At 33.0% G+C, this 143,444-nt stretch overlaps 14 protein-coding genes, 1 non-coding gene and 1 pseudogene across 31 annotated transcripts; 5 read left to right on the top strand and 11 right to left on the bottom strand.

Annotated features, from left to right (window-relative positions):
* The first annotated feature begins 2,507 nt into the window (after positions 1-2,507).
* On the top strand, positions 2,508-3,132 carry LOC137832573 (uncharacterized; annotated as a pseudogene).
* A 6,529-nt stretch (positions 3,133-9,661) lies between these two features.
* FES1 (Zinc finger C-x8-C-x5-C-x3-H type family protein) lies at positions 9,662-16,620 on the bottom strand. The gene is given in 7 exon segments (XM_090303016.1): positions 9,662-9,930; positions 10,044-11,047; positions 11,050-11,260; positions 11,345-11,376; positions 11,462-11,670; positions 11,836-12,376; positions 15,571-16,620. Coding segments are annotated over 7 exon segments (2,685 nt in total). The 5' UTR covers positions 16,229-16,620; the 3' UTR covers positions 9,662-9,900.
* Positions 16,621-22,023: 5,403 nt separating this feature from the next.
* Positions 22,024-28,947, top strand: RLP4 (receptor like protein 4). 5 transcript variants are annotated; one of them, XR_011084591.2, is made up of 11 exons: positions 22,024-22,387; positions 23,334-24,389; positions 24,878-25,025; positions 25,545-25,616; positions 25,890-25,961; positions 26,520-26,591; positions 26,669-26,746; positions 26,875-27,056; positions 27,667-27,835; positions 28,260-28,364; positions 28,647-28,947. XR_011084591.2 is itself a non-coding variant. In XM_090303325.1 (10 exons), the coding sequence occupies exons 1-9, from the start codon at positions 22,303-22,305 to the stop codon at positions 27,807-27,809; spliced, it is 1,908 nt and encodes a 635-aa protein (XP_090159451.1). In that variant the 5' UTR covers positions 22,024-22,302; the 3' UTR covers positions 27,810-27,835; positions 28,260-28,455. The 5 variants fall into 5 exon arrangements, 3 of the variants coding, with proteins under 3 accessions (XP_090159451.1, XP_068496887.1, XP_068496885.1); XR_011084590.2 differs by having other exon boundaries at positions 28,594-28,947; XM_090303325.1 differs by lacking the exon at positions 28,647-28,947 and having other exon boundaries at positions 28,260-28,455.
* Positions 28,948-31,500: 2,553 nt separating this feature from the next.
* On the top strand, positions 31,501-32,441 carry ERF12 (ERF domain protein 12). Its single transcript, XM_068640783.2, has one exon. It carries the CDS (start codon positions 31,683-31,685, stop codon positions 32,187-32,189), a length of 507 nt encoding a protein of 168 aa, XP_068496884.1. The 5' UTR covers positions 31,501-31,682; the 3' UTR covers positions 32,190-32,441.
* Positions 32,442-49,692: 17,251 nt separating this feature from the next.
* Positions 49,693-50,795, bottom strand: LOC137832570 (ethylene-responsive transcription factor 11). Its single transcript, XM_068640795.2, has one exon. It carries the CDS (start codon positions 50,693-50,695, stop codon positions 50,036-50,038), a length of 660 nt encoding a protein of 219 aa, XP_068496896.1. The 5' UTR covers positions 50,696-50,795; the 3' UTR covers positions 49,693-50,035.
* Positions 50,796-62,490: 11,695 nt separating this feature from the next.
* Positions 62,491-64,994, top strand: LOC137832562 (Nucleic acid-binding, OB-fold-like protein). The gene is made up of 2 exons (XM_068640782.1): positions 62,491-62,967; positions 64,516-64,994. The coding sequence occupies exons 1-2, from the start codon at positions 62,718-62,720 to the stop codon at positions 64,704-64,706; spliced, it is 441 nt and encodes a 146-aa protein (XP_068496883.1). The 5' UTR covers positions 62,491-62,717; the 3' UTR covers positions 64,707-64,994.
* Positions 64,995-67,404: 2,410 nt separating this feature from the next.
* On the bottom strand, positions 67,405-70,203 carry LOC137832561 (protein NUCLEAR FUSION DEFECTIVE 6, mitochondrial). 6 transcript variants are annotated; one of them, XM_090303326.1, is made up of 5 exons: positions 69,920-70,203; positions 69,724-69,845; positions 68,568-69,070; positions 67,880-67,926; positions 67,405-67,680 (listed from the first exon to the last, which is right to left on the bottom strand). In XM_090303326.1, exons 1-3 carry the CDS (start codon positions 70,060-70,062, stop codon positions 69,051-69,053), a joined length of 285 nt encoding a protein of 94 aa, XP_090159452.1. In that variant the 5' UTR covers positions 70,063-70,203; the 3' UTR covers positions 67,405-67,680; positions 67,880-67,926; positions 68,568-69,050. The 6 variants fall into 6 exon arrangements, with proteins under 6 accessions (XP_090159452.1, XP_090159453.1, XP_090159454.1 ...); XM_090303327.1 differs by having other exon boundaries at positions 68,568-68,638; positions 69,920-70,134; XM_090303328.1 differs by lacking the exon at positions 67,880-67,926.
* Positions 70,204-70,807: 604 nt separating this feature from the next.
* Positions 70,808-74,609, bottom strand: LOC137832560 (uncharacterized). Of its 2 annotated transcripts, none has more exons than XM_068640777.2 (4): positions 74,458-74,609; positions 73,969-74,149; positions 71,433-71,591; positions 70,808-71,274 (listed from the first exon to the last, which is right to left on the bottom strand). In XM_068640777.2, exons 2-4 carry the CDS (start codon positions 73,978-73,980, stop codon positions 71,044-71,046), a joined length of 402 nt encoding a protein of 133 aa, XP_068496878.1. In that variant the 5' UTR covers positions 73,981-74,149; positions 74,458-74,609; the 3' UTR covers positions 70,808-71,043. The 2 variants fall into 2 exon arrangements, with proteins under 2 accessions (XP_068496878.1, XP_068496880.1); XM_068640779.2 differs by having other exon boundaries at positions 70,808-71,271; positions 74,458-74,606.
* A 3,502-nt stretch (positions 74,610-78,111) lies between these two features.
* On the bottom strand, positions 78,112-79,271 carry LOC137832559 (uncharacterized). The gene has a single exon (XM_068640776.2). It carries the CDS (start codon positions 79,218-79,220, stop codon positions 78,384-78,386), a length of 837 nt encoding a protein of 278 aa, XP_068496877.1. The 5' UTR covers positions 79,221-79,271; the 3' UTR covers positions 78,112-78,383.
* A 2,624-nt stretch (positions 79,272-81,895) lies between these two features.
* Positions 81,896-82,642, bottom strand: LOC150027391 (uncharacterized). The gene has a single exon (XM_090303033.1). It carries the CDS (start codon positions 82,464-82,466, stop codon positions 82,023-82,025), a length of 444 nt encoding a protein of 147 aa, XP_090159159.1. The 5' UTR covers positions 82,467-82,642; the 3' UTR covers positions 81,896-82,022.
* Positions 82,643-83,496: 854 nt separating this feature from the next.
* Positions 83,497-87,323, bottom strand: LOC137832558 (myosin heavy chain-like protein). Its single transcript, XM_068640775.2, has 9 exons — positions 87,100-87,323; positions 86,841-86,968; positions 86,508-86,555; positions 86,227-86,340; positions 84,976-85,044; positions 84,806-84,862; positions 84,433-84,573; positions 84,014-84,094; positions 83,497-83,897 (listed from the first exon to the last, which is right to left on the bottom strand). Exons 1-9 carry the CDS (start codon positions 87,230-87,232, stop codon positions 83,841-83,843), a joined length of 828 nt encoding a protein of 275 aa, XP_068496876.1. The 5' UTR covers positions 87,233-87,323; the 3' UTR covers positions 83,497-83,840.
* Positions 87,324-88,442: 1,119 nt separating this feature from the next.
* On the bottom strand, positions 88,443-106,942 carry LOC137832557 (uncharacterized). Of its 6 annotated transcripts, none has more exons than XR_011084584.2 (22): positions 104,243-105,136; positions 102,882-102,996; positions 101,920-102,020; positions 101,698-101,789; positions 99,966-100,101; positions 99,766-99,834; positions 99,518-99,619; positions 99,116-99,214; positions 98,053-98,163; positions 96,909-97,115; positions 96,421-96,570; positions 95,262-95,357; positions 95,111-95,167; positions 94,502-94,648; positions 93,418-93,477; positions 93,227-93,331; positions 92,734-92,895; positions 92,489-92,562; positions 91,711-91,826; positions 89,304-89,395; positions 88,981-89,101; positions 88,443-88,896 (listed from the first exon to the last, which is right to left on the bottom strand). XR_011084584.2 is itself a non-coding variant. In XM_090303560.1 (22 exons), exons 1-22 carry the CDS (start codon positions 106,918-106,920, stop codon positions 88,744-88,746), a joined length of 2,406 nt encoding a protein of 801 aa, XP_090159686.1. In that variant the 5' UTR covers positions 106,921-106,942; the 3' UTR covers positions 88,443-88,743. The 6 variants fall into 6 exon arrangements, 4 of the variants coding, with proteins under 4 accessions (XP_090159686.1, XP_068496874.1, XP_068496872.1 ...); XR_011084585.2 differs by having other exon boundaries at positions 96,463-96,570; XM_090303560.1 differs by lacking the exon at positions 104,243-105,136 and adding an exon at positions 106,888-106,942 and having other exon boundaries at positions 91,711-91,834.
* A 37-nt stretch (positions 106,943-106,979) lies between these two features.
* On the bottom strand, positions 106,980-111,350 carry LOC137832556 (uncharacterized). The gene is made up of 8 exons (XM_068640770.2): positions 111,024-111,350; positions 110,624-110,753; positions 110,172-110,285; positions 109,991-110,044; positions 109,547-109,593; positions 108,555-108,665; positions 107,336-107,390; positions 106,980-107,245 (listed from the first exon to the last, which is right to left on the bottom strand). The coding sequence occupies exons 1-8, from the start codon at positions 111,123-111,125 to the stop codon at positions 107,229-107,231; spliced, it is 630 nt and encodes a 209-aa protein (XP_068496871.1). The 5' UTR covers positions 111,126-111,350; the 3' UTR covers positions 106,980-107,228.
* Positions 111,351-113,720: 2,370 nt separating this feature from the next.
* On the top strand, positions 113,721-117,017 carry LOC137832555 (uncharacterized). The gene is made up of 3 exons (XR_016521574.1): positions 113,721-114,086; positions 114,748-115,196; positions 116,381-117,017. It is a non-coding gene; the product is annotated as an uncharacterized LOC137832555 (transcript).
* A 254-nt stretch (positions 117,018-117,271) lies between these two features.
* On the bottom strand, positions 117,272-128,068 carry LOC137832554 (homeobox-1). Of its 2 annotated transcripts, XM_068640766.2 has the most exons (18): positions 126,954-128,068; positions 126,446-126,862; positions 125,616-125,695; positions 123,832-124,248; positions 123,627-123,716; positions 123,353-123,517; positions 123,025-123,247; positions 122,848-122,948; positions 122,430-122,516; positions 122,173-122,325; positions 121,917-122,072; positions 121,495-121,704; positions 120,747-121,418; positions 120,120-120,668; positions 119,196-119,819; positions 118,963-119,067; positions 118,612-118,875; positions 117,272-118,330 (listed from the first exon to the last, which is right to left on the bottom strand). In XM_068640766.2, exons 1-18 carry the CDS (start codon positions 127,129-127,131, stop codon positions 117,560-117,562), a joined length of 5,262 nt encoding a protein of 1,753 aa, XP_068496867.1. In that variant the 5' UTR covers positions 127,132-128,068; the 3' UTR covers positions 117,272-117,559. The 2 variants fall into 2 exon arrangements, with proteins under 2 accessions (XP_068496867.1, XP_068496868.1); XM_068640767.2 differs by lacking the exons at positions 126,446-126,862; positions 126,954-128,068 and adding an exon at positions 125,785-125,912.
* Positions 128,069-129,855: 1,787 nt separating this feature from the next.
* On the bottom strand, positions 129,856-130,737 carry LOC137832553 (protein DMP4). Its single transcript, XM_068640765.2, has one exon. The coding sequence runs from the start codon at positions 130,582-130,584 to the stop codon at positions 129,949-129,951; it is 636 nt and encodes a 211-aa protein (XP_068496866.1). The 5' UTR covers positions 130,585-130,737; the 3' UTR covers positions 129,856-129,948.
* Positions 130,738-143,444: the final 12,707 nt, after the last annotated feature.

The raw sequence follows: 143,444 nt of genomic DNA, 5'->3' as shown, positions 1-143,444 counted from the left end.
TCGTGACTAATTACAATTACAATATAAAGTTATGCTACGATATTTTAAGCTTCGTTTGGGATGTTTACAATTTTTTTTTATTTTTGGTTTAAACTTGAGTTTGGACTTTTCAGCACAAAAATAACAAGTTCACAACTGACCCAAATCCTAGCAATAAACTGTGTGATCTAGAAATATATTTCTATATTATTATCTGAAAATGTATTTTGTATTATACAATTTAAAATATAATTTTAAATTATGCTTTTGAATAAAAAAAATAGATTCTAAATGATGTAATTTATTTCTGAATTCAATTGGAGGTATATTCTATATTTTACAATTTAAGGCACATTTATGAATATCACAATCCAAAATAAAACATATTTTATATTTTTCCAACAAGACACAGAGATGCAGAAAAAAAAGAACATGAGGGGAGGAAGAAATAGCCCAAGCCTTGTGATTTGATTTTAATTTAAAAAAAGAAAAAGGTGAAAGTTGAAGAATGTAGGGCCTAACCTACTGTAGCTTGTGACAAACATTGGGCTGCTTCTTCCTGCACCTCCATACCTTCTTGTGCCACCCCCATATAGTTTTTATATTCCAAAAATACCCTTTATTAATATTCCAGATTACATAATCCGAAAGTCTTTTTCTAGATCCAGAATTAGCTTCTGGATTATGTAATCCAGAAGCCTTTTGTGATTAGCTTCCGGATTACATAATCTGGAAGTCTTTTCTATACATAAAATTAGCTTCGGATTATGTAATCCGGAAGCCTTTTTTTTCAGAGAAGTGATTAGCTTCTGGAATACATAATCCAGAAGTTTTTTCTAAATATGAGATTGACTTCCGGATTATGTAATCCAGAAATATATTCAGATTACATAATCCATAGGCTTATTTCAAATGCAAAAAAGAGTTACGGATTTTATAAATCTCAAGAACACTTTCGGATTCAAAAACAACTTCCGGATTATGTATGGAGGTGGCACAAAAGAGGAGAAAATGGTATTTTTACATTTAGTATGAGGGTAGCAGAAGAAGGTATGGAGGTGTAGGAAGAAAGAGTCCAAACATTGAGCTCCTCACAACTTGACTTAACCTTACTCGATGAGATATTGGGTTTCAACTTAACAAGAATCACATTCGGCCATTTTTAGCTTGATTTGGGCCGAGTAAAAAAATTGTGCACGTAGAGTTCCCATATAAATTGCTTGTAATTAATGAATTCGATATTGGTTAATGAAATATAGAGACTTCATATCTAGAAAAGCATAATTAGGCTATTTACTACAGGTTTGAATTCAAGACTCAAAACATTTAATGTTCAATAGTTGAATAGCATAATTAGTCACCTCGGCATCAACCATCATTCGTGCAATGCAAAAAAAATAGGCTATAACCTTAATCTTTCGGCCACATAAAGGACCTATTTCGATACTGGAAGTACTCTAGAGTTTTTCCATTAGAAATGTAATTTAGAACAAAAACTCTAGTATCTTAATTTTGTATCCAAAGAAGCCCAAAATCATAAAGTAAGGGTTAAACCAGCTTTCGTATTTCAAGCCCACAAATTATAAAATACAAATAACTAGAAATTCATATTTTTATAATGTGAAAACATGAAGGTAGTAATCTAAATTTACCTTTTTCCTTAGTTGTTCATATTATCATACTTCGATACTAGTAACGTTATATTCCTCATTAGACCTCTTTATCATTCAACCTCTAAAAACATCACAGTACACTTCTATCCGATTATTAAAAAGGCATGCACAATTTCAAAACTTGTGTTCATTCCTAATCCAAGGAAGGGTCGGGCAGTTTTAATAGTGCCTCTTCGAGAAAGCAAGTATACACTTGTTACCAATTGAAAATTATCAAAGCAATTCAATGACAACTTGGGCTAGTGCCCAATGTCAATCGTCGCACGTAGGATATTTAACATGTTAACCAGATTAGAAAACGACAGAGAAACATATTAACTGATTTCAGAGTAAAGTAGTAAGAAATAATTTCTCCATCATATCCTCGTAGGAAGCCACTTGAGTAAGCTAGGCTGTGTAACCAGTAAGCTGATTAAGATTTGACAAGGCATTCAGAAAGATTATACATATGTACATACACACTATATCTTCCAAATATCCACCAATACACGCAATTCAAGACTCCTCAATCAATATGCGGGCCAACCGGAAGATGCTATAAACCTCGAACTAAAGATGACAAACTTCATACACAAACTGAGGCAATTGGCTACGTATGCATCGAAGAAACTTGATGAAAGATAATGTACAGATCATGCCCCTTGTGTAACTTTATCTTTGTTCACCCATTATGATTTATCATTCTTTCTTGATCCAACATGTTAACTTCTCAGGAATTACCCTTAAAATTTCAATATGCGTATTGGTGTATCCCCTCCGCCGCCACATAGCGGACAACAACAAAATAATGAAAAAAACAATAACAACCTCAACCCGGCAAAACACATTCCAACTGAATTAAAAAGTGGTCCCTAAGTCTTGCGTGTTTCTGCATACATACACAAGTTTTCAACCAGCATTGCCGTCTTGGTTATAAATCAATGGACGGGAACAAGGTCACCTCCAATGTTGCGTATGACAGCATTGCATATTCATTGGACTCGCTCTCTTTTAGTGGCCTTGTTTCTTCTATTCAAAATCATCAACCAAAGGCCCCTTCTTCTCCTAACCGGGTTGAACACTACCTGGTAAGCAAGCATGACCGCGAATTTGAATTTACAAGCACTAAAACTTGAATTCTGCTGTCAGTCCAATCAAGATCACTCCAGCAGACAAACTTATTTCCAATGGTCAACTTCGACCACAAGCACTCCCTATCCAAACAAATCAGATTCTGATCACAAATCCACCCAGCTCCTCGAGCTCGTTACAAGCAACCCATAGCAGTAGTAAGATGTCATGCGGTAAAACAGGCAGCAATATGAAATGTCATGAACATAACAAAGCAAGAAAGCATATAAACAAGAAAAGGCCGGAGACCAGGAAATGGTTTGGCCAGAAAATGAAGTCTCTTCTATCACCATGCCGACAATGCTGGACTGTTAAGCAAGGTGCTGTTAAGGCTCAAAATATACCAAGATAAAATCTCAAAATTTACTGACACAAGGTTTATTCTCTGTGATTCGTTCATGCAAGACCCAAAAATGTAATCAGAAATCTATCTTTTTATAGCTAAATGGTGTCCAAGGAGAATACCGGTGACATGCTTCATTTCAAAGTCAGTCAGTAACACCAAATGATCAACGTTATAAACCTGTACACCAGGAATAATATCTATCATTTTTTGTTTTTATTTGGTTGATTAAAACTATAAAAGATTCTACTTCTATGCACTTGTTCCGCCATTTATTATAAGTTTTGCCATTTTTTACTTTGTCAGCTCAAGATATTAATATGCTCAAATACACATTTAAGGTGCTGCTACCTGCAGGTTTAAGTATCTACATGTTGAGCATTACTAAGAAAAGCTCCAGCACTTTGGCATCTCGAGCCTCTAAAGAAAGAAAATCTCTTCCTACTTAAGATGCGGGGATGTGCCTACTATCTTAACTACTGATAATAGTGATATTTAAATTATCATGCATAAGCAACGGCTACTAAAGCCTGGTGCAAGGATGCTCATTTTTTGAAAGGTGAATTGTAGAAGTTGACCAATAAAACTCAGAAATCAGAATGATAGCTGATGACACTGGAGCATAAAAATGGTTAAGCAACTGCAGTATTCACATTGCATGGCTAGGTATAGAATAAATGCTTAAGATTTCTATGCTTCTAAAATTTTCAGATGCATAAATAAGGTGTGCATGCATTTTGATACAAAATTCATGATTATGTGTAAGTTCATCCAAATTTCATTCTTAGAGTGCAATTGATTGTTTATGTAAAATGTAAAAACTGAATACAGGAAATATAAAGACTCACGAAGTAAATGTAGCATAAGATAACAATGCTAATTGTTGAATGTAACAGGCTTAGCCCATATTTTCGGTTATTCAGTTATTATTATTTCCATTTATAAATAAACAACCCTAGAGCATAGGGTTAGGGTTCAACTTTTTCTGGTGAACCCACTGTTCATCGATGTTTTCCCGTGCCATCGTTGCTGCTCCTCCGCCTCTGCTGCTCTGTCGTCGCCATTGATTGGGTTGGCGACTAGATCTGCCCTTGTCATCTATGGCTTCTTTTGCCGTCACTATACATGATTCGTCTATTTATACTAATTAAGTCACTGTTTATCTTTTCATTGAAAAATTGGATGGAACTAATTATGACACTTGGGTCCCGGGCCTCGGATACTAAATTATGGCTTAAGAGTCAAGGTTATGTTGATCATCTTACCTAGTGTGTTCCCAATGTTGTTGAAAATGTGTGGTTTCCCGTTGGTTGAAAATTAATGCTCAATTATGCAAGGTTATCAAATCTATCATTCACTCATCTTTAAAACAAATTTTTCATGCTTATGAGACGTGTTCAAAAGTTTGGGAATAGGCGAAAATTATTATACACCAATGATACTCGACGTCTTTATGGTGTGTGTCAAAATCTCCTCACCGTTGTTGCTTCCAAACGTCTTGGAAGGTACAATGGTTGAATATCTGGATAAACTTCATGCTCTTCATGATTTTAATGAGTTATTGCCTCCTACCTCCTGCCTCCACCACTCCTTCTCAAGAACTAGAACAAAGGTCCAAGTTCTTCATGTTATTTGGCTTACATGACCTTCATGATGATTATTCTTATGTCCGTGATTAGATTTTGGGATCTCTAGTTTTTCCCAATTTTACTTCCATTTGTTCTATGGGTGTCAGGTAAACACACTACTGATATACCTCCTCTTGCGGATGACTCTTCTAGTTTAGTCTCTCAGCATAATGATTGCACTTGCCCTCACAAGTCAGGCAAAGGGCGTCACAAGTGTGACCATTGTGGCAAGCTTGACCATAAAACCGACAGGTGTTATGCCTTACATGGCCGTCCTTCTAGATTAGGTACAATTTTCCAAATGGCTCTTGTGCAACCTTCTACCGTGGACCTTACTTCATCTTCATCCGATACCTTAGGCCAGCCTACAATTTTGAATGAATTTCTTAAATGGTATGAGGATCGTCAGAACTTTGGTTCCACTGTTTCTGTTGCACATTCAAGTACATCTTTTGATGGCCTCACCCGCTCCATTTCTCTTGGTCCTTGGGTTCTAGACTCAGGTACTACAAATCACATTATTGGTAATAAATATTTTTTCTTTTCTATGTCTACCTCCAGTTGTTTACCATTTGTTACCACAACTAATGGCTCTAGGGTCTTATCCCATGGTGTTGGAACTATTCATTCCCTTCCTTCTTTATCTATTGATAATGTTCTTTATGTTTCTAGGTATCCCTTCAACTTATTATCCATTAGTCGTCTAACTTATTCCCTTGATTGTGTTATTTATTTTACAAAAAGATTTTGATTGTCTTATTTGTAGCCATAACCTCTTTATCAACTGGATGTCAAAAATGTTTTTCTTAATGGGGTTTTGAAGAAAAAAAATTATATGGAGCAACCTATTGGTTTTGTCGCATTGAGGCAGATCATTCATTTTTTTTACCGTCACTCAAGTGTTGGGTGTATCTATCCAGTAGTATATGTTGATGACATTGTTCTTACAGGTAATCATCACCATGACATCTCTGAAATAAAACAACATATTTGTCACCACTTTCAGAAGATCTTGACAAACTTAAATATTTTGTGGGGATTGAAGTAGCACAATCCAACAATGTTATTGTTATCTCTCAAAGGAAGTATGCTTTGGATATTTTGGAGGAAACTGGATTAATGAGTTCAAATCCTGTTGACACACATGTGGATCCTACCGTCAGACTCATACCTAATCAGAGAGAGTCTCTCTCAGATCCTGAGAAGTAAAAAAGATTAGTTAAAAATTGAAATACCTTATTGTTACTCGTTCTAATATTTCATTTGCAGTTAGTGTGGTGAGTCAATTCCTTAATTCCCAATGTTTTGATCATTGAAATGCAGTCATTCGTATATTAAAGCTATTGTGTTCTTCATAGAGGAAACTTAATCTCATCAGAGGCAATAAATAAAATGTAGTTACTAGATTTAGAGCAAAGACTAATTATAAGGCTATGGAAGCCACAACATGTGACTAATGTGACTTTGACAATTACTTTAACCATTAAAGTTAGGGTATGCCAATGATGAATTTGATTTGTAATATCCAAGGGTTCTTTGTGTTGCTTTGAATCCAATCTTTCGCAAGAGAACTAAATATAGAGAAATCAATTGTTATTTAGTGAAAAAAAAAAGGTCCCTGCAAGTGAAATTACAATTGAGTCCATCAATTAAGTGAAAAGGTCATATCCTCACCAACTTCCTCAAGGGTTGCAAGGATGCATATATTTCTAACTTGAGGGAGACTACGCAATACAAACATCCCATGTTTAACTAGTTTTCAACACATGTAACATATCATTAGGACTTTATAAGAACTCATTATTGTACCCCACTCATGCAAATATAAATGCAATAGTGAGTAGCCTACATTACATACATTTTCATAAAATCTAATAAAATAACTAGGTACTTTTAACAAAAATCAACCTTGCCAATGACTAAGAGAAACATAGCAGATAGAAGGAATGAGAAAACCCTTGCACATGCCACAAACTATAAGAAAATATTGACCCATGTCTTAAATTAAATAATGACATTCACAAAGGCATAGGTTTAAATGATGGAACAAAGAATTATCGATGATTAAGCAAAATGAGATGATTACCTTACTGATAAAGTTCATAATTTCTCTTAACATTAGCTAATCCATGGTTGAAGAGTAACAAAAATATGTCATCCATAAAGAAAATAAGCTTAAATCAACAACTAAACTATGATAAACAAAATAAAAGAACAATACATCAGATTAGTAGGGGACTTAAACCAGCAGTTATTACCAAAATTTTCTCTATAGTCAATGATAAGTATAACAAAAAACCTTGATGAAGCAAAAGAAAAATGAATGTTAATATTAACAAATGTGACTTTGAATGTTAATATTAACAAATGTGACTTTAAAAGACCTTTTCTACAAATTGCAGCTTCTAAACTCTAGTATCTTGAAATGCTAAGAATTTGTTAAACTACATAAAGGTTTTATATAAATTGCTATAGTGATGTGGTGGAGTTGCACTAGGCAACTATAGTGTGACCATTGTAGCATTGCAATTTAATGTAGTGCCCATCATGAACAAGAATGATTGTAGCATAGGTATAGTAGTGTTGTGTGCTCATTAAAAAATTTGAAGACTGACACTAGGGCTTCTTGGGGGAGCTTTTTGGAATTTCAATTTCCAAAATTCTCTCTCAATCCAACCCTTGTTGAGGTGTATGATATCTCTTAATCCAACAAACTTGTTTTTGCTTTGTCTTATCGAACAACTACCTTCTCTGCCTTTGTTTTCTATTCTCCATATAGTGGTTTTTGGTTTATTTGACGGCTGACAAAGATTAATTCCTACATCTAATTTCTCTTCTCTTCGACAAAAGCATCAAGCATGTGGTCAATAGAGTTTCTAACAACTTTGTCTAGATACTCTTCTCTATTCTCTCTAATGGACCTTGATCAATTTCTCAATTCAATGACCATTGCCTTTTTTCTTCTCATACCTAGAATGATCCTCTAAAAAAAGAAGGCTTTGCTAGCATCCGTTACTTCTTGTGGATTGGTTACACCACTGATGACAATCTTGACATAGCATGACAATGGAGTAGTTTGAAAGATCTCCATGATACAAAGGATGTTGTTGGATATTTCACATCAACTAGTTATAAGACAATTACAATATATAATTGGATCAAGATGTTACTCTGTCTTTTCTATAATTCATTCTGATATTTGGGATCCAAGTCGAGTTTCATTATTTTGTCACTTTTATTGATGATATTCTTAGTGTACTTGAGTTTACTAAGTAACCAAGATCTTAAGGAGTGAAAATGCCAAGGAATACTTTTCTTCAGGTTTTATCACTATTTTAAACTCACATAGCATTTTACACCAGTCCACTTGTCCTCATACACCTTAGCAAAATGGTATTGCTAAGAGAAAGAATGGACACCGTTGAAATTGCTCGTAACTTGTTTGGTGCCAATACACCCGCCCATCATTGAGGTGATGCAATTCCTACTGTCTATTATGTTATTAATAAAATGTCCTCTTCTTCTTTGGGCAATAAAGTTCCATACTATATTGTGTTTCCAAATGAACCTCTGTTTCACATTTCTCCTCAAGTTTTTGGTTGTATGTGTTTTGTACATGATGTGTGTCCCAGTTTGGATAAACTTTCAGCCCCGTCTATCAAACATATCCTTTTAGGATATTCTTGTCTTCACAAAGGGTATCAATGTTATTCACTAGACACTAAACGATATTACATGTCTGCAAGTTAGGATATTCTTGTCTTCACAAAGGGTATCAATGTTATTCACAAGACACTAAACGATATTGCATGTCTGCAAGTGTCACCTTGAGTGACTTCATGAACATTTTAGTTAGTTGGTTGTTAAAGTTGACAAAACAATGAGAAAGTTTCACACATTGACTTGGTGTATGTGTGTGAAGATGTCATGTCAAGGGACTAGCAAAGCTTCAAGTATCAATTGGATGCAAATGCGTGACACGCATAGAAATTGAAGCACATGGTAACAGTTGGCCATGAGCCAAGCAACATAGTGGATACAAAGAAGGGAACCTTGATCACAAGGTTGGCTCATAGGTTGGAGTACCACCAAAGAGCAAAAATGTTTAAGGGCATAATGATTGTTAAAGAGCGAAAATGTTTAAGGGCATAACGGTTGTTAAAGAGAAAAAATGTTTAAGGGTACAATAGTTGTTATTAAAGAGCAAAAATGCTTGAAGACCACACTGGAGTGCAAAAATGCTCAAAGAGCACAACGACTACCAAAGAGCAAAAGTAATGAGAGCTTGATGACTACCAAAGAGCAAATAAGAGCATGACAACTGCCATAGAGCAAAAATGTAGCAATGGGTGTTGTTTAACCAAGAGAAGAAGTTGGGGTGACAATGTTAGAGCAAATGCTTCTAAAGAAAAAGAATCAACAGGAAGATGGTACCACTTGGAAAACGTATTCAAAGGATTGTTTGTAATTGTATATCCTGTACATGTGAGTATTCTAATTATAATGAACAAAATATATTTGCTCTAGGACTAATTATTCTAATTATATAAGGAACAAAATCAATAGCCATTATGGGAAGCATTTGCTATGATGAATGTCATGAATTTTCTATAACTTTTATCATTTTAAGACTTATGTACACAGTATATTTTATATAAACTGCATAAATATTTCAATATAGCGGTTATTTCGCTATCCTGCTATATCGTTTTTGGAGCCGGCAATACCCACCGTCATCCGGGTTTTAAAGCACTGAACTATAAAAAGTATTGAACATCAATACATTTACAATAATTTCCAGATTTCGGACACATGAAAACAAAAAACAGAATGCATCCCATCAGTCTTTCCAGGTAGCTGCCAAAGATCTTCAAACGCTTGAAAATTAGACCAACTGCTATTTAAACAATTAAATGTAATCATGTAAATTAAGGAAAAATAAGATATCCTCATAAACCATGCAATTCATGCAAGTTTACTCTAGAATGGAACAAACAAAAGAAGGCACATATAAAAAGATAAGTAAATACTTTGAAAGAAAATTCAAAACCAAAACATTCCAAATCAACCTTCTTTATGAAAAAAAGAGCCTCAGACAGAATTTTTCACGAACTAGGATCAGGCAATTGATCAGAAACTGTACAAGAAAGGTGTTCTGGCTTGCATATCAAGATTTGCCATATTTGTTGACATATCCCTGCAAATCAAAGATATTTCTATTAAATGAAGGACATCACAATCAAACAATATCCATGTACTTACATATTGGAAAATCACTATAACTGCTAGAAATGAAAAAAAGAGACTTACATTGACCAGCTTTGCAATTTTCACCCGACTTGAAGAAACATATTGCTTGGCAGTATCTATGGTCGGAATCTGATGGGGCTCTATGCTGCTAACAACCTTGTCAACAGATTTTCTGACTATCATAATATATTCATCCTTGCTGAGACGACCCTCATGCCAAACTGGTTTTAACAACTCTTTTACATGATCAACAAGAGCTGCACGTAACATTTTTAGTGCCTTCACTTCCTTCTGCATGCTGCCATCCATAGGAAAGTCAACATCCATTTCATGATTTTTCTTATCCCTGTCTCCTCTCTTTTTTTTGTGCCCTGATCCTTCGCTGTGATGTCTAGTATCATGCTCAGTCATGTCTCCCTCTTTTTTTGTATTATCTGCAACACCAAAGGTATTTTGTCCTGTGCCAATTTTACCATTTTGATAGTTTACATAAGTTCCCGATGTTATCTCTGTTTCAGTAGGAAGATAATCTTTTTCATGAGGAACAGAATTTTTGTTTGTCTCAGTTTCATAAACTTTATTATGAGAAGATACAGAACTTTTGTCATCATTAAGACTGGACATGTGTTTCCCAACTACAGCAGAATCACCATATATCGGAGCCTGTGTTGAAGTCTGTCTGTTAGATCCTTGAATTAAAAGGGAAGCCTTCAAAGACCCATCCCCTATATTAGGTATCTCAATGCTATCTCGAAGAGGGTCATAAAGATCTCCAGGAGATGATACATTCATGGAAGTAATAAAAAAGGATGGCCGGAAGGGCACAGAAGGTTCCCAATCATAAGAACAGATTTTTGATTTATATCCAGTGGGATAAGATGGAGCCCTGGACGAACTAACTAGAGGAAAATCTTCCTGCCCTGTACCAGAGAAAGTGGACTTAGATGTGAGATATTCTTTATTAGTGCTCAAAAGCTTTTGAGAGTTCAGATTACCAGCCCCCAAAGATGAACTTAAAGACAATGAACATCCCGATTGAGCAGAAATTCGATGAGAGAGAGTGACATACTTGAATTTGGTGAATGGCTCAAAAAAGTGGAAGCATATCCTTTGTACATATGTTGGTTCCGAAGAGTGGCCATTCCATCCTGCTTCGGGCTGAAATAATTGCTTGTTGAACTAAATGCAAATCTATTCTCTGGAAACAAGTTGTCCCTCAGCTTAAAGTTCTGTTTTTCTTGAGATGGATGCCAACTAGGGGTTTCTTCTTGCTCATTCTGTGTGCTCATATTTAAAGGAAACTCAGAAGAATGCAAATATATGCTTTAAAGCTAAGCATTAAATGAATCTAGAGTACTAACCATCCTTATTCTCTGAACATTTTCCCTAACACCTGTTACAGAACAATATCTTCATTAGAAATATGATTACAGAACAAATTTCCTGAATAACATGACCAAACAAGTTATATGGTATACCTTCTTCCACTTTCAATTTTCTCTTCTGATGAACAGTAGCTAAGTCAGCTTCAACCTCCTGATCTGTCTTATCCACACTATCTTTAATATGAAGAAAGCTACAAGAACTACCTCTGATACACCATCCCTTAGCAAAAAAATCACATATAATTTTTGGTCGTTTGTTTCTGTTTTTATTCTCAGCACTGGGAGACAGACTTCTAGTCCTACTATTCGGAGGAGTTATCAGTAAAACCTAATGGTTAGCATATGAACCAATTTAAACACACTGATAAAAGACAGAAAACTACTTCTAGAAGAGACAGCATGCAGTATGAATTGAACTTTGGTAATATTACAATGTAAAAGAACATACTGAACTAAAATGACCAGACCTTGTCAGCATTTGCTTCATATCATCCCTTGACTCCATCTCTAACTGTGTGATATTGTTCCTAGAATTCTGACCACCATTAGCATCCTCAACAAGACAATCTTTGGGAAAGAGGCCAATGACCATATCTTGTCCAGTATCACTAGATGGTTTGGAAGCCCTGGCCCCAGAATCAATATCATTATCATCACATAAATTAGCTTTGCTATTGCAACCTAACTCACTGTATCCCCTGTGTGTTTCCTTCTGGAGAAGGGATCCAGCATTTTCACCGTCAACTTCTAATCCTTTACTTCTGCTATTTTCAACAGAAGTCAGATTTTCTCTTGATTTCGAATGACTTGAAATGTCATATTTCTGGTGAAACTCTTCCTTTTTCGATGTCAGTATCTCACATGAAGGAACAGATATTTTGAGCATGTTATCATTCTCTTCCATGCAATGCACACTAGATGATGGAATTACATCAGAGTTTTCAGCCACAGAAGAATCTGGCCCCAAGTTTTTGTCTTGCTCCTTAGACTCCATATGTAGGCTCAAATCTAGAATGGAAGATAAAAATTAAATCAAGAATACGAAAAATGCATACAGGAAAAGGGAGGAAATAAATATACTAAACAATTTAAGAGTGCCAGGACTCCCAAAAATCCCAGCCCAATTCACACTGCATATTGGAAGATAAAAATTAAATCAAGAATATGAAGGCATAAAGAAAAAGAAAAGAGAGGAAATATTCTGGGCAATTTAAGAGTGCTCTTCTCTCCCAAAAATCCCAGCCCTATCCACCCTGTGCTCTTTTCTAAAAAGGCGATAAAATCAATACAACAGAATCCCCTCTTTTATTCTACCCAATGACAACTGAGCCATTAGTTACTACATCTCTCTCTCTCGGACATGATCCCTGCATTGCAGCTTTTTTTCTTTCTTTATCATGCATAGATCTTAGTTGTTTCAGGATTCCTATTAGTGGAACTGACTAATTTTGATGGGAATTATCCCATTGGATGGTTGGGTATGGTTGATAAATTTTTTAAAAACCCAAATACCAAACCAGAATTGAAAGTGCCGCTAGATTTTGTGTATTGACGAAGCATTAGTGCACTGGTTCAAATACTTGAGGAAGAGCATGTCCAAGACAATGACTGAGAAAAACTGAAAACTGAGTTGTTGAAAAGAATTTCCTGAAGTGGTGTGTGGCAAACCCATTATGAGCACCTTGCAGCCTTGCACCAAAACGTGGTTCTCCTCTCTACCAAACAAAGCATACAAGAGATAACTAATTTGAAGAAAGAAAAAGAATCATGGAAGTTGACCTCTGGATTTTAGGTTACTTCGAAACAAAGTAGTGACAACATAGATAACGGAGAATGGTTATGTTATGTTCTGACACCATGTTAATATTATAGGGTTTTAGGTATAGAGGGAGGAAAAGGGAATAAGACTAAAAACATTGAGATTGATATTGGCTTGATTTGATGTGAAGTGTTACAATGATCAAAAACATAAAGCACTAACCTTATTTATACTAAATACAATAACTTATCCCTAACTAAATAAGGAAACAAACCATGAGCTAATAGGGAGATATGGAAATCAATCCTAGAACTACTACTCTATGACACTATCACACTCTCTATCCATGTTCTTCTATAAAATGGAAAGTACATTGTTTCTTTTTGCTTCCTCTGTGAGTTCTCAATTTTTTGGTGTATGAGTGTGCCTAATATCCTCTTTTTTTTCATCCCAAATTGACAACATGCTTCAATACCACCAATTTTGGACCTTGTTGCTCCACTTAATGCCTATGAGGCTCTGACAACATTGCATCAATGGTAATCAGTCTGTGTCAATCCAATTGATACTTAGAAGTCCTAAATATGAAAGTAGCCTTTTACCAACAAAACATCTTCAAGAAGATAATTCACTAGCTAATCTAGTCATTCTTAATTCACGAGCTTCTGATAATAGTGATAAATAGGTCTTGTGGCAGGGAACAAAAAGGAGTGTGGCTAGCCAATTGTTTATACATTTAGAATGACAACTCTTTTGAAGCAGCCATGGGCAGAACACCATAAAGAAACCAAAAACCAACCAAAAACCAACAAAATCATATTCGATGGTAAATTAGTAGCAGATATATATCCTCAAAGATGTGAACATATTCTACGTCTAGGTTCACCAAAGGACTGTAAAAATTTATCGTTATTATTCACCTTACATAAAAAATTATACAAGTGGACCAATTTGATTACATGTTAGAGATCTATGTTAAATTTTTCCATGACTTTACTGATATATTAAACATAAGCACGTTATATTTTAAAAATACAATCTCGTATTTCATATTCAAGAAAAGTTTATAGAATATACAGGTATGCGCAAAATCTCAGTTTGACAAAGATTGGATTTCAACAGATTGCTTTTTATGTGTCTGTATGGCCTCAAGTTCCTTCAAATTATCTTAAAAGTACAATATGGTTTTATAAAAAGGTAAAGAAAAAAGATAATTAGTACGTAGAGGTTAATTATGAAACGGTATGAATTTTAATGCAGAAGAATTTTATGTAAACTTAATTTTTACTCCAAACCCATATGTATGATTACTAGCTCCATGATTGGTCTAAAATTCTATGTTACTTCTCATACCAATATATCCATATCAAATTGCTTCCCTGAAAGATAAAGCACAACTCTTCTACTAAGTTCATACTCCTAGGGTTTCCATTTTCCCACGCATTCACAAACAACATGGCGACATGGAGCAACCATGGCCACCACAAAGTTTGAATAGCAGTGTTTTGTTAATAACAGACATTGTGTTCACAGTGATCGAGTAAGGCATTTTGGAAAACACAATTTTTACCATCAAAAAACAGCATTAATTTGGAAGGTTCTTTTAGGACAAAATTTGATATTTCCCTCCTCCTTTCTTTTCAAAAGGCATATGGGATGTTGTTTACCCAGAGTCCCTTGTCCACACTCACCCCTCCACGAGTTTCCCGCACCTCATACAATTACACAACACTTTATAGCTCTTTTCTGACCAGTTTCCAGGGTCCAGACTTGGTTCTTGATTTTTCCTGTTCAATTACGAAGGCCCATCTCGTTGAACTGAGACTGAACTGTTTTACAAACATACATTAGGGTTCAAAATAGTGGCCCTCACACTATAACATGTCAGCCACTCCTCTATTTGGGATTGACTACTATGAGTTTACCACACTTCTATACGTGGTGACACCCACGCTGTCACCCACACCTACCCACATTCAGCAGTATTTCCAGTGCCACCCACCAATATTTCTCCAGTTCTGAATTTTAGTAATTCTTCGAAGTTTTAAGAAATTATGTCTCTATACTACGTACAAAATTTCAGAATCGCAGCCATCCTACGTGCTATCCTATTACATAAGTTTTAGGGTAGGCTGCAATGCGCTTCTATCCTATCACGTGCTATCCTCCTCTCCCCATCCCCAAGCAAACAGTTCAATAAGAATGGAATAACAAAGTAAAAGAAAAACATCAATATGGCATTTGATATGTAAACACACAAAAAGTCAAAAACTACATAAACTCAATGGCAACATGTGAAACAGTACCAGAGAGAGCAATCAGCAACACGGCATCAAACGAAGTTACAGAAATCATTATTAGGGAAAAAAGAAGCATGTAAGTTCATGTGTGAAGCGGACAAAATTAAGAATGAAAATCACGATTAATTTATGAATTGAAAAACCTTTTCGACCCTTGTCCTCCCCCACTTCTTCTTTTTGTCGTCCCTCCTTCTCCATTGCTTCTTCCTGTTGCAATTGTTGCTCTTTCTTCTTCTCCTCCACAGTTTTTTCGTGTTGCTGTTGTTGCGCTTTCTTCTTCTCCTCTACTGCTTCGTTTTGTTGCTGCTGTTGCTCTTTCTCCTTCTCCTCCACTGCTTCTTCTTGTCGTTGTTGCTCTTTCTTCTGCTCCTCCACTGCTTTTTCTTGTTGTTGTGGTTGACCTTCCTTCTCCTCCTCCACTGCTTCTTTTTGTTTCTGTTCTTGCCTTTCTTTCTTATCCTCCAATGTTTCTTCTTCTCCTTCCTCCTCTTTGACTTCTTCCTCTCCTTTTACTTCTTGTTCTACCTCTTCCTCTTCATCTACCTCAACTTCTTCTTCTTCTACCTCCACTTCCTCTACTTCTTCCTCTTCCTCCTCTACTTCCTCGACCTCTTCTTCCTCATCTACTTCCTCAACCTCTTCCTCCTCCCCCTCTTCTTCTTCTACTTCCTCTTCTACTTCTTCCTCAGCTTCCTCCTCCTCTTCCTCCTCCTCCTCCTCTGTTTCTTCTTCGACTTGCTCTTCGTCTTCGGATGGATCGGTTTCGGTATCATCGGGCACAGGAGAATCAGGGAGAGACATTGGATTCGATTTGAACGTGCAGAGAGAGAGGTTAATGAGAAGAAAACCCCTAATTCGATTCGAATCGGGAATCAAGAAAGGGCGCAGAGATACACATTAGAAACCCAAACTCATGATGATATGTGACAACACAATACAAACGGTAAGGAACACTCACAACACCACAATGATTCAGGAATGCTCCGCTGGCGTGCACGTCAGAATCCTGTTTCCAGAGGTGGATCCCACTCACCGCCACGTCTTTTCTCCGACGTGTCGCTCCGATAAACCTAATCCCTCTCTTTCGCCCTATTTCATATCAATGCAGGCGTATCTACCTTTCTCAACAAGTTTTGGGCCTAACACACCACAAACATTACACCACTAAAAACTTTGGGGCAAATTCTTTCTGCAACTTATAAATTATGACCACCACCCTTATCAATTGTGACCTTCACATGTACTTTAAAAAATTTAAAATTTTCCTTCATTCGAATCTTGAATTAAAAAAAATACATTTCAGAAAAACAAATTCAAAATAAAATTTTCTGTTTCAGAAATTAAATTCTGAAATAGAATTGGAACTTTGAAAATCTCAATTCTGAAAGTAATTTCGAAATAAATAAAAAATACCTTTTAAAAAAAATCCAAAAGATAAAATCTGGAAACATATTATAAAAAAAATCCAAAATCTAAACAAGTATTTCAGAAATCTAAATTATAGAAACGAATTCCTAAAAGAAATATCATAATGTATTTTGATATTCAAAGTATTTTTATCATTTTACACAAAGATTAAATGCATAATTTATTATATAGATCACTTCTTTTTTTCTAGTTTAAATGGGAATGGTAAAATGTACTAGCTGCCCTAATCACATGTCACCCATGTTGTTAATATGTCAAACTTTTTTTAATCCATTGTTAAAATAAGATGAAATAATATAGTTAGTTGTTGGTGTCTTTTACCTAATTTTTGGAGATTACGTAATTAGTTATAAATATTTTCTGCTTAACCTTTTCGTTACTATTAATTTCACAAGATGAAATGAAATATTTAATTGTTAGCATGTTTTACTTAATTTGTGGAGATTGCATAATCAGTTATTAATATGTTTTACTTAACTTTTGAACCGCCATTTAGATAAAATGGCATATTTATATGTTAACGTGTTTTACTTAACTTTTCAACTTTAACTAATTGCATTCTTAATTTTACCTAAACATTGATAACGTAAATAGCAGGGTTTTAACCACAGGTAAACTATATAATACTCAAAAGAACAAAATAAATCAAACATAAAAGTTGTAAGCACGCTCCTTTATTTACACTTGGTTTTGATATAATGCAAAAATAATCCAGGTAATTTTTTTATATTATATATATATATGATTTAATGGGTTTATGAATTATAAGTGCGGGATGGTGTTATTTGTCAAAACCACTTGTATATCAAATATTAATGGCAGAATGCAATATGTTTAAAGTGCAATCTTTAATTTTTTATTAGTTATTATTAATTAAACATTATTAATATATTTTCTAATTTTTTCTTATTTGATACACTTATTAAAGATTAGCATGAGAATGTGCTCAAATTTTTGAAATGTAGTTATTCGTATGGAATTTATTTATTATGTGCTTAAAGTAAGAAAAAATAAATATGTAACTAAATTAATAAAATACACAAGGCAAATAAAATAGTAGATCAAGTTATTAATGGAAAATTAATAAACAATGTTTGATTAATAATAACTAATAAAAATTTAAAGATCGTATTCATTTGGATATAGAACTCTTTATTAATGTTTGATAAACATGTATTTTTATCAAATCACATCATTTCTACCTACCCGTATAATTCATAATCTATTAAACCTATTCATCCAAACTTTTTTTTAAATTATCTAGAATCATGTAAGACATACACGATTGATACATAGATCTATTGGTTTGTATGAGGATGATTTATTCAAGCTGTTTGATTGTTTCCTCTAAATGTCTTCCTCTAGATTAGCTATGAAAATTCTGTTAAAACATAATTTTGGAGTAAGTTTTGTGATGAAGATTATGGATGAATTATTGTATAAGGATTAAATCACTCATAAAGTGATTCATATTTATTTATTATTTATTGTTGATAAAAAAAATATTTAAACCCTATCATATACAAGTATAACAACAACTGTGAAAGTTATTGTGCGAGTAAAAGTGTTGGTTTTATGAATATTCTGAGAGCACTTGGAAAAAACTAAGATGATGAAAAAAATATTTATATTTTGAATTGATTTTTTATGGAACTTTATAAAGTACTCCTTAGCAAAGAAATCCACACGAAAGATTAATATTGTTAATAAAATTACATTGAAGAGTCGATCCTTAAAACAAACGATGATCATGAATTTAGAAAATGACAATACGATTTGTTGACCTTTGGAATTTGATACTAAGTTTGTAATCATTATCTAATAAAAACTAATATTCGTAAAGTGTATTTCTAACCATCGTCCAACATAAACAAATTCATTGAGTTTGAGAAGTTCTAAAAACAACAAACTTCGAACGTGATAGTTTAGAGAATAATTTAATTTACGAATAATGAATGAGAAAAAAAAACCCATCATAAACAGACCACTTAAAAATAAATGATGTAATTTGTATCTAATCATAACATTTTATATTCATAACTTAAAAATATGAGAGACCACTGTTTAAAAAATTAAACAATAAATCAATTAAAAATACGTTAATATTCCCAAAAATAAAACGTTTTGAAAATATTTTGGACAATAAAAATAACAAGAATAAATTTTTTCAAAATTAATAAAAATAAAATATTTGGACATGGGTTGAAAATATAATATTTAACATTTATTGACACAACTATTGTGATATCTAAGAACTTGTTGTTACATCCCTGTTTTTTTTCCCAATTTGTTAATATATTATGCATGCAATATCTAATTAACATGTAAACATATATTAGGTTATCATATTTGTATCTCAAAAATATATCTCTCTTCATAGGGGGTTAATATATACATCAAAAGAAAAAAAAACAAAAGAAACGAAGCTAAATCTATCAAATACTCCAGTTGCCTCACTGAACTCTATTACCTGCAATCTCATCTGTTTCCGTGTAAAACACAATCATCACAGATAAGAAACAAACACAAACAAATAACAGGTAAACTAGCTATATAAACTTTTCTATATAATTTCATGTCAAATTAATCAACATAATTCATCAAGTCTCATACAATTTCTCAAATCATCAAGTGTCTATTAAATTTCATAATTCATCTTTTCACATGTCAGATTTCTACTGACTCATAACACATAAACACTTGACTCTACTTCCGGAAGACTCGTGCATTCATCCACACAGTATCATCTCTCTCCTAGTATCAGTATCATCTCAGTATCATCTCATTATCATCTCAGTATCATCTCAGTATCATCTCATTATCATCTCAGTATCATCTCAGTATCATCTCTCTCCTAGTATGACAGGGTTAATTCATATAACAGGTCAAGTTAATTATCTTTCAAACAACTTACCCAGTAATATGAACATCCTTCGACCCTCACCACCTGAATAACTTCATCTATATGATTTCATTATCTCAGGAGAGTCAAGATATCTCCTTCTAGACGAATCCCTAGTCAATGCACATCCTAAACAATCTTAACACGGTATTTTCTTTCCTGAAAATACTATGTCTCAATTAGAATTCATATTTTGAACCTCTTAATATCCACCATCAAACAATCAAATCATACCAATGTTTAGAATTTCCAAAATACACACCAATTCATTGATTAATCATATAAATGTCTAATTAAAGAGATTTTCAATTAACTATACATGAAATATAAGTTTACATACTTTATAAGAAAAACTATATAGGAATAAATAAATCAATCTTTTAAAAGCAAATAAAAATTAGTTTAATATTTTTATTTTTATTTTACTTTAGCTTGAGCTAGAATTCACTAGCTTGAGCTAGAATTCACTAGCTTGAGCTAAAATCCACCAGAGAGCACCCAAAATTTTAACTTGAGCTAAAATCCTTCGGATAACATCCAAAATTTTTAGCTTGGGCTAAAATCCTCCAGAGAGCACCCATAATTTTTAGCTTGAGTTAGCACTTGCTAGCTTGAGTGAAATGTGCAGAAAAATTATGCATAACTTAATATACCTATTAGATTATAAATCAATATCTCATTTAATTCATAAATTATAAATTTACACATTACATTGACAGTTCCGGTTTAGCATGATACAATCATTCTCATTGTCATTGAGATATTATGTCCATTTATACATATATATATATATATATATATATATATATATATATGATTTCTAATTCCAAAACCATTTAAATCAAACAACCAATTCTCAATCACAACACTTTCAATTTCAATCAAACTACAATTTACTCAGAACAAGAAATCTTGCAACAAAATCTGGAATTGGTGACCCCGTCACACTCACATTCAAATCTTCTAACCTAAGGTTTTATTAAAGATTTTAAACTAGCTTCCCTTACATTTACTTTATCAGAGATTCTGATCGGGCAATCTTATAGGATTCACTGCCAGGAGTCCAATGACAGACTCCGATCGTCAAACTGATAAGCAAGGAGATCAACATCTCAGAGAGAAGGGAGAGAAAAGGAAAAAGAAAACTGAATTTGATTCTGATCGGGCAGTCTTGTAGTCTTCGCTGCCAAGAGTCAAATGACAGACTCCGATCGCCAAACTGATAAGCAGCAAGGAGATCAAAATCTTAGAGAGAAGGGAGAGAAAAGAAAAGAGAAACTTTTAGAGAGACGGTGGTTATTTTAAAATAAAATTTAATAACTGAATTTTCTCTTTATATATCATTCTCATTTTAATAATAAAATATTCAGGTATTATTTAAAATATATCTTCTAATCTAGGGTTATTTTCTAGACCTTACACTTATTATTAATATATTAATTCATATTTAATATAAAAAAATGTTGGATTCATTCCAACACTCCTCATGAAAAAATCATGTATATTATAGATTGACGGAATTAAGTTTGAGAGAATGAAACGCATCCCACCGTACTAGAAAAAATCTGAAACAAATTTGGACGTAGGTCGTATTTGGATCGGGTGAATGAGTAATATTAGATAAATAAAGTTGGTTAAAATATATAATAATAGTTAGATTATATAAAAGCATAATTATTTATGAAATTAATTATTAAAATCACATATGTTATTTTTTAGAGTTAGTATATTTATTTTATTTATTTAAAAGCAAAATAAAAGTTTTCCTTTTAAAAAAAGTTGATCTAATATAAATATATAATCCAAATAACCTATCTAAATTAACTCAAATCATATTCAATTAATATAAAGAAGAATATACACGTACACTAGTCTAAATAATAAAGATTAATTTTGACTGGTTACGAAATGAAAAAATGAAGACCCAGTGGAGAAAAGTGACATGAAGATGATGATGGGATCATGTAAAAATTCATTTGAAATTTGACCCTTCATCGAATGCGCTGCTTCCGCTGGGGGTTATGTCCTCCTGTGATTGCGCCCTATTCCATTCCCAAACATTCCAAAGTCCACACCATCCAACTCTTCTCCACCGTCCGATTGAAAATAAAATAAGTGGGACTCACATGCAACTGCAAAAGTTAACTGCACATTAATCAAAGGACAACGCTACACCCACTCCCCCTAAACTCAAATCTAGCCGTCAAAAGTGGGACCCACAATGAGTAACCACGTATAGCTCAGACCTACCATACCTTTCACACACGTCAATTAATACTGAACCATTAAATGACCATTAAAACCGTTGAGATGGTTCGCGCCTGCATTAATCGTGATAAGGCTCAGTACCACCGTTACAGCTGTTCCTTCATTCGTTCACGAGTCAACTAGACGAAGTAGTGGCGAGTGAATGTGAATTTGTGAATTTCCATTTCCAACCGTGTGTGCAGTGTTGCTGCGAGGTGCAGACACGTTCGTGAGCTCTCTCTCTCTCTCTAGAAAAGCTGGGATGTGAGAGAGAGAGAAAAGAAGAATAAAAGTGACGATGGCGAACATAGCAACGTTTGGATTCCTTCTGCTGTGGACGCTCTTCCTCTGCTTTGCTTTTGTCTCGCCTGCAGCTCAACGAGGTGAGATTCTCTATTTTTCATTGAAGTTGAGCGCTGAGTTGATAAGGATTTTGGGTTGGATGTGTTTGAATTTCGTTTTGGTTTGCTGGATTAAGTTATTGAGGTGAAAATGCGCGTGTGTGTAGTGTAATTGATGCTTGAATCTGAGCAGTGTAGGGGTACATTTTGACTTCATCTGGTGCGCAAGAAATTGCTCATGGATTAGAGAAAGGCAAAATGACGCAGTTTCCCTCATCTTGTTATGTTTTTTTGAAGTGCTTTTGGGTTTAGTGCTTTTGGGTTTAAGTCATAGTACGAGACAAAGCCAGTAGGCAAGGCTGAATGATTTAAAAGTGGGGGAAATGGGAAGATTCAATGGCATGATCAAATTAGTCTCCGCAACTTACTATTTTGCTGCAGTAAAGGCCGGATGGGTTAGTCAAGTTAGAATGGTGCACGAGTCACGACACACATTTCTCCGTTTAGTGCTTTTAAAAACATAAAAACTGAGCATTTCCAAACTTTAGAACTAGCTAAGTTTATTTAACGCATTTTTTGTTATGTTATGTTCTATTCACAGCAGGAACTGGTGCTCTCTGTGCTTTTGGGGAAACTGAGCATTTCCCTTCGGTTTGCTCTCTGCCAGTTTAATAATTTATCATGGTTCCTGAAGATTCTTATTGGGGTTGTATGATGCAGAAATGTTGTATTTAATCGAGCAACATCTCAGGGATATGATCAAATTATGCTTTTGTGCGTGTGTGCATGTAATCTATTTACAAACTACAAAATGACTTAAATCAATACGTAGTTGCTAGATTGCACTGTTAATTGCTGCTGGTGAATTTCAGTGGCAACAAAACCAGTATGATAGCCTGCACATTCCAGAGGATTATGATTTTGTTAGTTTTAGAAGTTTATCCCCTTTGAGTTGATTTAAATTTCGGTGACCTTGTATTCGTTGCAGGGCCATATGGCATGCACATAAGCTGTGGGGCTCGTCATGATGTTCAAACAAAACCAACCACTACTCTTTGGTATAAAGACTTTGGATATACAGGAGGTATTCCCTCCAATGCATCTACCACAAGTTACATTGCACCTCCTCTGAAGACTCTTCGCTATTTCCCCTTGTCTGAAGGTCTTTCAAATTGCTACAACATCAATAGAGTGCCAAAAGGGCGCTACTCAATCAGGATCTTTTTTGGACTTGTTGCACAGACTAGAGTTACCGACGAACCTCTATTTGACATCTCGATTCAAGGAACTCAAATATATTCTTTGAAATCAGGTTGGACCAGTCGGGATGATCAAGCATTTACTGAAGCCCAAGTATTTCTTAAGGATGGTTCAGTCTCAATCTGTTTCCATGGCACAGGTCATGGAGATCCAGCCATTCTTTCAATTGAGATTCTTCAAATTGATAATAACGCTTATTATTTTGGACCGGATTGGAGTCAAGGGGTAATACTTAGAACAGTCAAAAGATTGAGTTGTGGGTTTGGGCAGTCAAAATTTGATGTGGATTATGGTGCAGATCCCCGGGGAGGGGACAGATATTGGCAGCGTATTAAAACTTTTGGCGAGGATTCTGATCGGCCAAGATCTGTTGAAACTAGAATCAAACAGGCTTCGCATCCACCTAACTTTTATCCCGAAACTCTTTATCGATCAGCACTTGTTAGTACTAGTAACCAGCTTGATTTAACATATACATTGGATGTTGATCCCAACAAAAACTATTCTGTTTGGTTACATTTTGCTGAGATTGAGAACTCAGTGACTGCTGCTGGACAAAGAGTCTTTGACATTATGATAAATGGAGATGTTGCTTTTAGAAATGTTGACATTGTGAAATTGAGTGGGGATCGTTATACTGCCCTTGTGCTCAATAAAACTGTTCCTGTTAATGGGAGAACTTTGACCGTAACTTTGAGCCCAATAAAAGGTAGTTTTGCCATAATCAGTGCCATTGAGATATTGGAGGTTATAACGGCTGAGTCAAAAACATTATCAGATGAAGGTACATGCAGTGCCCTATTTTTTCAACATGAACTTTTATAATAACCACACAATCTGGATTTTGTTCAGGTTTAAGACAAGCGATGACATAATGATTACATTCTTATAAACTTATCTGTGATAGAATTGTACATTTTCTGGTCTATTACTTAACACTCTTCATGATACTCAATTATTTGGGTCTTTGGGGCATTATGAATACAACATGAAATTTGTTTAGACTTTGACCATGGTATATGTTAGATGCATTATCACACTTCTTATGTTGCCTTGTCTTGTCATATTTGTCCTTAACCAATTTGTGCTGTTGTTCTTACTTCCTCTTCCTCTTCCTCTTAAGGATGAAATTCAAGCCTAGTATTGATTTGTTGCTTTATGATACTGCTACATTTAGTTGTTGTCTAATTTATGTAATGGTAGTAAATGTGATTTCTGTTAATACAAATGCATATAATTTTTGTCTTGTTGATTGTTGTTCTTTTACTCTAGTTATGGCTTTACAAACGTTGAAGAAGGCTTTGGGGCTTCCTCCCAGGTTTGGGTGGAATGGTGATCCATGTGTTCCCCAACAACACCCGTGGACTGGAGCAGATTGCAGATTAGACAAAAGTAGCAGCAAATGGGTCATTGATGGACTGTAATTTCTTTGTCCTCATTCTTAGGCTTTTATTGTATATTTGGTTGTGCGGTAGCATCTAATTCCATCTTCCTCATGTTAATTCTTTACCTTTTTTTTTCTTTCTCGTTACTTCTTTATTTTTGTAACAAAAGCAAGAATAAAAACCATTACTTCAGCATCGGAGCTTCTAAGTATGAATCTCATAAAAAAAAATAGAAGACTTTCTTTATAAGTATGTCGTTGTGCACTATGACAACTGATATTCGAAGACTAATACACACACATAGAAGAATAATTCTTTTTATGTTTCCTTATTTGAGGGGTGACCCTTACATTGACCCTCCCGCCCTCCCCTCTATTAAATTTCTTTTTGCCCTGATTGTATTCATTAGTCCAAATGTACTTACAACTCCATTCTGCTTCGTCCAAGATATTGGTACCACTGGGGTACAAAACCATTGCATTTCTCTTTGAAAGCTGTATTGAATATTTAATCTCAATATGTTACTGACTTGGTGCTGTATCTTTAATGAACAGCGGTCTTGGCAATCAAGGTCTGAAGGGCTTTTTGCCCAATGACATTTCCAGACTGCATAATCTACAAATCCTGTGAGTTTGAAATAGTTTCCTTTCATGAAAATATTATTTCTTGTATCATGGTATTTGGCATTGCATATATGTATGAATTATGCTCGGTAGTTGATAACACAATAAAGCTGATTGTTAAATAGCACAATAAAGCTCTGATTGTTAAATAACACGTTGCTTGAGAAGTTCTGATATGATGACAATGAATAATTTATTTCACTATTCCTCAAGATATACTAACATTGAGGATGTTCATTTTCATATTCCTTATGTTATTGTACTTGTGAATGGCAGAAACTTGAGTGGAAACGGCATTCGTGGGGCTATTCCATCCCCACTTGGAACAATAACTAGCTTGCAAGTGCTGTGAGTGATTTCTTGTTCTTCTTAGCTTAGTTATGGATTTCTTTATCATTATTTCTTAGGTCATTCTATATATGGTACAAGCCAATATGGATTTTCATCTTCAGGACAGTTGTATTAAGAGCGTTTCAGCTTCTATTATCTTAACGTTTTCTGTGAGTTAAGCCTTAGAGGCACTAGTGGCGAGGCACAGTAAGACGTGTGGGACAAGATATACTTAGCATGAAGTACTGACTTGTATTTATACTTTTTTGGCAACATACATTTGTAGTTCCCTCCTATTCTCCATAATTCCTACTCACTATTGGGATTTCTTACTTAGACCGAGGCATGTGTTGTTCCAAAACTATGCATGAAGCTAAAGCATCTAAAATAAATAACAAACAGAAAGTGAAAAGGAAACTGTTCCTCTTATGTAGTTTTTGTGACTCGGCCTCTTCATGCTTTGATTTAAACCTCTAGGAGATTTGCTACTTAGCTTCACTGTTAAATTATGGGAAGGTTTGAATCTTTGCTCGAGTATCATGGTGATATGATTTCTGAATGCATGTACTCGTGCAGTGACCTATCCTACAACTTCTTCAATGGATCGATTCCTGAAAGCCTTGGACAATTGACATCATTACAGAGACTGTAAGATTTCTCAGTATCTAGCTTGACCATATGAGAAATAATAAATGATAAATCATTATTAAGAAGTCTTCATGCAGGAACCTAAATGGCAACTTCCTGTCTGGAAGGGTACCAGCGACTCTAGGAGGAAGACTTCTACATGGAGCAAGCTTTAAGTATGTTGTCAAATGTTAAACAGTATAACGAATATTTGTATGCAATGGGAGAAGAGGCATATCTATATGCCATTCCTCCACTTTCTCTGTGATTAAGGTTGCTAATCTGCACTTGTGGATGGCTGCAGTTTTACTGATAATGCAGGTCTATGTGGCATACCTGGATTACCCACTTGTGGACCTCACCTTTCGGCCGGTGCTAAAGTTGGTATTGGCTTAGGTGCTTCTTTTACTTTTCTACTTCTTATTATTGGTTCAGTTTGCTGGTGGAAAAGGCGGCAGAATATCCTCCGAGTTCAGCAAATAGCAGGTAAAAATGTTATTTTGTGGGTTATAGTTGTCTTAATAAAATGTCACTGGGTTGAGCGTGTGTGTTACGGCAGTTCATGATCGATTCTTTACTGGTTCTGAAATTGTCAGATTTTTAAGATTTACTGGACCAATAATCTTGCCCAGATTGAGCTTTGAAAACTGATACTAATATAAACGAGTGTAAGGCCAGTGTCTTATTGTCTGTTCTGAAGTTTTCTAACTGAAAATTTGCACAGAGAACGGGTTACAGAGTGAGAGTTTGAAATAAACACTACGAAACCATTATTAAATTTAGTAATATGTTTTGCTGATCATTTCCTCCTAAATGGCAATGGATAAAAAAATAATAAATATTTTTTTTCTACAAATAAATTTATGAATAATGTCACACTTCTAATTTTAATTTTCTAAACGTTGTCCTTGGAAAAACAATGTGGTGTTATTTTTGTCCGAGTTTTCCTCTTACTATATGCAATCTTAATTTTTACAAACAGACACGTTACTTTTTACAGTAGTTTTCTAGTAAAAAAGAACTTTGAATTTGAGGGAAATGTGTTCGCTTCATATGCTGACATTGAATGAAAAATTTATACTCTTTTCTTTTGTAGGAAGGGCCGCTCCATATGCGAAAGCAAGGACCCAGTTTTCACGTGACATCCAGATGGCAAGGCATAATAATAATACTAATAATAATAATTATGGCAATGCTCACACTGCTGTGGAGACTGGGCCTATCTTGCTTTCACGATAATATCCAATTGTTCTGGTATCTATCTTGTAAGTGCAATCGTAGCATTTTTTCTGTTTCCTATCTTAAATTGCTTCTTTTAATTAATAGTCCTATTTATGTGGCACTACTGGCAGAGTAATCCGATCTTCTGATGGCCGTTTCCCATAGCGTGCTTCTCCAAATATTGACAACAGTTTTTTGAGCCTCTTGAATAACTTCTTACAAGCTGGGAACCCTCTTAATTTTGTAAATCAGAAATTTGTACATCATGTTTACTTTTTAGTTTCCCATTTGTTTGAACTTCTATACATTTTTTTTTCTTTTTTCTATTTTTTAGTAGAGGATTTGTAACATTTTAAAAGTCCAGGTACAAATAGAAATCATAATGTTCTATGAATGTAGGAAAAGCAAAGTCTAATTTACATAATGCCTCTACAGTTTTCATTTATATCCTATTTATGTTATCTGCAGATCATTTTAATGGGCGGTATGGTTGTTTATGCGTTGATAAGGAAAAGAAAACCCCCCAAATTGCCAATTTTGCATAAGCTGAAGATTGTTTCTGAATTGAAGTTGGTAAGAAAAAAAGTCACTCTACCAAATCAAACCCACACCTATCCCAGTCTGGTCTAGATCTCTTGATCCATGGTCCATGATTAGGTTTAAATGTGAGCATGAGCACATACACATATAAAGAATATTTATTGAGAATATTTTGTGAGATTATTACACATTATCATATGTTAAGATTATATTATATAAATTAAATAACTTTATAATGATTTTAATATATTTGACTTTGCAGATTAAATTTATTTTACTCATGGAGATAACTTTGTTAACATATACATGGTTCAGTATTTAGAAACATGAAGCAAGCTAGCCGAAATGATTCGGGCGTGGTGGGGGCATTCCTTTGGCAGCATTACAACAGAAGTAAAGGCCAAAAGCCCAAGAGACTATAAACCAGAGAGGTCCAATAAACAGTACCCCTGACCAAAACAGTAGAATAGAATGCAAGAGAACATAAAGAGATGACTCAGTATACTAATTCTGGTTATCTGAATTTTATAGGTAATATATAAATACCATTCCCATTTTTATTTGTATGACTTAAAAAAAATTATCTATCCTTTTTTATAAGATTTTTTTCTGATTGTATGGACAATGATTATTTTCCTTAAAATATTCTTAACTACTTACTATTCTTTTAGTAAAAACTAATCAATGTTGAAAATTAATGGGATAAAATTTTCCCCTCTACTTACGCTGGAAGATAATGAATAATTATAAATAGGTTACCCTTATTTTTTCTTTGAACATTAATTAATTAAGACAATTAAGTAAAAAGAGAAAGTTGATTAATTTTAAAATACCAAGAATAATTTTATAAAACAGTATAAATGATTTATACATTTAATATTAATAACTAATTTAAGAAGAAGGTTTAGTTGAACATTTTATGATCCACTATTATAATTTACGAATTTATCATTTAAATATTTTTTGCCGATAAAAAAAATCATTTAAATATTTTATCTTACACATTTTAGTCCATGATAACACGATACATTTCATTTTTTTAAAAATGTTTTCTCACAGATTTTACAAATGGCGTCGTTTTGAACTGATTTTGTTTTTCTACAGTTTGATGATAAAATAAGTAATGAAATTTAGAAAATAATAGAAAGAGAAATTTAAAGGACTTGCATCAGTATTGTGTACAGGAGTGTAGACGTAGGAGTACGTACCACGTTTCATTTTATTAAATTGTGCGCATGGACTCTGCAACAGCAGTACGGTCATTTCAAATTTCAGTCAACCTGATTCTCAAACTTTTGGAATCACTTTTTCTCCAATCCTAATTTTGGAGACAGCCACGGATGGTTCAATTCTCTTTTCTTTAACAAAACCTTATTTAATAAAAAACCATGCATTATTAACAAATGACCTTAAATATTGTTGAGAATTTTACGTTATGTAGGTGTTCATTGGTTCATTTCACTCTTGAGATCTTAGTTAGACGTGTAAAAAAAAAACTATTTATAGAGATTTTAACAACATTAGATATGATTGTTCGATTTGTGATACAACGTTTATCTTAGTGAGGTGAGTCTAATTATTAGGAGTCTGGTTTAGTTGTGTTAGTTATTTTTGTCTTGGAAGACTCTTGAACCTACCAGCTCTGCATGTCCTATCCCTATCTTAGGTCCACCGGTCCAAACTTGACCTAAAGTATATTACTGGTATTATATTATCCACTTATAATATATTACATGCTAATAAATTTTATTTTGACAATTTTTATGGATTAAATTATAGTTTTTTTTCATCGCATTTGAGTAAATCTGTATATTACGCCGTTACAGCATTAGGTGTTGTGTCCCTTGAAAGTGGGTTTACAAGCAAACAGACGCAGGGAAAGTGGTTTGATAGACAGAAGAAAGTGAAGGGTAATGAGAAAACATCCCACGGAGCACACAAAAAGGAAGAAATAAAAAAGTTGCCGTCCTATCATCTCATCATCATCATCATCACGGTCATGGAGTGAGTATACAAAGTGAAACCAAAAGGCAAAATTTTAAAGTAAGAATAAAAAAAATGATGTAAAACCAGTTGTCCTGGGGCAGAGAGAGAATCATCCGAAGATAGTCCACCGAAAATGTGTGCAGATAACTCCATTCCCCATTTTCTTTATAAAATTACTTCTTCATTTGTAGAGAAATAGGACATAGGGTGAGGTTAATTAGAAGGTAATTTTGATCTAAATAGAGGGTGTGAAAGTGTAGAAATTTAGGAGTAGTGTGATAAAAGAAAGGAAAAGGAGAAAGTAAATAGAAAAGGATTCACGTGAACATTATCACATTATTACATCCGTATCTGTATGTGTAGGCATATAAACTGTGCCCGTCTGCTTGGTGCAGTGAGTCTGAAGTCTGCAACCCCCACCCCTGTCATTCACCACTCACACTTTTTATATTTATTATTTATTTATTATTTGTTTTACAGTAGTAGTAGTAATATTGAAGAAAATAGTAAAGAAAAAGAGATTGGTGTTATGTATGTTCTTAAAGTGAGAGAAAGGACAGAGCCCAACAGAGTCAAACACGACAAATAGATCAGAGAAGCCCATATTGAGAGAGAAAGAGAAAGAGAAAGAGAGAAAGAGAGAGAGAGAGAGAGAGAGAGAGAGTGGCCCAACACCACCTGTTCCCTGCAACTCAGACACTCTTCCACGTGGGAGTCTCTGTCACTGCACCAACCCCAACCCCACACTCTCTCTTCCCAATCCCACTCTCCCACCTCACCTCACCTCACCACCCATCCTTTTCTCTTTCTCTTTCCCTTTCCCTTTCATTACGTCAACTCAAATTCCCAAACTCCACACCCTCTTCCCCCACAATTCATTCATTCACAATCTCAATCCCAAAAAACACACTCTTACCATTACCATCATTATTACTACACTAATTTATTAATTAACTCTAAATAATGTCAGGCGCCGCTCAGCAAACGCCGTACACCCCAGTAGGGCTTACGTCACTCCTCCTTCCCACACGTCTCATCAGGCGGCGGCTCCACAATCTCAATCAACAACCGTCCGATTCTACACCCCCTTCCTGATCAACATCAACGGCTCCAGTTTAAAGTGCCCATTTTATCCATATTTGCGACTGTGTGCGTGTGTACGTGTATATATAAACCAAAAGGCAAAGCAAAGCAAAGAAAGAGAAAGAGAGAAGGGAAGTGTGGTGGTGCCGGCCAGCCGACAATTACGGGAGGTTGTGTGGGTCCCTCCACTTTTATATGCACACATAGTCATTTGTTGTGTTTGTTCCCTTTTCATTAACGTTTTTTGAGTTTGAGTTCGACTTGGTACTTTGGTTTGGTTTCATGATGGCGTCTTCTTCTTCTTCGGCTTCTCGCGAGGGGCACTACAGAGGCGTGAGGAAGCGACCCTGGGGACGCTACGCCGCCGAAATACGTGACCCCTGGAAGAAAACACGTGTCTGGTTGGGCACATTCGATACTCCCGAGGAGGCCGCCCTCGCCTACGACGGCGCCGCACGCTCCCTCCGCGGCGCCAAGGCCAAGACCAACTTTCCCCCGGCGCCCGCCCTCTGTCTCGACCTCAACGCCCCCTCTTCCGATCACCGCTGGCCCAACGTCCCCTCCCGCACCCTCGTCCTCACCGAGTTCCTCCACACCGCCGTTCTCAAAGACATCGAACCGCCGCAGCCTCTCCCTCCCGCCTCCCCCGCTCTCCGCCGCGCCGACGTTTCTGTTCCTCTCGGTGGCAGTGTTCAGGTGGTGGACAGCTCCCAGACGGCGTCGTTTTTGGGACTGGTTCGGCGCGGGATCCCCATCGACTTGAACGAGCCTCCACCGGTGTGGCTTTGAGTTGTTGGTGGAAGTTCTGACTAGGTTTTTTTTCATGTCGTCGTTTTGCGTTCCGTAGCATCTAATTTATCTACTATGTTTTTAAATTTTGCCTCACCTATTAGCCTTGTACGTTCATGGTGGAGGAGTCGTATCTATCTGTCCATGTGAGTCTATCTAACATTAGGTTAATGGAAGAAAAACGCTATGATATGATATCATATTGTATATACATTTATTTTCCTTATCAATGACTCTACGAATTTTGTACTACTTTGTTGATTCGCGGATCCAGTTAAAGTGGTTTATGTTGTTAGTAGAAAATATTCACCGTTTTTCCATGATTGAAAGCATTTTTTGGTTGTGTTGGTGCTACTCTCCTTACTTTATTATTCAGCTTTGGCGCTTTTGGAATGTTGGGCGGCGTAGTAGACAAGCCAGGAGGGATTGCCAACCGTTGATGCGCCTGGGACCACCTGCGAAACACAAAGCACGCGCGTGTCTCTTCCCACGCGCGTGAGTGCTTTCTCTGTGGGGAGCGGGAACTGCGAAGCGAGCGTGTGGGTATCAGCATGATGGCATTCCCTTTCTAGTCAGACCTCTGCTTCCTATCATTTTTGCAGCGTATATTTTCCCCAACCCTTAGACCCATTCGCTATCCAAAGCGCGTACCATTCACGCACCTCCCCTCCTTCATTAATATTCCTTTTATGTACTTCTATTTCCACATCAAACCTACTCTAACCAAATTTTAAAACAACTACTTTTTTCTTTTTCAGCCGTCCAAATTACTATTAACGCAAATTATGCATTTATATAGTAGTGCTAATTTTCATGAAGAATTATACCCAATATACAAAAAATACTAGTTTTTTTGCTAAACAATACATCAAATTTATCAGACCAAGAATTCTTATAATATAATACATAATAATATTTTAAAAGAATGATTATGTTTTGTTTTTGGTGAACAGGAAATGGTTTGAAGCAGTGAAAGCGAAAGTGTGTTAGTGTTGTTGGGGTTTTGCCCACTCTGCATAGGATGTTGATGAAAAGCTAACACAGTGTGCATTTTAACTTTTGTGTCTTGGATACTTGGCATAGCACAAGAAGGAAACAGTATTACGTGATTAATGGAAATAGTTTATGAGGAAATGGTGAGTACTGCATTTTTTGAGGAATCAGGCACCACCGCACTGTTAATATGCCGGCTTTTTAAACTTATTTTCTCGTTCTCTGTGTTATCAAATCACCCCACATTTTCATTCATCACTTCTTAGATAAAGGTTCATACTTCTTTCACCTTTTACATTTTCCTTCTTTTATCAAGTATTCATCGTATGCACAACTTCCCTCTAACCCTTCTGTCTCTCCCACTGCTGTCATTTTGATGGAGCTAACATCAAACAAAAACCTGAAAAAAAATTATGTTCAATTACTATATTATAAGAAATTTCTATGAATTTAGTTATAATTAGAATAGGAAAGTATTTTTCAAGGTAAATGACAAATGGAAGAGCAATTATAGACCACGAATAATGAAATAAAATGTACTATAAGATTTGATAACATTTTTTTAAAGATATTTTTTTAAGTTGTCGTATTACACTGTCTGAAGTTAATGTACGGTACGACCTTATAATTTGAGAAGGTTTAGGACAACTCATTATATGACCTTATAAACCGAATTTTGGTATACACTAATATATTACATGAACTCAAATATCAAAAGGTGGAAAATATCTAAACACACTTATGTATAATGTTTACTTAACTAATCATCATACCTAAAGAACAATTAAAGCAAGGTTAAAAATGTCATATTCTATCCCTGATATCCTCATAGGTCAAGACTAATTAATAATAATATGAATAGATAATTAATTGAAAATATTTATTTCATTCATTTATTACTAATGTCTTTACTGACTGACACAACATTCCTCCATAACAAAAAATGATATCAGTCAAAGAAGACCAAAGACTTTTAAAGACCCAAGACCAGTGAGCAACGTATCACATGATTTTACCAGGATCATCTTGGTCTTATAACAACATAAAATTATATGAATACTTTATCTCTGTAGTTTGTTAGTAGTTTGTTAGTTCAATAATTAACTGTTAACTATTAATATTGGACTAATTAACTCTTAATATTGTTAGATATGTCTATTTCTATGTGTGACCACTTACTCTTTCTATGTGTGACTTCCCCACATTTTTGCAAATGTCTTTTGAAGTGAACATTAAGAATCTACACCTTGTGACAAAATCCTTACAAACCCTTATTATCATAACTTTAAAAATAAATAAATTAATGTGACTTTGAACTTTCACTCTCACAAGGGATTGAATATTTTTCTCTATGCACAACAAGTGTTTATACTCCTATAGCATCTAAAGCTATAGATATACAAATCATACTTTGTCCTTTCATGTTATGATTTCCAAAACCAAAACCAACGTAAGCATGTTTTTCCTTTTCTATCTACCATTGTATAGTGTCCATTTAGATTAATCATATTCAAACAATAAAAGTATTTTCTTATTATATTATAGAGTAAGCACTTAAAAAAAACTATGATAAGAGAAAATATTATTCATGTGATTTATAAAAGATATATCACAGAACAATGATTCATATGTATGATCACAGACCCACATAAATTGATTAAAGACCACTCAACGGGTTAATTAACTAGTATTAGATTGTTTTATTTAAAAAAATGTTTTTGAATTTCAACTTAGAATATATATTTAAATTTAATATTAAAAAAACTTATTGTATCTACAAAGAAAATTTAAAATGAGTGAAATTTTGGGAATTTAAAAAAAATGAATTAATACGGCATCAAATAGTTAAATTGAAAAAACTGTAACTTTTTCACTTCTAACTTTAAAATCTCTAAAATATTTTTTACATACATGAACTATATAAACATGTTACGATTGTGTCATGTAAATTATTAATAATATGTTTAATATTTACTTTTTCTATTTATTATATTTTTTTCTATTTCATTCTATGTTTTAAAATATTTTAATTTGATTTAACTTTTAAAAAAATCAATACAATAATTTTCTTTAATCGCAACTTTACTACATTAATACTTAAATTACTCATATCACATACTATTTCTATTAATAAATTAATTTGACTAATAATAAGCCATATATGTTGTTTATTTAAAAACGCTCAAAATAGTAAAATAAAATTTATAAAATAAACTATTAAACTTAATATAAAATAATTCAGTAAGGAAACCGACTTAAAGAACAAAATTAAATTATACTATTTTTTTCAATAAAATGGAATGTTAAAGTAACAGAGTATCAATATCTTTATGAATAAAATTAAGAGTATAGTCATTAATTTTGTTTTGACAGCACAGTGATTAAAATGACGAGAAGTATTTTGAAAAATGTAGTGAATGATGGTGATGATGAGAAAGGAAATAGGTGGGTGAACATTTATAGGGTGAAACTATACATAGATACATCTAAGCCTAGGATGTGACCCAAGGAAGCCCATTGATTGTTCCTTTCCTTGCGTGCCCAAAGGAGTAATATAAAAAATAAAAATGAAAAAGAAGATGAAAGTGATTATAAATATAATATAAGATAGGGTTTGAAATAAAAAAGAAATTAGGTGAAAGTGAAATAGCTTGGGTTTTTGTGAGGTGAAGCAGTGATATTATTATGGGGAGAATGTGACCGATTCAAACCCAGTTGTCAGGAGCACACAGTTGAGTGACAAAAAGACGCAAGACTGCAAAAGTGCAACACCCCACCATCCCCACACGCAACAATTACTATAATTACTTCTCTTTATCACTCTATTAATATAAAACTTATGTTAATATTTTTTTATTTCTCCATCATAATACTACTATTTTAAGTTTGGTACACAAATCCATGTGCTCTTATTTTATTGGTAATTGGTAATATTTGGATACATAAAATACGAAAAAAACCGTCATGAGGACACAGCACTGAAGCTGCTCCACCTGCACCCAGCCGGCCGTCATTTCAAACCAACACAACACAACTCTCTCTCTCTTTCTCTCTCTCTCTGCCGTGTCTGATTTGACCCTTCTTCCATGTGGTCCCTTTTTTCCTCTTACTATGTTTTTATTATTATTATTGTGGGGCGGTGCTGTGGGGCCCACGCGGTGAGAGGAAAACGTGGCGTGCTTCTGGTGAGAAGCCCCATCACCACCGAATCTGTCGGCACCCCACACGTCACGCTGCTTCTCTCTCCTACATTGTCACACGCAAAGCAACGCACCTCGTTTTGTTCTTTTTCCTTTATCCAAAATACATTGTGCAGACACGAAAACTTAGTTAGGTCTTTTCTTTGGTCCTTCCTTTCACTGTTTCCCCTCCTTCCCTTCTGCTTGTCATTGTCGCTATTCTTTTGTCCTGCATCTCCTGCTGCCGTCTACTCTTCATTGACTGCGGCGGCGCGCCGATGTCGTTTTAATCATCACTTTCTCTCTCTCTCTCTCTTCTTAGTCATTAATTAATTAACTAATCAATAGATCTATGCTACAAAGGAAATAGCTGTTCATATCTCATGCCATGAATGCATCATTATGTGTTCACACGTCATGCAACATGTAGGCATGCTATGTCACGATGTTCATCGTTGGCCTTTGTTGTTGACCGCAGCTGATCCTCATCCCATCAACATATCAAAGGTGGGGAATGCAGGTTTAGACCAACCAAACCATTCTTTGTCACTTTCTTCCTTTTCATTTTGGAATATTCTTCTATTACATCACATCTATTTCTATTTTATTTCACATATTTTTAAATATCATTAAGTGTGAAAGACAATATTCAGAACATTCTTCTTTACTAACTATTACTTATATGATTAAGTGCTTACTTTACTGTAATGTTTCAATTCTCAACTAATTCAATGTCTTCTTCTTGAGGTTAATTCGAACTGTTTGCTACAGCGGATCTATTTATAAAAGTGATGAGTTCTTATTTTAAATCATTATAATTTCAATACAACATGTACCCTGGTTGAATTATGATTATAAGAAAAATAAAATGGGTGTATTTTCTAAATTTATCTTTAAATTGGTTTTAAGAACTGATATAAGAGCATGATGGATTAGAAATAATAATTAAAATGCTGAGGATAATAAGATTTTTTTTTCCAAGTTTTTGACGATTATGAATTTATTTTTTTAATTCTTGTTTATCCTGTGTTACAAGGAAAAAGGAAAAAACACCTATCTTTCTTCTAAATTCAAAATTGAGGCTACAGTTGATGATTTCATTACGAATGTTGGCAAAATATCCTTGCAAATTTGGTAAAAATATTATATTATTTGATGTTTGTATTGTTGTTGACTTGCTTGTCTAGAGTTTAAGTGTGTTTCTTTAGTGATTGTTAGCTATTACTTTGATGAATTAAAATTTAATAATTTATGGATAATACATAATCGTTAAATCATTTTACTCGTCATTTAAATTGAGAAAGGTTATTACTAAATAGGTAAATTAACTTGTTGATTTTAACTGTATGGAAATGTTTAAATTTATTAAAATTGATTATGTTCACTTACAATATAGAGGCAAGTCAAATTGAATGAACACATTAATAATGAGATGTATCAAGAGGTGAATGAAATATCTGTTTCCCCATTTTAATAATGATATTTTCTAGATGGTTTCACTTCTAATCACTTTCTAGTGTGTATATAATATTATTATTATGGTCTCTTTTAATCTCTGGCTAAATAACTTTTTAATCTTGATTGATGAGAGTAATGATAGAAGTCAAATCTTAACCTATCAGTCAAGATACTACAATATTCTATTTCTTTATTTAAAAAGCTGTGTTTAGTAAAAACATTTTAAAAATTGTTATTCAATAGTGACTTTTAACTGTTAATATATTTAAATTATTAATGAAGTTAAATTTTAAAAAATAGAATAATCATTCCAATATTTAGAAACGTAAAAATATTGAGTCTGACTTTTGTTTAAAAAAAAAAGAACAAAATCTAACTATACAAATGATAAAATTGAAAATTTAATAAGAAATATTTACGACTTGAGTATTATAAAATCAACAAATAATACTTCTCATTTGAATTCTATAAATAAGAGTTAAAGAAATAAAGACTATTTTTTTTTCATTTTCAAAAGTTTTATATTTAGTAATAACAGCTGTGATCAGTGAGACACACGTAAATAACGGAAAAAAATATTTGTTATTATTATATTGTGTAACGTAGTTTTACTTACGTTATGTATTTAAAACTTTTAGTTGTTATATGAATTTTAAATAATTGTTGGGTTATTTTATTTTTATGTGGTGATTCAATATATTTAGATTTAAATACGCATAGTTGATAGTTGTATGGATATGACAGGTGCATATTTTTACGTAAGGGTTAGTAAAAGTATAATATCATGAATATTAATGTGGAATTTTGATAAATGTTCGTTTGTTGTTCGAAAATTTTAATAAAATTGATGACTTTATATATTTGAAAATCCTTAATATCTCTCTGCTTGGCTATTTTGATATATTTTTTATTAAACCAGATTTATTCTCTGTAGGATAATTAGTTTAATTTCAATGAAACTGTAAAAAGGTGAGATCGATTAAAGTATGTACGACTGTTTATAATAAATAAAAGGAATTATACGAGAAAACATATATTTTTCTATTCAATTCAAGGTGCATTAGTTTGCATATGAATTGAGTCTGAAAAGTTTGAGGTCCCTAGGGTCAGTAGGTCCTGGAGAACAGGCTTGATTGAGATGACCCTTTTTTTCTCTTCAGCTCTATTATTTTCTATTTCATCAAATTTCTCCTGGTACTCTTTATTTTAATTTTTATATCATGTTTTTTATTATTTAACAAACATCACAATAAATTTTTAATAAACTATGAAAATCTTAGCATAAAAGATAATAGTTTTGATTAGCTTCAAACATATTTTAGTTGTGGTTGTGTGTGTTGTTGTGAGGATAGGGAGTGTAAAATACATAATATTATTTGGTCAAAAGAGTACTAAAGGTTTAATTAGAGATATTAGATGAAGGCAATCCCAGGGAGAGATTCGTAGGACCCATGAACCAAAATGTACAATGTTCATAACAAAATGAAAGTGGGTTCTTAGCTTCCATAGAGTCAAGAACATACTATATCTGCTTTTACGCGTACCCCAAATTTTTTTAGATTCTACACTCATTCTTTCTTTATGATTTAAATAACATTCATGTGTGTGTACACCTCATAGTCACTCAAACTAATTATTGCAACCATAACTATACCTAATTATTTCCCTTCAGTTTACTTGGACTTCTAAACAAACCACCAAAGTCAAATTTGTGAACAACTAGAACTGTTAAACATGTGGGTCCACTTTGTTTGAGCTGATTAAGGTATTCAACCATATTCCTGTTTTTTCATCTTAACTTACTTAGACACAAGACTTGTCACTTTGTTATGTTGATTAAATTAGTAATAACATAATTTTAAGAAAGTTTGTCCACATATTTTATATATGATAGTTTCCTCTTATTCTAGAAGTTATGCAACATCTTTTGTTGTCGATTACTTCTAATTGCTTCCTAATATTTTTTTTATAAAGAAAACGTATATCGTGATGTTTATCTACGGTAGATGAAGAAAGTAAAACTTTAATGTTACATAAAAAAAAACTATAAAATGTCATAAAAGGCCAAAATTTCTCCTAAATTAGGTCTTATGTTAGGAATCAGAGCGAAGTTTTTCAGATTGCATGAATAAAAAATGGATTTCTCTGTACATGAGTCATCCTTGCAGTATCTAAGTGCAAAGTGTTTAACCACTATTTCAATCCTTCATTAATATTTTGTTTACCATTATTTCTTAAAATATACTTGTACATTTTTCTTTTGGGGTCTTTAAATATCATGACTTCCTATTTAGATAAATGCAAACTTGTGATATTTAGATAAATTAAAAGAGAAATTAAAAGAGAAAGAAATGAACCATTTGGTATTTGTTTTATACTTATTAGACAATATATTAAATTACAAATTTTCTTTAACTTAATAAGAGACTTCTCACAAATCATCTAGTCCCAACTAGATAGACACACAAAGTAGGTTATGTATTTTAAACATTTGTAACATTTAAAAACAAAAATCACTTTATTGTTATTTTTTGTTTAAATTATACAACATTATGTTGGGTATGAAGTCAAATTGGTCTGACTAGACACATGTTTAGTGAGTGACTTAATCATTATTCCTTTATTATTTTTATTTAAAGAGATTATTGTGCTTGTAATTTTGTACGCAACAGGAAAGAAATAAAACCTAATAATTGTTTGTGTGGATGTAGGTTACAGTTGACGACCGAAACACATTAAATCTTGTGTCGTCTATTCTTTTACAGTAGATTCATGATTGTGTGTTGTTTCTGCATATGTTTTTTTATCACATTAGACATTAGATAACATTATACCTACCTAAGTCTACCCAATCTACGTGAAAAACAACTATGTCTATAAAAGAAAAAGGGCACTAGTTTTATAGCGCATGAAATATTTGAAAAACCACACTTATCTTTCACACCTTATATAATGGACGGCTAAATATTTTAATAGAAATGATACATACTATGGTCGTTATCGTGATTCATGCGATGAACCATAAGCATTGAATGATGATGATGATTTGGCTATGAACACGAAATGAAAAAGCGGGGACCATTCATAGTTTTTTGATAAGGCAGTGGTTTGAATTCAAAAGTTGTTTGTTTGATGGGCCAGTAGGAGATCGTGTTAGTATTTGTCTCATTCAGCCATGACCATGCAGCTGAACAGACATTCCTCAAAGGTCCTATAAAGAATTATCATTTGGCTTTTTTATAAAGTCAATTACTTGATCATTAAATCTTTGTTACATCACTTCCTCCATTTTCATTGCTTCCTCCTTTTAAGGCCATTTCTTTTTATTGGATTCTAGGCTTTATTCGTGAAAGCAAAATGCACCCTATGCACAAATAAAGTTACCTCAAACTTCAACAAAAGGAACACCAAACAGAATTGCAAATCACTCGTCCATTCCAATATCTCCAACGGCCAAGCCACACTTTCAGGCACTTTCAGGTCATACTGGAAACTATGATTGTTAAATATAAAGCAGTCCCACTAACATTTTCTACTGTCATATACTGTTAAACATAGTTTTTAATTCATATGCAGAACCCTTCACCTTCAAAAATACCATACACTATAGCAACAGTGTTTGGTTTGGTTCATGCAAAGAATAAATTTGTGCAGGGGTAGAATATTATACAAGATGAAAAGAAAGAGCAAAATTCATGTTCCAAGTGTTTTTTTATTAACAGGTAGTGACAGTGACAATAGTAATAATAACCCATCACGCATCTCATAAGCATTAGATACAAAGTCTTCTAAATAGGAAAGTCACCATTTAGATGATGATAATAATATCACGATCAGAAATAGTAACTAAAATATAGATTGAAATAACAAATTATGTTTCCATTCACCATTTAAGAATTCGCAATTTTGCTTGGTCATTATGACAGGTTATTATACAATCATTTCATGACACAAATTTCGTAATTCTGCAGAGTTAGTCTTGAGTTGATTACCTTATTCACACGTGAATGAGAAAATTCTGCTTTTACCGGAACTCAAAAGGAAAGCACCAAATAAAGGGAAAAGAAGAAATTTCTCTCATGTAATTTTTTGTTCAACTTGTTTTGAATGAGAAAATTGGGCACAAGAAGTTGAATACTTTACAGTGAGAGAAAGGCAAAGGAATAATTGCATAATTGAGCGTATGAAAGGTTTTTCTCTGCAATATTTAGATTAGCCAAATGCTTGGATAAACAAATAGCTAAGGTATGGAAAACGTGTTGGTTTTTAATGATGCCTGCATTTAGTCAAGTAACTTTCGTCAACCCAACCTTACAATTTAATTTAATCTTACTTTGAATATAAAATGACTAATTATTGTTCCCACCGTGTATTGGTGTTTTTTTTTATTGATAGAAGCCAAAATACCTTATCATTCTCCAACTCCACACCAGATCCACATGCCACGTGCATGTCTCTATTTAGAATTTCAAATTTAGATACTCAAAATCTTATAATTAATTTTCTTATTGTTTTTCTTATAATTCATTTTGCTATTGTTTTCCTTTCTCCTCACTTATTTTATATCATACTTCTGTTTTAATTATTGAAAGATATTGTAAATTGGTAAGAATCTGGTTAATTGATGGTATTGTCAAAAAGTAGCTACCATATATAGAATACAAACTCAGTAGTCACGGAACAATTCACTTCTAAGTTTTAACAATTCATTTCCCACGTTATAAATGGGTCGTCTCTGCTAGTGTTCACAGCTTTTCAATTCAAAGACGTAATCAGAACTCAATGTTTTTTCATCTGTCAAAATCATCATTTCAAGCCTAAAAAAAGGAATTAATCACGATTTTTCCCCTATAATTCAATTTAAAATTTCCACGAGCAAGTAACAAAATTCATACACTACGAAGCATGGGGAACTGGTTCTTCTGTATGAGCACATTTCTTAAAAAAATATTAATGTGAAGATACATTTTTGTTTTACTTCTATTTAATACATTATTTATTATTATGTTTTTTTCTTATTTAGTCATGATTATTAAAAGATAGGGTAGAATGGTCAAATATTCCAAATTCACTAGTTTTGAGGCCATGAAGTTGAAACGCGCCTAGAAAGAGAGTGTGGAATGCGACTTGACGTGAAGGTAGCTTCCGCTTTTACATTGATATTTTTATGATATTTATTCTTTTTCCTTTCTCACAAAAGGTGTTACCTCAATGCACAACAGAAAAATTAAAATTATAATAAGCAACAAAATAATAATAATAATATTATAAAAGATAGCAGCCACCCACACCTAACCAATATTTTAGCATTTGTGCTCAGAGTAATTATTTTCATATTAGTCATTGATTAAGTAATTTTGATTATGATAGTTGTGAACATTATTTGCACAGGGTAAAAATTGGATGAATATTTATTTATTTCATTAATATTTATTTTAGAATGGGTGGTATAATTAAGGTACGTGTGTTTGATTTTGGGTTGGTGAGAGAGTGAGTGTTCCCCAGCCCTGCAAGGAGAATAGCCGCAATGGGTCCCACAAACATATGCCTTTTTTCTTTCTGCCCAAACTTGCCGACCCGCCGGCGTAGCTGTCTGTCTCTGTCCGACACGTCACCTTGATTCGTGCACCCTTTTCTCTTTCTTCCCATTTCCAATCCTTTCATCATTTTCTTATTTATTTCTTCTTCATGCCCATCATTCACTATTTACTTTTCATTTTTTATCCCAACTACCACACTACCATTCAAATTAAATAATCTCATACTTATCAACAACTTTTTTTTATTAAAGATCAATAATTTTTATTTTTTATTTATTTTAATTGTAATAATGATTGTGAAAATACAAAGTTATTTGCCCCCACTGGTTGATGCTTGGCCATAAAGCAGCATCTTCCCATATGAAATTCAAATCAATACCTTATCAAATTCACAAACAAAAGTATGAATAATTGAAAAGTTTAGTTTGACATTTTCTCAATGCAACTTATGAAATGTTACAATCCAGATGAAAGACCTACGCAGCACAGGTATAGAGTGTCCCACTAATACTTTACTTAAGCCTGGTGTTAAGGATAATTAATCATTGCTAGTTACCTAATCTTGCCAATAATTATCCATTTTTCATCAATTTTTTATTCTGTAACTACAACTTTTGTTCAATGTATAACCCAACTAATATAGGCTTTTATTAATTGTAGTACCTATTTTAGTTTAGTACAGATTTGTAAGATCAAAGTCCATTTGCAACATGGAAGTTGCCAATTTCAAATTATATCTGGAATTAATATTATTATTATTATTATTATTATTATTATTACTATGCTTAATTCGACTTTTGTAATGGAGTTTGACACTTTTGAATTGTTTCTAAATTTCAAATTTCATGAGTTTTGCAATTTAAGTTTAAAAATTAAGCATCTTTTAATTTTTTTTACAGTTGGTCTTATAAATTTTTATTTTACCTTTATCAGCACAGTTGGTCTTTAAATGATGACATGATAAGTCTGAAATCACAAGTTATCCAAGATGAAATATTTTTTTTTTCTTTTAAATGCCCGGAAAATATGATTTAAACAAGAAAAAAGAAAATAATGTATTTAAAATGGGCATAATATTTTGTTTAAAGGTTATAATTTTTTTAGCGATTCTTCTTTATTATTTTCATTCAAATAAGTTAGGTTAGAGAGAGAAATCTTATAACTTCGTTGATAAGCTCATAAAAATTGTCAAAGATTATTTACTAAAATTTCAAAATACGAGAAAAAAAATCAAGACAAGTTAATTTTTAAAAATGTGATTTATTCGTTAGTAGGTTTATAAATTATAGTGTCCGGTAGCCAACAATAAAAAGTAAAGAGAGATTTATATACAATATTTGTTCTAAAAAGGTTGGGAGTGAGTTTTGAAAAAAATTTATTACATTTTGAAGCATATGGTAGATAAAAAAATAATTTTAGATTATTATTTTGTGGATGTTGTGGTTTTTACAGGATATTGTGATGACGTATATTCGAAATATATAATTAAATATCTTAACTTCATTATTTGTATGATAAAATAGATTAAGGTTATTAAGTAGTTAGGAGTGTCTAGCGTATAAAATATTATTTTTGATGTAACATAAGAGAAAAAGAACAATTGATGTTTTCTCTCAACGCATAAGAGCGGTGTATTTGGAGCAAGGAATGAATGGTTCCGTTTGACAAAAAAGGCTTAACATGTACAACTCGGAGGTACCTCACTGAGTTTGTCACCTAACTGAAGGCGCAACTCTGTGACTCGGTCATTGGTGCATGCTATTATGCTCCAATCGATCGTTGTCTACTTGTCACATGAAAATAGAGTTCTATTTTATATAATGTCATAACAACTTTCCTTTTTTTTATTTCTATTCGTTCTTTTATAATAATTTATTATTTACTTCTCTCTTCTCTCCAATAACTAAAACAATCTGAACCAACCCTTCTTTGAAAATATCATTATATTTGTATTGATCTAAGTTCTAATTTAATGGGATCATTTTGAGTGTGTAAACATTTTAATTTTGAAAAAGAACAATTAAAAAGAGAAATTATTTGTATATAATATATACATTTTGATTAATATTATTTTAGAAATATTGATTATGTAGTTTTTTTAATAAAGTTTTATGTAAGAAATCCTGTCATACATAAAAAAAATATTATTAAAAAGTTAAAAAAAAAATATAAAAAACTAACTTAAAACTAGTACATAAGTATAATTAAATTTAAATTTAGATCTATTAGAATATATAGATTTATAATACCTTTTAAGAAAAAATTCTAAAAAACTTATAGATAAAAATCTAATCAAAGCAAATACTCTTATTTTGTATTAACAGACATCTTAAAACCTTTTTAAGAATATCTAGATCTTCTAATAGTTTTAACAACATGATTTTTATTATCACTAAAAAATTATCTCATATCAGTCTTACCTTTTAAATATTTAGCTATAATTTCACAATTTTTTTAAAATAAAACAACACCTAAAGAGAGGATCCTATTATGTTTCACACAAATAATAAAAAGAGCAGGCTTCTTAAATTACAAGTATCTATCTAATCCCATCTAGTTAATTGTATTGAAAGTATAAATAGGTTTTACAAATTCATATTAATTCTTATTAGTGCCACATGATGTATAAATAATTAATTTCCAATTAGTTTACGATGTGATTATTTTTATATCAAAGTTTAAACCTAAATCTACTAGTTTTCATCTGCACCGTCATTTACTTTTCCCGACTAATTTATCGGCGTTCCACATAATCCGACGCATTCGAATTTTGCGTGGCACACAAGTAGGGCAAGGAAGCATTATTCTCATCACCAATATCAATTATGCACTAAACTAACATTACTTTTGGCTTCTCCACTATTTTTTATTTTTGTACTAATTTTCCTGTTCCTCATTGCTTAGCTTTTTCATATGTTAGTAACTTTTTCCCCTTTTGTGAAAAACTATTTTTTGGATAGGAAGAAAGTCTGCACAGCCATTAAATGTTAAAGTTCATAGCCATGGATGCATGATGCATCAGCCACCATTTTAAAATTTGCTTTCAGATGAACGCGTAGAAATAAAGTACATAATTATTATTTTTTTGTTTATTTAACGGCTGCCTCATTCACACTGGTGGACCCTTTCAAACCCTTAACCACAAGATCCGGACCCAAACAATGTCAATAGAAGCACAGACAGTTAAATTTATTAAGCATATAATTATATATTTGTCTCTTTTAAGGAAAAAAATTATAACGTAAGTCAATACTTTAAATACAGAGAAAAAAAATAACTCCACAGATTTTACACTCTTCTTTAAATACAAGAAAAAATATATTTGTTTAATGGCAGAGAATGGACGGTGATTGCAACATCTGAATTGTGAAGATGTATGAGAGGCTAACAGGACCACATTGAAGACTTAACTAGGAAAACTCAAAGTGTGTGGGTGGTTGGTGGACAAGGTACGCTAAATGGGAATAAGAAATGAAATGTTTGGTTAGTAGCGAAGCTGTCGTGAACCACGCTTACGTCTTTCATCTCTCCATGTCTCTCCTGCAACTCGGAAATGGATCTTCATCTCATCATTTTATTCTCTCCACAATTTTAAACTTCATATCCAAATTCTTCTGAATCAATTTTATTCTCTCCATTGCCACCTAGTTTATTCAAAACCACAATAAAGTACTAAAACTTAAGCACTCTAAGTATACCAACAATCTTCAACTTCAACCTCCCAAAAGCTTCCCAAACTATGCATTACGTCATGTGTGTTCCAAAATCATATTAGTTAAACATAATATTATTACATTGAATCATCGCATATCAAGAATTCAATGCTTCCATAACGATATAGACAAATTTTGGTGACTGAAGTGAGATGAGTGTAATAAAATAAATTTATTAATCAAAAGTTAATCAGAACATATAAAACACAATTGTTACTATGTTTTTCTATCATTTCACTGTTCATTTTATATAACGTCGTCAAGTCTATCCTGTATTTTTTGTTATTTTCTTTCACTTTCTTGTTTTATGTCTTTTTTTTTATGTATGCATACGATACACTCATTCTTCACCCAACAATATAATACAACTATCAATATAAAATGAGAAACATGAAAAAAATTAGATATGATAATAGAGTCTATTTTAGATGTTAGATGGACCAATAACACACTAATTGATATTTATGGAACCATTCACAAATATCTATACTTACTCACGATATATATATATATGTCAACATGAGAAATATCTTGTAGATCTTACATTAACTAGATAAAAAAAACCAATTTATAACATATAGATGGAGACAATCTTCACCTTACAAGAAGTCAGTTTTGTGATGATAAATTATGTTTAAATTTATTTTTTTAATATATTATCAAAGTCGCATATTGTTTTCCAATAATAAACTGAAACTTATTGATGGAAGTATGTATTTTTTGTCTGATTGATACGTTTCTTTATGAAATTTAGGAGAGGTTTAATATGATAGTTGTGACAAGAGTCACGTGTTCCATGAAAAATAACGTAAAATAGTTTGATAAAAAACATTATAAAACACAGTTTAATTTCTAACAGTTAATCAATCCACAATTCACGTTCTTTTATACCAAGCCTCTTGAATAAGGAAATTTCAATTCTGCTCTTTGAAAGCTCAAGATTGGACATCTATTGTGGATCTAGAGGGTTGTTGAGTTTTTCTCCCTTTTTTGTTATAGTTTTTGCTACTAGATTTTTTTAAAGTTTTTTTATTATTTGAATGTTCATATTATAAAAGGTGATTGAGTGTCTTTGTAAATAAGTAAGAAAAATATTATATAATATTTTTATCATTTTCCTTTCTCTCTCTCTTTTTTCATCTTTCTTCTTTTCTGCATGCTTGCATATGATCCACCGATCTTGCATGCACTATCACTGTTAAACGAGAGAGATAATAGAAAAAGTTCAATATGGGTGAATTAAAGAATGATGGTGTTTATACATTACCTTTAATTCAAATTTTAAAACGAGATAAATTACTTGAAATTGATTTTCATAGAAAATAAAAATGTCTCAATCTCGAATTTACTTAAGACAACGTTTAAAATGGATTATTGTGCTCTAATTATTATCTATTTTAAAAGTTGATGTTTCTATCGTAATTTTATTCTTAAAATACCAACACAACAACGTATCCTTCCACTCCCTCGTGACATGCGTTTTAGGAATTATAAATGATATGTTTTCCTTTTGATAAAGTCAAACAAAATAACGATAGATGCCAAATTTTCTTTGGTGTGATTAGTTTAATAAGGTTACGAAGAAAGGAGAGGAAAGAAAAACAGAAAACAATACAGTAGGATTCAACGAATCAAAACATCTAAAAGATACACTTCGTCATAAATGGTTAATTTTAATTTTGTGTTGCACAATTATTCTTCATGAGAATTAGTCCTGTTTAAAGTATACGCTGGAAGTAGATGTTTTGTAAAAGAGATTTATTTTTAAAGAATTGATTGCGTATTGAATATATCTGATCGCGTTATGGTTGCTCTCTCTCTCTTTTTTGGGTGGGTTTGGCAAGGAACCTTCGTCCTTTGTGGAATTAACTAATGTTTCATCATTCGTTTCGGCCGCAAAGTCATCTAATCAAGATAAAGTCACATGTTCAGTTTCGACCAAATTTAAGGGTTCCAAAATATTTAAACTTCAACGTGCCGTTCAAAGATATAATAAAACTCCACTCAGTTATACAATTTTACCTTACATAAGGTACACATATCCTTATATAGTAAACATTGAGTGAAACATAGTGTGGATTATAAAATATACAAAATACTTTTATTTACATTTGAGAAAACTAAATGAAAACAAACATATACTGTAAAAGGAAAAATATTTAATGTGAATGCTGGTTAAACGTAGAAAAGATATTTGGCTTATTAAAATAGTTAATCGAATATTATGAAAAGGATTAAAAGTAATAAAAAGTTGAGATGCGGTGAAGGAGATTAAAAATTGCGTTGGTAGTGATGATGGTATGGTGGTAACAGATGGATTTGTTTGAGATGTGTAATGAGGAAGAAACGTAAAATGGATCCGTTATCTGGTGTCACATCTGTAAAGAAATAGAAAGAATTAAAAGGAGAATAGATTTTAGGATGGAAGGAATGAGTGTGGCAGTGGGACACGTGTGGTGTGACCTTCTACTTTTGAAGAGAGAAGCAGGGCCGGGGCCAGCTGTCACGTGGCGGCAGGTCAAGAAATCAACGCCACAACAACGACCATTACTACCAATTCCTATCCCTATCCATTTTTTCATTCTAAAACAACAATTCTAAAACTACTTCACAATCAACATCATCACAATTTTTCCTGTTAAATTCATTCAACCAAGAACATTACACCTTACAGAATACTACTCGCCACTAATCAAAACCAAAAATAATAACCGTATCTTCATTTAAGAAACAACAGCATCAAACCGACGCTTCGGTTCTTCTTCTGTCGCAAAAAATACAGACAATCATATGCCTACCTATTCACATACTACTATTCTTTTTCCTTTCCTTTCTGTTATTTGAGCTCATCGGACGCTGCTATTTTCTCTACTTATAAAAAACCTAAAGAGAAATTCATAATCCGAAAAACAAAAATCAAAATTAAAAAAAAAAAAAAAAACTCAAGGGTGTCAGATTCCGGATCAGGCCATCTCCTGTGGAGGAGGGTGGTTAAGGTCAAGATCGAAAATTCTAGAACCGTTCCCCTTAACATCGCCTTCGCTGTGGTTCAGATCGATCACGGAGGACGAGTCGGAGTCGCTCGTCGTCGCGTGGAACTCACTCGCCGCAACGGGATGCTGATTGTAGCCAAACCCAAAGCCACGTGGACCGCCCAAACCGGCGCGTAGGACAGCGTCGAAGTACAAAACCTGGTTGGCCGCCGCCGGGAAAACGGGAAACTGTTGCTGGAAGGGGAAGCGTGCAGCGGAGATCGCGGCTGGGGCGAGGTTGAGGTCAAGCGGGGAGGAATCGGCGGCGACATCGCGGTCGCGGCTGGAGGACTCGACGGTGCTGCTCTGGCTAGGGCTGGCGTTCTTGACATTATTATCGGATGGAGGAGGGAAATTGGTCTTGGCCTTGGGGCCGCGAAACTCGCGAGCGGCGGCGTCGTAGGCACGCGCCGCTTCCTCCGCCGTATCGAAGGTGCCGAGCCAAACGCGGCTCTTCTTGCCGGGATCTCTAATCTCAGCGGCGTATCTCCCCCAGGGCCTCTTCCTGACTCCTCGAAAATGCGCCTCCTTGACTCCGGCGTTACCGTTAGTGTTAACCTTAACGGCAGTGGTCTTGTCCCTGGGAGCCATAATAGCTTTGATTGAATTTAATTTTGGTTTGTGTGAGAGAGTGAGAAGAGAGAGAGAAAAGAAAGAGCATAGATGATGGATGCAGCCGAGTAGGAGGGAGCAGGTGGGTTTTTATAGATTAGAGGGGATGGGATGGATGGGCCATGCATGATGGATGATGAATCAAGAGGAAGAGAGAGACAGAGTCAACGATGAATTTGACTGGGATGTGGGAGATGGAAATTACCATTGTAGTCCCCAAGTTACAAAGTTACGTGGCATGTGGGTTGTCCAGAGAGACAGCAGACAAAGCAGTTGGTTTGGTCTCATCATCACATCCTCCACCCCACTTATCCTATGCCTCCGGACAACCCTCTCTCTCTCTCTATCATAAATCATTTATTAATTGATTTCTAAGTATTTATTCTGTGGTTAGCGTTTTTATGGGGTCGTCTGGTGGTGATTTGTCTGAATACGGGCAGCTTTTTATTTTATGGAATATTGAATTTTGAAAGTGCAAAACATTTAATTTAATAAAAGAAAAGTGTGTGGATTTGAAAATGGGGAAGGGGAGAGGATAGGGATGGATGGATAGTGTAGTAGTACGTAGAAAAGTTGTCGGCGGAATCTTCTGTCTCGGCGCGTGACTTGATAGTTGGATCTAAAATGAATTATTGGTTGATTTGAGAATGATTTTGAAAAGAAAGAGGGTGGTGGCTGCTGGGTGGCTGGCTGCTATTGTTTATGGGCATGGGAACCGCTCACTCGTTCCCTCTCCCAATCACATCCACACGGATCAAGACATATCAATCTGCGGCGGCTAATTATATTATTATTCCAAACCAATCACTCACCCACTCATGCTTCAACGCCTCTTCCTTACCCTCACTCCACTATCTATTTTCATTCCCCTTTTCTTTCATCTTCATTCCCCACTTTTTCTCCCTTTTCTTCTTTTTTTACCTTGTATTTATTTACACACAAATCACTATCTATTTCCTCAAACATAACTTCTGCTACACTCCTACCCATCAATTCAATACTTAAATTAAGTTAAGTAACTTTTCAGGAATAAGGGACTCTTCAATTTCCTCTCCCTCTACTAAAACCATCTTATAACTACTGTGTATTATCTGCAGTTTCGTAAACGTCTATATGTTTGGGCAAAAACAAAAATCCTAAATATCCCAAGTTTTGAGACCAAAGAAATCATGTCAACTCCCTCCAATAATTAATTTCCACTTTCCAAGACACCATGATTACAAACCTTATCTTTCATGATAATTTCATGCATAGTTTGTATCATTTTCTTAATCACTAATACAAATACATGTTAGCTTCTGATTTACACATATTTTAACCTTGTAATATTTATTATATTTGTGTTTTATTTTTTTAAATAAGATAACTATTATATCATACTTTAAGACCTTAATCACAAATCAATTTAATAAAAATATCATTCCATAAGTGTGCTTGTTTTTATTTTGAAACTTCAAGTGAAAATATTTTGACAGTTTTTATTTGAAACTTAAATGAAAATATTTTAATAGTTTTTTAATTTCAAACTTTAAAGTAAAAATATTTTAAGTTGGATAAAATTAATATTAGAATATACCATGTGAAAAATAATAAAATAATTAATACAAAATTCAAGAGTTTTAAATTAACTTAAAATGAAATCATAAATATTTTAAAATATATTTTTATCAATAAAAATAATGATTTTTACTTTGATTTTTTTTATCTCTGCCCATTGTATGATGGAACACAATATTTTTAACGAGTATTTTTAATAAGATAAATTACTCTTTAATTAAAAAAAACATATAATCAGATAATTTTATCTTCTAATATATAAAAATGCTTAGCTCTTCATATATTTATGTAACTTCAATACTTAAAATAACTAACATGGAAATTTATTTTTAACTTTTCAATTATTATTTTTTAAATATTTTGATTCTTATTTAAAAGTCAGGATTGTAATTATATAATAAAAACGCTTTCAAGATTTCTTTGGATTATTATTTTAGATAATAAAAAATAAAAATAGTAAAGAAAATATAAAATGAAATTAGCAAAATCTAATTTAATTGTATTTGTTTTTATCTTAAATTGTTTTCTTTTTTATTAATTAAATTAAAAATATTATTATCTTAAAATTTATAATATGACAAACAAATCAGTGGATTCTTGTAAAAAAATCACAAGTAAAAAGAAGGAGAAAATGAATAAGAAACACATCACATCAGTGTGGCGGAGGCAGTAAGAGAATAATGGGCATTAATGAAGATTGATCCATTAGTATGGGTTGAATTGAATGCTAGCGTGATTAAAGGTCCATGGAAGTGATTTATAGAAAGAGGTTGAAGAAGAGGAGCACGTGTTTAGTTTAGTATAAAAGAAAAAGGTGAAGCAAGTAAAAAGGAAGTAAGAGGAGAGAAAGCATGTGGTCAACCTTGGTTTGGTGTGAAAGGGCAATAATTTCTGTGTTCTCCACTAAGTGAACACGCAAACAGGCCATTGCCTAATAAATTAAAAAGCCATACACCAAGAGACCAAGAGATACACACACTCCATTAATAACTCACAGAGCCACTCCCCATTATTTACGCACACCTTTCACCCAAGTCCACATTCACAGGTATTCTTGTCTCACCAAATTACCATTAATTCAATTTCATTCATCTTAGTCAACTATATTCTGCTTCCATGTTGCTTCATCTAAGCTTATGCAAATTATTTTATCTATTTTTTCCTTTAGAGTAAGAATTTAATACTATCTCACTAGTATTCTTAGCTATGATCACATTCAAAAGAAAAAGTTAAATATAAGAATTAAATTCATACAAATTTACCCTTAACAAAAAGAATTAAACATATTATTTTACTAAATCTAGCAGTTGGGATCATTCATCTTTGTTTAAGTTAGATTCTTAAGAATTCCTAAAAAAAAAAAAAAAAAAAAAAAAAAAAACGTGTGAAGACAGAGTCAAGTGGTCCATTGTATCACCACTCAAAATCCAAAGGAGTAATAAAATTCTTATAAATAACAACTACCAAACTTTGAATTTTTAATATATATATTTAGTCCCGTTCTGAGATAGAAGTACTCTGTTAACTTTGAGCGAATTGCAGACCCTACCAAAACAAAACAAAAATGCACGTTAAATTTGGGTTTTTGTTTTGACGTGAAATTCTTACGTGTTCCGTTCCGCGTACAAGAATTTCCATCTTTATCCGTACCACTGTATTATTTTAGTTGGCTCCTAGTAGCAGCAGCCATTGCTATATGTCCAACATGTGTCAATAACAGAGTGTGGAACATTTTTCTAACTAAGACACGACCCAGTACAATGCTTCGTGACTGGTCCCACAACATTCAACATGTGATTAACACGTGTTCCTTTTTCTTACCTTGGAGCAACAACGCTGTTAGACTCTAGCCTTTGCATTCACACCATTATTCCTTGTGGCTCCTTATTACTTCCACACCTTTCAGAACATTTAAATCAGTTTTCGACTACAAATTAAAATAGAGTTTTTTTTTTTATTGCAAAAACTATTTTGGCAAGATTATTTTTTCTTTAAAAATGTGTTATACTTACTATTATACAGTCGAGATGAAATAATTTTTTTTAATTATGTTTAAAGAGAAATGAAAAGTAAAGAAGTGAAGGATTTGGCATTGTAGAAGAAGAGAAACATCTTCCCTGACTATTCTACTACTTCCTGCCAAACGCTGCCGTCCTCCCTTCAATAAACGTGTTGACGGATTAATGAATTTGACTTTAATGTTTCTTTAGACCCAATCTCAAGCTCAAATTTCATATAAACAGAACTACTAAAATATTGTGATGCACTTCATAAATAATTACCATTTTAAGACATTCATGTAAGGACTATTCCTGATATCTCACTGTATTAAGATTGTTTCATCTTATTCTCAGTACGAGAGATTCCTACTATAAATATAAAGAAAAATAAAAATCATTAATTAATTTGTTATATTTTTAAAATAATATGTTTAATTATCAATTTTATACTAATTATTACATATAGTCATAATATTTGATAAAGATAAAAAAAATCATAAAAAAATATTGTATACAATTCATCAACTTGGGAGAAAGTAATTGGCTGAATGGATTTTAATATTTTAACTGTTAATTACTTAAAACTTGTGGAGATTCACAACAACAAAAAATGCATGACCATGGTTTTTTTGTTAAACAAGTAGTGATACTTGACTTAACAATTAGTTTCTATTGTTTTGTTTAAAAAAGTAAATAATACATGCTTGGTGGAGAACCAGAAGCCCATGAACACTGAGAATAAAACAATCTTAAGTTGATAAAATACAATGGGTTTGTTGGAGAAGACTATGATTAAATTCTCACAAAAAGTATGTACTCGAAAAATAAATATAACTTCAAAGGTGATTTTGTCATGAACTAAATAAAATGTTTCATGATTGGTTCAAAGAACCAAAATTGGTAAAAGATGCAATAAAGTATGACTGGAGAAGTCAAAAGTTGTACTGGAGAACGTTACAAGAAAGTCCATAAATAGTTTAAAACAAAACATTTGAATCTGGTGAGGCATAGACTAACAAAAGCACCATTAAGATAAACTAAAATTCAGAAAGTTAAGTAATCATCGTCTAAATCTAAGAGCAACATGAGCATCTTGGGAAATTAAGTACAAGTAAATGGTATTGTTATTTTTTTTTCTATTATAACACGCTTGCAGTCCAAGTTAATTCATTCAACTCGTACGTAGTACCTTTCCTGATTTTTGTGGTTGGGGGTTTCATATTCTTAAACTCTGTTCCCATTTGTCAAACAAAAAAAAAATTATTCCCAACCAACAACATTTTTTCTTTTCCACTGAATGATGAGTATTATTGTAAATCTACGACTAAAATTAACTACCCAAATGTGAACCTTTGACTGCATCATAAATTGGCACTGAACCTGACCTGAGATTTTTTTCCCCTAATTTGTTGTATACCACACAATGATAATTTATAGTCAGAATTCCTTTGGAACAGCTGGTTGAACAAGCAAGAACGGAACTGACTTAGACATGTTAAATCACCATTCAACGATTATCCCATTGGAGTTCAAACTTTTTAGTCTCCATACATGCCTAATATATTAACAATGTCTTAATGATTAATTATATTTATTTGTTATTTCAATTGTTTTAATTAATTAATTAGTAAGTTTTAACAAACATTTAAATGACTGTGCACATCAGGAGAAAATAATGGCAAATATAGGGTCAAAACATTCAGAACACCCACAAATTGGGGTATATCATTACAAATACTAAGCATGTTCAGAATTTGGTAGTTTGGAGGGCAAGAGAATACTAAAAATGGAAAACAAAAGCAATTGACTTGACAAACATATAAACCAAAAATGCAATTACGTCTCTGTTTGATTGGTTAAAGAAGCCCACCTCAGTTGAATAAAGTTAGGAGCACATTTATATGTTCCATCTTATTTAATTTCCCCCCTATATTTCTAACATCAAACTTTATTTTAATTGGATTTTAAATATAATGATAAAATCATTATTGTAACATCTCTATTTTTCTCCCATCTAATAATATAATATGCATGAATTTTCTTTTAATATAAATATTTACATATATCATCTATATAGTAGTTCAAAATACATAAAAAAAAATCATATTTACAAACATGTAATATATATATATATATTTCATCTATTTGTTAGAGAGCTCTCTCACTTGCAGCCTCATATGCTTCCGTGTAAAATATATGATTATCACAGATAAATAAAACAAAAACACAACAAAGAAAAAAGTAAGATAACTATAAAAGAATTTGCTATATAATTTCAATTAGCAAACATAAAGTGTTTAACGGTCATACATTTATACAAAACCATAAGTGTTTATCATAATTCATCTTTCTTGTGTCAGACTTCTACTGACTCTACTTTTGAAAGACTCGTGTACTGAAATTAGCATTCAGAGACTTGCACCTGTCAAACTACTCCATGTGAATTCACACAGTCATTCACATAATCATTTTAAAATCTTATAATCTAATATAACAGGGTAAACTCATATGACCTGAAAGACCATATTATATTTCAAATCGCACACAAAATCATATGAACTTCATTTGACTCTCACCAACTGAATAACTTCATCTGTGTTTCCATTATATCATTAGGGTCACAGTTGTCTCATTCACAGGACACTTGAAAAAATAGGAAATGACACAATTCCCATTATAATGAAATAAAATTAAATATTGATATAAGGATAAAATAAAAATAAAAATTGAAGGAAGTTAAAGAGTTAAATATTTTGAAAATTTTAAACAATTGAAAATTTAAATATTCGAAATTTCAAAATTTGAAAAGGTGAAAATTATGTAAATATTTTTTAATAAACATTAAAAACTATATAATAAATTACTAAAAAAAATTGTTATTTAAGATATACACCACAAGTATATATTTATGAAAAAGCATAAACAATGATGGTTTTTTTATAATAGTTAAACCCCTCACGGTTTTGGCTTTATACGTCACCTCAAAATATTAAAGAATAAAGGTGTATATAAACTTCCTATGGCCTCGATTTCTAAGAGATGTGGGACTATTGGACATACCAAAATAATAATTATGCAAGTTAGTTAAAAAAAATCAATTACATTAAAAAAATTCAACAAAACATTAACAAATTATACTTTCGGTTACACAATTTCTTTTTATAAAAACTAAGAGTTATACGTCAAATTATGAAAAATAAAACAAAAAAAATGTATTCCTCATAAAAATATACATTATCGCTAAATCAAATGAAGTATGAATTGAATTTTATGAAAAGAAAAAATATAATTTTTTTTAATAAACATTAACAACTATATATTAAATTACGTCAAAAAAAAAATAAATGTTATTTAAGATATACACCACAAGTATATATTTATGAAAAAGCACAAACAATGGTCATCGGCCGTAACTTCACAACTTATCACCGAATTTATCAAAAGACATAATTAACATGAATGAAGTATCAAATTCCAATAAAAATAAGATATATATTATTTTGAACCTCTTTTCATAAGCTTATAATAGTTTAGTGCATTGTTGGTGTTCTGCGAACAAGGGGAAAAAAACTAGAGCACTTCATTTTTCACCCCGGGAGTGAGAAGCTAATAGTTTCTCTATAATATAGCTTTATATTTTTAGGTAATAATTTAATGTTTTACAATTTGGATATGGATATCATTAAAAGGCGTCTTAGAGGGGTTGATTTGACAACATCAGAGAATTTGTGCGCTCTGGGGTTGTTACACTCCTCACGGCTTTGGCTTTACCAGTCGCCTCGAAAGATTAAAGAATAAAGGTGTATATAAACTGGCTTTTGCCTCGATTTCTAAGAGATGTGGGACTATTGGACATACCAAAATAATAATTATGCAAGTTAGTTAAAAAAAAATCAATTACGTTAAAAAAATTCAACAAAACATTAACAAATTATACTTTCGGTTACACAATTTCTTTTTATAAAAACTAAGAGTTATACGTCAAATTATGAAAAATAAAACAAAAAAAATGTATTCCTCATAAAAATATACATTATCGCTAAATCAAATGAAGTATGAATTGAATTTTATGAAAAGAAAAAATATAATTTTTTTTAATAAACATTAACAACTATATATTAAATTACGTCAAAAAAAAAATAAATGTTATTTAAGATATACACCACAAGTATATATTTATGAAAAAGCACAAACAATGGTCATCGGCCGTAACTTCAAAACTTATCACCGAATTTATCAAAAGACATAATTAACATGAATGAAGTATCAAATTCCAATAAAAATAAGATATATATTATTTTGAACCTCTTTTCATAAGCTTATAATAGTTTAGTGCATTGTTGGTGTTCTGCGAACAAGGGGAAAAAAACTAGAGCACTTCATTTTTCACCCGGGAGTGAGAAGCTAATAGTTTCTCTATAATATAGCTTTATATTTTTAGGTAATAATTTAATGTTTTGCAATTTGGATATGGACATCATTAAAAGGCGTCTCAGAGGGGTTGATTTGACAACATCAGAGAATTTGTGCGCTCTGGGGTTGTTACACCCCTCACGGCTTTAGCTTTACCAGTCGCCTCGAAAGATTAAAGAATAAAGGTGTATATAAACTGGCTTTTGCCTCGATTTCTAAGAGATGTGGGACTATTGGACATACCAAAATAATAATTATGCAAGTTAGTTAAAAAAAAATCAATTACGTTAAAAAAATTCAACAAAACATTAACAAATTATACTTTCGGTTACACAATTTCTTTTTATAAAAACTAAGAGTTATACGTCAAATTATGAAAAATAAAACAAAAAAAATGTATTCCTCATAAAAATATACATTATCGCTAAATCAAATGAAGTATGAATTGAATTTTATGAAAAGAAAAAATATAATTTTTTTAATAAACATTAACAACTATATATTAAATTACGTCAAAAAAAAAATAAATGTTATTTAAGATATACACCACAAGTATATATTTATGAAAAAGCACAAACAATGGTCATCGGCCGTAACTTCAAAACTTATCACCGAATTTATCAAAAGACATAATTAACATGAATGAAGTATCAAATTCCAATAAAAATAAGATATATATTATTTTGAACCTCTTTTCATAAGCTTATAATAGTTTAGTGCATTGTTGGTGTTCTGCGAACAAGGGGAAAAAAACTAGAGCACTTCATTTTTCACCCCGGGAGTGAGAAGCTAATAGTTTCTCTATAATATAGCTTTATATTTTTAGGTAATAATTTAATGTTTTGCAATTTGGATATGGACATCATTAAAAGGCGTCTTAGAGGGGTTGATTTGACAACATCAGAGAATTTGTGCGCTCTGGGGTTGTTACACCCCTCACGGCTTTGGCTTTACCAGTCGCCTCGAAAGATTAAAGAATAAAGGTGTATATAAACTGGCTTTTGCCTCGATTTCTAAGAGATGTGGGACTATTGGACATACCAAAATAATAATTATGCAAGTTAGTTAAAAAAAAATCAATTACGTTAAAAAAATTCAACAAAACATTAACAAATTATACTTTCGGTTACACAATTTCTTTTTATAAAAACTAAGAGTTATACGTCAAATTATGAAAAATAAAACAAAAAAAATGTATTCCTCATAAAAATATACATTATCGCTAAATCAAATGAAGTATGAATTGAATTTTATGAAAAGAAAAAATATAATTTTTTTTAATAAACATTAACAACTATATATTAAATTACGTCAAAAAAAAATAAAAAATTTATTTAAGATATAAACTGGCTTTTGCCTCGATTTCTAAGAGAAGTGGAACTATTTGACATACCAAAATAATAATTACACAAGTTAGTTAAAAAAATCAATTACGTTAAAAAAATTCAACAAAAATTAACAAATTATACTTTTGGTTACACAATTTCTTTTTATAAAAACTAAGAGTTATTAAGTCAAATTATGAAAAAAAAATGTATTCCTGATAAAAATATATATTATCGCTAAATCAAATGAAGTATAAATTGAATTTTATGAAGAAAAAAAAAATATTTTTTTTAATAAACATTAACAACTATATATTAAATAACTTAAAAACAAATAATGTTTTTTAAGATATACATCACAAGTATATATTTTAGAAAAAACACAAACAATGGTCATGAGCCATAACTTCACAACTTATCACCGAATTTATCAAAAGACATAATTAATTTGAATAAAGTGTGTAATTCCAATAAAAATAAGATATATATTATTTTGAACCTCTTTTCATAAGCTTATAATAGTTTAGTTCATTGTTTGTGTTTTGCGACCAACGAGAAAAAAACTAGAGTACTTCACCTTTCTACTTGATTTCCTTGTCGTCACTTCGGGAGTCAAAAGTTGATACTTGTTATTTAATCGAAGGAAGATAAGTGAAGTAGTTGTCGAAGATATATGCCAACACACTCCCCTGCCAATATAAATATTTTTAATAAACTTTAACAACTATATATTAAATTATATAAAAAATAATAATGTTATTTAAGATAAACACCACAAGTATATATGTATGAAAAAACATAAACAATGGTCATGAGCCGTAACTTCACTGAATTTATCAAAATACATAATTAACATGAATGAAGTATCAAATAAATGTGTTAAAATATAAATAAATATGTATAAAATATAAATATATATTTTATAAGTAAAAGATCTCATAGTTTTATTAAAATTGTAATTATTGCATTAAACCAATAACAAAATTTAATAAACTCTACAAAAATATAAAAAATTAGTTGAATTAATTTTATCTTACAAACTATTATTCAATTACATTAAGAAAATTACTATACGTAAATTATGTATAAATTATCACGTTTTAAATACTCTGTCCTATTATTACTTTTATTTTTCATATTTTTTAAAGGATAACCATTCAAACTTATATGCTATAAGCTTAAGTTACATATTTGTTTGACGTAAAGTAATTCATTTCTGGTAGAGAAAGTTGATAAAATAATTGTTTTTGGGCCCATGTTGGGCTTAGTTTCTTTTTCTTTCTGTAACCCATTTTTGTTTTAAGATTTCTGGGCTCGTTTGCTTTAGGCCCATTTTCTATTTTGTGTTCCGCATATCCCTGTGTATTATTTTTGGTCTGCAAGCAATAATATACAGAGAAGTTGATTTTGTTGTTCTCTCTGCCCCTTTTCTTCTAGGGCTTTCTTGCTTTGTTTCTTTCTCTTGGGCTTTTGTTTTTGCAATGGTCTTCCGTTTGAATAGAATGATACATTCTAAGACTCTTTCTTCCTACACTTCCATTCCTTCACCCCATACTAAATGTGAAAATACCATTTTATCCTTTTTTTTCACCCCCTTATATTTGAAATAATAAGCATATGGATTATGTAATCCGGATATATTCTGGATTACATAATCCGGAAGTCAATTTCATATTTAGAAAAGACTTCTGGATTATGTAATCCGGAAGCTAATAACACATTTGAAAAAAAAGCTTCCGGATTACATAATCTGGAAGCTAATCTTATGTATAGAAAAGACTTATGGATTATGTAATCCGGAAACTAATCACAAAAAGACTTCCGGATTACGTAATCTAGAAACTAATTCTGGAGACTTCGGATTATGTAATCCGGAATATTGAGAAGGGTATTTTTGAAATATGAAAAACTTATGGGGGTGGCACAAGAAGGTTTGGAGGTGCAAGAAGAAGCAGCCCATTCTAATTAGACCACGAAAATTATATGTCACACATTCTTTATAAACTTTATGCATCACTACTTGCTTTAGCAACAGCTAGCCAGTGCTGCAGAATGAAACACAGCTCCATCACAATTTACCATGGCAATTTGCCAACACCTTCTATAAATTTATTTATGCATAAAACAATTTAAATAATGGAGTCTTTCCGTTTTCTTTGTTCTTATTTTCCTTTCTTAAAAAGACATGGTCATAAAAAAAGTTTGTCTAATATATATGCAACATTGTAAAAATGAAAATATAAAATAATTAGACTACAGCTTTACATTAAGGAAAAAAATATAATAAAAGTTAGAACGTGTTTAATTTTTCTCAATTTCTATTTTAAGTCGTAATTAATCTTAATCTTTATATTTTAAAAAAGTGATGATTTTGGATCTTATGAATTTATAATCTGTGAATTAAAGAAAATGTGAAAAGCGAGATTATTATTGTAATGTATAGAAAGTAAATAAAAGAATATTGTATATAAAAAAAAATGGGAAACAGAAGTCACGTGAGGTTGGAGGATTGGAGTGGAAACGACGTGTCGCTTGATTTAGAAGGGAAGTGCAATGGAAGGTGCGAAAGAAATGCATAAAACTGGTTGGTTTAATTGTAGGGCTTGTGTTTGGTAGAAGAGTGTTACAGAAAAGAGTGAGTGAGCGAGGAGTGAGTGTGTCTGAGACTGATTCATTTCATTCGGATCGATCGAGTTTTCTATTCCAATGGCATCCTCCAATTCCACTCAGCAAGATGTCAACAAACCTGCCAAGAGAAAACCCGTCTTCACCAAAGTGGATCAGCTCAAACCTGGAACCAACGGTCACACCTTGGTGGCTAAGGTCTTGTCCTCCGACACCGTCGTGCACAAACCGCGACCCTCCTCTGCCCATAACATCAAACCCACTGTCATCGCCGAGTGCCTCATCGGCGACGACACCGGCACCATCATCTTCACCGCTCGCAACGAACAAGGTACTCCAATTTCACCTACCCATCCTTGCAAAACTTATTCTTTTTTACTTATTTCAATTTCCCTTTTATCAAAATGGAAACTTTTCACTTGGGCACTGTTTTATTTGTCTCAATTTTGAGTCTTTATTTTCATTTTGGGGTTTTCTTTTTGCGATCTGCATTGTTATTGGGTTTGTGAGATTGCGCGTGTTTGGTGCTCTGGTTTCAATTATGCATCTGGGTCTATGATGGTGGTGAGTGGATCATAGGTGGCTGATTCGATAGATAAGATAAGCCCTTTTTCCCATATATTTTTGGTTGGACTGCGTGATCCCTTAATTGTTTTTAATCCGAATAATCCTCATGAAATCTCTTTCTTTTGCCTTACTGATCTTAATCCAAGAGGTTTGATTCGGTTCTATAATGTGTCAACCAGCGTAGATTTGGTACTTGTGCTTCTTGCTCTGCTCCTGTGATGAATGACTGTATTTCCTCTTTGAGGTGTTGATACGAACTATGAATATGATTCGATATTCTGGGTGAATTTTATTGTGGGAATGGAAGTGTGATTGTGGTAATATTGTTCCTTGTGTTTTTGTGATGGAAAATTAGTTTTGCTTAGAAGGTGATGCTAACGATTTTAGGTGTCTTCTTTTTAATTTTTGTAGTCCTAATTCAAACTACTTTTATCAAGATTTTAGTTCATGCTTATTTGCACCCATGAAGCTCGGCCACTCTTCTTTCTTTAAAGAGTATCGAACACGAGACACTCGTATGACACCTCTAGGACATGTTAGATTTCTGACATATTACGGTTCAAACACAATTTTAAAAAGGAAAAATACATTAATTTTTTAAAAATTCAAGCTTTATTGTCCGTATCCTACATTTTAGAGATTTTACGTATCTTCGTATCCGTGTCCGTGTTGTATCAGTACCAGTTAATTGTATTTTCCCTTGTCCAATTTTTTTTGTTAACGTTTCTCTTTCTTTTTCTTGATTTCTTTTGTTCATGGGATTGCATAACCAGGAATGCCCTTTTCATTAGCTTATAAATTCTTCATTAATCTTCACTTCTCTGCAACTCATGGGCTTTGGCTTAAATTTTACTATCTCTACATTGATAAACATCTTAATTTTATACTTTTCCAGACCCACGTTCTTGAATAACATCAGTGCCTTTTGTTCCTGTTGACTTTATCAGTAGCAATAAGAGGAAGGAAAATAGGAGCTGGATTATGAAAATTCAATGTATATAGACAAAATATTGATCTGACATTACTTATTTTTACTCTTTTCTCCTTTCTATTTTGAACAAACAAAACCCTGAGTGACGGGTTTAATTTTTATTTGAGTATTTCATACTGTGTGTCAGTCTGTATGTGTAAGCATTTGCATTTACATAGAGTTTCAGTTGATTTCTTTTAGTGAAAGCTACCTTGATGTACTTCCTTGGTAGGTGATCTGCCTATGGGTATTGATAATTGTGATATATGTTTAGACAGAGAATCAAGGTACCAATATATGTTCTATTTAAGTGATTAGATGACCTTTTCTTCTTCTGTGCAGTTGATTTGATGAAGGCCGGATCTACTGTAATTCTTCGTAATGCAAAGATTGACATGTTCAAGGGATCAATGAGGCTGGCTGTTGACAAATGGGGGCGTGTTGAGGTAACTGAACCTGCAGATTTTGTGGTTAAAGAGGACAATAACCTATCCCTGGTTGAATATGAATTGGTGAACGTGGTTGAAGAATAATCCCGTAGAAGAGTGCAAAAACAGCTTTATGATTTGTTTGTGGTGCATTGGATACCCTCAAGGTAAAACTTAACTGGTGATGGATGGTTGGTCAACATTCTCACTTTAATTAGCTTGTATTTCCTCTTTAACATGCTTGACATCATTTTGGGTTAAGTTGATGTCTCACTTGAACAACTTTGTGTCAAGCGAACAAGATTTGCTATTATCTTCATCAGCAACTGTATTCAATGAACTTAAGTATAGTATTATGTTAATATAGTTATCCGTATCACATATTTCCTTGCAGTTTCCTGTGCATTGATATACATAGGTATGAACTGTGTTTGAGTTAATGAAGCAGCACAATCACCATTCATATCTTTGGCTCAAATGAGAGAAGACAGTGAGTGGTTAAAAAATTGGGCTGAAGTTAACAGTTCATAGTTTCTGTTTCTTCTGCAAATGAAATTTCATTGACCATATTCATGTTCACAATGTGTTTTTTCGGCTGTGTACGTCATAACTTTTTTTCCATGATAAAGAATTTTGTTCCCCACTAGTTTCTTGAATATGAAACTTAAATTGTCATAAAGTTGTGAAGGTCATAATTTTTTTTCCATGGTAAGGAATTTTGTACGCTAGTAGTGTCTTGAAGTCTAAAAGTTAAGAGGCAATTGAAAATTAAATTCTGATAAATTCGCCAGACTATTAATATGTTTGAATCGGATTAGAAGCCTACTGATTACCAGAATGTTAAAATATTCGTTGGCAGAAAAATTATTTACACATATATATATATATATATATATATATATATATATATATATATATCCATTCAAATCTATTGGTTTGATAGCGTGAAAGTTTATATTTCTTTTGTAGATGTTTATTAGAACCCAAACCGCATGCAAGAGTGTTCTTTATTGGGGAAATTCTTCCTGCATCCCATGATTTCATGTTGCACCTTCATAGGGTGGTGAAATTTTCATTTTACACTTAATAAAAAAAAAAAAAACTCACAACACCCTCTATTCATCTTCTTCATCTTTCATGTTCTTCCCCTAAATGTTAATGGCCAAGGGAGTCCTCTTAACTTTCCATTGGTTCCGTTTCAATCACAATTCCATAACAAAAAAAACTTTCTAATTCTCCCCCTTCACTTATTCTATGGGGACAATAACTTTTAAAATCTTTTTAAGAGACTCCAAAATATATTTGTATTTTAGATTGGGTAATCCCAAATGTAATTTTCTATTCTGGAATTAAAAACACTTTTTAGATTATATCATCTATTAGGTAATTTTGTATTAAAAATACTTTATGGATTTTGGATATAAAAATACTTTATGAACTGTATAATTCATAATGCATTGTGTTAGTCCTAAAATCTAAAAAGTATGAATTCATAATGCATTGTGGTGCATTCTTGAATTGTACAGCTTATACTTTTGCATTCTTATTCTGATTGGATTGATAATTTTTGAAATGCATAAAATTCAAATTTTTATATTTTAATTCTGTAATCGGAAAAATCTCTAAATTCAATAATCCAAAATTGAGAAAAAAAAAACATGAATTTAAAAGATATTTTTGGGATTTACTCGGGTATTGGGCGAAATTATGGGGCCCATTTATTGTTAATTCACCTTTGTATAGTGCAGATTAAATACATCCCGGTTATTTTCTTTTCATTTGACAAGATTAAAAGGCAGACTATCTATTGTTAATGTGATTACTAAAATGCACAAATAAACTTTTGTATGTGAATTCTTAATTTCAAAGGTCAACCTAAAATACATAAATCTTGATCCTCTCTAGTTGCACCAAACATAAAAGTTGTAATCAATTGCTCTCATTACATTAGTCATTACTGGTGGAAGAACGTGACGTAATAAATAAAGATAACATTGCAATTTTATCATTCTTTATTTTAATATATCTATTTACGTTAATGATTAAAATTGTGTAATTTAACCTTTAATTGAAGCCCTCTGAAAAAAAGTTAACGGCACATAAAATAATTTTAATTTATTAAAAAGTCAATTTCCTTTTATCTAAAAAAGTCAAAATGTTATGTATATGATAGAAACTTACTTTTATCTTTGATTTGAAATTGTTACTTATAATTAATTGTATTTAAAGTTATGATTAGGTTGTCTATTATTTAATTCATTGATTATCTTTATGCTGATTTGGCTGGTTTTCTAAAAAAAATTTATATTTCTAGTGAATATCAATCAGTGATATATCTACCCCTATAAGATTATTTGGCAAATTGATTAGACGCGTGACATTCGATGCCTCGGTCAACTTTTTAACCTTCAACTTTCCAAGTTATACACTTTTAAAATATGAAAAAGCTGTGAAGTGTCAGTGAGAACATTAAAATCAATTAGTCGAAGAACCTATATCCTGATGATAAAGCGTTCAACTTAATAACGAATATAAATCCTATTTATAAAAAGAGGTTGTATTTTTCAATAATCAACGATAATGTTGACTAAAATGAAGTGTGATTTTTTTGTTCTCGTATTAATGAAATGTGCGTTCCTATGAAGGACTAAGGAATTCAATGCTAGTTTTATGAGACAATAGGATGAAAGATTGGTTTAGCAAATTAGTATAGGTAGTGGAAGCCATTTATGGCCTCGAATTAAGTTCCTGTAAATCAATTCTGAATCTGTATCGAAACTAATCTGTTGCCGTATTAACTCATCTCATCGCACAAGCTTGTTCTTTTAACATTTTAAATAAGCGTGAGTGTAACGTTTGCATGCACTGGGAATAATGTTGAGTTAAAGAAATGTTGCAATAATGTTCTAAAGAGTAATCATACCTAAGCATGGTACCAACTCTGGCGCTTGTACAATTTAAGTCTTGGAGGTTTCATATTCAACCAAGGACAAAAATTCTCTAAACAGGTCTAACAAAGTAAACTGAAATCCATGGAAAGTATGCGCAGATGCACCCACAGACAGCAATCATCATCCATCTAGAATTCAAAAAGACAATATCTTTGAGAAAACTCAAATTCTATATATTACCATAAAAATTAAGAATCAAAAGGCCAAGATAATCTAATAGTCATACATAGTATACTAGTAAATTTAAAATGCAAATCATTTAGATACACGACAGAAATCAATCGAGGTAAGGGAAAGCAAAGCAAAATGGAAATGACGAAACATTACATGGCTAGTCCTCAAGCCTAAAAGCCAAAGTGCAAATGATCACGACCCTAAACAAGAAAACAGCCAAGTCAAAATAAAGAGTTGCAAAGAAGTGTACATGTATAAAAAAAACTTTGGAGCAGCAGCATATTAAAAAGAAGTAAGCCATTTCAACACATTGCTCATTTTACACAGAAGTGTTAAAATTTATACATTCCAAATCACGTGCTTACAGACCAGCATCTACCATAATTTCTTATATCATTAACAATTTCCAATTCATCAAGAACTACAATTCTGAAATTACAGTTAGCAAACGATATATTAATCTCAAGTTTGGCGTAGTGACACTCTAACATCGCAATGATGTTTTTTTTGCACCAGCAAACTAAATAAGAAATAGCTGATAATTTAATTCTATGTATTCTTACTGAGGGTGATAGTTTGCACAGGTGTGGTTAATGGATGATGTTAAACTTCATGCATGAACAAAAACCATTCCCATACATAAACTCAACATCTTTGAGTAAGAAAGCAAAATGCAAAGAGTATGCACACAAATAGTATCTAGAAATCGATATCAAAATGCAATTTTAAAGTGAAGATGTTGCTAAGTTTGAGTCATTTATACACCTTCAGCAAATACTTGTTTGACGTTAAGTTGTACAGTAACAATTAAAATCCCAAAAGAAAAAATTTACTTGACCACCTTTTTTCAAGTGCATCTAGATAAAACTTTGCTCCAACCCTCTGTCATTCATCATACATCATCATTGCAATCTGAGTGAATACAATCAATCAGTATGATCTTCATGTGATTATCTCTTAAGTGAATGTTAGCTAATATATATAATAAGTATAGACATTTTAAAGAATGGGATGCACTAAATGTGACAATCCATAACTTCTTCTAAGAGAAAGAAAGAGGACAATTTCTAAATAACTTAAAATGAAAATTCTTTGTAACGAGAAATCCTCGCAAATAAATTAAACATAATAATTAGGGAACTACTAAGAAATACCATTGTATAGCACCATAGCCCCACATTAGTTTTCATGAGAAATGGTGTTCATTTTTACATTCAACTAAGAAATTTCATGCTCTCCCTAATCTACAGAAGTCAAGATCTCAACGCTTCAAAACCAAAAATTTGAAAGAAATCCATGTGACACCATCTCTGATGCTTGATCTTCATCTAGTCTTCTCTTGCCCTACAAAGAGGAAAAAATATACATCCTTTCATTGTGAGAGCAAGAGAGAGAACCTAACCCAAAAAAAATGAAATGTTTGAACAGCAAAATAGTTGCGCATATGCACCCAACACTTTCATTTAAAACAGTCTGTTCACACAAACCTTCCCCACCACAGAAAAGGGAAAAGGACAAGAAAACATTTTTTGTTTAGCAAAAAATTTAAATCCTATTTTTATGCAACCCAAGAAAAAAGGAAGAAATTCACTATGGCATTGCGTAGTAATGAAAGTAATGCGTCAGACTTTCGCAGGGTATAAATAAATTTTCTGGGAAACCTAGAAACTTAGACAATTCGCATAACACAGCATGTATAATACATGGAGTTCAGCTACAGAAGTCAAAATGGCAGAGCAAAATCTTTCATCCCTAGATTCTAGACCAATTAACCATTCATCAAAAAAAGAAAAAAAATAACAATTAGAATTTAGAATCCACAAGCCAAGTAAAATGAGCATGTTTGCAGACAATCAGGTAGGTCCAATAAGTTACAATAACATTTCATTTCAGAATCCAATGTTGGCATTTCAGAAACTTAGCTCTTCTATCATATGTATACCATACATAATTAACTACGTTGAAGATAATGGAAGGAAAGTGTTTGGAGGGAATACCTTCAGGGGTCCAACCGTAGGAGTGGCGAGACACAGAGAGCATCGAATTCAGCAATGCGGAAGCAGTAGCACTGTGATAAGGAAGCATCGATTCCACGCAGAAACTCGCTTCCACCGGTAACCTGTCCCAAACAAAAGAATATTTTAATCAAATTGAAAATGTTTAGGAAAATGCGATAGAGAGGAGCGGCGTTACCTGAAAACACGATTGGAGATTGAGGTTTGCTTTGGGAGACGAAACGGAGATCGTGCCGATCGCGGTTTAGCTCCGGCTGCCAGATTGGCTGCACCGGCTGCGCGGGAGGTGGCGGAGCGCAGCAAACATCTGGCGGCGGACATCGTGAAGAATCAACAGGAAGGGGTTTTGGCTTTCTGGGTTTTGATATTTCCTTTTCATTAATTTTTTTGTTTGTTCCTTACTTTTGCTCAAGAGCTGTGATATGGGCCACCATAGTGCTTTTGGGTTGCTAAAACATTGGGAGATTTCTTTTTGCACCCCCTGTAAATATAAATATGAAAATCTTTCCTTTATTGCACAAAAAATGTTTCCAATGTAATCTGAAAGATATTTTTTATTTTTAAATTAAAAAATTTTAAAGTCACTTTTTTATAAAAAAAATTATGAATTACATAACTTAAAATTTATTTTTATTTTTAAATTATATAATTCAGAGGTGACGTAGAAGCTGTAAACTATACAAGAACAAGCAACAAGTGCAAGTATTTCGGATCTCTACCTATAACTTCTAGTGTTAGTGTCTTGTTTTTTCTTGGCATGAGACCCTATTTATAATTGATTATTCCTCTTTAGGTTAATAATTCATATTTGTTTACTGATTAACGTTTAACTGTGAATAAATAATTTGAGTGTAAATGAAAAGACTATTGATCAATCAAGTTGGTGAAGTATCAACCAATATACATATGTATTAGAAAATCCGTTTTTGATTTTCCCTTAATGTATGAAAACTTCTTGGATCAATAATAATCACAGTACCAAGATTAGTCTGTACAGAACACACAAAAACAAATGAAGAAAATAATGGTAGCACACGTGAGAAATATAAGAAAATGCAGTCTATAGTAGTAAAAGGGCAAACATAAATGCAATTAAATTTGGATTCCAGTAAGAAAATACAAGTAACCTTCTTTTATTATTTTCTTATGGTATGAAATAAAAAAACGACACAACAAACTTGAGAAAGTTAAAACGGGTCATGTAAGAAAAACTGATTGAAATAACTCGAAATCGTCACTGGATTTTGACTAGGAACAACAACAGATTTATGAATTTGTATTCCAAAATGTTACAATGGTGTTCTAGTTTCTTGAACTCTTCTTACTCTTTCTAATCTTTAGCAAGGGTATGCAAATGGCTTGAGACATATCCACTTTAGAGTCTCCAGAACCAGAAACCTTTGCTAATTTCTTCTTCCTTTCTTCAAACCTTAGTGAGTTTGGGAAGTACAAGCGTCCTCTTTCTCCTGCTCTGATTCCAATTAGCTGAGCAAGGGAAACACTGTTGTCTTGGAAGAACGATGCCGTGGACTTCTTGTTGCAAAACAAAAGCAGTAGAGTAATAAGCTATAAAAAGCATTCTAATTTATGAAAATTTAGCATTATTTAAGTTCAAAATGTTATTCATTGAATACCAACGAGTAAAAACAATTTTTGAAACCAACTGTGGGAAAGGAATAAGAATAGAATACCTCTGTATCAAGGTTAGAGGATGAAAATGAAGAGAAACTGGTGGATGGCACGTGCAATTGGTATGGTGCCACTGAAGTTGCAGGGAGGGATTCCCCAACTCTAAGTCTCCTGTTCAAGAAGCCAAGTCCAAGTGGCCAACCAATTGGCATGTCATCATTCTAAGAAGAGATCACAGTAGAAATTGGCAACATTAGATACTTTAAAAAGTTCAATTAGCAACATCTGTGCATGTCCAAAAAATTCAGTGCCTTAATTACAAGAATATTCAAAAGAACAAGGTCAAGATTTAAATTTGTGATGAATAAAATGATATCTCCTCTGTTGGAACTCTAAAATATACAATGGATATTGTCCGTACATAACCAATTTATTTCACCATATTGAATGATTTCAATTCCAGAACATGGATCTAGTTTATCTCAGTAAAGATCCTGCTTACCACATTCTTATGATTGAAGTTTGGAAGAATAAACAAAACGGGTAGCGAATTAAACCCAAAAATATGTAAAATGTGAAACAGACCCTCTTTATAAATATGAATTGGATGGTGTCGGTTTCTCTTAATCTTGAAGAAGAAATGGCAATTCATCTAATAAGAAAAAATGGGAAGTTGTACTGAATTGGAGAAATTGTAGGGATGTTTTTATTCAATAGATAGTAAACTAACAAAAGAGTAGTGCAATATGGAAGGTACCATTGTTGCCACTTTTCAGTAAGGGTAAAGAGTAAACTGTTTGATATTCTTAGCATTGCTGGTTTTCTATTACTATCCTCCATGTGGTAGAAGTATATATTACACGAACCTAGTTGATAGGACACCACAACTCTTTCATAGCAGAAGTGGTCAACTCTTAAAAATATTTTTTTAAAGCTACTAAGCTTTTGTACTAATAATGAATATCCATCAAAATAATCACATACAGGGATCAAGTTGGCAAGATATTTGATTTTGTCCATAGGGTCCAAGGTTCAGACAACTCATTCTGATAAACTGGGTAGGTAGGTTCCATCGCGGTAAATTCTGAACTTACATATACTTGTTTATATACTTATTTAAGAAAGACAAAACATAGCATTAGAGTTTTACAATGTTAAGCTTTATTACCAGATTACCAAAGTGAAATACTAAGAAGAATAGTACTAACAAGTTAAAAACACCTTAGTAAGAGTGTATGAGATAAATAATACTAACAAGTCACAACTAAAGCATCAAGTGTTTTTTACAACTTTACTGGGACAATTGTTTGTTCCTTCTAGCATTATGCCTAACTGAGGCTTTTTTATCCTCTGTGAAATGGTGAAAGAAAAATATAGTGGAATTATTAAGGGAGATAAGGTTGGGAAAAATTGAGGGAGATTGAACTGTCGGCATAATTAGCAAATATATGGGTTGATTTCTCAAGATATTTTCAAATATATTTCTCACTCCTATGGTACATCTTAAACTGTTCCTTGTTTTGTTCCCTCTTGCTTTTAGATTTGGCCCACTTCATGTGCAATTCACTCGGACTTATTACTTACCAATATAAAATCTAAACAATAGTTACTCAAAATAAGATGGATGTTGTACATATAATTTTTGCATTGAGGCAGACACTTCGGTGAAACTACACCTACACCATCTAATTATGACATGTTATGCTTAAAATTAACAATTTTATCTGCCTCTCTCCTTGCTATAACTCTTTAGCTACTAAAAGGATCAAATTATTATTAACATCTTGATAGGGGACCCTTTTTCACCTCTTTTTTGTTTTTTTGTTTTTTTTTTTGTTTTTTTTTCTGTTCTGCATTAAAATGAGGACTATTAGGACTGATGTATCAGTTCAAGTTACATTCCTAACATTAAGTTCGGACAGCAAACTTTGATGGTTTTAATGAAATGTTAATCCATGTGACTACTGATTCGACAACTACTACCATTATGATGGTAACCAAAGACAGTAATGGGGTCTTTTCTCTGTGTCATTCCAATCGCAAAATTCAATTTTTCTTCAAATTGGTGGACATATTTATCTTCTTTTCATATCAATCCATTCACAAAAATACAAACTATGCATCTCGGATGACATGCAATATCACTTTCATAGATTGATCCAAAGCATGTCAAATCCAAGAAGAACCAACAACAAACTCACACAATAGCAGAAATTCAATCCTCATTTCATAAAATCTAACAATCAAGAATACTAGTAATCTAACAAGATCAAACAAAATAAAATCTGTGCCCCGATAACTGATTCTTATCTACTGCATGAACGGACTAAGCATTCACAGAGAACAAAACCAGAGGCTGTTCAGTTTCATTCCAGTTTAAACACTTGACAGAGCAGCATATTGACATTTTTGTGGATCAAATTGCATTAAACAGCCCCAAAAAATGTCTTGATCTTTCGCTGACAAAACAGTGAAACAACTGATAAACCATTTGAAAAAAGGAAGTATATGGGGACAAGAGATGCTGAATGCCAAAAGAAAACGAAAAAAGAAGGCACAATGTGAGAAAAGATACAAAGGAAAACACAGAATTAGTACCTCTTCAAGCATGGTGTCTCTGCCTTCCCCAGAGAAGTTTATGGGAAAATGATGATGATCGCAGAGAAAACTCCAGGGCAAAGTAAAAAAAAGTTTTGGGAAACCAATGGTGAATTTACGTGTCTCCTAACTAGTATTCTTCCTTAAACATCAGACATTTAAGAACCTGGTCCCACTGGACCTGCAGAACATTGCTTGAGCTGAGCTTTGTTTTATTGAGAAACTGTATGTATATAATTTGATTGTACAGTAAAATAAAATATACAACAAAGAGGAGGAAATGTATCATACAGGATCTATCTAATAGAAAGAGGTGAAGAAAAAACAATACTATAAAAAGGTATGAAATGATTCAAAGAACCCTTTTATTTTATCCCAAGAATTTAAATTTTCATAAGTAAAATGGAAGTAGAGAATTTACATAACAAATAGGTATAACAAATATAATAACAATAACAACAAATACAGCAACATATGGTAGGAGTAAACCTTTAATTTAGAGCCATTTCAGAAATTTCTTAGCATTTGACACTGTTAACAGGTTTTAGTGAAGAAAAATTAAAAGGGGTGATGTATGTTATGTTTTTTGGGGAGCATTTAGCTTTTGAGTTTGGTGGAGAAGTAGACATCAAAACGGTTGGGAAGATATATCCGAGTGATGCTTGGCGTGGCTTAATTAGCAAAAGTGTTGGATTTTTAAACACTTTTTGTCGCCATTGATTGGTAAAAAATCGCTGAAGTAGCAGGTCAAGAACGATGAACAAGTTACTTCACGGTTATAATCAGTAGTTGCTTATTGCAACACGCAACTCAAATTTATGCTCAACATTACACGACACTGAAATTTGTTTACTCTGAGTACTATTTGGTACGACACTCTCATCTTTCAATTGTTGGTCTTTTGCATCTTTAATTTCTGTAAAGTATAGTTAAATTAATTTGTTTATTTATAATTCTCTTTTTTTTCTTTATGCTGCTGACATTTATTAAACATGTCTTCGTACATGTAAAACATATGTTTTTCTTCCTTTTGCGTACCTGAGTTGATGTTTCAAAATAAACTTGTTAAACATGTTTTTTTTAATAAATTTATTGTTTTAAGATTTTATATCTTGAAAAAGACTTATTAATAAAGATTCTTGAAAAGGACTTGTTAATAATTATTTTTCTAGCAATTTTTATTTATTTCACATTTCATTCCTTACTAAATTTTAATTTGGTGGTTCGTATACCTTTAGTGTATTAGTTGGATTTGTAATCTATCGTATCCTACGTATAACCACAATAAAAATACAATACACATGTAAAAATCAAATTAAGAAACTTACACATAAGTTTTAGTTCTTTAATAAAAAACTAATCTTGATCATTTGCCAAAATCTAATATTAGATTTTATCCTAATATTTAAAATCATTTAAATTTTTATATATAATTTTGGTCTTTCATCAAACAAAAGTTATTTATCTTAATTCTTACGCTTAACATGTCATTTATCATTTTGATTCTTAAGTAAAAAATGTAATAACATTAAAACACTAAGAATTTCCTAATATATGATTTTTTTTAAGAAATTAAAATTTAAAATGAAAAGGGACAGAATGAGTTATAAAAAGAAGAAAAATGAAATTATGGATAATAAAAAAAGTTATAAAAAGGAAAAAAATTATAAACATAAAATAAAGAAAGGAGTTAGAAGGGAAGAATAAGTTACCATTTTATAGAATTGTATAATGATTATAGAAAGATATCATAAGTGTACACGAGTTTTTATAGATATTTGAAGTTACTCAAATCTTACAATTTGTTTTATTTATAATATATTTTATAACAAATTCTATATTTATAGGGAATTATGGGTGAGTTTCAGATATTGAAATTTCTTGTTTAAATATTCTTTCAATAATTTAAAAAATGGGCGTCTTTTTATCAATAATAAAAAACAAATAAAAAAATAAAAATCTTGACAAAAAAAAACATGTATCCCTTAAAAAAAAACTTTAACAAATAACAGAACGAAACCGAATCTCATACCCTCTCATATTGGGCTTAGTTTTTTTTTTCTGTAACTCATTTCTGGGCTCGTTTGCTTTAGGCCCATTTCCTTTTTTTTGTGTTTCGGCAGTTTCTTCCTGCACTCCTACATAACAAAAAGAAGGCAATTGCTTCCTGCACCATATCACTGCACCCGATTCCAGCGGAAAAGACGAAACTATCCTTAAAAAAAATTTCCAAAATATGTGTTCCGGATTTTTTTTTCCGGAACGAAATTTTATATTACGGATTTTTTTATCCAGAATGAGTTTTTCATTTTTGTTTTCGAATTTTTATTTCCGAAACACAATAATCTCTTTTCTGGATTTTTTTTTCTAGAATGTATTATTTATCAATTCCGGATTTTTTTGTCCGGAATAGAATTTTAAATTTTGTTTCCGGATTTTTATTTCCAAAACTCAATAACCACCTCCGGATATATTTTTCCGAAATATATTATTTTCAATTCCGGATTTTTATTTCCGGAATAAAGGGCATTTTTGGAATTTTAAAAATTGTGTTGGGTGCAGGTTAAAATGTGTTGGGTGCAGGGAGCATTTGCCCAAAAAGAAACTGCCTTGCAGGAAGAAAATGTAGGTGTTTCATATATCCCTTTGTATTATCTTTGGTCTGCAAGCAATAATATACAGAGAAGTTGATTTTGTTGTTCTCTCTGCCCCTTTTCTTCTAGGGCTTTCTTGCTTTGTTTCTTTCTCTTGGGCTTTTGTTTTTGCAATGGTCTTCCGTTTGAATAGAATGATGCATTCTAATTAGACCACGAAAATTATATGCCACACATTCTTTATAAACTTTATGCTAGTTTATCTCATCACTACTTGCTTTATTCTTACCAAATTGCATAGAACCTGGAAAATAAACTGGGACAGAGAGGGGAAAACAAAGGTAACATCTTTATCTCAAATGATTCTCTGAATCCACCAAAATACAATTTCAATGCCTTGTGTTGTGTCAATCTGATTCACACTTGCTCACTCTTCTTGCTTTAGAACAATGCTCATATAATTCTCTGCAAACTTACAATTATTCACAAATTCACTTCTTTCTACAATTGCAGAAATGACTCTCCCTATAGCCCTATTATTATTATCATTATTATTTGTATTATTATTTGTATTATTATTACTATTATATAATTCTGTAATAATAGACCACAATTATTACATCACATTTATTATGATTGTTATTGTTATAAATAACCATCACCAATGTTATGATTAAGTTGTTTTATTCTACGAGTCCATGTAAGATAATTATCTTTCACATTATAAAAATAATTGCATTTAACTTGGTAGTTATTAAAATATAAATCTCAATGTCCTGTTCCACGATATAAATGGTGAAAAATCGTATTAACATAAATGAACAAGAAAATATGATTTAATAGTGAGAAAAATACACAATTTGAAATTTGAACACATTTAAGAAGTAAAATTCACATGGTTCAAATCTTTATGCACACTTTTCTCACAAATCCTTTTTTGCACTTACGAAAACATGACAATATTTACTCTTATGTTTTTCACAAGGTTGTAACAAATTTTTTTGGAAATAATTTATTTTAATAAAGTTGCATTACCTTATTTGACGTGTTTCTTTAGGTACATTTACACATTTTTCTCAACACAGTTAACTCTTGAGTTCAGAGTCAATGATGATTTAAGACTTATATGAATAAACAAAGTCTTCTTTCCCAAAACAACAACATGTTTTTTCCTTACCGTAACCAGTGGAGGAATTAATGGCATGTAGATTTGTTTGAATTCAACATCATAAATAAATAACAATAACTTGGGCTTTAAAACTATCCTCGTTTGTAAGGAACCCTTTTTGTAAATTATTTTCTGAAATGGTTGGCCAATACACTGCAATTTATGAGGCAGCAGATAAAGACAGATACCATACCAAGCATTATAGCCGCAATCAATAATTAATCTGTTACCTACACTTCACGTACCTTCACTATTTCTTTGTTGTCTTGCCACACCAATTAACCACTCATCAACCAGTAATATACTACTTCCACAAAGTTATTCTCACTAGTGGAACAATTGTGTAACTAAACAAAAAAGGGAAGAAAAAAAATGAGGAAGTAACATGCAAGCTTAGGTAACATTATACAAGTTATTAATAGGTGATAAGCAAAAAAATTGCTTATGCTCTTGCAGTTCATGCGATATTTCCAGATCATGACAGAGACAATGCAATTCGTGAAACAAGACTTAATAGAAGTACTACTAAGTAAAAAATAAAATAAAAGCCCCCCATAATTATCGTAAACTGTTACTCTGTGTTTTCTTGAATCTAAAGCACAATAAAAACATTAAACATCCACACTGGTACTCAAAAGTATAGTGATCCAAGCTCATGGCTCAAAGTTCTCATGTTCATCTTCAAACTTCTCCTGGTTCTGGTGCCCATTGTAATTTCCACCTCTGTTGTTGTACCAGTAGTTAGTGTCCACTCCCTTGGATGAATCTTCATAGTTAGTGGTAGGATGCTGCTCTTCCGCGTAAATATCATGAAAATACCTTCCACCTTCCAAAAACCTTGTGTCACTCATACCTTGCTTCTCTCCGTTGTACCTGTTAACGTTACCATTATAATTGTTGTTGTTGTATTTGTGAGTGGCGGCATCGTTGTTGTAGTACTTCTGGTTGTCGTTGTTGTTGTATTTGTAACTGGCAGCATCGTTGTTGTAGTACTTCTGGTTGTTGTTCTGATAGTTGTTGTAATTGTTGTTGTAACCTTCTTCTGTGTACTTTGTGTCGCTTAACTCATCTTGGTCACCCCCATAAGAATCCTTGTTGTTGTTGTTATTGTAACCGGTTTCTGCGAACCTGTTGTTGTAGGCATCATTGTTAAAGTACTTGTTGTTCTCAAACTCGGTCTTGTAGGGGTGGTAAGAAGTGGGGGTGGTGTAAGAGGCAGCATTTTTTGTTGTTGTGGTGGAAGGAGCCTGGTTAGACTCATCATGGCCATATAGGCCATAGCTGTTTTCAGTCTCGGGAACGAAAGGTGGTTGCTGATCTACCTTGTTTACTTCTGGTGCCTCTCTGTTGGGAAGTTCTGTCTCTTTGACATTGTTGTTGTCGAAATGGGAGACTTTACTGAAGAACTGGCTGTCTCTTGCAGAGATTTGAAGAGCCAAGAAAAGGGTGGTGAAGAGAAGGAAAGAAGTGTAGTTTGACAAATGAGCCATTGGTAACCCAAGAGAGGGAAGATGGTCTATACTGATGAGAACTTGTGATGCCTAACTATCTTTTTATAGAGGTTCTTAAACCTTTCCTTTTCTCTCTCCTTAAATTTTTTTCCCACTTATTAGGTGTAAATGGTGCAAAGTTGGATGGTTGTGGACCCTCTCCAAGAAACTTTAGCTCATAATATTTGGGATCCCATCTAGTAACTATTTGATTTGAATTTAGGAGCGTATTGATAAGAGATTTCACACTAATAAGATCCAATTAAAAATCACATAAGGAATTGAAAACACCTTCAATCCGAAACCTTGAAGACAATAAATTTAAGTAAATCTTATTTTTTATACCATGCTCAACTTTTTCATTTTTATTCAATATAAGTGATCACATTACACTATCATTTTGTTAATAATCATATTTTGAAGACCGTGGACTCTACTTGTATGGTTATGGAAAAACAGCATCATTGCAAGTACAAAAGTCCAGTTATTAGATTTACAGCTTTCTCTTAGGCACATCCTAAGAAAGCTTAACATTTAATTAGCCTCTTTCACATTTCCTTTAGTGTAAGCTAACTCTTTATTGATCAGTAGTTGCGCCATATATTATGACGCAACCATTGCATTGATATGTGGTAGCTTTCATACCGTTGGATTCCAGCCTAATAAAAAGGTTCTATATTTGATTTTCGTTCATATCCAGAGAGGTCCATAAAGTGTATTGATGGTGCTATCTGTTGTCAAAAAAGTATGGCTAAAACGATGCAACCGAACTCTGTAAGATTTTGGTACTGCATTTTATTCATAGATTATGTACAGACAAGAACACGTAAAGTGTATTATACGTTATAAAATTACTAAAGTGTAATCTCTGAGGCCCTCCTCTTCAACTCGTATTTAAAGGAAATAAATGGTTAGGCGTGGTAGACCTGACCTATTGATTAATGTTAAATAGATTCCATTGTTAGCTTTCACATTTAGTATTTTTGGACATTAGTCATCATATATCATAACTCCATGGATCATAGTATTTCCACCAACGAAATTACGGTGATTGATTAGGTTCAGTCCAAAATAAAACCCATTTGTGAAATTAATCAAATATTTATATATCTGATAATGTTCTAAAAGAGTTGAAGTTTGGAAGAAGATAGGGGACAAGGAAAGAATGAAAGAAGGAGACAAGGAAAGGCATTGGCGAGTAATTATGCGTGGATTGAGGAGTTGGTAGGACATGAAAATAATAACATTTGGTGCACACTGCATGTGCCTTCCACGCTTTGTCTATGTTGAGAGTGACGGTCCAAAAGTAAGTCTTGTTCAATCTTTCTTTGTGAATGTGCATATACATACTCAAAGTCAGTGCATTAGACTTCTGTTTTGGTTTTGGCCACTTAAAAATTATAACTGAATTTGAGTTACACTTCCAAATTTTTGATTGAATAGTTAAAGTATTTTGACTTTCTTAGCGTTTTTGAAGAAGACAACTAGCAAGTAGCTTCAAATTTCTCTGAAAAGAGTGCACTAGGTTCTGAAATCTAAGTTGCTCAATCAATCTTTGACAGATGCTTTTAGTTAAGAAATCAAAAGAAATAGTTCTTAATAGAAAATGAGATTATAATACATCCTCACACTCTAACTACTAATTAGGATGCTGTTAAGTAAAACCTTTAAAATTAATTATTTGGGTTAATATCAGGAAAGAAGACCCTGTTGACAAATGAAATAAGCTGAATTAACTTTGTAAGTATGGATGTATTATTACTCCAAACTGTGACAAAACAAAATGGGTTCCTTAGCCTAAATAAGCATACTTTTGCAAGTGCATGGAGTTGATAAGATACAGGAGACTTTATGACTGTGTCAGGTGTAAGAAGTGATGGAGTGTAGTTTTCTTTTCTTAGGTTTGTTGAGTTACTAACCTGCTCTAATACATTTTCAAGGTGCAATTGTGTGTCATGCATGCCAACAACTACTTTGTGGCCACCCATATGAAATAATTAGGGAGGGTGATGTTACTAAATTTCTTCATGTAGGTAAATGAAATGAAGGAGTGGGGGCAAGGTGGGATCTACATATAACTGAATTGGTTACATTAACCTGAAACAAGAAAGAAAAGTCTTGAATAGGTTGCCAAAATCTTGCATATAATAGGTGGAAGTCTCAACGTGACCATAGATTCCAAATCAGAGGTTTTTATTTTATTTTAAGGGTGAAAGCAGGGTTGTGGATGTGACTACATTATGTTCATATATTACATTTCTGGCAAACAGTTAAAGCATTTAGGAGAGTCACGCAAAGAAGAAAGAGTGGAATGTACAATCTGAAAGTGAGAAAATTGTGGCACAGAAGTTTCCATGTAGATCTGATATGTGCCCTCCTATGAATAACATTTATATTTGTATTTACAAAGAAAGTGGTTTGATTGGGGTGAGATTTTGATGTGGAATTTTTCTTTTTTCTTTGCTTTGTATGAGATGGTCCTGAAATTGACTGCGTAATTGGCGGAACTCTACTTGTCTTTCCAGCCAGTTTTTTCCAGAAGAAAATAAAATAAAATTGAAGAATGAAAAAGGACAAAGTTGACGAAGAAAAACACATTCCATATCAATTAGAGGCGTTAGTCCAAGAGAAGCACGATTCCATTTTCAAAGAGTTAGCTGCCTTATTCAGAGCACTTGAGATGGCAACTATGAGAAGGAAGTGTTTTCTTCCTTTATGTTAACCACTCAACCCAACAGTAACAATCATGAAGAGATATAGTAAAATATGTGAAAATCACAATTTGTTCATAGTGGGTGTGAATCAATCTAGAGGTGGAAAGGGGTTCCAAATCATAAGCGACAACAACAAAAGATTTGGTATTAGAATGTACAAAGCAGGGTTAACATTTTTGCGAAGTTTCCTGGCCATTCTCTTCCTAACATAAGCTCTTCTTTCTTGGGGTGCCCAGTTGGGGTCCTGGAGTCCCTCTGCGAGAATCAAGGGTTGGGGTTGATGGAAGGGACACTTGGATCTCCAAGAGGTTTGAGGAGGAGCAGTTCCCAACACCCTTTTGAGGAAGAATGAGCAGAGCCATTTTCTGAGAATGTTGGGGTTGGAGCAGAGAAAAGGAGGGTAGTCCCAGTTGAGGTAACAGGGGATTTGGGTGGCAATAAAGAATTGGGAGTGGAGGGATGGGGTGGTTGTGGGGCTCGTTAAGATGTGAGTTAAGGCTTGCAGCCTCTGCTCCCATGATGCTTCTTCCATGGCCCTCCTGCTTCACACAAGACACAAGGATGAGGTTAAGATCAGATAAGGTTTTTTCAAAGGATCAAAATTCCACACTTGAGTTTGCCTCCCTCATTCTCCCTGAACTTAACAACACACTACACACTTCTACTATTATTCCCCACACTCAAAAACAAAATATCCCTCTTTTAATTTTTAATCACATTAGTCTTTAGTAAAGCTTATGGCGTGGTAGGAATAGATAATTATACTATTTAAGCGTCTGATCACAGGATTACTCTCTAATTCTTAATAAGGAATATTCAGATTTACAAAAAATTAAAAATAAAACACTCACATGATCCACACAAAAATATATAAGTAAAATTGACATGTGTCCTAGGAACAAGAATGGGAGTTTATTTATCCGAAAATAGTGTATCAATTGTTTTTATGTTAAACCTAATTCATTATATAAGTAGTGGTTCTGCTTAAATGAGATGCAGACCGTCCTTTAGTTTAAACTTAGTAAAGTTAATAAAAATGGGTTTTAAGAAATAGTATATTTTATTGTAAAAAATAGTGAAACTAAAGATATAATTATTTTTTTATGTGCTTGATTTAAAGTCAATATTGTAAGAAATGTATTTAGTTAGTTTATCTTGAGATGTAAAGTCAATCTTAAAATGTATTTAGTTTATTTAAATTTTGGTTTTTAATTAGTTTTTTCATATATATATATATACACATACAATGTAAAGAAAGAGGGGAATTAAAAAATATATATAATGCAAAGAAAGAGAGAATTTGATATTAGAAAAGAGATATTTCAATATACATTGTATAATTATTAAAATTGAAGTAATGTAACTTATATTTGAATGTTTTATTATGAAAACAAATTAATTAGAACATTCATTAAAAAAAATCATCTAATATAAAAATTATGTAAAGTTGTTTCGATTCAGAAGTAATTCTTCAACATAAAATCAATTACGTGAAAAATTACATAAATAATATTATAATATTCGGTATTTCAACATAATTTAAAAAAAAATCTAACGTAAAGTTAAAAAAACTACACGCGTACTAAACTATTCATTGTTACTTTGCTTCATTTGTTTGTTGATTTGACATGACTTTCCCTACTGCTTGTATTTCCAAATACAGTAATCCATTCACCTCTCTAGATTTACTTTCCAGAGGGATATGTACAAGAAATAAAGTTGCATGAAATGCTACTATTCTCTGCTATTTGCAACCATACACTGATTCAATATCAAAACTAAATTAATCTACCATCACTGAGTAGCATTGTAGAAGGAGAAAAGTGTTGGAAGAAAGTTGTGAGTAGTCGCTGTAGAAACAAGTATTCCTGTTCAGTTAAAAAGAAAAACCTTGCGAGAATGGCAATTACGAAGAGAGCAACATCCAAGCACTCATTAATGGAAAGATGATTAGAGAAGAAGCCTGAAAACATGTAACATTGGTCAAAGAATTGCACAGTTATAAAGAACTTCTGAAATCCTAGAATTTATTCATCTAAGTTTTCTACTTGACAAGTAAACTGAAAGCTTTAAGCATACCAGGAAGAAGACTAATTCATCATTTGCAAGAGATGCAGTCAATTCATTTCTCTCCATCTGATCTTTGATAAAAGCTTGAAGCTACACATGTTAAAAAATTTGCAGCGACTTAGAAATTTAATGTCTTGAATGAGGAAAGCCCTAAGATGCTAAACAATAAAAACTCTACAGGCTTCATCCCACAAGACACACACATTAACACAAAAAATTGAAGTTCAAAAATTTGAAATTCAGAATGCACATGCTGGAACAGTAGTATGATAAACAAAGAACGTGATACCGAAGCATCAAATATCAAGTTTGTGTGGAGAATGAACTTCTCATCCTCATAAAAGAATAAAAAACCATTTTCATCCACAAATTTGAAATATCTATCTAATATTGTTAACTAAAAGCTTTATATAAGTTTCCATGCAGACCTGATGATGATACATTTTGGTCAGTGAAGAGCATCTCTTCAACTTATCTATAGCCTGCGAGATGAATGAACTGACTGCAGTCCTTTCGCCAAATACAAGTGAATCAAGTGCCCGAAGATCATCAAGAAGGATGTTGAAAAACTACGGAACAAACAATGATAAAGAAAGGGAGATAAGAAGTGATGGCTAATGGAATATATAAACGTGCTTATTTCTAGGAAGCTTTAGCAATTTCTCACATATCCTTAAACAAGAAATACCACCCTGGACGATTGTACTAAATACCATTGCAGACTTGATAAAATGTTAATTATCTGTATATTAAAAATTTAGTAAGCGCTCAAACTACATATTCAAAACACTTAAAACTTACCTTCAAGAATGTACATCTTGTAACGCTTGTTAGCCTTCGAGCCTTTAGAGTCCTCACCTTTGCACATACACAAGTGAGGAAAAAGAAAATAAATAAAAAGCTAAAAAAAAATGATGTAATCCTGGTAAGGTTTCCCAAAATATATAAACTAGAAAGTAAACTGTATATACTCTGGTAATGTGAAGAGCCTGCTCAAGATGCTGAACTTGAATCCACTGTTCATTCACAATTGCATCCATCTGAAACGGAAAAGACGAATAACCTCAACTAATGCTAGGATCTATAATCTCTTGCAACTTAGTCTCATTAATGTATAGGAAAATGTTAAATTGCAAATGAAATATGCCAATTCGCAGTGAACATTATATAAACTGAAATTTGTAACTAAAATACATTGTACATTGAACTATAATTAATTATGTTTTCCAAACTGACTTTCGTGCCACACACTTATACCTTCAATTTGATGTATCATGCCGACCAGTACCAGACTATCAGGACTTAGGATCCCAGATATAAGGAGATCACAGAAAGAGAGTAGAGAACTGATAGAATGGCGAGAGTTTTGCAAATAAAAGGGAGAATCTCTCCAAGGGTTTTCCCTTAAAACCGAAGATAGTTCTGTCATTCAATTATCAGAAAATGAATATAACATCAAGAACAGTGAATCCCTATTTAACCCAACCTCCAGTAAAAATCTGAGTCATCTAACGGCCTAAATGATAGCTAGCCACTAACTATCTTTCTTAGATGCCTCCGATTCCTACGAGGTATATCATCCAAACCCCAGCGCCATTGGGGTTGGGCCCTAATACCCACACTAAAGAGCTTACTACTTGGCAGTTCACTAGAAAAGGTCAAGTTAAAAACTCAATTTACACTACCATATAGTTAATTTAAGCTCAAGCCACCGTTTTCCCTTTTGGTCCTCATTAGACTTTTGAGATTGAAATTCCTACCAAAATAATAGAGAATTAACAACATGCAACATAAATTCCCTTATAAGTCTGCGAAACCAAATTCATTTTGAAGCAATAACAATAATATAGTATAATAATGAATGATCAAGCATTTCAGAAAAATAAATTGACTCCTGTACAGAATATTTGCAGTTGCCTTCAATACTAAAGGCCTTTTCCAGGTATCCACACTCTACAGTTCTTTTTTGTATGTGAAAAATTCCATGGCTATATGTAAATATACGATTTGGTGACTAATAAGGATAAAATATAGTGAATACTTACCAACTGCTCGGAAATCTTTCATTTCTTTTATATGCACAAGAAAGAAGTCTCACTGAATGGACCACATTAAGTTACTAACCACCAGAACCAGAAGATGTAAAATAGGACAAATCATACATGAAATAAAACAAAATAGAACAACATAAATCATGATAAATGATAGCATAACGCACAAACCTTTTCAACTTTTGAAGTAACCTCCTCTAGTTTCTCCTCGGTTTCTTGAGCTTTAGATTTTAAAATATGAAGATCAAAGTTGTTCCTTTTCAAGGTATGCCAAAGAAGTTGTACCTATGCATTTTCAATTCTATTTCTCAAATCAGTCGAACTTTCAATTAAATCCATGAATAAATGCTATAAATTATTTTCGGCTATAATATATGAACATAGTAATAGAGGGGGAGTGGGGAGGGAGTATAGTAATAGAGCCACAGTAGCCTTGGATTGGAGGAAAATACCTCTTCCTCCAGAGCTTTATTTTGTCTCTCGACAAGCAATGCATCAGACTGCAAGAAGAACAACACATGGTTTTAGAAAACAAAAAACAAATAAAAAATAAGTAGGCATCGATATGATGAATAAATTTAATCATATATTTTCGATTATCCGACCACAATAACAATTAATAAACTATCAAAACAAAGAACAAGAGGAACTTGACTTGGTGAAATACATTGGATGAATAAGGTCAAATTAAGTGAATAAGAAGCTCTAGCAAAAGATCTATAATCTAATAATAAGATAATGACCGCTTTGCAATTTCCCCCCGTTCTAGAAAATGTAAGACAAACCTTCATTGTAGAGAGAGTAGATTGCAGATGGTGAATCTGTTCCGACAATTCATTCATTCGCTTATCACACTCCTCCAGGTACACATCACTTTCTTTTAATCTTTTATTGCTTTCTTCAAGAACCGATTCTGCATTGAAATTATCCTCAAAATGAAATACAAAAAGAAGCATAAAATGGACACCGATATGCATAATAGAAGCAAATATAAGACCTATAGTGATCCAGATAAGATGAAGTAGAAAGTTGAATGAAAATGACCTAAGTGAGAGATTTTGACGTTGATTTGGTTGATTTCATGGTGAATTGGTTGGGCAGAAACAGAAAGCGAAGTGTGAAGAAGAAGAAGAAGAAGGATGGGAATGGAAGTAAGAAGGTATGGCAGCGCCACCATAGTGATGCAGTGCAGCTGCTTCTCTTCTCTTCTCTTCTCTTCACTTATTTTCTCTTCTCTTCTCTTCTCTTCGCTTCTCTTCTTAATTTCTAAAATTATTGAAATTTACAAATCTCAAAAACTTTAAACCATCCCTCATTTTTTAACTAATTTAAATATACAGATTAAAGTAATTTTATAAATTAAATTCGTCATTTACTCTAAAAATATATTTTAAAAAGTCATTAAGCAACGAATTAAAGTAAGCCTTAGTTTTTCATGTTTTAAATAAAATGTGAATATGCAAAGATATTTCCATTTTTTAAATGCAAATAAATGTCCATTTATAAGATGAACTCTATAAAAAAACTTTAAAAAATTGTTATTTTTCGGTTGAATATAAAGCTTAAAAAACACTTTTTTACTTGAATAATTGTTTATGAAAGAGTCTTTCTTTTAAACATAAAAGCTCTACCTTCAAAAATATAAATTTAATTCTCATATAAAGCATAAAATATGTGATTAACATACTTAGTAAAAACTTTACTTACTTTATATATATATACTCTATATAAAATTTATATATATGATACTGGTATAAAAACCTTTTATATATCGAAATTATTTTTAAATTAAAAAAATGCTTTTATTGTGCTTAGAGATTTTTTTTATATTTAAAGACAGTCTATAAAGTCCTCTGAAATTTTAAATATGTTCTACAATACAATCAAGCGTCTTATTTTCCAAGGTGGAGCTAATTTCCAATTTTGTCTCAAATGTATGTTTCTGTTCGAAATTCTTTCTCTGGGAATTTTCAATATCTTTTTTAGACAATTTTTCTTCTAAATTATGTTGAGAACATCATGACATGCGTTAAGTAGTAAAAATCAGAAAAATAAAGTTTACTCATTAAGCGTATTTTATTATGTCCTACATTAGTTTTGCTACACACACACGTGAAGATGACATATTTCTACTTTCTTATATATTATTATTTAGCCACCAACGTGAAATCATCTTGGACAAATAACTATTCTGTAAATAAATTAGTTAATTTTAGATTAGTTTCCCTAACTATATATGGTGAGATACAGATATAATTGACAGCTACATCCTATGCTTAAGCACAAGCATTTTATTGAAGAAAAAAACTCTTAATTGTATAATTGTCACAATAGAATGCAAGCATTTTAATGACTCGAGATTAGTGAAAATTGGAAAGATGGGGAAGTTTAAAGAAACTCAGATCTCGAATGTTTGTCATCTAGTTCAGCTGGATCGACGTCCAAAAGCAATCATAGCTAGGACAAGGATTTATATCTAGTATTGATTTTCAATTTTTCATCCCAAGATACATGGTATAGTAAAAGACATTCCTTTCTACACTTCAAAATATCAAGGCGCATGAAAAGCTGTATTCTGAGTTATTTGGTTATAAAATAAAAGGGAATGTAATAGACACTTTAATCTATAAACACAGATGATCGCCAATTATTAATCATTTTTAGCTTCGTCTGGTGGTACATTAGTGATCAGAGAGGGCATCGGCTTGGATCAATTTTCCATGTCCTCTCTGCATACTCTTGAATGGTCCTGTCACTGCTAAATCTCCCAGAACCAGAAACGCTAAGGATACTCATCTTGATCCACTTCTCTGGTTCAACAAATGCTTTATCTGCAGCAGCCTGTTATCATATTTAATCAAGGTTAACTTCTAATATTAAATACAAAATGATGGTAATATAATAAAAAAATTCAAATGAAAGTACCTGTGCCTCGAGGTAACTCCCAAAATCAGAGCCAAGTAGATAGAAATCTTTACCGATTTCTACCGTGTCACATAAAGATTTGAAGTAGTCTTTATAACCAAAATATCCATCTCGAACCATCCTGATGTCATATTAACAGCAGTTATGCATAGGAAAAAAAATGAACAATTAAGAGTAACATTCCTTATTTTAGTATGCATACTTTTAGGCAGAGTAATATATTGATAGTAAACAAAATAACAATTGAACCATGATATTTTATCTGCAATTGTTAATAATCCACTTATTCTTTAAAGATGGAAGTTATGTACCAATTTATTTACCTTAGCACGCGAGCAAACTGTAGAGGTACTTTTAAAGTAGATATTTTCTCACGCAGTTCTGCAACTTCTTGCACTTTTGCACCAAAGAGAAACTGAAACAAGTGTAGACATTTTGAATTGAAGTTGTTACACGAGTTATGATATTACAATTATTCATTAAATGCAAGCATGAAATCATATTTCCTCTTTGATAGGCAGGCAATCACAAAGCCAGGGCTGAGTCTAGTCAAGCCAACTACAATATTATATCCCTTCTAGGAAGCAGGGCAGTATACATAGGCATTTAAAAGCATCATCTGATTTAAGGGGCCATAAAATTCAAATTACAAATCTAATCCATAATTATCTAAATCCATATCAGTTTTAGTCCATTAAAATGAATTTATTTCAAATCCAAATCCAAATCCAAATCCATATTTTTGAATTTTAATGGATATGGATTAGATAAAGATTGGAAATATTTTTGGATTATCCAAATTGAATTTTGGGTTCAATTTTGACTTAGCCCGATCCAGGTTGAGCCAAGACAATCCGGGCCCAGGTTGAGCAAAGTCGGCCCAAGTCCACGTTAAGCAAGTTGTCCGGGCCCAAGTCGAATCGAGTCGGTATGGGTCAAAGTCGAACCAAGCCGTTCCAGGACAAAGTCGAGCCGAGTCAACCCTAGGCTAAGTCGAGCTGAGTGGCCGATATTGAGTTGACCGGAGTCGGTCGGGGCCAATATCAAGCCGAGTTGGCCGGGGCCCATGTCTAGTTGAGCCGATCCAGGGCCGATATCGAGAAGACCGGGCCAAGGCTGATGTTGAGCCGAGCAGGTCTGGGCCGATGTCGAGTCAAGCAGGTCCAGGTTGATGTCGAGCCGAGAAGTCCCGGGCCTATGTTGAGTCAAGCGGACCTGGCCCATGTCGAGTCGTCTGTGCCCGGGTAGATGTCGAGTTGTCTGGGCTCGTGCCAATGTTAAGTTGAGCGGGCCCGGGCCGATGTCGAGCCGAGCGGGCCCCCTGCTGTTGTCGAGCGGGTCGGGTCGTTGTCGAGACGTCCAGGCCCGGGCCATTGTCGAGTTGTGTTGGACCGGGTCGATGTCGAGCCGTCAAGGCCCAGGTGGATGTCAAGTCGCCAGGGCCCGGGTCGATGTTGAGCCATTCGGGCCCGGACTGATGCTGAACCGTCCGGGCATGGGTGATGTCGTGTCGAGCAATTTCAGGCCGATGTCGAGTGGTCCGGACCTGGGCAGATGTTGAGTCTTCCGAGCCCGGGCTGATGTCAAGTCGTTCGAGCCTAGGTCGATGTCAAGTGGTCCGAGCCTGGGCTGATGTCGAGTCGTCCAGGCCGAGGTCAATATTGAGTCGTCCAAGCCCGTGTCGATGTCAAGCTATCCGGGCCCGGGCCGATGTTGAGCTGTCCGGGCTTGGGCCGATGTCGTGCTGAGCGGTCCTAGGCCGATGTAGAGTCGTCAGGACCCGGGCAGATGTTGAGTCTTCCGGGCCTGGGCCTAAATGTCAAGTTGAGTGGCCCAGTCCGATGTCGAGTCGTCCAAGCCCAGGCCAATGTCGAGTCGTGTTGGACCGGGTCGATGTCGAGTCGCCGGGGCCCGGGTCGATGTTGAGCAATTCAGGCCCGGGCTGATTTTGAGTCGTCCGGGCCCAGGCCGATGTTGACCTTCTGGGCCCGGGCTGATGTTGAGTCGTCTGGACACGGGCCGATGTCGTGTCGGTCGGTCCCGGGCCGATGTCGAGTGGTCCGGGCTGATGTCGAGCTGTCCAGGCCCGAGTCGATGTTGAGTTGTCCGGGCTCGAGCCGATGTTGAGTCGTCCGAGCACGTGCCAATGTCGAGTCGTCCGGACCCGGGTAGATGTTGAGTCTTCCAGGCCCAAGCCGATGTCGAGTCGTTCGAGCCTAGGTCGATGTCGAGTGGCTCGAGATGTCAAGTGGTCTGGGCTGATGTTGAGCCGAGTTGGTCCGCGTCCAGGTTGAGTTGGCTTAGGCCCAGTTCGAGCCAAGTTAGTCTGTGTCCATATCAAAATGAATTTAATGTAATTGATAAAGTGAATTTAATCTAATTAAGAAAGTGGATTTAATCTAGATTTAATCTACTTTAAATAGATTTTAAAAAAATCCAAATAAATTTGATTTTGTTAAAATGGAATGGATTAATCCAATCCATTTATTTGAATTTGGATTGAATCTAGATTGGATTTTGAAAAATCCAATCCATAACCACCCGTAATTTGATTACAGATCAGCACATCTCCCAAGCAGAGTGACAGACAGAAAATTTATAGACGAAAAGAACTTAGGAAATATACCAAAGCAACTTGATTCCTAAATTTAAGAACCTTCCCTAATATTCTGAAGAGCACTATTTGATTGTGTTCAGAAACATGAAAACATCATGTATGTCATCACTCACCAAGTTATCTGACCCTATTTCTTCAATTATTTCTACCGTAGATCCATCTGCCGTAGCTAAAAGTAAACAACCATTCATCAAAAATTTCATGCTCCCAGTTCCTGAAGCTTCATGTCCTGCAGTGCTACAAGATAATTATTGCTGTCAATATGTAAGAAACTTCTATTGCACTTCTCAAAACTAAATTTGAAAAAATGGCATGGGAGGCAGGGTGAATGTATGGAAAATGTAAATTGCACAACATTGAGTAAGAATAAGATTGGCTAGCACACAGCCTAATGTGTCATTTGGTAATTGGTGCAAGTGAATATATTAATACCATATTAAAAAACCTCCAAGAGCAGTTGGATTTGCTAAATGATGAAGGATTGAATAGCATAAAAATACTTTGTTCTGTGTTTGGTTTAAAAAATGATGAGACATGACAAAACAAAAGAGGAAGAGGAGGTCTAAATATCTTTAACCCAAAAAATAGAGGATATTTTCTTGTAAGCATCAAAACAACGGTAAACAACTAGCAAGCCCAAGTGGGCTATCATATGTATTCCATCTGTGTATAGTATCCCCACTACCTGGTCCTACATCACTCTCCCTATCTCTTTTATTTGAAACTTAGTACATCATCGTTCTCCGTATCTCTTTTATTTGAAACATAGCACTCGTTCTTGATCATTGTGAGCATGGCAAATATCAAGCATCATGACAAATGAGGCAGAAGGCTAATATATTATGAGAATAAAAAAGGGAACTACGATGAACTCTAGCTAAATTAGGAGACCTTAAATGTTGAGAAAGGTCAGCCCCTGGTATTACCAATTCAGCAACAGAGACATTATAATCAGGGATGAAAACCTACAAAAATAATAAAGAGACTGGATCAACAAGAGATGTGCCAACAAAAATACAGTATACTTAACAGGTCCATCTTCAGTTGCACTATATAGAGAGAGAAATGCTAACAAAACGAAAGAACAAGGATAACAAAAAAGAATCACAAACAAACAGTATTGACTACAAAATCACCAATTTCAGAAGATCTCCGATATCAGTGTCATTATTGATTTTTTCTGCCACAGAATGACAAAGCTTGATAATCTTCTTAGCAATTTCATAACCAGGAGCGGCTTTGCCACCAATTATGCAAACGCGGGGTACAACTTTCCTCCTGTCATTCTTGTCCATATTCTGCAAGAAAGCAAGGAATAAAGGGAAAAAAAAGTAGTTGATGTCTCAGTATAACTCCAAGTGGAAAATGATGATCAGTATGCATGAGTGTATGATCAGTTTGTATGTAAGAGATTCCGAACTTAAACCCTAACTGGGGAATATCAGATTCTAGGTGCTAAGCTAAAATTTTTTTGCTCAAGTGAAGAAAGAACAAAAAGCATCATAAATAGTGAAAAATGATTTTCATTCCAAAGAAACATGTTTTTATTTTAGTGGGAAAATATATTTTGCTATTAGAAAATATAATTTATTTATAAGATCTTTTAGCACCAAAGGAACACGCATTTACCTTGAGACAATCATATCTATGGATTATTCCAAGTATATTAAGCAATTGTCTTTTGTATTCATGTATCCGCTTCACCTGAACATCAAACATTGCATCCAAACTGACCTGCAATTGTGAAAGATATAGGAAAATAACTTCTACTGTAGTAATGAAAAAGAAAAGAAAAGTTCAGGTAAAACTGTCACTTAAACCTTCACACCACTCATTGCTTCAATGTATTCAGCAAGCCTCATTTTATTGACCTTTTTAACCTACAATATCAAAAGGATACAAAGAGATATCAAGCACATCATATGATGCGTATTGGATATTAATCCCCTGCAAAGTACGAAGAAATAGGGACAATAGAAGAAAATGCACAAAAGAGTAATAAGACAAATGCTTGCCAAAGACAGAGAAAGGTTCTCTAGTCTCCCAATTCCCATTCAAAATCTCCTCCTCTGTAACATTTCCTCTCTTCTAACTAACTTCCAGTGTCTCCCCTCAGAGAAAGATATTAGCTAGTTGGTACCTCCCCTACTGTTTTGAGTCTTCCTGGATACACCTTAAAACGCTTATCCCACTGTTAGGAGTTAACTTCCAATCAATTCAACCCACTATAGAAGCTGCCCTGTCCTAAAGGCCAAAATAGGGGAATTTTTCCTGGATGGAAGCAGCTGTCCCCCAGGTTTCCTCCTCTACTGGTTAAGACTTCCAAAGGATGAGCCACTCAATTACGTGGCTTCCCTGATGCTTGCCTTTCGGGGTGGCTAGCACAGCCTCTGGACAGGGGGTTTCGGATTCTTCAATCTCCAATCCAGAAGGGAGGATAGTCACAACAGAGCTACTCTTCAGAGAACATTAAGTGAGAAACAAGGAAGACCAGGTGAATGCAGGCAGAACATGGCAATTAGGGCTTGGAAGCAACCTCCCCAGCTTGAGAGAGAACCTTGAAAGGGTAAAAGTATAGACGAGACAACTAGGGATTAATCTGCCAGGCAACGGATTGCTTCCTATTGGGTCAAAGTTAGCATAAACCTAATCAACCTCAGCATAAATCACAAGACAACGGCAAATATCAGCATATCTCTTCATTGTTTTGTGCAAGCTGCAAGTGGAATTTGAGCTGACGAAGGGTTGTTAACTAACAGTACCGTAGACACAGAATCAACATGGGGTTTCTCCAAGTAAAAATCGCAAACAGATGGGGATGTTGACATAAACAATTCCAGTAACTATCATACTGGAATTCTGCTGTTCCATATAATAAGTAATAAATAAAACTTGAAAAATTACCATCTTCCATTCTTGATGGAAATTAGGATTGTCAACATGATCTCTCAATCCTGTCAGAAGGTCAGCATTACGTATCCAGGCTTCAGTTCCTAGCCACTTCGATATAAGAGCACATAAACTGGGATTGCTCACCACAATCCACCGACGCTGACAAAATATCAATTCATTGACTCATTAATTGTTGCACAGTGCACTATAATCACACATTTTTTTAATGAAGAATAGTTGCAATTGTCAAGAACCACAAACAAAATTTACTCTGAAGAGAAATAATAACAAATAATTGCAAAAGAAGCATTTTAAACTTATTTGGTCAATGGACAACACTATTTAAGATGTAATCAAGATACACACAAGTCTCCCAACAATGGTACTCACAAGGAGGTAACAAAAAATCATTTAGCAAAAACTAGATTTGTGTATTTCAATTGAGTATTGACAGCCTTTATAGTTACAGACAACAATTCTATACATAGAAAGGTAACTTTTCCAACATATAAAACTCCATTCCTGAGTAAGCCACGTGAGCCATTTCATATAACTATACATTCATAGAAGGAGAGCAACAGTAGCATTATAGATTCACTGTAATAGTAACTGATTTTCTACCTGGGTTACACCATTTGTCTTAAATTGAAATTTTTCTGGCCATAGCTCATAGAAGTCCTGCAAAGTCAAACCAGTAATTTATTGCTTTATGATTTCACAATCAGCCAAGGTGATAAGAACAGTGAAGTGATTTGGTACAATTAATTCATACCTTAAATGTTGTCCTTTTCAGTGTATCTAGATGTAATTTTGAAACACCATTCACAATATGGGAGCCAACAATTGACAAGTTAGCCATCCGAATGTTCTGGAAATGCAATACATAATCACAAAAACTATACATTAAACAAACCCTTCCTTGAATAACATATCAAGAAAACAAGCATCCCAATTACAAATTTCTTCGAATTTGGAAACAATGTTTCAATATGCTGGAATTACTATCCCACAGTGCACAAGAATACAGAAGCATACATCTGTTGTTCAGGCTAGAAGCTAGTTAGTGCAATAGCTTATAAGAAAAAAGACATCCCTAAGTTGTATCATATGATCGTGAATTACCACAAACTCCTCTCCTAACTCACATAATTCTTGCAGATGCTCTTCATTTGTATGCCATCTAAATCAGGACTCACATGCACTGCAGTCATTTTAACTCAATGCCTAAATGGTTGCTGAATTGAATCTAAACTTTATGTGCATTCAGGAGTTTATAAATATGAAAATAATAAGAGTGGTATAAATCATGGATTAAAGCTGTATAGCTAGTTAATAAATGCAACTTTTAGAGAGACAAGAGGAACACCTCGGGGTAAGAATGGCTACTAACTGAAAATGGCTTAAGAAAGTGAGCACAACTAATGCTGAATGGATAAGGGTGGTAGCAATTGACTCCAATCTACAAATTAAAATATATGAAGATATCTAAGATTATCTTCTAGAATTAGTTTCCCTATTTCCTTGTTGACCTAGAATTGGTTACAGTTTGTTCCCGGCTCTCTAGATCAGTCTTTCTCATTTTGTGATACTAACGGGGCAGTGTACCTGATGAATGCAAGTCCAAATCAGGAGCGGCTGTCCACTTTGGTCCAAACCTTATTTCATGGTGGTCCCATAAGTAACAAGTTTTTTCCAGATCCAGCACTAAGGCTGAATGTGGCAGCCTAGTCATGTTACAGCAGATTTTTGGGTAGGTTAATCCTAGTATAATATCATATTTGTAACCAAACCACTGGATTTCACTCATTCCTTAAGCTTTATAATAAAAATAGTATACATTACACTAGACATTATCTGATAGTTAAATTGAATAACTTAAAATATTTTAGAGTGGAAAAGATAAGCACATGCAGAAAGAAATTGTAGCCTACCAAATTTACCAGATTAAGCATTGACAAGTTGTTCAAGAATACCTTCACAGCACCTTCTTCAACAATTGACATCCGGGACAGACGGTTGTAATCTAAACCAATCTTTTTCTTCAATTCCTCCATAAAATTAAAATTTATTTCATATAAAATCTGAAAAGAGCATTTAAAATATTTGTAAATATAATCATACTACAATAAAAGATTAAGAATAAAGAAAGTATTTTTTGAGACAATAACAAAACAAAATTTAGATTCATCAACATTTCCATTCCGAATTACTGAAATTTATGGTTTAACAAGGAAAACTCCCTAGAAAAAAAAAAAGTGGACCATGCAGTCAAATGTTCCCATCCTTTAGCCAAACATAAAAGGTGAAAAAAGAATCAAACGTACCTGTTTGCTGTCATTTAATTTGCTGGTGAAATATATATCTAAGGTAAAATACTGCATAAAATACAGAAACTCAAGACATATTTTTATGAACATACTTGTAAATGACGAGGGAGAAGGCTGCCGAGCAGATCAACAGGGATTTTCTCCAGTCCTTCAGCTACGACTGTGTGAGTTGTAAAAGAGAAAACTTTGCATGCAATGTCCCATGCTTTATTCCAGCCCAGGTGTTCTTCATCTACTAATATTCGCATAATTTCAGCAATTGAAAGGGATGGATGGGTGTCATTTAGATGGAGGGCAACCTAATACAGGAAGGGAAGAACATAAGTTGCAAGACAGTAGTGAGAACTTAATTATGTCACTAGTGATAATCTAATGCATAAAACAAGTTTAACTCATGTCCGCTTTCACATATACTGAAGCAATAGATAGAAATCTGGCATGGTGAGTAATTTAGGATAGTCACAGAATAGTTAGCAGATAAAGTTGTAGAGATAGGAGCTTTGAATAGGATGAGGGGAGAAGAGTGGGAATTCTGTTTGTTATCATGTGGGAACTGAGCATTAGCTTGGTTTTAGCAAGGAGAGAAACCATTTATGAAAGGGAAATCCTTGGAAGGAAAACCCTCTCCTTAGATCTTTGAAATTCACTAAACACTGGACTCTGCCAAAGCATTCTTTTTCCTTTTCTTTCTCCGATTTTCATGTCTCCCTCTCTAAAAACTATAAAGAACCCATTTCTAACCTGGTATAACCTGAAAACTCCCTCAATCCTAATGGAATAAAATCACTACAACAACAAAAAAATATTTAATTACTCATTTTGTTGCTATAGTTACAAAAAAACATCCTTCAAGTACTTGTACTTAAAACATTCTTTTAGTCCCTACACTTACCATTTTTAATCTCTTTTAGTTCCCACAGCAAGGACAAAAAGAGATTAAAAATTGTGTGGAAACTAAAGGGATTTTTTTTTAAGTGTAGGGACCAAGAAAAAAAAATTTAAACTGCAGGGACCAAATGAATAATTATACAAAAAAAAAGGAAGTGGTGTCAATAAATGACCATGGGACCTGGAACTTTGAATGATCAGTTGATTTTGAGAACCTTCTCACCATATGAAAGAGGAACATTTAAAAAATATGTAAACTACGTATTATTGATAGTATTGCAATAATGATTAGTAATCACCATACAATTAACAACCAAATGTGGAAGTACGAAATATTTGACAATGAACCTTATCTGGCAACTCATCAAAGTTATTATGTGCTTCTTTGAACCTTCGGATGATATCTTGCAAAGATGCCGAGACAAAGAAATATTGTTGCTTCAATCTCAGCTCCTTCCCCTGAAAAATATACTAAAAAGTCAGTGGTGACCCAACAGACATTCCAGGGTGGGCAGTTGCACCCCCTCAATTTTGTAAAATTACAATTAAATATATTAAATTTTTATGTTTTATCATCCCATATTTGTAATATTGACCCTACAACCAAGCGAGAGACCCATATGTTAATGTATGAATGTGTAATTATACTATTTGTCATCACTAGTCTGGGATCTTGGATCCGCCACTAGTCGGTCAGTGGTAATATGATAAGAGGGATTGAATACTCCTCATCTTTTAGAATGGGGAAAAATGATTACGAAGCCATAATTTATCACATTCATGAAAAATTTAAGTGACTTAATAAACTTCCCAATGTAATGTTTCTACACCAGCTGGTATGCCAAACAAGACAGTCAATATTGTGTGGGAGACTACTAAAACAAGCTAAAATAGAATGTGTGGAATCTTGCACTGAAAGCTTGAGAAACATAAGTAATGCACAACACTACACATTGACGAATGAAAACTGAGAACAAAAGCAGAAGATGAAAAAGAAAAACTGTGTTTGTTCAACAATTGGCACCAAATTCCTTCAGTGAGCTTTCACCATAAACTTTTGCAGATAATAAATTCTATAAACAAATACGTTAAGTCAATAAAAAAGAGATAATTTTCAATATAAAAGATTTTAAAACAACTACACAAGCCACAGAAAGATCAGTGCAAGAATCTGCTAACAAAGTAAAGCCTTATACGTAAATTATCTAATACAATGAGGAAACAATGAAACTATAGTAATTAATCTTGAATGAAATCAATATTGGTGTCCCTGTTTCTTACAATCATAAACCAACAACCAAACATATGGCACTGCTAGCTTTTTATTATCAATAACAGAGACAGTGTACAAATTCTGAACAGTTAAAGGCAACAACTGCATCAGAACATAAAAATAATAATAAAGGCATACCTGATGATTACGGTCATCAGGGTACAAAACATTACTTATAGTTTCTGCCCTTTGTCTGTTAACAACAGAATTAATGTAGTCTCCAGTGTTATAAGCTTCCTACAAAAACAATAGGAGAAAAGGGTTCAATAGTCTAAGCCCAAACAAAGAAAAATATATGCCAAACTAAACAGAGAATAATGAACTGCAGCAGACCACTTTTCATCTTATTCTATGCTTAGTCAGTCTCAGTAAAGGTATGACCATATTTAATTAATGCTTAAAATTGAATAATTTATTGAAAAAGCCGCATGACCATACTTAGTTTTTCTTTATTTGCTTAAAACCTATATTATGATACAATCATGCCTATATTTCATACTCGAATTTGGAGCAGATGCTTATTCATAAGAGAATAATTACCAAATCAAATCGATTACTAGGTTTAGCAGCCCATAGTCGAAGGTTGAGGGTATTTCTTGTCCCGTAACCAGGTATTGGGTTGTCATAAGCCACAGCTTCAACCTGTAGTTCAGAAAGAACAACTTTGTCATCAACATTATGCACATTCTAAGAGTCGAAATGAAATGTAACACAGGTAGCAGTAGGCAAAAATCTAAAATATTAAAAAGAAATGTAATTACAAACCAAATTAAAAATATTATTCTTACCGTCTCTCCAGGGACCCAAACTTGATGTTTTTCTCCATTCAGATCAGCCTCTTCAACAGTCCCATAGAACTAATCCATCCAGTATAACAAAGTTGCAGTCAGTTTGTAATTTTGAGGTGATAAAGTGAAAGAAAGGCAATAATATGAACAGAAACCATAAAATAATTCAAAAAGGCATAAAAGATGGAAGCTGGGCAAACCTTCACTTCATATGTTACATGAATCCGCTCTATCTCCCAAGGATTTCCAAAGTTCAACCAATAATCAGGTTGTTCATGTTGAAAGCCCTCCACTATGACCTGACGAAACAACCCATATTCGTATCGCAGCCCATATCTGCATAGTGAAGATCAATCCCACAAACTCAGCGGACAGCAGCCTGTCTTTATATAATAGCCATATTTGTTTTCCATACAACAAAGAGCAAAATATGTATACTTCTCTTTTCTGCACAGTTCCTGAATCATCAAGTAGGTTGGAACTTGAAACAAGTATAAGAATAACACTCCAAAATTAACTGATCAATAGGATGTAAACTTTTATAGTACTCAAGGTTTCATAGGCACAATTAGTACAGAAACTGGTAAAAAGTATTACTGACGATAAATACAATTCCAAATTCATAGTTTTAGGACAAGACACTCAGAATGTGAACTACAATTTAGGCACTAAGCAATTGAGACACAAATTCATTCTTATTTGGCAATAGCTACACACGATGAACAAACTGTCGAGACTTGGAAAACCTTTGTCTTGTGTTGGATACGAAATTTTACAATTTTTAAAACATTTAAATACATTGAATTTAAATTAATCATTTTAAATTATTTCATTTTCCAAATGTTCTTTTGAATAAGACAATTCAAATTATTGAGTTTTAATTTTCTTGTTTGGATAAAGTAATTCAATTACCACCAAATGCCAATGTCAAATAATTGCTAATAATTAAAAATATCAATATTGATGATATTTGTTACTCCATCTTGGTTGATATAATTTTTTGGTCCAACTTCGTCAAGATTTTTTCAACTGATATTGATAAAGTTTGTTCTCCATTGACGTAGATCAAGATGTTTTAGTTTATGTCAACCACAATTATTTAGACTAACGCCAAGTGAGGTTATTTCTACAACACTATTGGTTGCGTTGCAGCCATCATTGACAAAAGAAATCCTAGTTAATGTTGGCCGAAAACTATTGACAAAGAATAATATTAGCGTGAATGTAGAAACTAATTAATGCAAACATTGACAAAAAAAAATAAGCATGATAGACGTCAATCATAAAAATATAGTTGCATCCGCAGAAAAATAACCTCCCCAACATTGGTGGAGAAAACATTGCCTCAAGTGAGAAATAAAAGTGGTTCACAACAACAACAAAGTAATCCTAATAATACAAATAAAAAAAAATAACTCAACCACACCAATAAAAAAACTAGTCGACATCAACTGAAAAATACCGCTCCCAACAATGTCTCGGTCTTAGTGAAGTTGATGATGCCCCAAACAAAATCAAGTTAAAGAGAAATTACAAAGAGAAGCATTTTAAAAATCTTACTTTTTAGGTGCAATTTGAAATTTTATAGTTTTAAGTAATCCAATTACTCTCTTAGAATTCTAGAATTTCAATTTATTTTGAAATTCCTTACCCAAAATACATATTTTGTCATAAAGCATTTCAAGTTTTCTATAAAAAAAAATTAACCTCTTAAAAATCCCTATCCAAACACACTATTGGGGCATCATCACAACTAAATATGGCCAAAAAAAACTAAGTATTAGATTCCAAGCTTATAAGGCCAATTTCACAGCTGACAGACTATATCTACATTTAGAATATCCATTAAAAAGTTAAAACAGTAAGGTGAAAACATTACTGATTCAAACCTGCTAGAAATTTTTTACAACAAATATGAAGGTCACACCATACCCCCATGCAGGATAATCCAAAGTTGCCAAAGAATCCATTTGGCATGCTGAAAGACGAGCAAGGCCACCATTCCCTAAGGCTGCATCTCCTTCCTGGTCAGGGAAGTCACATAAGTATATATTAAGGGATAACAATAACCACATGGAATTCTCACTGAGATAACATATCTATAACAGTAGACTGGGAAATACAAAATGATTAAATTAAAAACATTAATAACACCTGCTCGGCCAAAACTTCAAACTCAAATCCAAGTTGGCTTAGGGCCTCTGCATATTGATCCTGGATGCCGAGATTGATTACACTATTTGACAAAGAACGACCTGATATCCAAAAAAAACATGTGTTCTCAAGAATTGGATACAAGAACAGCAGCAATTGTACACTTTCATAAGCACCACCATTCATCAAATGAATGAAAAGAATGTGGTATCAGTTTATTTATTTGTTTGACTTAGCTATAACAAATCTAAGAAGAATTTTTGGACTACTATAGTTTCCTTCGTATTTAAACCACCAGAATACTAAATCGTATAGATACTTATACCAGAACACAAAATATATAATAAAAAAATGTTATTCACATTGGTCATACATAATAAGCTTTGACAGGAATTAGTTTGTGCATTTGCTTTTCTTTCAAAATAATAAATATTTCTTATATTGTTGTTTTTTTTTGGTTATTGACTAGGGTATCTCCGATGGAATTACTATCAGACTAACCCCTTGGACAATGTAGCAACTAGGAGCCCCTTTCAGATCTGAAATTTGGTCCACCCACTCAAGTGTCTTGCTCATTGCAGCTCAAACCATTACAGGTAAATATATATTCTATTATGAGTTCTCTTGATTACATAGAATCTCGTAATTAATTAATAACTAACAAGTAAGGAAAGACTTAAAAATGAAGAAAGATTTCTGAATCACTTGAGGTAAACCTCGGTGTAATTGCTTAAAAAATCATGATTAAGGAAAGGAAAATAAGTCAGAAAATACACAGCGCCTAAACAGGAGATACTGTCCAAGAGAAAGTTTAATATACTTTTTTTATCATTCATAGCTGATTAAACTTATACATGGAACTTGCACATGCTTATAATAAATATAAACTAATTTGGTTCAACAAATAAATACTAAATAAAGGCTAATGTGCCAAACAAAATTTAGGGCATCACTTTAACTACCCATAAGAAACTCAAGAGAAAGGAAGTAGAGGCGTTTAGGTTTTGTTCTCTTGAAGTAACTGTGAGTATCATGCCAGCGTTCAATCAACCGATCTCTGACACTGTGTGACAAAGCCTACAAATATCATCACACAAAATCAATTTTTTTATGATATCCACTAAGAATAGGCAATCAGTAAGTAAAAACACTTGTATTATTTTATGCCCTTTATAACCTACAGAATTAGATCTCAAGATGTCAAACAGATAATAGTGGAATAAGCTTTAATGTTATATATCTGAAGACTGAGTTCCTTCAACATCAAAGTTTGCTGGATAAAATGAAAACATGAATAACAATATGCCATGTATTCCTTCAAGGTCAATACAAAAAACTTCTATAAACATATCATAATGACACTTCTATCATCAAAATTGCTTAGTCACCCACTCATTCTACCAACATCCTTCAGTAAAAGAAAGGGTCCAACGAACACTCTAAAGAGTGTTGGTTCAGGCGTACTAAATATATCATATTAAATACTCATTTACATAAAAAGGCATGTGCAAACTAATCTTCGTGTTTTTTTATATAATAAATGTTTTCTTTCCAAATAAATACTCAGTTTTTTTCCATAAAAAAAGAAAAACCGCAGTAAACTTCTTGTTTTTCAATAGGATTCCTAGAGATGATTTTTAAGGGTGTTCAAATCCGAACCGATTAAAATAAAAAAAAAATTAAATTTGGATATTTTTCTCAAAAAACGAGCTATTCGAATCAATTTGTGGTTTGAAATTTCGAAACTAATTCAAATCAATCCAAAATAAATTATTTAAAATATTATTATATCATCTATTATTTCACTTATATACGATAGATGTCTATGCGAGAGAACAATTTAGCATATTTGATCAAATAAAATAGTCTAAAGCACATATAATATAACAGATAGTTACAGTGGGCTTAGGGCTTACAAGGTTTATTCAAAAACTTTTCCTAAATATATGTTTCTAAATTTGAGAAATAAATTAAATCTTTATGACATACCTTCATTAACAATGAAATACCTTTTTACTCTCAAATTATATTTACCAATACTACACTTTTGTTTAATTTTCTTTTTCTCTAGCTCTCACTATCATCACTTTGTAGATCTTATCATTGATCCTGCACAACTGCTTTAGATACTTAGAAAAAAAGCCACTGTAGTCTACCTAATTCGTCAAGAATTACTTGGCGTGGAGTGTGCCTGGTACCAAAAATCTTTTCTTATCTCGTACTCTTTCAAATAAATTGCACAAATACAATTCACTTTTTCCCTCTTGCAAATCATAGAGAAGGACATACATAAATCAAAAGCAATGTAGTTGAAAGGCAGAACCTGATAGGCTTCGAAATCGTCAAAATTAAACCGTGATCTGGCCACGGTGTACTCAACATGATTCAGAATATCCTTTTGAAGACTGAAAGGGTCGTTCTTGAGAAACCCATCCATTAAGCTAAACATTCTCTCTGCTTTCGCGCGACGCTCGCCGTCGCCTTCCACCAGGCCAGGTCTCCTCACCACAACCCCTGGATTCCCCGCTGCCGGTCTCGCCACCAAGACCGTGCCGTCGCCGTCCCCACCGACTGCTTCGGCCAACGCTCGCTTAATCCTCTCCAGGCTGTCGGAGTCCTCGATTTTGTTGCCATGCGAATCGGTGACGAAGAACTTCTTCACGAAGAAGTCGCCCTCGAATTCTACTGTAGCACGGTCGACGGTGAGGCCCAGGACCTTGAAAACCCTGGTGATGACCTGGAGAAGGCCGATTCGGTTACGGGCGCGGATGACAAAGGCGGTGGAGTCACCGGCGTCGGAGTTGTCGACGGCGACGGGTGAGGAGGAGAAAGCGGAGTCTCTGGTGGAAGCTTGCAACGGGATGCTCCGGCGAGCAGTGACGTGGGAGACGGAAAGCGAGGAGAAATGTGAGAGAGAAGGGAATGGAGAGAACGGATTGATGAGAGATGAGAGTGAGTGAGTGAAGAGAGGGAAAGAAAGTGTTTGCATTTTGGGGAAGAGTTCAGAATGAGTGAAGTGGTGACATGAGAGTGAGAAGAAGAAAATGAGAAAGAAGAAAATGAGAAAGAAGAAAGAAGAAAGAAAAGAATAGCGGGAATCGTGATCTTTCAACTAACTACTTTTAAAAGGAGTTTGTCTTTCCGATAAGAGGAGGCAAGAATCCTGTGATATCATATGCTTGCTACTCATGCCCGTGTCTGTTCACAAGTCAAACCCAAAGCTTATTTTTTGGAATATGCAATACAAATAAACAAAAAAATAAATAAATATTAGGACCACATGCTTACACCTTCTAAATATATTTTCTATTGGTTAAAATTTGTATTTATTTTTTAAAATAAATTTCTATTTATAATTAAAATATTATTGTATGTGTTCTCACCTCGTAGACAAAGGGTATTCAGAGTGTTTATGCAATTTTCACATTACATATAATAATAAATTCATCAAAAAGTTCATTTAACGAAAAAATAGAGAATTTTTTAGTTTCAATAAAGTGCATAAATGATAAGAAACAAATGATTATATATAATTGATAGTGACATGAAACTATTAGAACAAAATAGTATTTATTAAATTTTGTTTTTGAAAGATGTTGGAGAAGGTTATGATTGAAATTAGTAAATAAAATTTAATAAAATTTGTTTTTGTTTTATCTTACATCGATTCATGCATTCAATGTCCAGAAGGAACTAAAATTTATCAAATTTTATCTATAGATAATTGACATGGTTAATGGAAAAATGTATATATAATTTATTTTTAATTTATTCTTGATCTCTACTACTAATGGATATGAAATTATTATTTATACCAAAATAAATTATTCAATTGTAGTTTAATTGTAGTTTAAGGACGATAATTTGTTTAACCTTTCAAGTACATTTTAAAAACAAAAATATGACAAAATTTCAAGTTTTGAATTGACAATATCATGAATGTTGTGATTATCTCTAACCATGTTATCTCAATCGACTTAAAGATTAAAATATTAACATTGTACATGGATATAGAAGAGTGGTTTCAAACCAATCTCACTCTCCTTATAACTTGATTAGAGGGCTTGTTTGAGTATGTTTAATAGTGTCAAATCACTTAAGAGTTGAAGTTAAACACAATTTAAATATGTATTCCTCCTTTAATTATTTTAAAAAAATTGTTATGGAACTCCAAAATAAATTCAAATTCAATTATTAACCCTAATAATATTTACTTCAACTGACTTAGGTCGAAACAACTTTCATTTTTAAATTTAAAGATATTTTTAGAGTATTTTTAGTGAAAAAATATTATAAAGTCTATTGTTAATAAAAATATTTAATATAAATTTTGAAAAAAGTTTTTTCAAATAAAAGTTATGGAGATTCATATTAGAATAATACTTCTATTAATTAAAAAAATTCACCAGGACTATGGAACTACCAAAAGTATAAAGATCTAAAGGGAAATTGGCGACTCGATCTTCTTTATTAACCTTTATCTCTCATTTTAATATTATAATGAGTATGTCAGGAACACTTCTAAAAAATTTAATTGTCATCAATTAAAATTATCTTATGTACAAATTAAAAATTAAATTCTAAAGGTTTAGCTTATAGGAAAAAATAATTCTTAGTTGTCTTTCCTATCTTTCTTCAAACAAATCCTATAAGCTAAATTTCATTATTTATGTTGGTGGATTTGATTAAACTTTTAATGCCTTTATGACTTAGATGCTCTAAACCCAAAAACATGAAACAAATATTTCGTCAGAACTATTATATCAACTATCAAAAGATTACCTAAATGAGTTAGGTGATATATATCAAATGCACTGGTGCAATTCAGGGTTATCTATCAATATCGTATATTAAGTTCTTATTGAGGATAAATGTAATGCATCATCTGTATAGTGTGTGTTCCTATAGAACAGGTGTTTAGGCAACTTGGAAATTAGCAAAATCGTCTGATACAAAAGACTTACTTACCAAGCTGATGTTAAACGAGATTATATCGGTCATAATATGAGAAATGTGACATTCGTTTTGGTCTCAGAAAACCTAACATAACAGGATTAAAGTTACTCAAATAGATTAAAAACTAACACATTACTAAAAAATAGTTGCTCTTTTGTACAAGTTTTCTGTAAACAAAATTTCTTTCTGGTCAAGTAGTATACTTGTTTAAACTAAACATTTACAAGGAGGTAGAGAAATTAGCATAAAAATAAAACCCAAATACGGTTAACGTACAATTTGAACTCCCAACCTGTTACATTACAGAAGGTATAGCTGTCACGGGAGGAGCAGAACTTTCTCCATACAGCTATTTAATAGATTGGTTCATCTGCGATAGTGGAAAATATTTGTGTAAAGTGATTACACTATTAAAATGAATGTAAATGATAAATGCAATGAGAAAGTAAAGTGACAATACCGTCCCCGTCATCTACATCATTGTAATCATCATCGTCATCGTCAAAATCTATATTCTGCAAAATTTTAATTGAGTTAGATACTTCAATATTTTACTTTTTCTTTCAAACATGGAAACGAAAAACACAGCCTAGCAACCGTATGCTAAATAAGATAAGACAACATACAGGCATAATAAGAAAGAAGAGGGAAAACAGTGAAATAAATACCCTTCAAACTACTACCATCAGAACCTCCCCCAACCCAACTGATAAAAATTTACATGAAGTGATAGATTCCCTATGCCGCCACCATGTCAAATTAAGCAACTACCAAAATCTAATTTAGTAACAAATCATTGAATGCTGAAAAAAGTTCATACCACCACCTGTTGTCGAAGGAAGGAAGAAAGTGCAATAATATGTGAAAGCAAATTCCAAATTCATAGAATTCACTTCTATAATTTAAAAGAAACCTCAAAAATCTGAAAGGAACAACAAGATAGACCAAACATCGCAATTCTCATCATCTAGTTGTCTTTTCCCTTCAAAGGTCAAATTATTTTCTATTGTTTACTTCCCAACTGCTTGAAGAGCATAATATGAGTAACATTTGAACAGATGCCAAGTTTGATATGGAATCCACTTAAAATTTCAAAGAAACCTCCCAAAGCATTGAGCAAGCATAAGATAGACTAAATCCTTGATGTTCCTATTTTCTAATTCTCTTCTCCAATCCTACTATTTTCTTCTTTTCAATTTTATATTTTTGTATGGGGTCAGAAGGGGCAGAGAACCATTGTGGATAGCTAATGAATCATCAGTTGGATCTGCAGGACCACACGCACTCACAACACCCAATTTTCCAATTATATTTATGCAAATGAGAGACACTTAGTTTCTCCTACAAAGAAGGGGGAAAGATCAAAGATGATATGCTGCTACAGCTAAAAAACTTGCTTTCATTATCAACTTATGTGTTATCAGTATATCTAGTTAAAAAATTCAGGTAATGCTCTAACCTTGACTCCATTCAACAAAAAGGTTTGAAGATAGACACATGAAACCATATAAATGCAAGTTTTTCATGGTCAAAAGCTGGGCAGGTTTAGTTTTTTCCATCTTTACCTTTGTCTTCAATTTGAAAATTTTGCTGGGTAAGTTTTTGTGACTAAAATGTATTATTAGAACATAGAGACAAATAGAAATTTTAACACATCAAAGAAAAGGCTATAGCGGAACCTGATTATAATCATCATCACTCATATCTTCGTCATCCTCCTCTTCTGCATTTCCATCTCCATCTTCATCTTCTCCTTCTTTCTTTTCGGTTTCTTCGGTTTCCTCTTTTCCCTGCAGGTGAAACCATCATCAACATATTTCACTGGAAAAGGAAAGGTAGTCCAAAACTAACATAAAAAAAACAAATACAATATTCATGTGGACCAAATGCAATCTTACTCCCAAAACTAATGATCTAGTTTTCAACATTCCTTGAACTTAGCTAATGGAGAGTTGCATCAATGGGAGTAGTGGTGATGGTGGCAGTAACAATGATAGTGGATGCAGAGGTAATAAATTGACGGAAACAATGAAGAAAGGGATATTAATGGGATTAGCACTGGTGGTGACAGCAATTATGGTGTTGGTGTCAAGTGACAAAGGTTGTGGCACTGTTTGCAATGATGGTGGCAATTATAGTGGCAAGGTGAAAGCAGAAGGGGAGGTTTTTAAAGGAACCAAACTGAGGTTGCAGTAACTTATTTCACCATATGTGAGGATCCGAAACTGCCTCTTAATAATTTGAGCTTCTTTCAATTTGAAATCTTAGGATCTAGAAGAACTGAGGATATATTCAATTAGTGATAGCTCAATTCCTTGAAAATGCTATCAGGAATTGAAATTTTGATTTTACAATATATTCCAAGCCAGAAATTAAAAATTGTAGGTTCCAATTACATTCCAAAGGCCACAGAAAACCTTAATGTGTACAGAAAGTGATAAGCATCCAAGTACACGGGAACCTACCCTCAAAAGCTAATTATTATAGGAAAAACCTTAAATTCTTTACCGAGCATCTTATAATAACCAAATATTATTCAACATGGACATAGATACCCCTTAACACCCAAACCCCTATAATTAGTATGTTGCGATGAAATGAATGAAAGTGTTAGTGTCTTTGTTAGCACACACACATACACAGAAAATAGTTTTAAACATAGGTGCTTTACCTGGTTTGTTTTCTCTTGTTGTTCAAAGAAATCCATTTTCTTCATCTCTGTCACACAAACATCTTTATCAGTCTAAAGAGAAACCAAGGGCTTACCATCATTATTATAAGTAAACAACGATCCACTTTATAGATGTAGATAATATCCCAAGCAAGTTCCATAAAATGTTTCTATCAAATAAATAATAGTTTCAACACCGTAAGCTATGAAGCATTTATACAACGATATTACAATCTATAATAGAATGCTGCATTCATAGTACATATAACAATCAGAAGAACAACACATGCAATTCTTGAGTAATGAGAATTTCATAAATCTCTCTAAAGAGAGTGGAAGTTGTTTACAAAGATTAAGCTTGTTTTGAGCTAACCTCATAAATTCAGAATGTATTCACAATAGTGATTTAACCACATAAAAGGAGAAAGGTCATGATTACTAAACCTGACTCTGGGTTCCATCGAAACTTTTTTCGTTTTGACGCCCGCTTGGTTTTACCTGAAAACACCAATTTAAGTTTAAATTATTTGCTAACATGAACCTTAAATGCATAATAAAAAAACAGTAGGGTTTTTTGAATGTAAAATATAACCACTGCCTTCACAGTCCATTCCATTATTCATACCTTGAACCAACTCCGGAGGAAAATCATTGAACGTTAACACTTGTGACAGAGAGTCACGGGTAAAATCGTTCTTCTTCTTGTCAGAAAATCTATCTATGTGCATCGTTTGCCGCTCTGTTGATAAAACAAGAAAATTAACCCAAAAAAAGAAAGTATGCCCGTTAGGGAATGAAGGAGGCTGATATTTAGGATAAATATGGTTCAATGAAAGCGTAGAAAATGTTTTAGAAATAGTATGTCTGGCTGTATGATGGTGTAAACCTGCTCATTCCAGGAACCATTTCATTACCAGCTGGTGTAGGAAGCATAATTTGGCATTATAAGCATATCAGTTTGTCACAAGATTTTCTCTGGTTCAGATTCTTTACACAATAATATAATAATGAACTGCAGTAAAATGATTTAGTTATACCCATGTCACAATGCACATGTAAAGACAACTAAATGCTTACTCTTTGAGGTTGTCTCCTCCAAAAGATAAGGAGAGGCTTTCCAGTAATTTTGTAGCTTGTTACTCCAATTAAGCAACTTTTTGGTATTAGCATCTATCTCACCTATTTTAAACTCAGGCAAAGTAACATCCTGCATCATCGGATAGACGGTGACAAGCAATGAGCATAGGCACTTGATTATGCAGACAAAAAAGAAACATAGAAACATACTCTTTATTTGTCAGTTTCAAATTTACTTTGAGGTAATTTTGAGGTTTTAATAAACAAGAACTGAAAAGCTACAAATCATTTATAGTATAGGTCCTAACATTTGAACAATCACAAAAAAGAAAACAAAAATTGGTGAACTATTAGGGTATGAATGAATTAATATAAACAAATGAAACAAAAAAAAAAATACCTCAGGAAAAAGATCGAATGGCACTTGAGAAGCAAATGTAGTAAACCCACCTCCTCGTCCCCATCCCCCCCGCCCTCCTCGTCCTCGCCCTCTGCTCGCCATCTCCACTCAAAATCCAATTCCAAGTGCAGATGTGTCCACAACAAAGGAAGAATTTACAAAACAACAAAACCTGTTTCGTTGATGGCCGACGGTGGAGGAAGCCAAGGGAGGTGGTGGTGGCGATGGCGGCGACGCTGTCTGTGATGCTGATTGTCGAGTAAGTAATTCTTTCTCTTTACTGTTATGTGAATTTAACGAATAATTTGTAATTCAATATTTGATTTTGTTTTTATCTAATTTTTAGAGTTTAAAAACCATGACTCGTTTATCATTTATAATTTTACTTTTTATTATAATGTAGAAATAAAATAAAACTAAATTAAAAATATTAAAAAAATTAATTAAAATAAATATTATTACATTTCTTAATTTTAAAAGAAACTTTAAACACACTTAAAAAACTAATGGAGTTACTTTAAGAAACTAATTATTTATTAACCATGGTATTTTAATAATATTATCTTTCATTAATGTGTAAGATGTGTATGTTTGTCCACACTTTTTTAAGGTAGAAAAAACCCTTAACACAATTTAACAAATAATTATCAAAACATCAGCACTAAAAAACAGTTAAAGTTAAATTGTACAAAGGAAAAGGAAAAGTGTATAAAAAATTCAATTATAAAAACGTGTGATTTTTATTAATCGTTATTATATATGTTATTTATAGATTTTGGATTCAAAATAAAATAACTGTTTATCTTTTAAAATTGTCAAAATAAGTATGATAAGATAGAGAAAAAGTCTATTGGATTGGATCTAACTTTATTTTTTATTTTTCTGGAATTTTTTGTGTTATTCTACATTAATTTTGATATATGAAACAAATTTTAATAGGCAAATTTTCTTGTGCACCTCCATATCTTTCTCTTATATTTTTTTTATTTTTTTATTTATTTTAATAATATTCTTAAAATATTTATAAATATGATAAAGAGTGTAGTGTTTTTTTCAATTTTAAGTTATGATAATTATTTGTAATAAGTGGTTGGTGATTGAAATAAGTTTTATGATATGTTTATATTGTTCTTTCGTTAACATCTCACCCATCTAAATAATAAAATTGCTTTATGAAACATTGTAAAAAAAAAATGTTGCTATAGAAGGAGGGTATAGCAGTTTCAGGAGTACAACTGAGATTTAGTTAAAGAAAATGAGGTTATTTCATTTATATTTATTTAATTTTTTTTAAAAGTTAAAATTGATTTTTTTATAATTATTATGAAGGTGCATATGGAATTGAAAGGAGAATTTATCATTTTAATATTTTAACTTTTATAGTATATTTGTTTTCAAGGAAGAGGAACGAGGAAGAGAATGTTTTTTCTGTTAGATTTTATATTTTCTTTACTATATAATCATTATAGATTATTGATATATCTTTAAATTTCCTTTTCCACGCTGAAATCACCTCAAAATGGGAAAATTGGGTAGATGTTCATAATTGTCTAGAGGAAAGTGTGGGAGAGAATCAATTTTTTATTTATTTTTTATAGTAATAAATCAATTTCAATTTAGATTGAAATGTTTTAATTAATATATGTTTATAATCTGTATTTAGTTTTTATTATTTTTCTCACTTTTAAATGATTATATATTTTTCCGCTTTGAAAACGATATATATTTTTGTTTATTATCTAATTAATTTTGCTTTTATTTTCCTATTCCTATTTGATTTAATCAGAGGAGTGATAATGGGATCGTATCATGTTTTGATTACATTTACAGTTGAGAGAATAAAAATTTACAGAAAAAATAAAGTTTTTTCAAACCAGTAAAATTAATGGCAACATGTTACAAAAAAAAGTATGTTAAATATATACTACATTTTGAAAGGTTAAAAAATCTTAATTAAAGATAATTATTTTAAAAACTAGCTTAATATATAATATTAACGTTATAAATATCACAAAAATATTAAGAAACCACTAACCCCAATTTACCTATTTTAGGTTTTTTTTTTTTTAAATTAAGTATCATAAATTTGAAAAAGTTTATGTAACGCACGAAATTCACCATACATCTACAGTCAATGTTAAAAATAAAATATTATTAAAATATATATTAAAATGTAAAATTAAATTTACATATATTATAGTATAAACTTAAAAAAATCCTTCATTTCATACAATTACAGATTTAAACAATTAAAGTTATTAGAAATGTATAAAAATATAAATAAATTGGGTATTTTAGAGAAAAAAAAGAACCTTATGTGTGTATATATATTTACTAGCAAAAATAATTATGTTATTTTGCATAGAGTTAATATTTATTTTAGTTTGTACGAAGAAATAAAAAAAAAATTAATGTAAGGTTTGAAATAAATGTAAAAATTGATGTGTTTATTTTCCTAGGAAGTGATAAGGTGTTATAATGTAACTATATTGTGGCCCCCACCTTAGAACAACTCTTTATCTAAAACTCTTTTTACGGTTCTACCCTTTTGGTTTAATGGTGCATTATTGTACCCTCTATTCAGTGTGTGTACCATTTTGTAAATCAATCTCATCAGATCTTTTAGGCTCGTGTATCGCATGGAGATATATTATGCAAATAATATAAACAGACATAAAATTTGATTAAGTCAGTTTCATAAAAATAAAAACAAAAATCCAATTTTTAAACACAGTTGACGTAAACCCATATATAATGATCAAAAGTTAAAGAAACAAAGGGTTCTTAAACAAAAAAGTTATCTCCTCAAAATTTTGCACAGTTTATGTTTAAGAATTGTTGATGATCAGATAGGTTGAGGCTGAAGAAAGAGAAGAGTGAAAAACGGGGAGTGAATCTATGGGGATGGACTACTATGGGATTTTGGAGGTTGACAATAATGCCTCAGATGAAGAATTGAAGAAAGCTTACAGAAAGCTTGCAATGAAATGGCACCCTGATAAGAATCCAACCAATAAAAAAGAGGCTGAGATTAGATTCAAACAGATATCTGAAGCCTACGAGGTAACATCATCAATGGTCCTTGATTTGCTGTGTCGGTGTGCTAAAGATGATAGATTTAGATCCTAGGTTTGATTTCAGTCAGTGTTATTCTGCCTTGGTTAGTTGTGTTTTCCCACCTTCAGTTTCTTGTCCATGATGTTGATCCTTCCTTTCAGTTATTGGACAAGCCTTGACCTTGATTTTGTGTTAAACCTTGGTCACGGTTTAACTGCACTTCGATGATACTGTTCCTTGTTTGACTTCAGTTTCTGTTCATTTGTTTCTAATCTTGTCATGATGATTCAATATTCTTGCCAATTTTATTTGTTCTATTTTGCACTCGGTGATGGTTGATCGATCATCTGAATTGTAACTTTTCACGGTTTTATGCATCCTCTAGATTGCAGGGGCAATTACAGTAGTGTATGGTTAAAGTTTTGTATAGAGAAGTTTGCTGACTCAGTTAATTGTTTGCCACATAGTTACTTTTGTTTGTTCTAGGTAACTCACACGGTTGCTTGGGTGCAAGCAAACTGCACGCTTGTTCACATACTAAGTTGTGGAATCCTTTTATGTTTGTTTCAATTATTCATCTCTCTCCTTCAGTCTATTTTTCTTTGGGAGGCTGTGTGAACTGTGAAATGAATATGGTATATCGGTTTAGTAAGTTGGTTTGATGCAGGTTCTAAGTGATCCCCAGAAGAGAGAAATTTATGATAGGTATGGAGAAGGTGGCCTTAAAGGTGGAATGCCAACACCGGATGAAGGTACAGCTTCCTTCTTCCGAACTGGGCATGGCCCAGCACCATTTAGGTTCAATCCCAGAAATGCAAACAACATTTTTGCGGAAGTGTTTGGGAGTTCACACCCATTTGGAGGAATGGGAATGGGGTTTGACTGTGGTGGCAGAGGCAGAGGCAGAGGCATGGGCATGAGGGGAGGATCGTGGGTATCAAGGTCGTTTGGTGGAATGTTTGGCAATGACATGTTCAGAGAGGGCAGACCTATGAATGAAGGTCCACGCCGCAAGGCTCCTCCCATCGAAAATACATTGCTTTGCAGCCTTGAGGAGCTCTACAAGGGGAGTACCAGAAAGATGAAAATCTCAAGGGAAATTGTACATGCAAGCGGGTAAGTTTTCATTGCCTGTCATTTCAATTTACAACAATTTATACGTGAACCTTCTCTTAACTAAATGCCATGAACAGAATGAGTTCTGTTGTTGGGTTGGAACTAAAATTTTGTTGTGTTTATGACATTTTTATCCAAGCCAAAAAAATATGTGATTGCTACTTTAGATAGTTGTCTGTTAGATGTCTTGATTTGTTGTATTTCCCCTGCTAATTCTTCCCCTCCTTTCTTTTCGGTCAATGAATTCTTGTGGTTGGGTAAGGATTGGTGTACAAACTCATTGCTACAATCTTGATATGGTCACTGCAGTTGGCCATTACTCATTGTTGGCTCCGAAGGGTGACTGATTGAACATTAATTGGGATAAATATAGGAACGGAAATAGGCTAAGTGAGGTCAAGGTCTTGCCAAGCTTGGCTTGATCTGCTTTATAATCTCCTGACCCCTAAGTCTGGTCTGTTAGCCTTTTACAAGTCTTTTTTTAGCTGCAGCTTTTATATGTGCCTCCTGACTTATTAGTCTGATAATCTTTCAGGGTATGTTGTAAACAAGTTGTAAATATTAGGCTTACAAGTTAATAAACGAATACTAAACAAGTCAATAAGCTGACTGGCTAACAAACATGTCACACTAGAAATGGTTAAAACCATGAAAGCATATTGCATTTTATAGCCCTTACAACCAGCTCAAGTCAGATATTTAGTTGATAAAATATTGTGTTAAATAATAATATTTTTCATTAAAAATATATTTGAAGTTTTCTTGAAAGCTCACAACTGTAACATATTTTAACTAAATTATTTCTTAAAAGATTGGGACAAACCAGACTCTAAATGGGTCAAACTGCGAGGCTATGACTGTCAATTTGACATATTTCCACCAGCAATGAGTCCATACCCATTATGCAACACCTTTTCAGGTTGGAACTTTGGGCTGGGGCTGCCACTATCAATTCCTAAACACACTTAAAGGGTGAAGATATGCATGAGAGTGATTTTGACTTTCAATTTATCACTCAACTGTGCAAAGTGTGCATACCAGACTCCCTCGGCTACTCTTCTGTTTGAGCTCTGCAATTTGTTCTCAATGACAAGAAACAAAAGCTTATTCTTTCACTTGTTGTGTGTGCCATATAAGCAAGCAGTCACATTGATAATTTCCCTCCTCTACATTTGTGTTTGCAGGACAGTTTTTCCTGTGGAGGAAATATTGAACATTGAAATCCAACCGGGCTGGAAGAAGGGAACTAAAATCACTTTCCCAGAGAAAGGAAATGAGCAGCCAAATGTCATTGCAGCTGATATTGTGTTTATTATTGATGAGAAACCTCACGGCATATTTACAAGAGTTGGTAATGATTTGGTTGTGACACAAAAGATATCACTTACAGAAGCTGAAGCTCAACAAGGCTACACCATCCAACTTACAACTCTAGATGGCAGGGGCCTGAACATCGCCATAAACAACGCCACTGATCCAGATTACGAAGAAGTCCTCACCGGGGAAGGCATGCCAATTTCCAAAGATCCTTCGAAGAGGGGTAACCTTAGGATCAAATTCAACATCGAAATCCCAGACATAGTTGGTGCCTGAGTGGAAAGCCAGAGTTAAGAAACTTCTGGCACCATAAGAGTGCCAAAACTGTTGCAGAGTGTATCTAGTGTATAATAATAATAGTCTTTGGTGTTCACATTCTTCCCTTCTTTTTTTTCCTCTTCTTTTAGATGGTATGTGACTGGTGAAGTTTGTGAAATGCTGCGGAATTAACACCCGGCATATTAGATCGAGGTATAATATTTTTTAAATTATTGGTGACAAAGAGTACTTCAATTGTGCGGTATCAATGACTGTTAAATTAATTCTAAAAAACTGTGATTCGAAAAATGATCATGAAATGTGTTAGAAAGACACAAACATAATGTAAAATGAGGTGTGCGGATCAGACGGCTTGTGGTGTATTAAAACACCACAGGGTTAAGTACCAGTTAAAGTGGTTGATATATTTTAGATTTGATTTTTAATTTCTTCATTATTTCGGAGTGAACAATCATTTCAGTTAAAAAAAGTCCAAACAATAAGATATAATAAACATTTATTAATTAATGAGTGTCTATTACAAAGAGGGGAGAAAAAATTACAAAAACAAAATGAGGTTGGCAACTACTAAGCCCTCTGCTTCAAGATTCTTAAAAATACAAGGCTCCATTTTGCATGGATAATATACACTAAATCTAATCTACCATAAACTCTTCAAATCATGACATGACTTGGAGCTCAGGTGTTTGTAAAGCTGCAATATAAAAAATGTAACGAAGCAGCCTTCAGGTGCGAATCCCTTCATTGAGAAATTAAAAACGGATGTTCTAATCGGAAGAATCTTCAGACAAAGCTGAGTATGAGCCTCCAACATTTACTACCCTATTTCCCATGCCATCTGAACCCTCACTCATAACATCTGCTTCTGAATCCTCCTCTTCATTCTCTTCAATTCCATTGTCATTGTCATCTTCAGAAGCATCCACATCTTCATCACTCATTCCAACCAAATCCCTACTCCATCTGTTGGGGGGAACACCGTTAAAACCTACCTCCCAGTTTCCTTGATCATATTCCACAGCCTGAGTATGGTCATAATCAGATTCTACCTCTTCAGCACTATTACTAACGTCAGCAGCAACCCCAATGTGCACCGGAGTCATTGGACTTGCCTTTTCTCTATCCCATTCCTCATCCAAATTTTTCAATGGTTCTCTATCAATCTTGGAGCTATGACTAGCAGTCGTATGGCCCAGCAACAAATCTTCAACAGCTCGCTTTCCCACTCTCCGCTTTCTTAGTGTTCGGCGACCTCGTCCAGCACCTTGTCCCTGTGTTCCTCGTGCCTGCTGTTTTAATTTGTGACTCAGATTGACAGTGACCTTAGCATTCTTCCGACCACCATCTCGTTTAGAATTGTACACTCTTTTAGCCAGTTTTTTGCCTCGTCCTGGTTCATTAGTCCCTCGACTACGTTTATTGCCATTTCGTACAATTTTCTTAGGAACAGATTTATCTTTAGTGAATTCATCGTGGTCAAATTCTGCTGGTTCAACCTCCCTATTAGATTTCAAGTGAGTGTATCTTGAAGGAAACCTCTGCCAAAAGCAAGTTAAATGCATTAATTTGTCATCACAATGTCATGAAAATTTTACAGATAAAAAGATCCAGACACTTGAAATATGACAAAAGGAACGTAAATTTAGGGGAACGTAACACCCAATCTGTTTCTAGTCTGTCAGACACAAAAGCTCAGCATCAGCGTTCAGATAAAAATGAAAAGCTGCTGCACAGCTTATGCATAGAAAAACTTTAATGACATCAATCCTGTCGCATAAGACTAAAAGCAATATAATATAAAGGAAAATTTAAGACTCACTATGTATTCTCTTGCTTCTTTTTCCTCAGAAGGCTCAAGTCTTTCAGGCTTTACATAGCTGATGGATGAATCAATCTCAAAAAGTCTGAGAGACAAAGCTGCAGTCGTTAGTGGAACCCATGGAAGCACTGCAACAGATTCAGGATCAGTTGAAGGCTGCCCAGAACATTCTGGCATACTGCTTGATCCCAACAATTCATCTGTTGTAGAGAAGTTAGATGACAGAAAATCTCGCCGTAGTGCTTTCTCAAATAGGGTCAATATCTGCAGAACATAGGTTAATTCACTCGTCTGAGTAGGCATATAATTCAGATCTACAGAAGCTAGAAATTTAAGAATTGAAAGGGGCACCTGTATAAGTTCCTCAACAGAAGATGATTTGCTCAACTTTACACCCCAGTGCCTCCTAATATCATCGGTCCAATTTGTTCCAAATGCTTCAGATAGAACAGATACCTGTAAATAAAATGTGAATACAATTCAAAGTCAAACTAGCAGGACAAAAATAAGAAGGCACAAAATGAAAGCTTATAATTTAATAGAAAACAGGGTTCAAGATGAAAGCAGAGTTACCATCAACTTACCTCCATACAAGCCAACAGGACCTTAAGCAATCTTGTCCTCAAGGGAAGAGAGTATTCCAAAGTATAATTATCTTTGGATAACTTGTCTCGACATTGAAATGCATGCTTAGAAAAATTAAAGCCATTATTTGAGGGAAAAGTCCGGTGGCAGGAACTGCAATGAGAGTCTTCAACAAAACAAAGATCGAGACAGGTATCACAAATGTCCATCTGAGGTTTGCATCTCTTTACCCCATGTTTCATTGCACATAAAACTGATGAATTATAGCATTCTTTCCACAGCCACTTCTGAAAATCTTGATACCTTCTCAGGGCAGCTTTCTTCTCACTCTCACTTTTCCCAAGCTCAATTTTGAAGGATGACGAAGTTTCAGATGTATCAGTGTTCAAGTCATGAAGGGTACTGCTAGGACTGTCAGATCCAGCATTGTGGTCAGGGATAGAATATGGTTCATTAGCTTCAATTTTAATAGAAACTTCGCCTTTGCTTCCATTTTTGGTACAATGTGCATTCCTCTTTCGAATATTTTCTTTAAAGGAATTCTCAATCTTTTGCAACATTAAGCGCAAATGAGATTCCCTGAGGCCACGTGAATCCAATGATGTCAAAAGAGAATCAAAGGCCTGCAACAAAATAGATAGTAACGAAAAAATGAAACTTTGATAAAAACATACAAAATAATTACCAAGAATAATACAACAGGCAAGCAGATGTTAGAATTTAAAAAGGCTATCCTCATTAATTCCATTCGCTAATGATCAGATATTGATCAGGATGTCTAAAAGAAGACTTGATGTGTCCTAAGACCTAACATACATGTCATTAAAAGCATGCAATGGAATATAATAAACATGTAAAACAATTTACAATTTAGTTTATCAACAAAGTACAGATCATCTCAAGGAAAATACAGTATAAGTTACCTCTTCAGAATCAATAAGCCACCACTTGCCATCATGACATTCAACAAAGATCCTGCCAGAACCAGGATCATTGCTAGAAGCAGATGCAACAAACTGCCAATATCGATTACGTCTGCGATCTTGGCCAAGGGGTAAAGACCTGTAGACATACATCTCCTCTGCTAGGTGGGCAAAATAAGATTTCAACTGTGAACGTGACCTTTTCGAATATTGTGCAGGTACTTGAGTCTGAGGGATGTCTGCACCAGTACCCGTGCAAAAATCTTGAACTGATGAGGACTTCTCCATAGGCATGCTCAGTGCAACAGGATCTCCTTTTCGGTTTTCTGCAGTGCTGGGTGATGCTTCATTATTGTTAATATTAATGTCAAGCATTATTGGGCTTTGGTTTCCCTCCACAGTTGGATATGTGTATTGTGTTTCAACTTTATTCCCAGTAAGAGATGGAAAATCTAATTTACCAATATTATCATCTTTCAGACGAACTTTATCTATCTGTGCATCTGCCCACATTTGTTTCTTCAGAGCATTTGCTGATTCCAGTCGATCCTAAAAAACTCACCATGTCAACTTAAAAACTATAGAAAAATAAACTTAAGGTACACTTTAAATAGAAAAGATATTAACCTCAAGGACAACACGGATTGAATTTCCTTCATTTGCCACACCAACCAAAGCAACAAGAGCTTTTAGACGCTCCTCTACGCTGAGAACAGAATATTCTCCTTCTGCAAGCCCAAGAATCCAGGACTCTCCAGATATGCTTTCATCAATTTCCATATTATCTTGATCAATGTTGCCAGCATTTAAATCTCCACGAGTAACAGATCTGGTGACAGAACTGGGACAATCAGCATCCGTGGAACCATTCTTAGGAAAACAGGGTAGATCTGTATCAAACTCATTTCGAAGAAGATCTATGTTGTGATCCAAATTTTCTTTTCCATTTGATGAGCAAATGTTTGTGTCCTCATACTGTTCAGAATTTTGGTTTGCACTAGAAGGATTCACTAAATCCTCATCTTCAGGATCCTCATCAACTTCATCACTTTCTGACTCCTCTTCTCTTTCAACATCATCGGCGTCTTCACCAGCAAGAAACCCATTTTCAAATATCTGAATTTTCTTTCTTGCTTCTGTAAGAATGGAGTCAGCATCAGCAGGATCCTTTCTGAATGCATCTCGTACACAATATGTTGATGGAGCTATTCTTTCAAACAATTTAGTGTCTCTTGTCAAAGCAACAGATATCGATGCTTCAGGTGTCTTGCTGGTTGTTAGGTCCCGAAGACCAGATTTCTGACAGGAAATGAAACATAAGAACAAATTTGACAGTTTTAAAAAGAGCACTTGATAAAAAAGATAGACAGTTCACCTGAATTTTTTCTGCAAGCTCTAGTACTGTCAAACCCTTACTACCCTCCAGTGAGAGAACATGAAAAGCTGCAAATTTAACTGTTCCAGGAGTTAACCGGTGCCTTGATCTTCGGGGAGCCAACAGACCTCTCTCTTGCATTTTGGCCACAGCACTTTCAGCTGCTGAACCATTACGAAGTGTAGAAATGATATCTACACCGCTTTTCCCCTGGAATATCAAATACATTTTGAACCACTTAATCAATCAGAGTAAAGTAAGACAAATAAATATGTTGCCTAAAACAATTGCAAAAATAATGAATGCTCAGTGAACTCAAATGATAACACAAATGTTTCGGCCTATGGGCACTAAAATATCGCAGCATTCATTTAACATAAGACCTTGATCTAAATATTTATATACAAATAAAGAAAGTGAACCTCATCTTTATCAATTGTGTATGACCATGCAATACTTCTTTTCTTCAGATGCGGTCCTAATCCTGCAGAGAGTGCTAACTGTCGGAAAATTTCTGGCCATGTCAACTGATTCAAGTTCTTCTGCCAATTTCGTATGTCAAAACCCCATGCATATGCCTAAACCATAATAAAGACAAATTTGTCTAAGTCAACAGTCTCAGGCAAAACTAATATGTCTCAAAAGGAAAAATAAAATTCAAGATATATATCAACTTACTCCTTCCACAATCTCTGGATGGCCACCTCCAGGATTAGCAGCTCCGTTCTGATTCATCCCCAATCCTGTAGAAGGTGTTCTTGCAACATCTTCAATGTCCTTTATTATCACCTTGAGAAGAGCAACATGTATCTCCCCCAGCAATCTAGAATCCTGCAATCAAATTGTTTGAACAGAACACACATAATAAGCAAGAAGTGCACCAAATTCAGTTCATCTGCAGTAGAAAATCAATAGCAAAGGTCAGATTTACTCACATAGTCATGAAATGCCTGTACAAACTCATCAAGAGTAAAAGGCCATAAATCAAGAACATCTGCAAAAGTAATCAAGAACCTCCAAACCTGAAATAGAGCAATAGAACACAGCTTTCAGACTTTAAATTCAGAATCCTCATTTTCTTAAGCTTAAAAACAATAAAGAACAACATAAATGATCTCAGAATAACATACATGCAAGCTTAGCATAAATAACCTTCACTATAATATACAGATAGATGAGCAAATTTAACCAAACGTTTAAAATCATGGACTACTATAAACCAATGTCAGAAACTGAGAAAGAGTAAAATTCCCCTTCCCCCTTTGGGCAGTACCAGAGCAAGAGATAACTGGTTCAGAGCAACATTAACATACACTGCCATATAATGATGAAAGAATGGAAATTAAAACATACCATGAGAAGGTTGCCAACATTCTGTTCTGAGTTGCTCCAAGGTTGGATAGCAAATGGTTTTCTCAGCTTTACACTCTTGGGTGGAAATACACACAATGAATCTACAGTACAACATGAATTAGTAACAGAACCCAATTATGTAACATTACAAAGAGCAACATCATGATAATTTCTCACCCCTAAATGATTCAAGGTTTTGCAAAGTATCAAGATCAATATGAATAATAGAGGAAAGCCCCTTGCTTGCAGCAGCCAACTCCATCAATTCCAGTTGTTCATCCTCAATAAGCTCCATAGATTCTTTAGCTATTCTCCGAGCATTTGCCTTCTCAAGTGCAGCCTTCCTCCTTTCTTCCTCTTTCTCTTTGCGGATCTCTTCTTTTTGCCTCCTTTTCTCAGCCTTTTTTTTAGAAAAGACAGCAAGAAAAAAGAGCAATGTACATTAAAAATCCAGATGTTTGAATATTTGCCAATGGATTTAATCTATAGGGTTTAAAAAAATTACTCTCAAATGTTCTCTCAACAAAAATTTCTCCCTTCGCTCCAGTTCCCGCCTTTGCTCACGTTTCAATCTTTCCTCTTCTCGCTGTTTCTCACGCAACAGCCTCTCTTCTTCCTTCCTTCTCTCACGATCTTGCCTTTCCATTTCCTTCTTCATTCTCTCTTCACTCTGAAAGGGAGAGGGGAAGTAGAGGGTTAGCTAAAGAGAAGCGGATGTCTTTTAATCTCTATAACATGTGTGGTGGCAAGCAAAATTTGTTTTAATAAAACATTAAAACCTTTCGTTTGAGGTTATCTTGTTTCTCAAGCTCTTTCCGCATCCTCATTTCGTAGGCTTCAACTTCCTTCGCAACTCTGGCTTCATCAATCTACATAAACAGTGTCAAAAATGTATATCATCCTCTGCAAGAAACATTGTTTTAACCTAGCCACGGAAAATGACAGAACAATACTTAACAAAAAATTTACAAATTCAATTAATACCTTCCGTTTCCTCTCCATCCTCAATACTGCATCATTATGAGATACTTGCCCACCAGGTAAAGCATATGGAATTTCTTGTCCAACAATTGGGTGATCAGTAGTATAGTGGGAGTTCATAACAGTATTAGTTGTGTTTATGTGAGGTTCCCTTTTGGGTACAATATCATTTTCTTGAGGGGGAGATGGATAGGGAATCACTTGTTTGTCCTGTGGTTGAGACAAAACACGTACACGAGAAGAATGACTTTGGGGAGCATGAATTCTAGGTTGTTGTTCATTTCCAAGGGGAAAAGGAGTTCTTGCCGGACCCTCCATTGGTTCATGTAAATGGGGGAGGTTTATTTGTCCAAAAACATCAGATCTAATGCCAGACTGGCTTGGAAGAAAGGGATATTCATGGAATGTCCTTGTTATTGCCTGAAATGGATTCCATTTAAAACCAAAATCCCTGACTAAAATAAAGAACAAACAGCATACAAAGGGAATACCGAACTATACATGTGCATTAAATTCATTTATTCCTTTCACTTTCACACAAATAAAATCCAAGTAAATGATAGAGTTTAAAGTACTAATATGCCCAATAACACAATTTAAGCTGATAGTACTAACATGCCATTAGGGAAAACGTGAAAAACTAAACACCAAATGATGCAGGAAATAAAAAGGAATACCATTATATACAGACATGAAGGAAACAAATTTTAAAAAGTGTGCCAATCTTGATAACTAAATCACACAATCACGATTAAAAGAAGGGTTTTCATTTAACATGTACCTCAATCATAGTTATCAATTTCAGACAGCAGTGTGTAAGAACTGACACCAAATATGCTCTAAGATAGAGCATAGCAGGATGAAAGCTATTTAAATTTTTTATAAATATATATAATCAATATTAAGTACAATACATAATTAACTATAAAATGCTCCAAAAAATCCCAAATTTCATGGCATATTCAGAATTATCTAAAAAATCATAGATCTTGAGCAAAACATGCAAGTAAATAACACAAGTGAACAAAAAGTAGCAGGAGACAGTAAAAGTTACAGATAAGTAAAGAGACTAACAGAGAACAGACATGACCTACTCTTTCCAGAAGAGAAGGATGGACAGCACTGGCAGTGGCCTGTGATGCAGTGATCTATGGCAAAGATGAAAGGGAGGATTAGGGTTTTACCTTTCTAGATCTGACCAAGGCTAAATGTCATTTTTATACTAGAGCACAAGCAACATTGGGTTAACATCCCCCATCAAGATTGCACCACTGTTGTATGCAACAGAACCACAATCTGGATGCCATGACCATAACAACAAACACACTTCGAAATGGCTACTCCACGAAAGATTGCACATGATTAATAACCCAGAGCTCGATACAAGACTAATTTGATGGGATACTGAATTTTGGGCTTAAGCCCAATTATTGGGATGAAAAGGACAATAATCAATTATTGGATTCAGGTTGAATGAAACCAATGATCTGGAAGGTTTATTCCAGAAGCCAGAAAAAAGATAGACTGGGAGGAAGTTAGGAAGAACACTGAGGTGCCAAGTTTGCCACCGAAGGAATTATGGGGTGTTGAACGGACAGTGTTACTTTAGAGCAATGTTGTTATTTGAGAGCCTTGAACTCAGGTTGATGACAGATGAGCTTGAATTGAACTTCAATTTTAAGTCAATTCCAGTGGTAATATACAGTTGCTTCCTTTTCTGAATACTGTGTCCTACCATAACTTTACAGACTAAAACACAAGAAAGTTATAGCATAACGAAAACCAACCTTATTTGTCCTAACATCATGTCTTTCGTACATTTTATTTTCATAGGCAAGACTAGGCCGCTTTTGAGGATCTGTAACAGCTGCACCAAAAGAAAATACTAGAAGTATAAGTTGTCAAACAAGGCACATGCACCCATCACAAACGATTATTCATCAAGTAAACCCTCACTTTAGTATCTAATAATATTGCATGCATTTGTCCTTTCAGTCGCTTTAGTAAAACTGCACATTGGTCCCAAAATTTGGAAACATTCATCCTTGTCCATAAAAATGTAATGTCCAATGTGGATGGTGTACCACAAATATAGCAACTAAAGTGGAGATTAAGCAAAGTTATCAACTAGAATGATCAACAGATACTTATCAGACAAAAATGAGAGTTCATTCATTAATCATCAGCAACTTATAACATAAAAGTAATGCTTCTTAATATTCTTAAGGTTGAAAAAACAGTCATAAAGATGACAAGCAAAGCAAAATAAGAACATTACACCCCTCTTTCTGATGATGCACTTAAACTGAACACCCAAGAAACTGGGTTATCCCATTACCGCTTAACAAAATAAAAGCCACATACATATCAAAAATTGAAACTCCGTACTTAACATCAATATCATGAAACCTAAGTACTAACATACAATGAAAAACCAATAAACAAAGCCTGCAAGACAAGTTTGGTAAACAGTTGAATTGCATATCCCATAAAACCCCAAAAAATAGAAAAACATATAAACAGGAGGTAAAAAGAAAACACAATATTATACTTTGATAGCGTTCACTAAATTCAACCCAAATACACAACCATCCACCCAAAGAACCAAAGACCATACCTAAGGGTGCCCCAAATGCATCTGGTGGCAACGGATCAAACTCCACTCCAAGAATAGGTCCATCTTCCCTCAAAGGCTCCCCCAACTGAGCCTCCACACAAGCAATTGCTCTAAGCTCCATTATAGTCTGTGGCGACTCATAGTACCCCCGAGGCACCACATTCCTCAACTCCGAACGGGTAAACGGACTGGAGCCTGAACCGGACCCGGATCCGTATTCAGGACCCACTTCAGAAGCCAGCTTGGGCTCCTCAACCGGAGAATCAGGTAAAGCCGCCGCCTTACGCGGCTTTTTCGACGGCAACTCCTTCTTGTCCTTCAACCGCCGGTGACAGAACCACATCTGCAACTGCCGATCGGACAAACCCAACTTCTCAGACAACTCTGCCCTCATCATCTCGGACGGGTAATTCTCCACTAACCAAAAGAATAAAAATTTAAAAAAAAAATAAGTGTACAACAAACCTACAAATTGAACAAGAAAACAGAAAGGCTAACAACAACGAACCAGCATAAGCTTTCTCAAGCGTTTCAAGCTGAAACGGCGTCTTCATCTGGCGCTTTGGCTTGCTCTGACCCTCACTCGAATTTCCAAATTTGCTGTTACTTTCATTGTTATTGTTGTTGTCATTGCTGTTTTCTTCCCTCTTGACCTCGTTGTTCTCTGCCTCTGCCTCAGCCTCCATGGATCGAGATCGAACCACTTTTCCCCTTCAAACCCTAAGAATCCACAACGAAGCCACAAAAAGAAACACAACCACGCAGCACAGAGAGGAAAGGGAAATAATTAGGGCAACTGAATGGAATCGATTTTAGTGTTTCTTTGTTTTTATTTATTTTTGTCATCTCTTTTTCTCTTTGGAAATCAAAATTTCCGTGATAGTCAAGGAATGGAAAGGCACAGAATTATTATCCTTTGATGAAAAATAAATAAATAGCAACACGATAATTTAAATTGGAAAGATAAAAAGAAAAGCAGCGTGTAATAAGAGATTGAAAAGATAGAACAATGAAGATGAAGAATAAAAGAACAAATAATAAAACAATATTAATAAAAAGATTGATAATCCATAAACAAAAATAATAACCCAACAACAACAGTTCCTCTTTCTTGACTACTATAACTCTTCTGCCACCTTTCATAATAATTTCTTGTAATTATTAATTACAATTACAATAATCTGTTTTTCTTCTTTTCTTTTCTTTTCTTTTTTATGAACGAACGGTGTGATCCTCTGATGCTCGTGTCAAACAGGAGGGCCAGCTAAAAAACAAAACCGAAGCCGAAGAACGAAGAGTGTCCTTTTATTTTCTTTTGTTTATGTTTCTTAATTCTGTTTTTTTTTTATTAACCAAAATGAAATGTTTCTCTCACTGCGTGTGTTTGTGTGCATCACTTTCTCTCCCCCACGTTGTTTTAATTCGATGAACTTTTTATTCTGAGGTTCTTTCTTTCTTGTCTCGGGTTTGATTTTTCTTTCGTTGAATTTTCTTTTGATTTTGTTTTTCTTTTTTTTCGTATTACTTTAGTTTTGGATGTAAGTTTGGTCCATTGGGGGAATTGGAGAGAGAAGAATTACTGAATGTTGTTGTTCAAGTTGGTGGGTTGGATTGGTTCTTTACAAAGATGATTTTGTTTCCAAGCCTCAGTTTTGGTGATTCGGTATCTTCGGCGTGCTATGATCGAATGGATGTTTAAGGTTTGTGTTTTTGTGGGGCACATTCTAGTTCCTGTGCCTTCCACACATCATTAACTTGGGCTTCTTTTTGGGCCTGCGAGATCAAGATTCTCCACTCATCAAATCTTATCAATTTCTTCCTGCACCATATTATTTAACACATTCATTCAACATAAAATTTAAAAATAGTTCATTTACATTAAGTACAATGATTCAAAATTAGATTTTCTTAGTCTTGGATTATTAGTTCATGACAACATCACACATGTTAGTTGGTATGTGGAGGACTCTTTCTAAGTTCTTGAAATTTGTTGAATTTGTTCATGCTTAGATGTGATATAAATGGGAATATTCAACTAATGGTCAAAGAAATTCATAAAAAAAAAAAGAAACTAATGGTCAAAGGGAGAAAAGGGTTTAACTAACAAATGTTTGACAGTGTGGCTGGTCAAGTCAAAGGGAACAACCTTGCAGTAAGTGGTGAGTGAAAAACTCTAAACCCTATTTAGGCAAAAAAAATCCTTTTATTATTGTAAAATCATATTGGTAGAAAATAAACGACATCCTTAATATTGCCAAATAACTAACACGTGATTGTTTTAAATAGTACATGTGTTCTCTTGAAGAGGCATCTTAAGTTTAAATTTCATTTGTGAAAAACAAAAATCTCTCACCATGGAAAATTAATCTTACTATATTGCAAAATTATCTCCCAAGAGTCTCCAATAGTCTCCCATGTTCTCCCATACATGCTTCTACTCAAAACATTTAAAATAAACCTTACCAAACAGAAAATGGCATGTCAAGAGATCAATTAAAAACACTAAGCAATTGTAAAACAAAATAAACATTGTCACAAAACATTAAATTAACTTGTAAATGTAAATACTTAGTGTTGCTTAAATTGGTTGGTTGATACGATATAAAATATATTTAAAAAAAAAAGTTTAAAATCATAAAATTATTTATATTTTTTTTTATTAAACAAATTTTAAAAGAAAAAAATAATTAATATCGGTTTAGTAAACACTAAATTATTTTAATTAAAAAATTAATAATAAATTATGTTGGTTTAACCAATACTATTTACGAGTGGGTTTACAAAAATCAATCCTAATAAACTAACGGTAATCCTATCAAAGTGACTTCGTCTGTTTTGGTCTTCTAATCTTCTCGATCTTTAGGTGTGGCGATATCCGGTTGTTTTTTTCCTCTCTTCAAGCTAAATGGGAGTATTTGCGAAAACATTTTGACGATTAAGTCAGTCTGAGTACAATATGCAGGTGAGTTGTGAGTGAAAAATTACCTTTGGTTTTGGATCCCCTCTAATATTTATATTTTTTTGGATGAGTCTCAACTGTTATTTGCTTGCATGTGGGTTCAAAAGAGGACCCAACTACTTCTTAATCATGGTTTACCATTGAGTATGACTTAATTACACGTTCGGATTAGGAGAGTTATTCGAGCTTCTCCACAATTTGGTAGGACAACCACTATCAAGTTTTTTTGGCTGAATACTTCTAAATCTTAATTAACCAGTTAATTCTTGTTATTAGGTACAGCACCATTGAAGGAAACATAATTTTTACAAGGTAAGATTCAATCCATTGAAGAGTGGTTCCAAGAGTCTATTCTTCATTGAAAAGGAAAACAGACTTGGCGTAGAATTTTGCTTTTGTAATCAAGACAGTACTTATAAGTTATAACCAATGGATCAATGGAGAACTGCACTGAAAACAAATAAATTGAATAATATCTAAGTAATGAATTTGGAGTGGATATATGTAATTTGTTCCAGACACAAGACAGAGACATAAAAGATTATTAATTTGTTGAAAGGGGGAAGCCAATTCCATGTCTCTGTGTAGGAAACGCAACAAAGAACATGCTGCCCAAAACGCCAATTCCCACTGGCAATGCTGTGAGGATTTCCTGTATCTCAGTTGAGGGTGCTGGAAAGAAGCAATTCACAACATTTTGATCAAACAACGCAATTGCTGCAAACACCAAAACTGACATCACTGCATGCAAAATATCTATGAACTTGAGGCAATATTTTGCAGCAAGTTGAGGTGGAAGGGTGGTGGATCCATCGATGACCCACAAGCCCCTCAGGGTGGCAAACCCATAGCAGATATTCCCCTTGTTGTCTCTGAAGCTATCAGTTAAACATAACAGGAAGCACGATGCAGCACAGAGAGATACAAGTGCAGCAGTCATGGCCTTGGTCACAGAGTCACAGTTGCCAACATTTGTGAAGATCGGGGACAGAAGTTGGAAAGCAAGAACAGTGCCTGTTGGTAAAAGGTTGGCCAAATGAGCAGTGCTCTGAAATGTCTGACTAATGGCTTTCTGAATCAGGTTCCTCTCTGCTTCTGGGACCTCACTGTTTCTCATGAGTGGCACCCTTTCTTCATCCTCTTCATTCCTAGAATCATCACTTTCTATTTTGATGTCCATTGCTTGTTGAACCTTTTAGCAGCCTCTGATGCTTCTCTGAAATGGCGTGTATCTATATAGCTCAGCATATTTGAGTGGCACCAAAGAGAAGGAAAGTAAAGGAAGGGAAGCAAGGTTTGTGATTACTTGCAAGGAACACAAACCAAACTTCACACAACCCCTTTCACGAGATTCCTGGAAGAGAGTTAGTTAGAAATAACTCATGCTTATTAATGCAAACCTTTGCAGAAATTAAGAGTAGGATAAGGTTACTGTTTCATGGGATTTTCTTACACGTTTGTTGCAATCTCTTCCCACAATTCATATAGTTTTAGAAATATTTCTCTCACTTATCCTCACATTTAATACACTCTTGATCGTCATCAAAATTTAATTACCATTAAAGAACAACATCAGTATTCGAAATAACTTAAGGAACTAAACAATTGCTATTTAAACTAGGTACAGGGCACATTATACTGACACGTGATTTGCATACACTCAATTAATAATCATTAATCAATAAAGTGATTTTGTTTATTTTTTACTTTGATAATATATAATTATTAACTCAGAAAGCAAATCCTTAAACACAGTTTAATCTTGTCAGAAATAAATCTTCTACTCACTTGTTCTTTTCCTCTTTCAATATAGATTCTCTACTTTTTAATTGAAGGTCTTTTTCCTAGTAATTTTTTATACCCAGTTGATGGTTTTCTCCGACGACAGTTTCTTCCTTCACCTCCATTTGTTTTTTTTTTTTTTTCACTCTCCATACAAAACATGAAAATAATTTTTTTATATATTTTTAAAAAATGGTATTTCAAATTATATAATCCAAAAATCTGAATTTGAGAGGAGCTTTCGGATTATCTAATCTAGATACGCATTTGAAAAAAAGACTTTTGGATTACACAATTCAGAAGCTAATTTCATATTAGAAAAGACTTTCGGATTATGTAATCTAAAAATAATCATGTCTCTGAAAAAAAGTTTATGGATTATATAATCCAAAAGTTAATTACGAATTTGGAAAAGACTTTAAGAGTACATAATCAATAATATTACAGGGAGATATTTTTATAAATACAAAAATTTAAGTAGAAGGGGGAAGAACATATGGAGGTGCAGGAAGAAACAGGCTTCTCCAAGTCAGAGAATAATCTATTATTCGAACTCTGAAACCACAGGCCTAAAAGAGAAAACAGATTGGGCTCCCATGTAAAGGCCCACTTAAGAACACAGACTTTGTCTGGACAAATTCTTACTGCATTTCCATAATTTCTTCTGACAACTCCATATTTTTAAAAACATCAAAATTGTCCATTCTGCAGAATATAAATTCTGGTTTATATATTTTAAGAATTCAAAATACAATATATTCTATAATTCATAATGCATTGTATTTTGTATTTTAAATACAAAATACATTAAATTTATTAATTTGTATTTTGAATTATGTAATTTAGAATATAATTTTTTCTGTTCAGACGATGAAGGTGAGGTGCTGTAACAGTAGCGTTAGAAGTGGGGCTACTACGGCGGTGGTGCTAAAATAGAGAGTTGTTACGGCAATAGAAGTTGGTGAGAGTTGCTGCGATTGATAAGGGAAAGATGGTGTTCAAAAAGATAAAGAAGAGGGTAAAATTATTATTTTGCTTCTTTTATGGAGGTGCAGGAAGAAAGCATGGAGTTGCATGAAGAATTTCTCCTTTGTCAACTCCTTTTAAATCGTAAGGCCCACTTTCTATATTTCCTGGTTCATTTCTGAAAGAATGTGTACCGATATCCCTAAGCTTATCATATGCTATAATGCTACCATTCTCTAAATATAAGATTTTTCAAAGTAATTCACACAAATTAAAAAATTAATTAATTTATTAGTAGCATTAAACTTGTTAACATCAACATGATTTTTCACTTGTAAGGCATTTTAATAAATTGTTGCTCTCACGAGTCAGATATGCATGATGTATTTCTGTATATTCACATCTTGTTCTTTCACTTCACTTTCCCCTGTGCTGCTTCCTATGCAAGGTTAACAAAATATAAAAGATATAATTCTGTAAACAATTATATAATGACAGTTAAGCTTTTTTAATTTAATAAATTATATTTTATTTAAAAAATTGAAATATAAAAACGTTAAAATTGATATTATTATGTTTCTAAAAAATATAATTGTATTATATTCAAAATTCAAATAAATGTTTTTTGATCCTATAAAATAAAGATAAGCTTGTCCTAACTTGTATAATTAACTTCCAAACTTAAGCCAAATCAAATTTAAAATACAAACAACAATTTGCTTCGTATTTTATAATTCAAACTCATAGTAGAAAAAGACAAAGACGAAAAACAAACAGATATAACTTCTAATAAAAAGTGATAATACTAAGTAATAATAATGGTGATATAATAGTGACAGTACTATAACATAATATCGTGGTATTATAATAGCCATTACTGTGGTAGCTAAAGATGATTGGTACGTAATAATAATCTTAATCGATGGGTAACAATAGTATTAATAGTGATACTAATATTTAATAATAATTGAAGTAAATGACTTGTTATTGAATTGCATTTAGTAGTTTTTGAACCTAAGAAAAATCCAAATAAGTTCTTCAAACATTTTATTATTTCATTTAAGTTTTATTTTTATTCCGAAGAATATACTTAAACCCTTACCCTAGAAACAAAAAAGAAAGTATTAATTTTAAGAACTTAAATAAAAATTTATATATTTTGAGTGATTTATTCAAGTTTTTCTTAGTATCTTAAACTCACATGATAGAAAGTATTTTCTTTAAAAAAATCAGTCATGTACTCTAATTATTTTTTACGAGAAATTGATAAATATTATAAATTAATATTGTGATTTTACAAATTGAAAAAAGAAAAGTCTAAATTTAAAAAAAAAATAAAAAAATATTTAAAAACTGAGTCTAAACTCAATTTAACTTCGTGTAGGCTAACGTGTATGTTTATGCCAGATAGTAGTGTTTTTGTCATATTCCAGCAATAGTTATATAACATGTGTTTATTTTTATTTTTTTTATCGGCAATAAAAAATAAATAAAGGTGGATCAACCCTTATACATAAAGAACAAAACACTTTACCATACTCCTACCACGAAACGTCTACCTGATTATCTAAGGAACAACCAAACTAACTACATAAAAACATTAAATTACCATCCTCATACAATCCATTGAGTTTAAAATCCAATTAAAATATCCGAAGTAAGCACAATGAGACTTTGCGTCTGTTTATCATAATTAATTATTTCGACAATTCTTAGCTTAAAACAAAATTAGTCGCACTTCAATCAGTTTGTGTCGTAAATTGTTGTACGCAGCAAGTCAATAAAAATTCAATGTTCCATTTGGATGTTCTAGATTAATTTGCTATTAATAATCATCAACATTTTTAAGACCTGAATTTGCTTTCTTGTTGGACAGACACGAACCATATTGATTAGATTACGCCGCTAATGGTTGGAGTGATTATAAATATATTATAAATTAAACCATTTTTATAGCAATTTAAATTTGATTAGAGGGCAATAATAACGACATCTTTAATATATTTTATGATAATAGTGATTAGGAATATATTGTAAATTAAATGCTACACAGATTAACTTTATATGGTTGACGCAACAAACCACCTACAAGTCTTTTATTTATTATATAGTAAAAACTCATATCACTATAAAAAAAATCAATTAAGGAACTAAAACATTTGTTTTATTAATCAGTGACTAACTTAAAAGTACGTTTGATCTAAGAGCACTATGACTAGGTTTTTTTCAACACATAAGAACCAAGAACCAGATATACATTTGAAAGCAAAGACTATAATGTGAATTTATATGGGATAACTAACTTTAAGTCTAATTAAATTTAAGATAGACTCTAACTGAATTATTAAAAAATAAATTTTAAATTTAATTTAATTTTATAAAATTAAACTAATGAGATTTGTATATGTATCGGTCGGATCCCTGTACTCGCGATCAATCAAAATTGACCGACACGATTAAAATTATTACATCTAAATAGAATATTAACAAGATTAATTAGTAATCAAATATTAGGTAATACACTCTTAATCATTATCTAAAACCTTAATCCGGCTCAAAAAGGTCCATAATAATCATATAAATAGACACAGATTCTAAGAATCAGGTACGTCATCATTCAATATTAATAACAACGATAGTGTCCGAAATCTTACTTGAGCATCAGAGTACTTTTTACAGGTATCATCCGAACTTGAAGTTCACGAAGACTAGAAGTAGAGAAGTGAAAGTAAAGCACGGAGACAACTTAAAAAAAAAAAAAAAAAGATAAATCGACTGACTAAAAAAAAAAATTATATTAATTCCAATCCTATTCGACAACCGTTTCAATTTATATATAATAATAAACTATTGATATAATGAGAAAATATGCGTGATATCTACCATAATAACGAAGACTACTTTTTTTTTTCACGAAACAGATTCTTTGTATCTTTATTTTTGGTGGCTAGTTGATGAAAAATGGAGAACGGAATTGAAATATCATTATGATTGCAATCCTTAAAAACTACTCTAAAATTATTTATTTTTTGATGTCTTGAAGATTATGAAACTCCTGGGAAAGTGGACCCTTGTGAATTATTGGACTAATTGAATCAATAAAAGCAGTAAGACATATTTGAATGACAGGGAAGGAAGCAACGTGTAAATCACTCTGATAAAGATGTCACAAAATGACTTTATAAGCCACGTTTCAACTTCAATTTTTTGTAATCATAGAGAGAGATGCATGGAGTGTGAAAGTTCACCACTCAGCATAAATAAAAAAGAAACAGGTCTTGAGCGCAAACAAGTATGTTGATAGAGAATAGCCCATCAAAATCATGAAGGCAAAATCTTTTCCCCTCCTTAATAATTGACACCCTCAACTTTTTGTTCAGCTTTCTGTTTCTAGTACTAATTGATTTGTTTATGACCTTTTCCCCTCAATTTTAGGACACTGGCGGGCTAACAATCCACATTCATAATGCATCCTCCACCCATACATAGATAACATGATCTCAGTGAAAGTGAGTATTGCTTATGACTCATCATGATATCAACCTCTTGCAACAAATAATTTTCTTTTTGTCTTTCTATTCAGATGTATCTTTCATAGAAATCAATATGCAAGATTAACACAACAAAGCCGACTAGACGACAAGATGCAAAGTTAAACACGTAATTAGGTATAAACAAGCCAACTTAAGTGAGTGATAAGCACGGTTAAGACACAATTGAGCCTTCGTTTGGATCCTAAAGCATGCCCATAGCAGTCATAGCCCATCTAGATCAGTATAAATAGCAGAAGAGGCACAACACCCAAGGTAACTATTCACTCCCCACTCTTCCTGGTACCTAGCTCTCAGACTGACTTGATCGTCGGAGTATCTTCGCAGGTACTCCCCATCGTGTCCAGACCAAAGGACATTCAGCCCAAAAAAAACTTAGCCGAAAGGTTGGAAAGACGAGAAGATTGCAATAAGAGAAAATGTTCTCCAGGGTTTAGGTCTTATAGGAACATTAAGGTAAAAGGTAAGGTAAGTGTAAGGTTATGGGTGGAGTTAAACTTGGTACACAAAGGTGTATTCTGATATTTATATTTAAAGATATTTGATGTTGTATCAGTAAAGATAGAAGAATTTTAGATATTTAGTCTTAATTGAGGATATTTTTATAATTGGATAAGGAAGTATAAGTTCAGATGGTGTGCTTTTGCACCTTTGTATTCTACTGAATAGTAGCAGTATGCAGAAGTGAGTTTGTGTATGAAGGGTGCATTATAATGTGAAGAAACTTGTCAAAAATGTGGGGACCCCATTACTGATCTTGGGTGTATGTGAAATGGAAATGAAATGAAGGAATAAATCCCATACACTTTGAAAGCCTTCCATTTGTCTGTGTTTGCACATATGTATTACTTTTTGTGAATTTTTATACTGAAATAAGTAAGACATTAAACCTTGGGGTGAAGCATTAGATGAAAAGTTCCAAAAACATGATTTTGTACTCTAGTGCTTCATATTGTCCAATTCCACTTTACCTTATTCTTCCAAACACATGTGACGGATGGATGTTGCAATTCGCAAGGAACAAGACACATGCCTTCGTATCCCTCACTTCCCCATCTTCGGGTCTTGTCTCTTCTTCAATCTCTCAACTTGCATCATAAAATTATGATCACTACTTCTAAAACTCCCTCCAAAATACTAATTTCGGATAAAAAAACGATAACAAAATACAATGTTATATCTCGTAATCAATGTGTTTTTATACACACAAAATTAAAATTGAATCTATGGTCACATGCTTAAAAAATAAGGTTGTCTTTTAATTAGGTCATGTCATATTAATATATATATATATATATAAAATATAAGAAAGTGTGAATTTTTTTAGATTACTGAATAAAATTTAAAAAAAATTATTAAAACAAGTAAATTGTATGAAGTAGACACGACTTCATATAACTCGTTAAAAGAATACCATTTTAATATGTTTGATTTGAACTCATAACAAGGTGACAAAATTTTAGTGTAGTAAATTTTAATTAAAATTATATCACATAAGACAATTTTAATATAATTAAATTTTAAATAAAATCGTATCACTTAACATAATTTTTAATATTATTTGAAATCTAAAGTAATGTGATGATAAATTTTGATGATATTTTAAAATTTTAATTATTAACTTATAAAATTATTCAACTTTATAAAAAAATAGGGTAAATATTTTGCCAAGATTATATCTCTAATTAGGTGTCTTTAATGCGAGGTGACCGTTAATGCCGGTTAGCGTCCAAAGCTCACTGGCCTTTTTGGGTTAGAAGGAAAGAGAATCCTATAAGTCTGCCCTTCTTGTCGTTTTTCAGAGGTGTCCCTATATGTTTAGGACAATGCTATCATATTTAATGATTAAAATTTTGATTTAATCTAAGAGTTACATTACAATTCTTGAGAGAGGTAATTTGGATATCATGCATACTTTGACTTCACAAGTGCCAAGTGGTGTTTTAGTTGAGATTATAATTATATTACGGAAAATTATCACTTCACACCATTTTTTTCCTTACTTCCTTTTCATAATTAAGTATTATATTTAATTAATAAAAATAAATATAAACAAAATTTTGAAAGAAAATAATAGTATTCTCCCTATTACTGCTACTTCTTTTTGGTCCACAGAAGTATAAATGTAGCAGATGAAGATACCAAACTGAGGCAAACGGGTTAAATTGAAAGCACATTGAGTCATATATGTTAATGCTATAATCAATGGAGGTGATGAATAGGGATTTCTTTCTAGTCATTTCTCATTATCCCTAAACAACTAAACCATATCACGTGATACTTTACAAAAAATGAGAAATGTACAATAATATGCAAAATATTGAAATCCAACTAAACCATTTTCTGGACCTAGAATTTTATACTAGGTTAGCTGTTCCCCTTATGAAGCAATGGATCACCCTTACACTGACCCATCACTTTGACATTAAAAATGGCATCAACATCAGCACTAGTTTAGAGAGATTTCACACCTATGATTGTTTTAAATGAAACATGTAATTGGATTAATATGAAAAATAAAGAGATTGATATATGAGAGAGAAATCAAATTTAGTGATTAAGCCCACTTAACATGATGTCTAGTCAGCCCAACCCAATTGGTCCTGATTTTATACCCAACACTTATTCATATAATTTCTTTATATAGATCGTTTATAAAAAAAAATATGAATATAATATTATTCAATTTCTTACACATATAAATGGTGTATCAGTGATGAGATAATTAATAGAGTCTAAGGACACAATCAAAATGATTAAGCTTAATAGAGGATTAATAAGATCAAATAGTAATTAAGATTTAGTAATGCACTTAATTATTATTCAAAATTCGAATCCCATCCAATAACAAAAAAATTCATGATAATCATATAAATAATCACAAATTTTAAAAATAAGGTATGTCATCATCATGCATTAATGGCACTGAATACTGAGATCTTACTTGAGAGTCAGAGTGTTTTTTACAAGTATCATCCAACTAGAAATTTACGAGGAAAGAGAAAGTTGTGAAACTATTTAAAAAAAAAACAATAATTCTATTGATTCTAACCCGTTGAAGAATAACTCTTATATTTTTTTACCATATTGTTGTTGCCATTATCATATAAAATTTGATAAAAGACAAAGTTATAACTCAATTTGTTCCGTATATTTTCTCCCTTCACCCTCCAACTCTGAGTCCATTCAAAGTGCTTCAAATGTGTAGCAAATTCCAATTAGCCAATTGAAATTGAAATTGTTTTGTTCATTTCACACTTGTCAAAAAGATTCCTAATTGATTGATGCTTGATATGTGAAGGGAATCATGAATCATGAAAAGGAAGCAAAAACTAAAGTGATGAAGGGTTGGTGTGCGTTCAATTTTGATGGCATGACCTTTCGGTTATATAAGTGGTAGGGGCAGTTTATAAAATATGCATATTTTTCTTTCCATGAACCTGATTTGTTTTTAAACCAACACAGAAAGAGATCATGTTTGGAAGATATATACAGCTAACATTGTACTAATATTCTACAAAGAATGAAGCTTTAAACATGTGTTACATGTTAAAGAATGTGGATAAAAGGAATAAACATGCACAGGGATCTTCTCCAAATATGCTTTAATTCACTAATCATGCACAGAAGTTGGCAACAAAGAGATTTCGTACCAAAATAAGAGAAAGGCACACCAAAACAGGGAAAAAGACTTGAAATATAAGATGACAATAATGTATGTGAGTGGAACAGGGTGAAATGGGTTGGAAGTTGGATCCACCATTACCTTTAACTAGTATGCTAGCCTTTTGTATGTTTGTCTAGCTTAATATAATGGTTGAGGGCCATAAGCATGCCTCAAAGTTTGTAAAAGCTTTGATTTTAGGCCCACACATTTTCCCCTGGGGCTCCACCACCCTAAATCTTTCACCCTCAACCCCACTCTCGTGTACTCTTCTTCTAAAAGGTTTTGCTTTTAAAGTCTCTTATATTTCTTGTTTTTTTCATCCCACATCGACTAAGTCTCTTATAATTTCGGTCTTTTTAAACACATTCAATGTTTAAATTTATTATAAAAAAAATTTGTTAGACTTATTATACATCAGTTACCGAACTCTTGTTAAATCATCCATAACCTTCTTAATATTTTCTAATGGATGATAGTAGTAAGAGTGTGTTGGAATCAGAAAAATGTTTAGATGGGTTTCTGTTTTCTTTTGCATCCCACAAACAAAACAAGATGAGAAACTTGTTACTATATTTTATATTTGTGATTTTATCATAAAGAAGCAGATTTTAAGCGTCAGTGACGACAAGAAAATGCTTTAATACTCCACTTTATTAGCCTGGGCCACGAGCTAGATTGTAAAAGAAATCGATTTAGACTATTATTGTGTATTTTGTTGATAAAGTTAGAATAGTTAATTCAGGCTCTTTCTTTTGCAACCCTTTTTATTTGTTTAATGTTGTCTAGGAAATAAAATCTTGCATCACGCACTACCATACACCTTCACACTTTTCACTGTTTCTTTTCCTTTAGCAGATTTTTTGAACCATTTGAATTCATCTTTTCTTATTTATACGTATTATATATATATATAATCAAACTCAACACTCAACATCAAATTTCAACTTTCACAAATATATATGTATACAAAAGATGAATAACTGAGAATTGGTTAAACCATGTTGAAGCAGGTGGTGCTAATGGTATTCGTATAAAAGTAAAATAAATTTTATATAGACCGTGAAAATGTAATGTAGAACGCTTTTACATATACCGTAAACAATGAAAATGTCTGTAAGGTAATTGTTAGAGATCCCTAGAGATTAGAGTCTTTCATTGTATATAAGTGGGTTTATGGGGTTGAGTTAGGCTTAAAGTCCACTTCGTAACATGGTATCAGAGTCATTTCGAGTCTATCATAGCGAGTATTTGTTGGGCTTATCGTGCCACCCGCTATCGGATCACCCATAATATATAGTCCCACACACGAGTTGGTAGTTTCGGCGTGAGGGGGTGTGTTATAAATGGGTGCAAACCTCAACCCTATGAGTCAGTTTTATGGGGTTGAGTTAAGCCGGTTTTATGGGGTTGAGTTAAGCTTAAAGTCCACTTCTTAACAACTCTATGAGCCGGTTTTATGAAGTTGAGTTAAGCCAGTTTTATGGGATTGAGTTAAGCTTAAAATCCACTTCTTAACGGTAATGATTTTTTTTTTGTAAGCATGGATATGTGAAGCAATGACATGGTGTATAAAGTTAAAAAGACACCTTTAGAAATGAGTAATAATTTATTGTTCTTCCCCATACAGAAGATCATACACTATGTTTGTGATACCTACCAAAGCAGAGGAGAAAAAAGGACTCAAGAGTTTTCAGTCCCAAAAAGTGCTTAACAGAAAGGTGCAGGACAGGCAGCATCACCTGTAATAACAATAATGCACAATCATGTGAATACAAACATGGCCTCCTCTTCACTTTCCCATTATTATTTCTATTCTTCTTAACAAACAAAATAACAAATGCTCACTAGGCAGGGACTAACAACATAAAAACTAAAACAATTCAATTTTTAAAGAGTTAAATATATTTTTTTACTCCATTATAATATAAAATTAATTTTTTTAGTTCAAACTTTATATTTTATGAATATTTATAGTAAAAAAACAGTTGAAATAAGTTATTATTAATATATATATTAAAAAAACAGTTGAATTGTAAAATTCATCATTTATAATTTTAGAAGAAAATAACAAAAATTTCTTAATCAATGCGTACTTGTTAACAGTACCAAAATAAAATTACTATTCGATAATAACCACTGTGCCCTTTCCTTATAAGGCTACTCTATATCTTGGATACCACGATAGAATCGATAGTTATGGCGAAAATTTCCAATTTAATAATATCATTTTATTAAAAAATGTTAATGTCACCTTCTTTGCAACGCACTTTTAGTATTGAGTATAATTTACGTACATTTTGTTCTGTATTTAACATTAATTCAATTTTTTATATGCTAAAAGATTTTATTTTTTCTTTAAGTATTTATCTCTCTACTAGAAAAGACACTTCTTAAATTGGTTATTTTTTATATTCAATATCTAGAATTGACTTTTTACATTAATTATTAACCAAACAAAAAGCATAGAAATATAATATTAATTAGAACTTAGCATTACCTAAACAAAAGAATGAAACACAATTTAGAATATGATGAAGAAATAGTTCTACTTCAGTTAAAGTATGGAACTAATATGGAAAGGCACATATAATATTGATTATTGCAACAAATGATCCTATAATACATATTTCTATATTAGCTGTATATCATAACTTATATAGAAAGATCTTAATATTACATTTTTAGGACAAAAATGATGTTATATCAAGTGTTTTTTTAATGTAATATTCACATCATTTATAATTTTAAAAATGTTAATTTGTTATTTTGCACTAATGTCCATTTAAAAAAATTAAACATCATTAATTATTAAATATTATATTTATCATATTTATTGAATATTATATTTGATCACATGTAGTATTATTCAATTTGAGAAAAATATGAACTTTAATTTTCTTCATCTAATTAAATGAACCGCTAAATTATATTTATTTTTCATAAATTCTATAGAATTATTGAAAGACTTTTTCTATTTAAAAGTTTAACATAAACTCTTTTTTTCTCATTTAAATGTCCTTTTGTCTCTTGATTTTATATAACTATCTTAAACAGACATTTAATTATTTTTCCAAAGAAGTATTCAAAACTTAAAGTATAATCTCATTAATAAATCCCGCAAGATCTTAAAAATTGAAGATGAAGACACCATATGTGAGATGTGGATAGTGGAAATTAAATGCTCCAAGATCAATGAATTAAATTTTGGTATAAATGAACATGGCTCGTTTATGGTGCATCATTATTTTATAGGCAACTAAGTTAACTCTGTAACAAGATGATCTTCTTTCCCGAAACAAAATGTGCCAAACTCAACAAGACCTTAATTTGAATACATACTAAGTTTCCAAACACGAGACCTTAATTTGAACACCAAGTTTTCATGCATAGTTACTGTTACCCAACAACTCCTTAAATTTCAAAAAATACTTGTCACATTGGAAAGGAACCACAACTGCGAGTGTCGTAAGAGTCCTCGTAACTTGTGTCCAACACTCAAAGTGAAGAAATAGATCGGAAGTTAAAAACATTTTTTATAAGCATTTTAACGCATGTATTTTATTTAAAAATGAATGATCTATTACATATGTTTAGTGTAATTATATATTGAGAATCATCATCAGATTATAAATGGAAAGAAAAATAATATTAAATTATAATTAAAATAATAATAATTTTATATTGAAATGTAATAATTTTAAATTATATTAATCAAATTATAATTATAAATTAGTGTATTTTAATTTACAGTTATAAAAATTGTAACATTTTCATTTTACAAACCACGATGAAGATAACAAAATAATCTTTCGTTAACTTTTATTTATTTTAATATTAATACAATATATTGATGTTTTCACACTAAATATATATTTTAAAATTGTAATTAATAATAAATAAATTTAGAGCATATTTAGCAATCAAATTTTAACAAATGTTTTAAATATAAAATATATTTGTTTCAAGATCTTTTAACATGTAAAATTAGTTTCAAGATCATAACATATAAAATTTATGTAAACAATCCGAGTATGAATAATTAGTTTAGTTGAAGTTGTCTGAAAAATATTTAAA

This window comes from Phaseolus vulgaris, chromosome 6, assembly GCF_051622355.1.
Source record: "Phaseolus vulgaris cultivar YP4 chromosome 6, ASM5162235v1, whole genome shotgun sequence".
NCBI classification, from domain to species: Eukaryota; Viridiplantae; Streptophyta; class Magnoliopsida; order Fabales; family Fabaceae; genus Phaseolus; species Phaseolus vulgaris.
This window is presented reverse-complemented; position numbering and strand designations above follow the sequence as displayed.

Bases quoted from the DNA above. Each gene is read 5' to 3' on its own strand.
- RLP4 (XM_090303325.1), top strand. From the start codon at position 22,303: ATGGCGAACATAGCAACGTTTGGATTCCTTCTGCTGTGGACGCTCTTC. The intron at 25,962-26,519 runs GTGAGTGATTTC...GTACTCGTGCAG, and splicing joins ATAACTAGCTTGCAAGTGCT to TGACCTATCCTACAACTTCT. The intron at 26,747-26,874 runs GTATGTTGTCAA...GGATGGCTGCAG, and splicing joins CTACATGGAGCAAGCTTTAA to TTTTACTGATAATGCAGGTC.
- ERF12 (XM_068640783.2), top strand. From the start codon at position 31,683: ATGATGGCGTCTTCTTCTTCTTCGGCTTCTCGCGAGGGGCACTACAGA.
- LOC137832570 (XM_068640795.2), bottom strand. From the start codon at position 50,695: ATGGCTCCCAGGGACAAGACCACTGCCGTTAAGGTTAACACTAACGGT.
- LOC137832562 (XM_068640782.1), top strand. From the start codon at position 62,718: ATGGCATCCTCCAATTCCACTCAGCAAGATGTCAACAAACCTGCCAAG. The intron at 62,968-64,515 runs GTACTCCAATTT...TCTTCTGTGCAG, and splicing joins CACCGCTCGCAACGAACAAG to TTGATTTGATGAAGGCCGGA.
- LOC137832561 (XM_090303326.1), bottom strand. From the start codon at position 70,062: ATGTCCGCCGCCAGATGTTTGCTGCGCTCCGCCACCTCCCGCGCAGCC. The intron at 69,846-69,919 runs GTAACGCCGCTC...TGTTTGGGACAG, and splicing joins ATCTCCAATCGTGTTTTCAG to GTTACCGGTGGAAGCGAGTT. The intron at 69,071-69,723 runs GTATTCCCTCCA...TCCTCTTTGTAG, and splicing joins CTACGGTTGGACCCCTGAAG to GGCAAGAGAAGACTAGATGA.
- LOC137832560 (XM_068640777.2), bottom strand. The intron at 71,275-71,432 runs GTATTCTATTCT...TTTTGCAACAAG, and splicing joins CCTCTAACCTTGATACAGAG to AAGTCCACGGCATCGTTCTT.
- LOC137832559 (XM_068640776.2), bottom strand. From the start codon at position 79,220: ATGGCTCATTTGTCAAACTACACTTCTTTCCTTCTCTTCACCACCCTT.
- LOC150027391 (XM_090303033.1), bottom strand. From the start codon at position 82,466: ATGGAAGAAGCATCATGGGAGCAGAGGCTGCAAGCCTTAACTCACATC.
- LOC137832558 (XM_068640775.2), bottom strand. From the start codon at position 87,232: ATGGTGGCGCTGCCATACCTTCTTACTTCCATTCCCATCCTTCTTCTT. The intron at 86,556-86,840 runs GTTTGTCTTACA...TTCTTCTTGCAG, and splicing joins CTACTCTCTCTACAATGAAG to TCTGATGCATTGCTTGTCGA. The intron at 84,095-84,432 runs GTCTGCATGGAA...TAACATGTGTAG, and splicing joins CCAAAATGTATCATCATCAG to CTTCAAGCTTTTATCAAAGA.
- LOC137832557 (XM_068640771.2), bottom strand. From the start codon at position 104,908: ATGCAAACACTTTCTTTCCCTCTCTTCACTCACTCACTCTCATCTCTC. The intron at 96,571-96,908 runs GTATGTTCATAA...TGCTCTTTTCAG, and splicing joins TTCTCCCTCGTCATTTACAA to ATTTTATATGAAATAAATTT. The intron at 92,563-92,733 runs GTGATTTTGTAG...TTATTTTTGTAG, and splicing joins TCGGAGATCTTCTGAAATTG to GTTTTCATCCCTGATTATAA.
- LOC137832556 (XM_068640770.2), bottom strand. From the start codon at position 111,125: ATGGCGAGCAGAGGGCGAGGACGAGGAGGGCGGGGGGGATGGGGACGA. The intron at 110,754-111,023 runs GTATTTTTTTTT...CCGATGATGCAG, and splicing joins CATTCGATCTTTTTCCTGAG to GATGTTACTTTGCCTGAGTT. The intron at 109,594-109,990 runs GTTTAGTAATCA...TTTGTGTGACAG, and splicing joins TCGATGGAACCCAGAGTCAG to AGATGAAGAAAATGGATTTC.
- LOC137832554 (XM_068640766.2), bottom strand. From the start codon at position 127,131: ATGGAGGCTGAGGCAGAGGCAGAGAACAACGAGGTCAAGAGGGAAGAA. The intron at 124,249-125,615 runs GTTGGTTTTCGT...AATCCATTTCAG, and splicing joins ATGATGTTAGGACAAATAAG to GCAATAACAAGGACATTCCA. The intron at 123,248-123,352 runs GTAATTTTTTTA...TCTAAAAAAAAG, and splicing joins TGTTGAGAGAACATTTGAGA to GCTGAGAAAAGGAGGCAAAA.
- LOC137832553 (XM_068640765.2), bottom strand. From the start codon at position 130,584: ATGGACATCAAAATAGAAAGTGATGATTCTAGGAATGAAGAGGATGAA.